At 47.5% G+C, this 140576-nt stretch overlaps 6 protein-coding genes across 22 annotated transcripts in view; 3 read left to right on the top strand and 3 right to left on the bottom strand.

Moving 5' to 3' along the window:
- MFSD11 (major facilitator superfamily domain containing 11) overlaps window positions 1–12201 on the bottom strand; it is a 36064-nt gene extending 23863 nt beyond the window's left edge. Inside the window, exons 1-7 of one of the 5 annotated variants that reach the window (XM_048818197.2) lie at window positions 12009–12201; window positions 4605–4775; window positions 2494–2549; window positions 1504–1611; window positions 951–1030; window positions 744–840; window positions 231–289 (exon numbers count right to left, since the gene is read on the bottom strand). In XM_048818197.2, coding sequence (XP_048674154.1) covers window positions 231–289; window positions 744–840; window positions 951–1030; window positions 1504–1611; window positions 2494–2549; window positions 4605–4775; window positions 12009–12035 — 598 coding nt within the window. In that variant the 5' untranslated portion in view covers window positions 12036–12201. Of the gene's footprint in view, window positions 1–230; window positions 290–743; window positions 841–950; window positions 1031–1503; window positions 1612–2493; window positions 2550–4604; window positions 4776–5138; window positions 5825–9104; window positions 10128–12008 lie in introns of those variants that run through there. The other 4 variants (XM_075119314.1, XM_048818201.2, XM_048818196.2 and 1 more) reach the window with 4 other exon arrangements.
- Window positions 12202–12430: 229 nt separating this feature from the next.
- SRSF2 (serine and arginine rich splicing factor 2) lies at window positions 12431–15977 on the top strand. Of its 4 annotated transcripts, XR_007352482.2 has the most exons (5): window positions 12431–13102; window positions 13513–13823; window positions 14131–14234; window positions 14917–15028; window positions 15543–15977. XR_007352482.2 is itself a non-coding variant. In XM_048818224.2 (3 exons), the coding sequence occupies exons 1-2, from the start codon at window positions 12741–12743 to the stop codon at window positions 13814–13816; spliced, it is 666 nt and encodes a 221-aa protein (XP_048674181.1). In that variant the 5' UTR covers window positions 12433–12740; the 3' UTR covers window positions 13817–13823; window positions 14917–15977. The 4 variants fall into 4 exon arrangements, 1 of the variants encoding a protein (XP_048674181.1); XR_007352481.2 differs by having other exon boundaries at window positions 14917–15977; XR_007352480.2 differs by lacking the exon at window positions 14131–14234 and having other exon boundaries at window positions 12433–13102.
- A 954-nt stretch (window positions 15978–16931) lies between these two features.
- On the bottom strand, window positions 16932–24483 carry METTL23 (methyltransferase 23, arginine). Of its 3 annotated transcripts, none has more exons than XM_048818222.2 (5): window positions 24350–24483; window positions 20544–20648; window positions 19498–19735; window positions 18038–18122; window positions 16932–17457 (listed from the first exon to the last, which is right to left on the bottom strand). In XM_048818222.2, the coding sequence occupies exons 2-5, from the start codon at window positions 20625–20627 to the stop codon at window positions 17289–17291; spliced, it is 576 nt and encodes a 191-aa protein (XP_048674179.1). In that variant the 5' UTR covers window positions 20628–20648; window positions 24350–24483; the 3' UTR covers window positions 16932–17288. The 3 variants fall into 3 exon arrangements, with proteins under 3 accessions (XP_048674179.1, XP_048674178.1, XP_048674180.1); XM_048818221.2 differs by lacking the exon at window positions 24350–24483 and adding an exon at window positions 22444–22670; XM_048818223.2 differs by lacking the exon at window positions 24350–24483 and having other exon boundaries at window positions 20561–20644.
- A 57-nt stretch (window positions 24484–24540) lies between these two features.
- On the top strand, window positions 24541–45705 carry JMJD6 (jumonji domain containing 6, arginine demethylase and lysine hydroxylase). Its single transcript, XM_048818205.2, has 7 exons — window positions 24541–24871; window positions 27027–27415; window positions 29328–29614; window positions 30895–31030; window positions 32383–32521; window positions 39638–39765; window positions 41564–45705. Exons 1-7 carry the CDS (start codon window positions 24743–24745, stop codon window positions 41598–41600), a joined length of 1245 nt encoding a protein of 414 aa, XP_048674162.1. The 5' UTR covers window positions 24541–24742; the 3' UTR covers window positions 41601–45705.
- Window positions 45706–52297: 6592 nt separating this feature from the next.
- On the top strand, window positions 52298–101923 carry MXRA7 (matrix remodeling associated 7). 6 transcript variants are annotated; one of them, XM_048818220.2, is made up of 5 exons: window positions 52300–53128; window positions 75634–75694; window positions 82700–82796; window positions 87624–87704; window positions 96388–98157. In XM_048818220.2, the coding sequence occupies exons 1-4, from the start codon at window positions 52622–52624 to the stop codon at window positions 87655–87657; spliced, it is 699 nt and encodes a 232-aa protein (XP_048674177.2). In that variant the 5' UTR covers window positions 52300–52621; the 3' UTR covers window positions 87658–87704; window positions 96388–98157. The 6 variants fall into 6 exon arrangements, with proteins under 6 accessions (XP_048674173.2, XP_048674177.2, XP_048674175.2 ...); XM_048818219.2 differs by having other exon boundaries at window positions 52338–53128; window positions 82697–82796; XM_048818216.2 differs by lacking the exons at window positions 87624–87704; window positions 96388–98157 and adding an exon at window positions 101659–101923 and having other exon boundaries at window positions 52298–53128.
- A 15149-nt stretch (window positions 101924–117072) lies between these two features.
- On the bottom strand, window positions 117073–123516 carry LOC142069044 (endogenous retrovirus group K member 5 Gag polyprotein-like). Of its 3 annotated transcripts, none has more exons than XM_075119313.1 (2): window positions 123124–123516; window positions 117073–119003 (listed from the first exon to the last, which is right to left on the bottom strand). In XM_075119313.1, the coding sequence occupies exons 1-2, from the start codon at window positions 123268–123270 to the stop codon at window positions 118185–118187; spliced, it is 966 nt and encodes a 321-aa protein (XP_074975414.1). In that variant the 5' UTR covers window positions 123271–123516; the 3' UTR covers window positions 117073–118184. The 3 variants fall into 3 exon arrangements, with proteins under 3 accessions (XP_074975414.1, XP_074975412.1, XP_074975413.1); XM_075119311.1 differs by having other exon boundaries at window positions 121742–123507; XM_075119312.1 differs by having other exon boundaries at window positions 121742–123488.
- Window positions 123517–140576: the final 17060 nt, after the last annotated feature.

Raw genomic sequence — 140576 nt, 5'->3', positions numbered from 1 at the left:
CTATCGCCACTTGGGTTGGGGGTGGCTTAATTATGCCGGTGGGGGAGCTCTCTCCCGCCAGCATAGAGGGACTACACAGGAGACCTTACAGCGGCACAGTGCAGCTGTGCCGCTGTAAGGTCCGTAATGTAGACATAGGCTATGGCTGCTTCCTACTTCATTGTTTTATCCATTTTTTCATACATTATGATACATCAAAGTATTCTACACACAAAGCAAGTAATACAAACCTGATATATGAATTTTCCCACGCCAAGCAAAGTATATATAAAGATTTCCAAAAAACAAGCTGCAAACAAAAGAGGGATAACACAGGAATATAGTATTTATTATGGTAACAAATTATATATAAAAGAATATGGTGTAAATGTTAAAGAGAGAGAGGGTGCCTGTCCTCACACTGTCCAAGTCAAACTGCTAGCCCCATAGAAATGTAAAACAAAATTGAGGATTCACCTTCATAAGGCCAGCTCTACATTTCAAAGGGATCCAAGATATCAGAAATGACATTAACTTTAGTCCATCAGGAGGAAAGACCTGCAGTATATAACTCCTATTTACCATTAAGCATTGCTCAGTATCAGCAACAATTGTCACCTCCAGCTTTTCCTTTCGTTTCATAGTCTGCGGAGCATCACTCTGAAGTATTGGAGACAAAAGTCTCCCTTGCTCTCTCATTGAACAACAACAGCAAGTACAGGGTGCATGTAACCACAGGGAAAGACTTAATAAAGGAAAGTTACCTGGACTGTAAAAGTGCCCAGAAAATTCCACTGTTTCTCCCAATAGTGTTTTCATCTGAATTTATTGTCAGGCAATTTCCCTGTGCAGTCCAAAGTACTGAAATTCAAGCAAAAAAGTTGCTGAGAAAGGAGGAAAAATAGTTTAGAGAGAGAGAGACAAATGTAGTGAAGAAGTACAAGCAGATACACACTAAGTGCAATACTTACCAGCAGCTGCTATCCCAATGAAAACAGAAGCAGTGTAGAAGGACCATGTGAAAGGCTGGATAAAAACCGCAATGTATATGCTAAAATATAACAATGTATTATATTCAAATTGAATGTGCGCAATGTTATGTGATTATGCTTTTTAACAATCAGATTTGTATCTTAGCTTCCTCCAAATCAAGTACTTATTCCTAAACTCATTTTGAAAAGACTCCAAGTCAATAAGATTTGAAACAAAACAGTTTTTTATTATCCTAAACATTTAATGCTATTTTTCTAATACAGTCATTAGACTGAGGCCTGATCTTGGGTCTTTACTACAAGGTCAGCCAGGCCTGCCAAAGCTGTGGAAATAACACGGTCACTGTCTCTGGGGGAGGGAGTACTCTGAAGTGACATTCCAAGTGACTCAAGAGCAACACTAGTATCACTGCAAGAAGCCAAACCCTGCCTTCCTCAACCAGTACAATTTCATGCATGACATGGTACCTTTTGAAGTAAAGGGAGGAAATACATAAGAAACAGAAACTACAGATTTAAATGAATTACTTACCTGTAAAATAGACCGCTAACAAACATGGATAACTGAGGTCCCACTACAGCAACCACTGAAGGTGAAATAAGATTTGATGCAGAGAACACCCCATAAATAATGGCCATGCTACACAAATAAATAATAAAGACAAATAAGCATTTCAAATGAAATTCAAGAGTATTGGATAGTGTAGCCAATTTTATTTATTTAAGGACATTTTTCAAATGATTCAAAACTATTACATCAAACATATCGCTAGCCTATGTAACTGCATGATCTTATTATTTTAGCCTCTCTTTCCCTTCTATTGTTATTTACCCTTGTTTGTTGCACCTTATCTTAAATTAGATCGTAAACTCTTCAGGGCAGCAACCAAGTCTTCCTAAATGATTGCAGAGTCCCAGCACAACAGGTCCCTGATCATGATTAGGGACTTTGGTTGCTATGGCAAAATAATAAACATTAAAAAACTGCAAAAAGAAAAGGAGTACTTGTGACACCTTAGAGACTAACAAATTTATTTGAGCATAAGCTTTCGTGAGCTGCAGCTCACTTACTGATTTCCACAGCTCTGATACCCTGATTTTCCTCCTATCTTTCAGAGTGTTCCCTTCCATGTGACTGTTGAAATCTCTCCTGCAAGCTGATCTGCACAGGCAGACCCTGTACAAAGGTCCACACATGCAGATAAGTTTGTAGGATCAACACCTTAGTTAGCTGCTTTACTTTTCAATAATTTCAGCACAGACTGCATGACCCAAGATAAAAAGCAAAGGACGGCATTGTTTTTCCCTACACAGAAAAAGTGCAAAACATTAATGTGGTTCATTTAAATAGAAAGATATACATGCAAAATTAAGCTGTGTTTAAGTATAACATAATTTTGTTTTTAACGTGTGAGTTCAGCAGAACAATACAATCACGTAAGAGCATGTCCCTATAAGATTTCATTAAGACTAGCTATGCCTCTTAAAGTAACAAAAGGACAAAAATATCACTGTAACTTACCTGGTATAGCCACTGCCATGAAAATTTGTGTTGTTTAAATTCGTGATAACGGTTTGCTGTGTAGAGAAAATTATAAATAATAATACAAAAAGTACATTTTATAGTTTTTTTTAAATCTGAAAACTACAGACAGATTAGCATAAGAGAGCAAAGTTAGAACTGATTGTTAATAACACCCAAGGAACTAAAAGTAGTTTAGAAATGGCCGTTAAACCTTGTAAAACCTATGTGAGGAAGTAACTATTACACCCATTGTACAGTTAGGGAAACTGAACTGCAACTTGTTCAGATTTAGTGGCAGAGTCAAGGACTGGACATCAAAATTTTGACTTCCATCCCCCTTTTCTAATTACTCTACACTCCCTTCTCTTTTCAAATGAGCAGTACGCAAGCCTTTGAAAACCACATTTATTAATTACAGCCTAAGGCCCTGAACCTCAGAGGTTTTTAGGCTCCCAACTTCTGTTGATTTCAAGAGAAGTTAGGGCACCTAAATACCTTAGAGGGATCTGAGACTAAGCCCCTTTGTGGATCTAGGCCTTCCTTCCTACACTCTCCCTCTGTCAACTGGTTTTCTGGTATGCTGGTTTGGTCCCGGGGCAACTGCAATTTGAACAATGGAACCTAAGTCCTGATTCATTCACTGCCAGACAATGGATATTTCTTGCAGACACTTTTATTTATGAGAGACAAGATGGGTGAGGTAGTATCTTTTATTGGACAAGCTCTCTCTCATCAACAGAAGTTGGTCCAATAAAAGATATTACCTCACTTACCTTGTCTCTCTCTCTAAGGCTTTGTCTACACTGGACGTTCGTTGGTAAAATTTTTATTGTTCAGGGGTGTGAAAAAAACAATACCACCCCGAACGACAAAACGTTTACCGACTAAAAAGGGCCGGTGTGAACAGTGCTTTATCGGCAGAAGAGCTCTCCTGTCGACAAAGCTACCGCTGCTCGTTGGGGGTGGAAGTTTTTTGTCGGTGGGAGAGCTCTCTCCTGCCAACAAAGAGCGGCTATGCTGTGCATCTTTTAATGTAATATCCTGGGACTAATATGGCTACAACAAAACTGTATACAGCTTTTATTTATAAAAGTTCACCCCACAAAGATGCTTGGGGTGAAGCTGTCCATTTGAAACAATAACTATTATTTTGTGATTCTATAGTGCCTTTAGATCTCAAAGTATTTAACAGACATTAACAAATTAGGCCTCCCAACACCTCTTTAATGTAAAACAGTATGAGCCCCATTTTTACAGAAATGGAAACTGAGACATGGACATGGTCTGTAGCAATCACAAATTGAACCTCTATTTGCAAACTCTCTGTTCTGTGCTTTAACCACAAGATCAGTCTCCTCCACCATAAATTAATCATACAACATGGTAAAGCAACCTTTATACACCTACAAACAGGGAATTCCTCCTGAAAATAAGAAAAGAGAGTCTCTAAATATGGCAAACATAGGTTTATAATAATAAAAGTAATAAAAGGGCAGTCTGCTTCTAAAGATAAATTGAATTATTTTTATGTCCAATTTGCCTGCAGTAAAGGAGAGAGAGACTGGCAGTAAATTATTTAGTGAAATGTAAAGTGACTTGGCAGTTCTGTCAGTTGTGACAGTATGACCACTCGCCAGATACTGTATTCATACCCCTTCAATCTCCTGTTTGTCATTACACAGAGAAAATGTGAGATTAAGGAAGATTAATTAACCAGGAGAAATTAGGTGACAAAGTTACAAAAAATAGCATCGTGGTCATGTGTTTTACAGCGAAATTATAAAAAAGCTCAGAAACATGACAAGATCCAGTTTAATTCAATTGCTAGACAGATAATTGCCAGAGCAGATATTATTAAGATGAATGTGTTTAATTAACTTAATTTTTTTCTAAGCAACCATGTATTGTCCCATACCATTATTTCATTGCTATACTCTCTTAAAGAAACAGATTACTTAAGTACCTGTGCAAATACTAAATCAAGAGAAACACAAAAAGATAAAATGTAATGCTATCATGCATCTTAGATCCCTAAACAAAATAACCCTTAAAATTGGGGTGTCAGAAAGACAGGTGAGGATGTGGAGTGTTTTGATATTTGCACTTACCGCAACATTTCCACACGTTTGAAAGGCAGTAAAGATAAACATAAAAGCAATTCCTAAAATAATTATGTTAAAAAGCTTTTTCAATTTAGGAGACATTTTGTTTTTTCTTAGGAAGTTGTCCTCTTCAGTCTGAAGAAGTTCTATTTTCCTTTTAAAGCTCCCTTTTAAGTTCTGTAAAAAAAAAAAAAAAAAACCACAAGGAAAAACCCCCTCACAAACAGGTTATTTAAAACTAATTGTTAAGTGTTAAAAAGTACTGTATTCACTGGCAAGTCAAGAGGTCTAGTCTCCACTGTAAAGAAAAGAAAATTAAAAAAACAATAACACTGAAAAAAAACCAAGTCAACGGTTTAGTAGGCGTTGTGAAGATTATTTAGATCCTTTCATATGAAGATATGCAGAGTGCAGTATATTATTTCTTCATGACATCCCTTCCCCCTAGAAGTAGTTTCCGACCTGCTGAGTTAGTAAATCAGCTCACTTCCTTGCCACCATTGCTCTGAATAAGATTTTAGTCAAAAGACATTAAATCACCTGACAAAGGAAAGAAAGGACACTCATACACACAAGCCATGTCCATTAATGCTGAACAGGAAATAAGGAATATTTCACAATCCAGGTCAGCTGACTAATCAGGCTAGAACACCCTCATGCACTCTGGGAAATGCAGTTTCAGCATTTCTCCGACTTAAAAAAAGAGTAAATCTAGAATATTACTTAAAATAACAATAGTATGTTTGTGGTTACTGTAAATAATATTCTGTAACCTTTAGACAATAATACTTTGGGCAAGAAACCAAATCTTTCAGAAAGTCTTTTAAGAAAACTGTCACCTACTGCTTTCAGTCACGCAAAGAGCATTCATAAATGAAGACTGAAAAGCTCAGGACGTCCTTTCAACAATACAGCAGAAAAGAAAGGAAAGGAAACATTTCATTGTCACTGACACACATGCACAGTCTCTCTCGCTGTTTCTGTGTATCACTCATTCACTCTGAAAAGGAAATGAAATAGCTGCCTCTACCATCATTCAATATTTTTCCTTGAAATCCTTCCAACAAAAAACCTGTTTAATTGCTAATATATTTAAGTATTGAGTTTTGTAAAAAAAAATTAAAGTAAGTAATCCTCAAGATCAGAAGATCCCTATTTTAAAAAGTGAGTAAAGCAGAAAAAGAAAGTCAGACATCTCATGTTAACTCTACCCCCACTTCCTGCTATTATTATTTAGCACTTGTATTACAAGATTACCTAGAGGCGCCAATCAGGATTGTGCTAACTGCTGCACAAACACATACAAAGACATAGGGTAAAACTGGCCAAGTTGAAGTCAGTGACAAAACTCCCATGGACTTCACTGAAGTCCAATGGCTTCACCCAGCATTTCTTCCTGTCCTGAAAGGCTTATCCACAACCTACCATTCCAACAACAGTCAAAACCACTGTATTACTTATTAAGTATTTTAAAGATTTCTCAGCAATTATTTTGCAAAATTGTACAGCATTTTATTTGAAACTAGAGCTTTCTTGTTACTTATGCTAGTCAATAACACTACTCTTATGAGTATTGACTTGGATCAATAGGGGCTCAAAGGGGATGCCTGCATGGATCACATTGCAGGAGCAAAGCCTTGGTTATGTACTTGGGAACAGTAGCTCTTTCCCCCCATTTCTACATTATGAACACTTACAACAGGAGATTTCTAAGGGTATGTCTACACTACGAAATTAAGTCGAACTTAAAGAAGTCGATTTTTAAGAAGCGATTTTATACAGTCGATTGTGTGTGTCCCCACTAAGAGCATTAAGTCGGCGGAGTGCATCCACAGTACTGTCGCTAGTGTCAACTTTCAAAGCGTTGCACTGTGGGTAGCTAACCCACAGTTCTCGCAGTCTCCGCTGCCCATTGGAATTCTGGGTGGAGCTCCCAATGCCTGATGGGGCAAAAACATTGTCGTGGATAGTTTTGGATGTTGTCAGTCGCCCCTCCCTCTGTGAAAGCAACGACAGACAATCGTTTCGTGCTTCTTTTTCGTGCAGACACCATACTCCTGTCAGCAGACGGTGCAGTAGGACTGCTAACCGCCGTCATCATCCACCGCTTCTGCTGCAACTCTGTTCTCCTGCTCTCCTGGTGCCATGAATCCACCTCACAGGTCCTCTCGTCATTCTGTATAAATATCTATTCTTGTGGCATCCGTCATCATTCACCGCTTCCGCTGCAACTCTGCTCTCCTGCTCCCCTGCAGACGACATACCATGGCAAGCATGGAGCCCACTCAGCTCACCGCTGCTGTTGTGAGCATTGTAAACACCTCGTGCATTATCCTGCAGCATGTGCAGAACCTGCAAAAGCAGTTGAGGAGGCGACGACAGCGCGATCACGATAGTGATGAGGACATGGACACAGACCTCTCTCAAAGCATGGGCCCTGACAATTTGGACATCATGGTGGTAATGGGGCAGGTTCCTGCTATGGAACGCCGATTCTGGGCTCGGGAAACAAGCACAGACTGGTGGGACCTCACAGTGTTGCAGATCTGCGACGATTCCCAGTGGCTGCGAAACTTTTGCATGCGTAAGGGCACTTTCATGGAACTTTGTGACTTGCTTTCCCCTGCCCTGAAGCGCAAGAATACCAAGATGAGAGCAGCCCTCACAGTTGAGAAGCAAGTGGAGATAGCCTTCTGGAAGCTTGCAACGCCAGACAGCTACCGGTCAGTCGGGAATCAATTTGGAAGGGGTAAATCTACTGTGCGGGCTGCTGTGATCCACGTAGCCAATGCAATCACTGAGCTGCTGCTATCAAGGGTAGTGACTCTGGGAAAAGTGCAGGTCATAGTGAATGGCTTTGCTGCAATGGGGTTCCCTAACTGTGGTGGAGCGATAGACGGAAGGCATATCCCTATCTTGGGACCAGACCACCTTGACAGCCAGTACATAAACCACAAGGGGTACTTTTCAATGGTGCTGCAAGCACTGGTGGTTCACAAGGGACGTTTCATACACAGGCACCCTGGACAGTGGTAAAGAGCAGTTCAACTATTGGCTGAGCAAGTGCAGAATGGTGGTAGAATGTGCATTTGGACACTTAAAAGCTCGCTGGCGCAGTTTACTGACTAGGCTAGACCTCAGCAAAACCAATATTCCCATTGTTATTGCTGCTTGCTGTGTGCTCCACAATATCTGTGAGAGTAAGGGGGAGACGTTTATGGCGAGGTGGGAGGCTGAGGCAAATCACCTGGTGGCCGATTATACACAGCCAGACACCAGGGTGATTAGAAGAGCACAGCTGGGCGCCCTGCACAACAGAGAAGCTTTGGAAACCAGTTTCATGACTGGCCAGGCTACGGTGTGACAGTTCTGTTTGTTTCTCCTTGATGAAAACCCGCCCCCTTGGTTGACTCTACTTCCCTGTAAGCCAACTGACCTCCCCACTCTGATCACCGCTTTCAGAGGCAATAAAGTCATTATTGTTTCAAAATCATGCATTCTTTATTAATTCATCACACAAATAGGGGGAAAACTCACAAGGTAGCCCGGGAGGGGTGAGTGAGGAGGGAAGCACTGGGTGGGGTGGGGATGAGGGGAGGAGGGAAGGACAAGGCCACACTACAGTTCAAAACTTATTGAACACCAGCCTTCTGTTGCTTGGGCAGTCCTCTGGGGTGGAGTGGCTGGGTGCCTGTAGCCTCCCCACCCGCATTCTTGGGCGTCTGGGTGAGGAGGATATGGAACTTGGGGAGGAGGGCAGGCGGTTATACAGTGACTGCAGCGGCGGTTTGTGCTCCTGCTACCTTTCCTGCAGCTCCACCAGATGCCTGAGCATGTCAGTTTGCTCCCCCATTAGGCTCAGCATTGCATCCTGCCTCCTCTCAGCGTGCTCCTCCCTCCTCTCATTGCTTTCATTTAACGCTTTCCTGGACTCTGTTGTTTGCCTCCATGCATTCTGCTGAGCTCTTTCAGTACGGGACGACTGCATGAGCTCTGAGAACATGTAATCGCGAGTGCATTTTTTTTTTTGCCTTCTAATCTGTGCTAGCCTCTGGGATGGAGATGATAGGGGGAGCGTAGAAACATTTGCAGCGGCGGGAGGAAAAAAAGGGAGAGTAGTATTTTAAAAGATACATTTTAGAGAACAAAGGGAAGACTATTTTACACTGAATCAAGCGATTCACAATACATAGCACATGTGCTTCACCACCACCCCCGCATGTCCCGCCCCCGCATGGCTACTATCAGGGAAGATCCCTCTTAGCCAAACGCGAACAGCTCAACATGAACGGGCCTCCTGCCACCGCATGGCAAAGGCTTTTAGAGTACCTCCAGGAGAGCTTCATGGAGATGTCCCTGGAGGATTTCCGCTCTATCCCCAGACACGTTAACAGACTTTTCCAGTAGCTATGCTGGCCGCAAATGCTTCCCAAGTCTTCAGGACAAATTAATCATTAAACATGCTTGCTTTTAAACCCTGTATTATATTTACAAAGGTACACTCACCAGAGGTGCCTTCTCCGGCTTCATGGTTCGGGAGCCCACCTTGGCAGGGTTGGGAGGGTATTGGCTCAAGGGTGAGGAACAGTTCCCGGCTGCCAGGGAGAAGGGATTCTCCGCTTGCTTGCTGTGCGCTATCCTCAACCTCCTCGTCCACAAAATCCTCATCCCTGTTTCATGAGACTCCCCCCTTGCAGGTGTCCACGGACAGTGGTGGGGTAGTGGTAGGGGCCCCTCCTAGAATTGCATGTAGCTCATCATAGAAGTGCACGTATGGGGCTTTGACCCGGAGCGACCATTTCCATCCTTTGTTTTTTGGTAGGCTTGCCTCGGCTCCATAGCTTTCAGGCGGCACTGCTGTGTCCCTGTTGTAGCATCTGTCCATCGTGCCCTTGGAGATTTTGGCAAATATACTGGCATTTTGTCTTTTAGAACGGAGTTCTGCCTGGACGGATTCTTCTCCCCATACAGTGATCAGATCCAGTACCTCCTGTTCAGTCCATGCTGGAGCTCTTTTGTGATTCTGGGACTCCATGGTCACCTGTGCTGATGAGCTCTGCATGGTCACCTGTGCTGATCAGCTCATTATGCTGGCCAAACTGGAAATGAAATTCAAAAGTTCCCGGGGCTTTTCCTGTCTACCTGGCCAGTGCATCTGAGTTGAAAGTGCTGTCCAGAGCAGTCACAATGGAGCACTCTGGGATAGCTCCCGGAGGCCAGTACTGTCAAATTGCATCCACACTACACCAAATTCGACCCAGCAAGGTCGATTTTAGCACTAAACCCCTCGCCAGGGAGGAGTACAGAAATCGATTTTAAGAGCCCTTTAAGTCAACAAAACAGGCTTCACTGTGTGGACGGGTGCAGGGTTAAATTAACCTAATGCTGCTAAATTCGACCTAAACTCGTAGTGTAGACCAGAGCTAAGAGACATAGGAGGGAGACTCCCTCTACCATTTTGAGGTATTCACTGTAAAGCAGATTTTTAAATCTCTCCTGATATGAAGGATTTTTGTGGTGTGATTCAAAGAAAAATTTTAAATCTCACTGTTCTATGTGAAATGAATAAATAACAAGAAGCAATAAAACAGACATAAAAACAAGAAGTGAGACATTATTTCCTTAATTTAGATTACTCATGCAGGAAATACCTTGCATGAGTAATCTAAATTAAGGAAATTTAAATTAATATTAATATTAATTTAAATTAAGGAGTTGTGCACCACTCGTTAGTGGAGTATGGTCACAGTGCTAGTATGGATAGGCCGATTGTCAGGGCTGGCTCCAGGCACCAGCGTTCCAAGCAGGTGCTTGGGGCGGCAGTGTTTCCACAGCGGCGGCAATTCGGCGGCGGCCCCTCTGTCCTGCTGGCCACGGCGGCAATTCGGCGGCAGCTTCTCCCTTTTGCCGTCTGCGGCGGCGGTTTTTTTCACTGCTTGGGACAGCAAAAACTCTAGAGCCGTCCCTGCCGATTGTATCTCCTCTGCACCAATTTGAGCAGGTGTAGACAACAGAAAAGTAACAATTCCAAATCCCAGTCTACCCTAGTACTCCCACTATTGCTACAATCCCACTAGTGGAGCTACACTGTGGCAGTGCAGCAGTGGGAAATCTGAAAAAAAAATGCTAGCAGTCTTTTGTGCCACTGAAGTGTATATGTGATGTCCTAGCATCACATATGGAGTGGAGATGTGGAACCTACTGAGAGGTGATACCCATGCCTTGGGGTCAGGGAGGTTTTTATACGATGCCAGCAGCAACGTGGCAGCATACGTGTGCTTGTGCAGCTTTCATATGGCACCCCAAAATCTTGGCAATGTGCATGTAAGCTTTCACACAACAGCAGCAATACTCTCACAGATCACTTATAAGGGCTTTTCCACAGCAATCCAAGCAATATGATGAGGTATCCTTGGGGAGCTTTCACATGGCCGGAGAGGGTATATACATGCCTGGAGAGTTCACATGGCACTCCCAGCACTATGGAAGTGCATGAATGTTTGCGGCACTTTTAGACACCATGTCCCCAGTAGCGTGGCAATGTTTATATGTGTGAGGAGCTTGTGTGCAGCATTCCCAACCACAGGATGAAAAATGTGTGTAAATGTGAGGCGCTTTCATGTGGCACCCCAAACAAAGTGGCAGGATGTATTTGGGAGGGAGCGCTGCTTTCACAAACTGCCTCCACACTTTGGCAGGAGGAGGGGGTGCCACTTGCCTGGGACACCCCAGCATAATTGCAGGGAGTGTGTGTTTGGCGGGAGAGAGAAAAGGAAGGAGTTTCACACAATGCCCTAACACTACACTTGCAGCACATGGCAGCTTGACATAGGGCTTCATGCTGGCCTTACAACAACAGAGGTGTGCATGGATGTGCTGAGGGCTTCAGGTTGTATCCCCCACACTATGGATTTGGGGGGGGGGTGTTAAAATGCCACCTTTTGCATCTAGGTGGGCGTGAATGCAGGGTGAAAAGGAAGTGCCTATGTAAATGTAGGGACCTTCACAGGCATCTGCTGCACCATAGCAGGGCGAGTGGGGGGGCTTCATGCATGGATCCCATATTGTGGCGATGTAGGTGTGGGGGAGAAATGGGACTTTAATGGGGACTGACCAGCACAACAGCAGCATGTGTGTGTGCCTGTGAGGGGCATACGACATGGTTCCCATCCCGCATGAGGGGGTGAGCAGGGGCCTACACGGTGCATGGGGGGGAGGGGAAAGTGCCCTCCCCAGTATCTCTGAAGTGAGAGGTTCGTAACTGATCAGTCCAGGATACTGGTGAATGTCATGTGCCCAGCTTGTATCTAACGTTGTTACACCTCCCTCCCGCCAGTGCCCGTGTTTCTGGCCCTGTCACTCACACATGACACGGCCTGGCTCACACCTTCCCTCCCCCCTCACACCCACCAGCCCTTTCTGCTGATCGTCCGCCATTTTGACTCGTTTCCTTCCTCAACTGCTCCGCCCTGCTTCGCCACGGCAGGCTCCTCCCAGAAATTTCACGTTTAGGGTTTTTTTTTCTCCTTTCTCAAATGGGCGAACATTCACCCTCGATCTTTGTCTCGATTTTCGGGACACATTTCGTTCAAAATTTCCCCGCCTCAGTCAATCCCTTCCGGGGTGACGGCCCGGCCGCCCCAACGGCCACTTTCTCGGATAGCCGAAATATCTATTTAGAGGCGCACCCGCCGCGGATGTTTCGCGGCCGCTTCTGTAAAACGCGCAAAGGGATGAAAAATAATAAACTGAAAATGTCGGTTACGGAGAGGGCCCGGCGGTGGCGCGCTCGGACCACCTTCGCTTCCGGGTCAGAAGCGGCCATTTTGTGGCGTTAAGTAGGAGGGCGCGGACTCCACCTCGCTCATTTGCTAGTAGCGGCGGTAAGAGGCGGGTGGCCGTTGCACTGCATTTGCCCTTCGCCCTTTTCGACCGTATCGCCACCGGGCCGCCTCCGCGGGCTGGGTGCCCGTTTGTCGCCTCTACGGACTCATCACACGGCCTGTAGCTTTCCACCTTTCTGGCCTAAAGTTCGGGGCCCGCTTCGGTGACCATTCCCTAGCGTGAGCGTCCCGACTCTGCTGATCTCTTCGCCAGGTTTCTCTCCTCGGTCCCGCCGCCCCTCGGGGGCCTCTGCCCGCCATGAGCTACGGGCGCCCCCCGCCTGATGTGGAGGGCATGACTTCCCTCAAGGTGGATAACCTGACCTACCGCACGTCTCCAGACACGCTAAGGCGGGTCTTCGAGAAGTACGGGCGGGTGGGGGACGTCTACATCCCCCGGGACCGCTACACCAAGGAGAGCCGCGGCTTTGCCTTCGTCCGCTTCCACGACAAGCGCGATGCCGAGGATGCGATGGACGCCATGGACGGCGCAGTGCTGGACGGCCGGGAGCTCCGCGTCCAGATGGCCCGGTACGGGAGGCCCCCGGACTCACATCACAGCCGACGGGGGCCGCCGCCGCGCCGATACGGAGGTGGCGGCTACGGACGTCGCAGCCGCAGGTGAGAGACCGGCAAGGCAGGAGTGTTAGGTGGGGGGAGGGGCTGCTCTCCCGGGGCCATAGAGGACTTGGGAGGCGCAGGGCTGAGGGTGGGAGCTATGGGATCAGGGGGCAGCGGAGGTGCAGCCTGGGGGAACCAGTGGCCCCTACGTGACGCACTGGGGGAAGGGTGTTTCCTGGTTGGGGAGGCAGGATCGGCGCGAAAACGCAGGCTTACAGAAGCACGTGGTGTCCATGGCGGCGGGGAGCGTCCGGGGGCGGATGGCAGGCTCAGCCCCAGCCCGCTTCCTCGGAATAATGGCGTCTTGTAACCGCCGCGGGGGTGGGGGGACACCTGTTCCACTTCCACCCTGCCCGACCCAGCTCATCACGCCTTTCTCGCGTCTAACCGAGTGATTTTTAACGTTCTAGCCCCAGAAGACGCCGCCGTAGCCGATCCAGGAGCAGGAGCCGCTCCAGGTCCCGCAGTCGATCCCGCTACAGTCGGTCCAAGTCCAGATCCCGCACACGCTCCCGATCTCGCTCCACCTCTAAGTCTAGGTCTGCCAGGAGATCCAAATCCAAGTCGTCATCTGTCTCCAGATCCCGATCCAGGTCGAGGTCCAGATCCAGATCTAGAAGCCCCCCACCAGTCTCAAAGAGGGAATCTAAATCCAGATCCAGGTCTAAGAGTCCCCCCAAATCTCCTGAAGAGGAAGGAGCTGTATCCTCTTAGGAAAATGGTAATGTAGTTGGAACTCGATGCAATTTGCATGTTACTTCCTGATAACACTTAAGTGGGGTGTATAGGGGTAGTTCTTACCATATTAACAACCTGAATCAAGTGAATCCTATTGGGACACACTGTTAGCTTTTTGAGCAGACTTTTCAGTTATTTGGCTAGGGAAATAAATTTCTGCAAAGGACATTTTCATGTTTAGAGATTAATGGTTTGGTTTTAATGAAATATTGTATGAGACGCATCCTATTAATGAAAATGACTATTTCTTGCTGTTTTTTTATCCAACATCTGCATTTTCCCCTTTAAAGCTGCGGTCTCCTGTTTGCTAAAAGAATATTGGCCAGTATTGCAGATTTTAACTGATTTGGCTGATCCTCCAGGGACCAGTTTCTGTGGGCGTGTTTTGGAGCAGGTTTGTCTTTAAAAGTTAAAGATACACTATCCTTTTATAATGGAAAATCAGTTCAGTGGTCATTGTACTGACTGGAGGTAAAAAAAAAAAAAGTTCTTATAGAAGTGGCAATGCAATCCAATAAAAATGGAAACTAGTTTTTCCTCAAATGAACTTTAGAGACTAAGGATATACTGGGTGGGGAAAGGATAGTGTGTCTTTAACCCCTCAAACTGTTTGGTCCTGTTTTTAAAATGGAAATGGGCCTAAGATAGCTGTAAGGTTAAATAATTGTATGTTAAAATTAGTGATACTGTATTGAATGCCAGTTGAAAGATAAAATTAAGTCTTTATAAAGTATCACAAAAATGTTAGTTTCTTATATGGGCTGAATTCAGGTTAAGTGTATGATTTGCAGCCTGATGCTTGCTCTTCACTAACTCAAAGTTTAAACTAATGTGACTATTAAACGCTTCTTCACTATCACCTTCGAATTTCAAATTTGGCCTTTGACTTAGAGGTAATGTGGTGACAAATGGGGGGTGAGGGGGGCATGTGAAGCACTATACATAATCCTTAATAAAACTTAATTAAATTAGGCAAGGCCAGTTGAATCACAACCAGAAGCATACTTGAAGTCGTCCACGTAATTGGGAAGGTGTATAGTGGAAATGTGGCTGAACTGTACTCTCTTCAAACCTAGATGCATCAGATAAATGAGAAGTCTACATAAAGGACACCTCTGGGGGAAAAGATCCTATGCATCTTCAGTCCACTGGAGAGACCCCAGGCGCAAGCAACCAGCTGTTGAAAAGGTTATTTTGTAACATTTTTGTTTTAACTTTTTACTTGTTTAAGTTGAGCCTCAAATGGCAGACTTTACATTTTATGTGCCATTTTGTTGCTGTTATTCAAATTTCTTGTAATTTAGTGAAGTGAACGACTACCGATTTCATTATTGGCTTGGATATTTGAGGTAAATTTTCATTTTTGTTTATATAGTACTGACTTTTGTTTGACTTTTAAAAAACAAAACAAAACTGATGGTAACTTAATTTGTTGCCTCAAGTTTCATGTTGAGGAAACATGCAGCCATTACATGCTGAGTAGCTGACTGTCAAGGAAGTGGTCTCAATTTGCCTTCATTCCTTAAATAAAATTCTTCAAAACTGCAAATGTAAACTGCTTGTAAATGCTATTTACTTTGAATTTAAATAGTATTGTCTATTCCAAATTTGTATAAAACTTTTCAGGTGACAATTGATTTTGAAAGGATTGTTTTATCAGACTAAATTCTAATCTCTTCTCTTATGTATTTTTGTGCACTAGGCGCAGTTGTGTAGCAGTTGAGTAATGCTGGTTAGCTGTTAAGGTGGCGTGTTGCAGTGCAGAGTGCTTGGCTGTTTCCTGTTTTCTCCTGATTGCTCCTGTGTAACGATGCCTTGTCGTGCAGAAACAAATGGCTGTCCAGTTAATTAAAATGCCTGACAACTGCACTTCCAGTCACCCGGGCCTTGCATAAAAATAATGGAGCATACAGTGAGCACATCTAGCTGATGATATACACACCTTATTTTTTCCAGAATGGTAAAATCTTACCAACTACATTTATGAACTTGCATATAAGAAATGTAATGTTAAGAGCAAATGTTTCATTCCTTTGTAAGTACTGATTGGTGTATCCTTTGCTTATGACATTATGTACTATAACCACTGTCCCTGTAGTTACTATTAAACATTTTTCTTGGTGTTAACTTTTCTCAATCTAATGTCTGAGTCAGCATTTATTTTAGCCTGTAACAATCTCAATTATATTGTGAATGTTTAAGGTCTCTTCAGTAACTTATTCCTGTCTACTGCTTTTAACTTGTATCAATAGGGAGTGGCTGTTTCAACACTAATTTTAGTATATCATCTTAGTAACAAACATTTCTTTTTGAACAATACAAACCTTAAATATTGATTGCTTAGGCAAGGTGCCAAGTGGCAGACCTGGTTGCTTGACATCCTGTTTGTTAAAAGAACAAGCAATGAACAACAGTACTTGTTGGATTTGCCTTTGTGCCAGCTTAAAAGTGAAGGTAGATAATATTGTGAGAAGTAATAGTATTTTTGAGCTAGACACCACTGGAGTTGTAATTTCAACCTGCAAACACTACATTAAAAAAATCTGTATCAAAATACTGGTTTAATGCACTTTAGAGATCTTGATTACCTAATCTTCAGACTTAAGAGATATGAATATCAGAGGGCTTGTCTATACTTTAAGCACTTTCAAGATTGCATTCACTTTAAACAGAAACAAGGCGCACTTTTTCCAGTATAAACATCAACAATGGAGTTAATTTTGTGTAGATGTACTAAGATGTCTAAAGTAAATTGTGAGCCCTTAAACTAGAACTTTGTTCCAGGAAAATCTTACTGTTCATGTAATTACATCTTAACTACAGAAAGGACAATGGCATAAAATGAACATTGTTCAGATCCTTAAACTTAAATTGTTTCACTATGTTTAGATCTTAAACTGGAAAACAGGTAAGAAATAACTTTCAGGCTGAACATGTAATAGTCAAGTCCCTAACTAAAACTTTGAAGAAAACCACAACTTGGCCATTTATAAATTCAGCATGGTAAGCTAGAGTATGTAGATGTAACTGTTTTGCTAGAATTTCTTAAGTTTGTCTTTCTCCTATTCCTGTGATGCAATTAAAGTAGATGTAAAAATCCTCTTAATTTTATTTTTAGGTACAAACAACTTTTTAGAAGAAAGTCACAACCAAACACTTTCAATGTATCATTCATACAATGTAAGATAAGATGAAATAATTGTTAAAATTACTGTAGTAATCAGTATACCTGCTTTCCCAAAAATAACACTAAAGCCATTAGGGGTATGATAAATGACTTAATAGCATGGGTCTGTGGAGGAAATGCATTCTGGCTTCTTGATCAAGTGGCATTAATTTCCCCAAACTTATTGACTCAACAGATAGAAATGCTGTTTGTCCAAAACTTGCTTGAAGTGGAGTGCAGTCAGATTTGAGATACTTTCTTAAATCAGCAACTGGAATAAACTTAAGTATCACTTGCTCCTGCTAGTGAGATGATCATCATTTCAATGGTATGTCTTCCTGGGAGAGGCGAGCTAGCCAACTGTTCCTTGTCAGCATTAAAAGACCGTAAGGGAACATGAACATTCTTCAGCTTCCATTTGTACAGCAAAGCTTCAATAGACCAGTTAGAACTGAAGGGAAGAAATGGCAGATGTACTGTTTTGATAGAAGTACAATCCTAGTTCAGTGCTTTTTCTATCATTCACCTATAGTGCATGAACAAGTACAGTAACTACAGAAGTGACAAACTTAAAATACAAAAACCTTCTACCCATGTGTTTCTCTTATTCAGTTAAATGGCTTAAGGCCTTTTTTGGGTCAAAACTCTGCCCTTTCCTACATAACTACTGTTACATTGCACTTTGGCATCACTGGCAAAACAAATCTTGCCATCTATGAATTGATAATGCCTCTAATATCACTTCTGTTGTGATGCCTAGAGGAGGTCAATGTTCAGTATGAAGGGAAGGGAGTTGAGGCAGTTTATATAACTGCAAACTACTAATGTAACAGGCTGTACCTCAATGTTGCTTTGTAAACTTGTGAAAGTTAGGGGGAAAGCTGTCTGAACACAATCTAACAGGAGAGCCCTGAACCTGACTGGAGTATCTAGTATTACTGTAACTTTTAAAGGAGTGTCAAGTTTGGATTACTAATTTTGTTGACTTTAGAGCCTTAAAATGCAAACAAGTCAATTTCTCCTGAGATTACCTTCGGACCTGATACGTAGTCCAGAACTGAGCATCTGGGTTCCTCTTCATCAAGAAGTACACTGTAGTTATAATATCTTCAAAATCTGCATATAGATTTTAAACAATTTGATCTTCTGGTTATGTACATGCTGAAATGTGTTGGCAGATTAACTGCACTAATTAGAATACCTTCAGGAAGCGACAATTGTCTAAGGAGAGCTATGTTTGGAGAATAGTTCTAGAGTAAGCCTTAGAACAACTGTTTGTTAGTTTAAAGTTAGGAATGATAATTTTCAGTTAGCTATTAACTTAATTTTCATCCCCTTTAATATTTTGATTTTTTTTACCATGGAGTTTTGTTCCCTGAAAACTATTAAAGTCAATTAAGCACCCAGATGTGACTTCAAGCATGCATTAATTTGCAGTTGATTAGGGTGTGTTTTCTTGGTGCTGTCACAATTTTTTGCTTCCTCAGAACTCCAGTGTTACCAACTTAGTAACTTTGTCACTAGATTGAGTGACATTTTAGTTTCCCTAGCAAGAAAATAAGTGTCAAATCTAGCAACTTTCACTCTGAATTACAGTGACATTCAGAGAAAGTCACCAACATCTATAGTCAGTCATTCACAAGTAGCTCAACAGTGGTGTTAAAATCCCTTTCAGACTCTTCCTACTACATTCTGTTGCACACCAAGTCACTGTCATGGCCCAGTTGAGCATATCCTTAGAAGAAATCCTATTCCAGGGCTTGGAAGGTGGGGTGGGATGAGACAGGGCCTTGTGCCTCCAGGAATGAAGCCCTTACTACAGGATCACAGGTGGAGCTGTCTTGTTTTTAGTTGCCCTTTACTCCTTTCCCTGGCTTGGGGTTAGTTGCCCAGCTGTTTCCAGAAATGTGGGAAAGGCATTTGGCTAGTGGATTAGTTTTTAAATCTATTTTCTTGGCTCGCGGTAGCACCAAGGTCAGGTGAATGCCCTCTTCCCCCTGGTTCTGGCTGCTCACCTGGATACCAAGAGGACTAACCTGTGGCTCAAATCCAAGCTGTCAATAAAGGGAGGCTCAGCTGAAATTAACTAACCCTAGCCAGCTTGGTCTGCAGTGTACAGAGTGCCCTTCCCAAAGAGCAGAGGGCACATACCTGCTGATGACAGAATACTGTTGGCAGTTGCTCCAGGTGTGCAGAGTGTAATAAGAGCATGGAATGGATTTTATTAACACTATTGAGCCACTTGTGAATTATTGTGACTATACTCACATACATACATATATAAATTGTTACTCTCAAAATATTGTTTAGTGACATTTTTGAGTACTTAAAACAGCTACATCTAGCAACTTCAGGGTTTGGCTGGTGACTTCCTGCTATGTGGAGTTGGTGACACTGCCATGACTAAATTAAATACTACTGTCACTTAACTTTCTAGAGCTTATTGTTATACATTTAAGACCCTTTTATTTGTTTATGAATAGTCACTAACCTTCTGGTTCAAAAAATACATCAGAGGCTAGAATAATGTCTACTTCAGGCAGAGAGAGCAGATTGGGAGATATTTGGCCCCATGTGAGTCCTAGAATGTGTACCCCTAGAAGGTTATTTATCCGACAGCTTCGCTCACAGTTCTTCAAGCACTGAGGCAGCTCTTCAGTATCTGACAGTATAACTTCAGCCCCACATTTAGCAGCTACTATACCAGGTAGGCTCATGCCTGCTCCAATCTAAATAAAATAAAAGACTTTAATCTCATTCATAAATTATATTTAATGCAAAGGATAACTGAAGGATGGGGGAGTATATTCTGTATCTTGTCTCAAGCTGTTTAATTATGCCATTCTTTAGTTGAATTCATGGTAACTTTAAAATTACATGTTCACCTCTGAACTGCCCTCCTCAGAAGAACAGGACATTTGTAATTGATCTGTAGCAGCAGTGGTACACCAGATACAAATTTAAGAATGTCATGTATCTTCCCTCTTTCTGTTCTTGTAAATATAGTGAACTGGATGAAATCCTACCTGCTGAAACATGTTATTCACAAAGCTAAATCCTGAAGTTCAAACTTATATTTAACAGGAAGCCCTTTCAATGGCTCATAACTGCTGCTTCCATAAATCAGCCTGCAAAAATCTCTGCTTTAATTTTGGTTTTACTTTATCACTCCTTTGAGTATTTTGGAATTTTTCTAATGTTTGACCAAAAGAACTTGCAAACTGCTTCATGAATCTCCAACCACAAAAAAAGTTACCACAGTAATAATTTTTACATAAATTGGATCAGAAATTACACCATTTTAAGACACATGGGCAGAACAGAAAATAAGAAAAACCAAAAAGCAGATCACTAAGGAGGATCATCTAGAATTATGATAATACTGAAGCAGAAATAGGAAAAAAGCATCCTGCCGCTGACCTAAATAAAAAAGGAAATCAAAACTAAAACTGAGAGTTAAGACACAGTAACCCTGAGCCTACTAATTTTTTTAAAGGTAAGTTTGTATGATCAAAAATCTTTCAGGACTACTTTTACCTCCAAAATTCTCTTGCCAGGTAGCATTCTTCTGTGAAACCATAGGTACTGAGCAAGAACCACAGCACAGGGCCAAACATACATGCCATATTGGGAATCCAGGACCTGAAACAATAAGACCCTTCTATGATCTTTGGCAGCACCACAAAACACTTTGAAAGAGGCAGAAAAATATTACATACGTGCATTTTTACTCTAGTCCTGCTTTAGTCACTCATTTTGAGCCTCATCCTGAGCTATCCCTACTTCAATTGACCTGTTATTTTCTGCTCATATGTAATTGCAAACAAATTGCACATCTCTACAACTATGTAAGCTATTTTGCATATGGCTAGAGCTTTCCCACTTGATTAGCTAAGGCTCTTGCCTCACACTCCTTCTGGTTAACTTTTCTAGATCAGTAAAGATTTAAGTATGCAGTCTTGTGCTTTATCAGTACAAATTTGAAATACATCAAGCAATGACACTTCTGTCATCTTGCTTTGGGATATTATTCCACAATCTAATGGTCTGGTTCTGGAATCTTCACTCAGTTAAGTAGTCCTATTGCAGCAAAAGAGCATAGGCAGGCACACATTAGTAAGGAATTCAGGATCAAAGGGAATCTGTTACATTTTTTTTCCTGAAATTTAGCCTAGAATTACTTTTTCTTGATTTCATCCCATTTTTCTGTGGTGAAAGATCTCTCCTGTAGTCTTTATTCAGGCAAAACTCCTCTTAAAGTCAATTTGTGCCTAGATCTGGTGATTCAGTGTATTTTAGACCCAATTATGTCTATATCAGTTCTTCACAATTTAAAGAAAATGAAGGCCCTCTGTGTCTACACAGTCGAAATAAATGAATTTACAAATGATTGGGATTGAATAATGGTTTTAGCCTAATTATTACATGGCCCTGAGGAGTCTATACAGGTGAGAACAAACAGGTTATATGGTGCATTTCAGCAACAGCTAAATTTGACTGAGTTGTAGAGATAGGGCCTAAGGCACTTATTGTCAAAAAGGCAGCTCACTTGCAGGGCTTCTAAAAAAGTGAGCACTAAATAGGTTTTTTGTTTTCTTAATGCATTCTCACAAATAACATTTTTTAAAAAAGTATTTTCAACCAATTCAAATTGTGCAATAGTTAGAAACCTCAGATGTGAACTATTTGTACAAATTTAATGAATGTAGAAATTCAAAAATAAAACCACTATTTGATCATTACATTCCATAGATTCCATAGTTACTACTTCATCTTTAAGCATCCAGCACAGTAGTATAGTAAATTCTGTGCTAGAACTACACCTGCACTTATGAGCCAAACAATTTGTAAAATTTACTTTCAACTTTCCTAGAATGTCCCATCCCCATCCCCCACTTTATTTTATTTTTTCTAGTAATGCCCAGAGGCCCCAGTCTAGGCTGGAGCCTCCTTATGCTAAGGGCATACAGTGATTTCTGCTATACAAAAAGAAAAGGAGGACTTGTGGCACCTTAGAGACTAACAAATTTATTTGAGCATAAGCTTTCGTGAGCTACAGCTCACTTCATCGGATGCTCACGAAAGCTTATGCTCAAATAAATTGGTTAGTCTCTAAGGTGCCACAAGTACTCCTTCTCTTTTTGCGAATACAGACTAACACGGCTGCTACTCTGAAACCTGTCATTCTGCTATACAGGAGCATATTGTGAGTCTGAATTTATTGGACTGGATAAGCACAAAGGGATACAAAGAAATCCAGGGAAAGAATACAAAATCTATGCCTTTTCGTTGTTCTAAAAAAAAAAAAAATCCTGCCCCTCTTTTCCATTCCCACATGGTTCAGCGTTCCTCCTGGCCTCTGTGCCCCCGATCAGGGGAGGCAGGAAATCAGGCTTCACAACGAACTGAAGGGCTACAGGTGTAAATGTATCAGCACCTCAGGAATCAGCACCACCAACTCTGGCCTCGACTCTTCTCTTTCTCGCTTGTCCTGCTCTTCCGCAAACCTGTACTCCTTGATATCGAACCGCGGGCCCCCCTCGCACATTGCAACCACTTCTCCCGCCAGGCGGCTGCTACCACAATAACGCACGCACTTCTTTCTTCCCCTGTGCTGACTTCACCCATCATCTGACTGACACCATAACAGACCAATCACAGGCAGGAACGTTTAAGGCAGCGTCTTGTCAAGATCCAACCACCATTAGCTGGCTGAGGGGGGGGGGGGGGTCTGAGACCCGGGAAGATAAAATGGCACAAAGGGCCGGCCCCTTCCTTCTTTTAATCCCTTCCCACAGTCTCCTAGCTCCTCCCCAGCAGCGGCGCACGTGCTCTGAGTCGGCTGCTGCAGCGTGACTCTGAAGTTAGGGTGACCAACAGCAAGTATGACGAATTGGGATTTTTTTGGGGAAGGGAGTGTAGTTGCTCATATAAGACAAAGCCCTTAATATTGGGTGATGATCCCGATAACATCCGGAGGTCTGATCACCCTGTGCCTTGCAGGAGAATAAAGCACAGTAAATTTCTGGGCTATTATCCAGGCCCACACCACCCCCGCCTTCCCTTAGGAAAACAGCAAATATTTAAATGGCAGTGGGCATTTGAAGTCCAAATCCTGTACTCCCACTCCAGACTAAACCTTCTGAGTTTTGATCCTGCTCCCTTTGAAGTCAATAGAAGATTTGCAGGCATACGGAATGCAGGATTTGACCCATAGATTACTGCATAATTGTGGTCCTGATTTTTTCTAGGCACCCTAGAGCGGTAGAATGAGCTATTAGTGTATGATGATTTTTTCTCTAGCCAAATACCTGCCCAGAAGAGTTTACTGTCTCAGTTTGTGGGAAGTTACAATAATTAAGGAGTTTGATCCTGTGACAATCATGTGAGAAGTCTTTTACTCCAATAAGCAAATCTGCAGGATCAAGCCTTAAATTAGGTTTAAGAAATGGTCGCTCAAGCTGAAGGTCATGGTCGCCCTCCCTTTCTTCATGAGTAGGTGAGAGAGAGAACCTGGAAATTTTTTCTCTTGTAACATGGGATCACAAAATAGGAAAGATTGAAAACTGCTGATCTTAGTGGAATCATATGGAAGACAGAAAGCCTTTTCTTGCTGTCATTAAAACTCATGCTGATTTCAGTGGGAGTTTTGCCAATGCAGTGTTTTAACACTGTACAATTTTGCCCTAAATTTCCATCTAGTAGGACTTAAAACTATCTCTTGAAATTTATGTTAAAGGGAACTCTGTCTGGAATTCCCTCCTGCAACCCATGATCTCAAGATCTACCCTGGTTTCCATCATTCCATCTTTTTTAGAAGTCTCAATTTCCAAAAACCCAGTGTTTGGGAGCTTTGCACACATCAATATTGTTCTTATGGGGATGATGGCTTGTTGAAAAAGTTTGGGTTTCTTTACAGTGTTTCTGACTGTGTTGTCATTGAACCAATGAAAACAATACAATAGAGACAAACTCAGAGGAACAGTTGTTACAAAAGGTAAAAGCTAATCTGTCACTGTGGTGATTCCACTGGCTACAGACCCCCCCCCCCATTTTAACCCTGCAAAGCCCCATGATAAGCTGAGTCACCTGAGCTCCCCTAGGAGTCAGAGGGAAGGGATTGAGGGTGCTGCTCTGTACATTTAAGCGTCTGAAAAGTCAAGGGGCTGGGAGTGAGTGGAAGTGGAGGAGGATGGAGAGAAGAAGGGAAGGACATCAGGGAGAGCACAGAGAAAGTGGAGCGCGGGGGAACCCGGAGAAGAGAAGCACAAGAAAGGAGGATGGGTGAAGGAGGGAGCGACCCTGCTCAGCCCTAGCTGCCTCCCTTCTTGTCCCCTCCCTACCTCTGACGTTTCCTTCCCAAGATGGCGGCAAAGACCCCACCTCTCCGGGTCCAGCACGGCCAATCATTGCTGGGGATGGGCAGGGGCGCGTGGCGGAAGACACGGCAATGACCAATAGGATCGCGCCGCGGCGCTCGTGGGCGGGGCTCCGGTCTGGCTGAGGTCGAGGTAGCGGCAGGGGTGAAATTTCTCGAAGCCTCCAGGCCGCGGGTTTGGCGGAGTCCCGGGCGGCCCTGGGCCCTGGCCAGGAACGGAGCCGGCGACGGGGCCGGGATTCCCTAGCGGTGCCGGCGGCAGCAGCAGCGGGTCCTGGGGCCTGGAGCGGAGGAGGCGGCTGTCGGGGCCCGTCCGGGAGCGGAGGAGGCGGCGGGCCCCGGCCCCGGGTCGCCGAGCATGAACCACAAGAGCAAGAAGCGGATCCGGGAGGCGAAGCGCAGCGCCCGGCCCGAGCTGAAGGACTCGCTGGACTGGACCCGGCACAACTACTGCGAGACCTTCCTGCTGAGCCCGGCGGCCTGCACGGTGCGGACCGGGCTGGGGGGAGCCCGGGGGTCGGCTCCTGCCAGACCCGAGCCTGGGGAGATGGACGTGGGGGCCGGCCGGGAGGGGGCGCCCAGTTCCAGAGCTGAGCTCCGAAGGGGGAGGGGGGGGCGGACGCCCAGTCCCAGAGCTGAGCTCCTCCAAAAGGGGGGGGGGGGCTTTACGGTGCAGCCTGGCCCGGGGGTGTTGATTCCTTGGCAATGAGATCTCCAGGCTAAACTCGGATCTTGGGGTTAAGAGCCTAGGTCTCTGGTAAAGGAACGGTGGAGCGCCCCACCCCCCCAAGATGCCCTAGGAAGAAGCACCTAGCAAGGGGCTTGGTGTGTCCCCAGAGCAACCATCCAAGGTGTGTGTGGGAACTCGCAAAGGGGAAGATGGGAGACCTCCCCCCCCCGGTCCCCTTTAACTGCCCCACATATGAAGAGGAGTGGGGGAGGGGACAGGTGGCTCTGTGGTTCCCTAGAGCAGGGGTTCTCAAACTGGGAGTTGGGACCCCTCAGGGGGTTGTGAGGTTATTACATGGAGGGTCATGAGCTGTCAGCCTCTACCCCAAATCCCGCTTTGCCTCCAGCATTTATAATGGTGTTAAATATATAAAAAAGTGTTTTTAATATATAAGGTTGGGGGGGGGTCTCACTCAGCGGCTTGCTATGTGAAAGGGGTCACCGGTAAAAAAAAGTTTGAGAGCCACTGACCTGGAGGCAGGAGGTTGTACTGGGAGAGCAGCGCAGTGCTGTTGGACTGGTGGTCTAGTACCGTGAAGCCAGCAAATTATTCACAGCTAGAGGTACAGCTGGTACTTTGCAGGCAGCTAAGAAATTACCAGTGCCTGGCCCAAAGAGCTTTAGTCTAAATGGGCATCGTTCAAACTGTGGGAGAGCAGTGGACTGGCCAGATCATGGCAGAGGGTTGGCATGCATCGCGTTGCCTTCTTACAAGAAGTAGCTGCCTCCTTACTTGAGAGAGGGAGAGAGCGCCTCCTGCTGCTCTTCAGTGAGTGTGACTCCTAGAATTCAGGGGTGGAGCTCTCCCCTTCCCAGAAGCTCATCAAGCACGTTTTTGATGCTGGAGTATGAGTGGGGGGAGGGGGCAGGAACTGTAGATAATGGGCAATATGTGGGCTTAAAGGAAAGGAAAATGCTTGGAAATGGAAAAAAGCTATTGTCATTTGGTTAACTGCCCTAGTGCTGCATGATTGTTGCTCCTACAATATTTAACTAGGTGACTTGAAAGGAGAGTCTGGGAGATGCATAGAAATGTCTGAGGAAGACAGGATGGGGGAATCAGAGGATGAATAATAAAAAACAAAATAATAAAAACAGGATTGTTGACAAGGGACTTGGGAAAACCTGTTTTCTTCAGTGGTGTGTATTTTTACTTAACGCAGGCATGCCTACTGAATTCAAAGATAGCTTCTAAATCCCTTCCCCATGGTATCAGGGGGAGGAAAAAATAAATTCTCACATCACAAATAGCAGAGTAAAATGCTGTGCAAGGGGAACTGTTTGCCAGGCTGCAGGCTGTGGATTTCCTTACCTCTAGTGCATCTTGCGTCACCTCTACAGTGAAGAGCATTAAGCAAAATTTAAATATGCTCATATATCTCGTGATAGTGATGTGTGTAGGAGCAGGGACAGAGGCTTATTACATTTGGGAGCTGACAGTGCAGTATTGTGCAGGCGAAGCCTAAAATGGCATGCAGTCTGTGTAATGTCTCCATATCCTCTAGATTTGAATGCAAGTGTATCCTCTAGATTTGCCCATGTAAGTGTAGGCCAGACCTAAGTTGCATCTGGTAAATTTACAAGTTAGATTGACATAGTTACAGCACTCAGGGGTGTGACGAATTCACATCTCAGAGTGCTGTAGCTATGCCAACTTAACCTCTGTGAAGATGCAACTAGGTCAATGGAAGAATGCTTCCATCAACCTAGCTACTGCTGCTTGGGGTGTTGGACTACCTACAGCAATGGAAAAAACCTGTTCTGTCACTGTAGGAAGTGTTTACACTATGGTACTACAGCTATAGTGTAGAAATAATTTTAGGCACCGACCTTTAGAAACTTGGCCTGTGGTGATGAAGACAGTTTGTGGTACATTGCAGTTCTTTTTTCCCAACTGTTCTCTGATTTTACAGGATAATGTGGAAAGGGCAGATGCACTCCACTTATCGGTGGAAGAATTTGTTGAGCGGTATGAAAAGCCTTATAAGCCTGTAGTCCTGTTGAATGCTCAGATGGGCTGGTCTGCCCAAGAGAAGTGGACTCTAGAACGCCTGAAACGCAAGTACAGGAACCAGAAGTTCAAGTGTGGTGAGGACAATGATGGGTACTCTGTGAAGATGAAGATGAAATATTACATAGAGTATATGGAGAACACACGTGATGACAGCCCCCTTTACATCTTCGACAGCAGCTATGGAGAGCACCCTAAACGTAGGAAACTTCTGGAAGACTACAAAGTGCCCACGTTCTTCACTGATGATCTATTCCAATATGCAGGAGAGAAGCGCAGACCACCTTATAGGTACAGTATCCATGGGGTGGCGATGAGATGGGGATTCCAGTTTCTTCTGTCAGTTGCTCATGAGCAAACTAAATTTACTTTGATTATAAATATCTCAAGATTATCATGCAAATACAGAACAGAGAGGAGAAAACTCAGAATAAGGACTCCTGAGTTCTGTTAAGAGCTCTTGGTACAGACTTGCTTTGTGACTTTAGACAAGTTGCTCTGTGCCTCAGTTTCCTCATCTGTAAAATGAAAATAATGCCTACCCCAGAGCCATGTTGTGTGGCTATAAAGTGCCTTTGAATTTTCAAATTATGTTACTGGGGTCAAGTTTACTATTAGTCTTCAATGAGACTTTGGTTGTGCTTAAGCCCAGACCTGCTAAAGCAAGCAGTATTTTAGGTCATGTCTAGATAGGGGCTAAAACTCTACAGCAGCAGTGCTGTTGTAGCTCTTCAATGTAGACAGTATCTGTCTGCAGAGGTAATCCACCCTCCCCTGAGAGGCAGTAGGTAGGTTGATGGAAGAATTCTTCCATCAATCTAATGCTGTCTACACCAGGGGTTCGGTCAGCATAACTGTGTCTCAGGGGTTGTGGATGTAAGTTTCCAATGTAGACCAGTCCTAGGAAGGTGTCAGGTTTAGGTTAGACTTAGCTAGTTCATGTTAGCTCCATATTTCATATAAGCTCTGCCTCTGAAAAGTCAATGGGCTTCTACACTAGAGTTTTTACCTTAACTGTCTATCAATTAACTCTAATTGTCTCAAAGTAGCAAAGTCTTTCCGAAAGCTGATTTAGATGCTCCACACACATTTGGACTGGCCTGCAGTACAAAGTTAACATCGATCCAACTATGTAGCTCAGAGATGTGAACAATTCTTGTGTGGGGCTTTTTGCCATTTCCAGCACTGTCATCTGGTGAGCTGTAGCTCATGAAAGCTTATGCTCAAATAAATTTGTTAGTCTCTAAGGTGCCGCAAGTACTCCTTTTCTTTTTGCTAGTCATAATTGATGATCTCAAAGCATCTTATTGAAATAGTCCTCACAATTCCCTTGTTTGAGTGCTGAATTCATAATCTCTCTTCTGCCCACACAGGAAGTAGAAACCTGCATTTATTTCCTTCTCTTGTGGACATCTAGTAATGATTAACCACACTTAAGATATCAGTATCTAGTATGATAACATTCTTATGTACATTTTCATATACTGTCCCAGACCAATTGAGATCACTAAGGATGGGTGTAACTTTAAACCTTCGAAGCAGTAGTTCTCTGCATGAAGAAAAATGACTTGCACACTTGCATATCTTCCCAATGAGGCTATTGGGGAATTAACTATGACCAGGTAAATGATGCAGTAGTGAATAGAAAGTCAAAAGTGAACAGTATGTGGGTGATGGGAGCTGTCTTAACTTCATCTTCTTATCCCTTACCTGAAGATGGTTTTTGTTTATTCCTCATTGGAACAAGAATTGTAGAACAATACGTCTATAGATGCTACTCACAACCAAGAAAAAGCTTAGAAAAACACAATTACCATTTTATACACCAGGTGGTTTATGCCCTTAAAATAGATATAATCCTAATCTACTGAGAAACAGTTTCTGGTTTCTAAACTATTTTTATTGTAATATAAACAAACCCTTGCTCCAAGAAACTAAGAAAACAATTGCCATTATTTGTATAGGTCCTAGGCAAAAAATGTTATGCACCTTTTGCTGCAGTATTAAACTAACAATCCCTATAGTCAATGCTTTGCTGCAAACTCTGCTTCGGGTGCACAAAGAAATATATAGAGAGCCATGTTAATTTCAGGCTGTGGTAGAAATGGAAGGGAAACATGCTTGCTTAATGGAAAGGAAAGTTCATAGAAGAAAGTAATTATCTCTTGTAATGCACCTGGATGTTTTTTTTCCCCATGTGCAGATGGTTTGTAATGGGCCCACCTCGGTCAGGAACAGGAATTCATATTGACCCTCTGGGAACCAGTGCTTGGAATGCCTTAGTCCACGGACATAAGCGTTGGTGCCTCTTCCCTACCAGCACTCCCAGAGAGTTGATCAAAGTGACGCGGGAAGAAGGAGGGAACCAGCAGGATGAGGCGATCACTTGGTTCAGTATCATATACCCTAGGACGCAGCTCCCCACCTGGCCCGCTGAATTCAAACCTCTGGAAATTGTGCAAAAACCAGGCGAGACCGTCTTTGTGCCAGGTATGTGTGGCTGTCTCCAATGGAAATTTGTAGTAGTATGGGAGAACACATATTTAGATGTATCCTTGTTGAAAAAGTATACACACTTGTCCTCCATTTTCCAAAACTGTACATTGTTTCAAACCATTTTTGTGTTGCTCTTTGAATATCCAAAACATAAATGCGAAGTATGTTCCCCTGTTACAGGGGACTGATGGCATAACAAGCAGGACATGAGACGCACAACATGCAGTGTGTTTGGGAAAGTGATCCTGAACTAAACTATACAGTGAGGAAGTAATCAAAGCATGAAAGAATAGAGGCCTTTGAAGACAAATAACTTTCTCTTATTCTCTGTTTTCTTGGGGTTACTGACAGTGTAACAAATGACAGGGTTTGTGAGGTGTGAGGAAAGAGTTGTGGAAAGATGCAGACAGATCCCATCCATCTTAGTTTTTCCACAACTTTAATTTCAAATGAAAGATTATGCCGTAGCTTCTAAAAGTGTCTCTATTAAAAGGGCATAGCATTTCTATTAATACTGCACTGAGTCAAAGGATTACAGCTTTCCAATAGGGGCTTATGTACAGGGGAAAATTCTGGAATAAGAGAGCTAGGGAAAAAGCCTGCAGGCAGTCTTCTGTATTTGGTCGTCATATGGGGAAGATGTCGGAGTGTGAGTGAAGGGACCCCCTAGTATGAAGGTTTGACAATCAGGGTTCAGAAACTCAAAAGAAGAACCGAAGGTTTAAATCCCTAAAATGAGCGGTTGAACCAACTGATTGTATACTGTATTATTGTACTATAAAAGTATGTCAGTACAGCCTTTTATGGAGGCTTATAGTGTTCTGAACTTGATTGTCATGAGATGTGTACAACTGTGGTTTTGACTTTATAATATACACACAAATTCATAACCACAGAAAGGTCTTAATATACATACAACCCCACCTCTTAATATGGGCTCCATTAGCTATTGTTGATTCTAGCTGCAGAGGAAGGATATTTCAGTGGTTAGGGCCCTTGCCTGGGACTTGGGAGAATCAAGTTCAGTTCCCTGCTTTGGCACAGACATCATGTGTGACTTTAGGTAAGCCACTTAGTCTCTTGGTGCATCAGTTTTCCATCTGTAAAATAACAGCACTGGGGTGTTGAGGGAAAATGTGTTAAAGACTGCGAGGTGCTCAGATACTGTGGCGATAGGGGCCATATTAAGTATCTTAGATAGATGTATCTACAGTACTTTAGGTAAACGATATAAAAAGTGTATTTAAAAGTTGCTCTTGCATTGCATTTTGTAGGTGGCTGGTGGCACGTAGTTCTCAATCTCGATACAACCATTGCCATCACACAGAACTTTGCCAGCTGTACCAACTTCCCTGTGGTATGGCACAAGACAGTAAGAGGGAGGCCGAAATTATCAAGGAAGTGGTACAGGTAACGGTGCAGTAAATTCTGTTCCTATTTCTGATTTCCAGGTAGTTGAAGGGATAGTCCAAACACTTCTTTCAAAGCGAGACATGCAGCTGGAATAACACTAACAGTACATACTCACATGTGACTTTCTTGGGGGAAAAACACATTGTGTCATTTTAAAGACATGTTTTCTAAACTATGGCCTGCTTTTTAGAGCAACTTTTCTTGGCTCCCTCCCCTATGAGTTGGTAGCTTAGCCTTGCTGTTTGGGGAAGGATCTGATCTGGATTTCACCTCTCATGGAGCTGACTTGATGCGTTCAAGTGATATGCATGAAACTCAGATGATGCAATCTGAAAATTCTTTGCCAAGCATGATAAAATGTAGAGGCAGTAGGTTAGTAAACTAATGCCCTAAGTCAGGGATTCCCAAAGTGTGGTTCATGTTCCACGGGTGCTGCATGTGTTTGATGTTCCATCAGTTACTTCACGGTTTTTTTAAGAAGGTGGTACGTGATCCAATGTACTGGGAGTTGCTGCCCTAAGCATTTAAGGGGAATGTAGTACTGGTGAAAGGATTTACGTTAGCGGGCGTAGAGATGGGAGTTCTGTTGTTTGCCTTGAAGATTGAAGTCTGCTATCCCCTGGAAGGGATGCATCTTTTCCCCTGATCTGAAGAGATTACTACCATGGTGAGAGTATCTTCTCCCTTTCCATTCACTCTCTGGCTCTGCAGAGACCACCACCAATGAGGCTAATTGTGATGTGGTTCTTGTGACATGGACGCTGCTCTAGTGGGAGGAGCTGAGATTCTGCTAACTAGCCATCAGGTAGCAACAACTTTAGATCACTGTTGAGGTGACTCATGTTTATCCATTTAATCTAGAAGTGAAAGGCTTCATATGTCTTACTGATCTCTAGAGCTGTCTAGTGGCCCGAGCTAGCATCTTATGGAAACCTTTAAATTCAAGGTATTTTTCTCACCCAGTAACCTCTGAATATAAGCACAGTTTACTTCTAACTACTTTAAGAATAATTTTAAAAAAGCAACTCCGTTACCACTGCTAATTCTATCCTCCCTTCTGGAGGACCTTATTGATATCAAAACCTTGTTAATGTCCTCTACTCTGATATTCTGTGTTAGAATATTAAATTGAGGTAAAATAACTATGGAAACTATATAAAAAGCCATCAAAGCTAGAGTGCAGGAAGTTGCACAATGTTAGGTGATGCACCTTACTAGCGAATCATTGTCTGTTGCTTTTTTACTAATGTGGCAATGGACAGATTTTGTGGAGTATGCTAGTGTAAATTAAAACATTCTTTTGTTTCTCATTATGTGTTCTAAATGCGAATCATGATGGTTGTGTTTAGGATCCTAAAACAAGAGCATCCTGAGCTGGCAGTGTTGGCTGATTCAGTTGATCTACAAGAATCAACAGGTATTGCTTCTGATAGTTCCAGTGATTCCTCCAGTTCCTCCAGCTCCAGCTCCTCAGACTCTGATTCAGAGGTAAGGATTTGCCACTGCAAATGACCCTTAGCCTATGACTACGCTACCCTTTTCAACCAGTTGCCACGGAGTGTGGGGGAGTCTGGGCCCTGCACCCCTGTTCCTGGGATTCACCGTGACTCTCAGCCAGCCAGTAAAGCGGAAGGTTTATTGGACAATAGGAACACAGTCTAAAACACAGCTCGTGGGTACAACCAGGACCCCTCAGTCAAGTCCTTCTGGGGGGCAGGGAGCTTAGACCCCAGCCCTGGGGTTCCCTGCGTTCCACCACCCAGCACCAAACTGAAACCAAACACCCCCCCCCCCCCCAGCAGGCTCTCTCCTGCAGCCTTTGTCCAGTTTCCCGAGCAGAGGTGTTGCTTCCCCCTCCTGGCTCAGGTTATAGGCTCTCAGGTCTCCCATCCCCAGTGAAACTCTCCTGCCACATTCGCAGGTCAACACTCCATCCTTCCTGCTACGTCACATCTCTCCCCTCTTCGAGACTGAACTGAGCGGGGTCACTCTGACCAGTGACCTGGGGAAGTTCAGGGCCCCCTCTCTGGGACAACGCATCCGCTATCATGTTGGCACTTCCCTTCACATGGACCACGTCCATGTCATAATCCTGCAGGAGCAGGCTCCACCTCAGGAGTTTGGCGTTGGCTCCTTTCATCTGGTGCAGCCAGGTCAGGGGAGCGTGGTCGATGTACATGGTGAAGTGTTGCCCAAAGAGATATGGCTCTAGTTTCTTGAGGCCCACACCATGTCCAGGCATTCCTTCTCGATGGCCGCGTAGTGTTGCTCCCAGGGTAGCAACCTCTTGCTCAGGTACACGATGGGGTGTCTCTTCCCCCTTTTCATCCTCCTGCATTAACACCGCCCCCAGTCCCGTGTCTGTGGTGTCAGTGAACGCCATAAAGGGCTTGTCAAAGTCTGGGTTTGCCAGAACTGGGCCACTGACTAGAGCCTCCTTCAGCGCCCAGAAAGCCTCCTGGCACTGCTCAGTCCACACCACCTTGTCTGGCTTCCCCTTCTTGCACAGCTCGGTGATGGGGGTGGCTATGGTGCTAAAGCAGGGCACAAACCTTCGATAGTATCCTGCCAACCCAATAAAGGCTTGGGACCTGCTTTTTGGTGTGGGGAGCGGGCGAGTCTCTGATCACCTCCACCTTAGCTGGTTCCAGCATTAGGTGGCCGCTACCCACCCGATGGCCCAGGTAAGATACTTCAGCCATCCCCACCTTGCACTTCTCAGCTTTTATGATCAGCCCAGCCTCCTGGAGTTGGTCCAGCACTTGTCTAACCTGGGACACATGGTGCTCCCAGGTCTGGCTAAAGACACAGATGTCATCAATATATGCCACAGCAAAACTTTCCATCCCCTTCAGTAGCTGATCCACCAGGCACTGGAAGGTGGCTGGCGCTCCCTGGAGGCCGAAAGGCAGGGTCAGGAACTCATAGAGCCCCAGAGGGGTGATAAAGGCTGATTTCAGCCGGACATCTGCATCCAGCGGCACTTGCCAGTATCCCTTTGTAAGGTCCATGGTGGTAAGGTATCGAGCTCCTCCCAATTTGTCTAGGAGCTCGTCAGGCCTGGACATGGGGTAGGCATCAGATACAGTGATGGCATTGAGCTTCCGATAGTCCACACAGAACCAGATCAACCTGTCCTTTTTGGAGACCAGCACCACTGGCGAGGCCCAAGGGCTGGCAGATGGCTGGATCACCCCCAAAGCCAGCATGTCCCTGACCTCTCTTTCCAGGTCCTGAGCAGTTTTCCCTGTGACTCGGAAGGGGGAGCATCTTATCGGCGGGTGCGATCCTGTCTGCACCTGGTGGACCGTCAGATTAGTGCGTCCAGGCTGGTTGGAAAACAGCTGTCGGTACGGATGCAGCACCCCCCTGATCTCAGCTTGCTGGGCAGGAGTTAGTTGATCCGAGAGAGGAATTGTTTCCAGCGGTGAACCAGCTCTGGTCCCAGGAAATAGATCTACTAACGGGTCATCTCCCTGCTCCTCCCAATGTCCACACACGGCCAAAACCACATTCCCCCTGGGATAATATGTGTACCCGGTTAGACAGCTCCACCACATAGTTTACCTCATTTAGCTGCTTGATAACCTTGAAAGGGCCTTCCCAGGCGGCCTGTAGTTTATTCTTTCTCACAGGGATGAGAACCATCACCTGATCCCCGGTGGCGTAGGCACGGGCCCACGCCGTGCAGTCATACACCAGACCTGCTGCTTCTGGGCTCTGGCCAGATTCTCCCTGGCCAGGCCCATGAGTTCAGCAAGTCTCTCTCGGAAGATCAGGACATACTCTACCACTGACTCTCCATTGGGAGTGGCCTTCCCCCCCCATTCGTCTCTCATCAGGTCCAGGGGGCCCCTTACCCTCCTTCCATATAACAGTTTGAAAGGCGAAAATCCGATAGACTCTTGGGGTACCTCCCTGAACGCGAACAGCAGGTGAGGTAAGTACTTGTCCCAATCCTGCGGGTGCTGGTTCATAAAGGTTTTCAACATCATCTTTAGCATCCCATTGAACCTCTCCACCAGCCCATTGGACTGGGGGTGATAAGCTGAGGCCCAGTTGTGCCAGACCCCACATTTCTCCCATAAGCACCGGAGCACGGCCGACATGAAGTTGGATCCTTGGTCTGTCAAGACTTCCTTGGGGAACCCCACTCGGCTGAAAATGGTCAGGAGCGCATCTGCCACGGTGTCTGCTTCAGTGGAAGCTAAGGGCACTGCCTCGGGGTAGCGGGTGGCAAAATCTACCACCACCGGAATGTATTTCTTCCCTGACCGGGTCGTCTTGCTGAGAGGTTCCACTGTGTCCATGGCCACCTTCTGGAAAAGCTCCTCTATGATGGGCAAAGGTCTCAAAGGCGCTTTCCCCTTGTCCCAGGCCTTTCCCACCCTCTGACAGGGGTCGCAGGATCCGCAATACTGCCGGACAGTGGTAAAGACCCCAGGCCAGTAAAAGTTCTGTAGCAACCTCTGCCGGGTGCGCTGGATTCCCTGGTGCCCTGAGAGGGGGATGTCATGGGCCAGGTACAGTAGCTTGCGGCGATACTTCTGGGGGACCACCAGCGGCCTCCTGATCCCACAGGACTCCACTTCCCCTGGGGGAGCCCATTCTCAGTACAGGAACCTCTCCTGGCAACCTCTCCTCATGGTCCATACCACAATGAGGTCGGCCAGGTCCCTGAGCTTCCGCAAGGAGGGATCTTTCTGCACCTCGGCCTGGAACTCAGCGGCTGGGGAAGGGATGGGGACCGGTTCCCTCTCGCTGGCCAGGTCTGAGGCTACAGCCTCTCTGAGCCATGCCCCTCTGTGCTTCCTCCCCATTAGTGTAGGGTCCTGCGCCTCCGGTGTGGTACCCTCCCCAAGGTCGGGCCGCAGTGCCCCTCGCCGGCTCTCACTACAGATCACAACCAGGGCATTCTGGGGGTTGCTTGGCCAGTCCTCTAGGTCCCTCCCCCCATCAAAACCTCAGTGGGCAAATGGTGGTGCACCGCCACGTCCTTGGGGCCCTCCTTGGCCCCGCATTTCAGGTGTACCCTTGCCATGGGCACCTTGAATGGGGTCCCGCCCACCCCTGTCAGGGTCAGGTAGGTATTGGGCACCACCCGATCTGGGGCCACCACCTCAGGCCGGGCCATCGCCAGTATCCATTGACCTTCCTCCCATCCACCTCGAGGGGAACAAGGCCCTCTCTCCAGAGGGACAGCCCCTCGCCCACCCTGTAAACTGGGAACCCTGAGTCCAGAGCATCCAGCACTCTGGAGGAGCTGGCCTGGGGTACTCTTCCCTCCTGAGCAGGTGGAAGCTGGCAGCCCCCCTTGCCTGGGCCATCTGCCCCTCGTCCAGCTGCGTCCCTACCCAGTTAACCCTGTGTAGGTTGGGTCTGCTCAGTCTGTCCCTGAGCCTGGAGCACTGGGTCCATACGTGGCCTCTCTGGCCACAGTGATAGCAGCTCATGTCACGTTGGTCCCCTCGAGCAGGTCGGATGGTCCTGACGCCATGCATTACCCTTGGGAGGGGGTTCTCCATATTTCCCCACTGGGAGGTCCCATGGTGACTCTCTCTCTACATTGTGGGGGGCCTGTTCTTTTGGGACTCCTCCCTGCTACCCCCGACCGACTGTTCACAAACTCGTCGGCCAGCTGCCCTGCATGCTGTGGGTTCTCTAGCTTTTTGTCCACCAACCATAGCCTCAGGTCAGAAGGGCACTGTTCATATGTACAGTTAGGTCAAGCAGGTCCCCTTTAGCTTGGGCCCCAGCTGTCCACTTGCGGACATATCCCTGCATTCGGTTGACCAGTTGTAGGTATGTGACCTCAGGCGTTTTACACTGACTCCGGAACCTTTTCCAGTAAATCTCGGGGGTCAGCCCAAACTCACAGAGCAGGGCCTTTTTGAACAGTTCATAGTCCCCTGCATCTGCCCCTTTCATTTGGCTGTACACCTCCAAGGATTTGGGGCCCAGTAAGGGGGTGAAAAACTGGAGTCTGTCTGCAGGGTCAACCCTGTGCATCTAGCAGGCATTGTCAAAGGCCGTCAGGAAGCTATCTATGTCCTCCCCCTCCTTACGCTGGGCCAGGAAGCACTTATTAAAGCTCCTTGCAGTCTTGGGTCCCCCCTCACTCACCTCAGCCGGGGCCCCACTACTCCTCAGTCTGGCCAGCTCCAGCTCATGCTGTCTCTGCTTCTCTTCATGCTGCCTCTGTTTCTCCTTTTCCTCCCGCTCCTGCTGACGCTGCTTTTCATGATCCTCCAGCTCCCTCATTTTCATCTCCCTCTCCCATTCCAGTCGCCTCTGCTCCAGGGATGAGGAGCTCCGCCGGGAGGATCCCCTGCTGGCTGCTGGGGTCAGGGTGCCCTCAGTATTCACTGGGCTTCCCATAACCCCTCCCCTAGGCATAAGTAGGAAGGGTCGCGGGAGGTCCTCGGCAGCAGTCTGACCCCTCTCAGCCTGGTCAGGCCCCAGGGCCCACGCTGCATCCACCGGGCGGCTTCCCTCAGGGACAAGGATCGAGTCATCCAAGTGATCCTTCTCCTCCAACTGGGCAATCAGCTGTTCCTTGGTGGATCTCCCAATGTGCAGCCCCCTCTGCCTGCACAGCTCCACCAGGTCACTCTTAAGGCGTTTAGCATACATTTCCCTGCTGGCCACTCGCAGGCCTGTGCAGCTTTTCACGGGTTCCAGGAAGAACTCGTAGGGTGCCAGTCCTTCTTGAGGTCACCATCTCTTTGCCAGGGTCAAGCTGCAGACTCCTCCACCCCTGGGACCGCTCGCTGCAATCCACCAGGGGACCCTGTTACTGCAAAAGTCCTTCTCTGTGGTCACACGCTCCCAGGGGTTAACCACCCCCTGAAACCGTCCCTCTCTGAATCTTCAGCACGCCTGGTCCCCGTCAATCCCCCTTCGTTTTACTCTTCCCCGGGCACTTACTGCAGGAAGCGCCATTCACGGGGTGCAGTACATCCTACTTCTGCCACCAGTTGTCACGGAGTGTGGGGGAGTCCGGGCCCTGCACCCCTGTTCCTGGGATTCATGGTGACTCTCAGCCAGCCGGTAAAGCGGAAGGTTTATTTGACAATAGGAACACAGGCTAAAACAAAGCTCATGGGTACAACCAGGACTCCTCAGTCAAGTCCTTCTGGAGGGGCAGGGAGCTTAGACCCCAGCCCTGGGGTTCCCTGCGTTCCAGCACCAAACTCAAACCAAACCAAACCCTCTCCTGCAGCCTTTGTCCAGTTTCCCGGGCAGAGGTGTTACCTCCCCCTCCAGGCTCAGGTTACAGGATCTCAGGTCTCCTATCCCCAGTGGATATCCCCTGCCACGTTCCCAGGTCAACACTCCCTCCTCCCTGCTGCATCACACCAGTTGTCGAAGGAGTCATGTCTGTTTCTTTTCTAAAAATACATACCATCTCCCTGACTCGCAACTCTCAAGTGGGTTTGAAAATAACTGTTGAATAAATGTTAGACTCCAAAGTTAAATCCGAAATTGCAGAGGAAGCTAATAGTGTGCAAGTATAAAGCAAAGAACTGGACCAGTGGGGATCTTGGTGAAAGCTTTAGTCTTCTGTGAGGGGTGGTCCACTCCTCTTGCCAAAACAAACTTAGCTATGAGATGTTCCTGATTCTCGGGACCACAGGCTCTTTATGCTTTTATGCTTAATGTACTTTGTGCTGCTGCTTTCAGCATCTTTCACTGGCTTCCCATTTGTTTTGGCATCCAGCTCCTTGCAGATCATCTTCCCTTGCTTTTAAGTTGCACAGATGTACTCCTAACTTCTTTGAGACCTTGTCACTTCCATGAATAGGGATTTGTGTAGGCCCTGCTACCTCTCTCCGGCCAGACAGTGTCACGTTCTGACACCTGGAAACATTCTTTTCATTTTCTCTCCCATCCTTCAAACTTTCTTCTTTTGTCACTCAGTAGCTATATCTATTAACTTACTCTTATTAAATGTCATAACTAATTCTCTCAGGTGTTCAGAGGAAACTGAATGAGAGATTCTCGTCCAAAAATCCTTACCGGGAGGGAGGGTGAGTTTGAGTTCCCACCAACCTTTACAGCCTTTGAGAAAATTTGACTAGTTTAGTACTTGCACAGCACCTTTCACCTGAGGTTCTTTATTGACTTTACAAATATGTATCTAGCCTTAAACAAACAAGTAAAACTATCCTTATTTTATAAATGGGGAACAAGGCCACAGATTTAGGGCCAAGATTTTTTTTTCAAACGTGACTAGTGATTTTGGTTGCCCAACTTGAGAGACACCTTAAGTGACTTGACGTCTCAGAAAGTTCTGAGCACTCAGTCTGAAAATCAGGGGCTTTTGGGTGCCTGATTGGAATACCTGAAAATCTTACCTGAAGTGTATTGCAGTGAGTTGCAGGGCAAGGAACAGATCTGGAAGTCCTAGTTCTTAGTCCCTTACTCTAAACATGCTCTCGTGGACAGGAATTTTGATGTTTCAGGGAAGAATATGCACGATAACTTCTCTGGTGACTGTACTAGCACAGGTGTGGTTCGCTGTCAGATCTTCTGAGTAATAACTGAAGATTTGTATTTCCCTATATCGATTAGTTCTGTCATTTTGTCTTTCTCTGTATTTAGTGTGATTCTGGCTCTGAGACCGAAGGGATGATGCATCGGCGGAAAAAGAGGAGGACTTGCAGCATGATGGGTAATGGTGACACTACCTCTCAAGATGACTGTGTGAGCAAAGAGCGCAGCTCCTCCAGGTGACCAGATGTGACAGCTCTTTCTTTTTCCAAACAAAAGACATTTTAATGCAGAGATGGTAGGGTTAGGTTAGGCTGTTCCATCGTGCATGGGATGGGGGGGGAGGATGAGGGGACTATCTAGATTGTGAAACAGCTTGCCACTGGTGATATCCTCTCTCCTCTCCCTCCTTCCCCAATTCTAATTACATTGGCCTGCTCCAAACAGGAACCTAAGATCTTCTCTTTAAAAAAGAAAGTACCAAGGAGAAATTTTACATTATTTAATAAACAGTTTTTTATAACTTTTTTCTAATCATTTTTTAATATAGAAGGAATGCTCCAATTGCTGGGGGTGGCCTTGGGAGTAGCGGGGCATTTTGTGGGGAAAGTGGAATGTCCGATTCTGTGCCACTGAGGAGCATAATTGTGTGGTAAATTGGTAAAGGGAGGAATAACCAGCGTAGAACAAGTCTTGATCACCTGATTGTCCAAACTGAAAAGCTTCAAGCAACTACATACTTAGTTTTTCCTACTTCACTGTTGCCTGGACTACTTCAGTTCTGCCTACTATTCTGTTTTTGTAAGGATTAACAGATTATAAATTTCATTCTAAGGCCTTGTTGCTTTAACACTTTTAAAAAAAAGAAAGAAAGGGAAAAAAAAAAAAGGAGCTGTGCCCAAGACTGAGATCTTAGCTGATTTGTGGAGGGGGACACTTTAAATAAATGACAACAGAATTCACTTGGTGTGAATTTATTGGGACATGGTCCTTTCTCCCATCCATGGACTCTAACGTAAGGAGGATCGGAAAGTGTTAGGCATTTGGGAGATATTTACTACTAAGAAGCTGTGGCAAAATGCTGGATTTAGAAACCATCCTGCTTCTGAGCAGTTGTCGCTGATTCCCTTGGGTAGAAGGTACAAGCTAACCACACTAAAGTGCTGCTTGTGCCAACCCCCTCACATTCATTTATGCATCCTCTAATTCATCACAGACCTTGGGTTGCTCTGAATCTGTCTTTTGGTTGTAATCTCTGTGATGAATTAACATAAAGATGCACATAGTACTGACCCAGCTGGAGGAGCCTCGCTTCCGAGACGCAAGTGTAATGTGCCCGTGTAGGCCCCTGTCTGCTCATTTAGTGTATATATGGCTATCTAACTTTAAGGGATACAGCACTCAACTTCTCTAGTCTTTGAATAGAGTCAAAACACCAAACTATCCTTAAACGTTTAGAGTTAACTGAACAAGCATCTTATTTCCCAGCTGAGGTTCTAATCCCCTTTTATGATACTGTCCATTTCAGTTCTAGCAGCCAGTTCTGACTTCAGGCTGAGAATGAGCAGCAGAAGCTAATGAACACAGATCCTGGTTTCCTAATCTCTTAGAAATGCAAGCTATATTGCAGAGCTCCATCCTTTCTGCATTTTTTCAGCCTCCTGCAGTGAAAACATTCATTTTAATATTTGGTATATATTACAAAAGACTAATAAGTTAGCACCTTGTCCAAGAGCCCCTCTCTGTTTCCCAGATGTCTCTTCCAGGCCTTTCTGTGTTGCAGCTCATGATTTGCTTGTTACCTCTGCCAACTCCTTAGATGACATTGTAGTGCTGGCTGGGGTTTCTGCTGCAGTTGTGGTGAGGAATACCATCAATATAAGCAGAATTGTTTCTAAGCCTTGTCAAACACCTCAGCAGCTTTATTTAAAAAAAAAAAAAATGTAGTCCTTTTCTTTGGCAGCATCCTGCTGTCTTGCATTGTGATACTGGAGGAAAGGTTATCGTCATGACAGGCAGTTGTACTTTTTTTGACAGGATTAGGGAATCTTGCGGAAGCCGCACTCACCCCTGAGAGATAACAAGAACCGTCTAGAGGCAGCTGCCACTCGAAGCTCCGTTAGCAGCCAGTTTTGTTCTACCCCTCTCAGCTCCTATCTACTCTTATGATCCTTCTCAAGTCTTCGCTGCTACTTTGATCCAAACTCCTATCTTCCACCATGTGCTGACTAAAGATGACTCCTTGCTAACTATTGGGGAGAATTCCCAAGTCTAAATGACTGTGCAATGCTTAGTGCCCTTCTGTACCCCCAAAAAAGTGCACTATATGATCAGAAAATAACCCAGCTCTGGGCAAGGACATGCCATGTGTCTTACAGTTCGTGAAGTTGGCAAGGAAAGCAGTCTGATACCTGTTTTTAAAGAACTGTTTTAAAACCAGCAGCTACATCCAGAAACCTACCGTGCTTTGACGTTGTCATACATTTACATGTACTGCACGTGTTGAAACTAGGAGAGGATCTCAGCACCTTTGCTCTACACAAACATCCAGTGTATATTGTACCAGAGTGCTGGAAGGGAGACTAACTCTGTTATATACTCTGAACACCGAGGTGACTTCAAATGACTAGAAATGGCTATCTGTGAGAAGCATCTTTTGTGGTCATATTAATCTGTGTACGCTCTGACTAAATCCAAATAGTCTAAGATGTGACACCTTAACCAGCAATGATCATACGTACTTCTGCTTGGTACCTGCCATATTAAGTATAAAAGAGATGAACTGGCACTTGGGTGTAGTATTGGGACTTGAGGGAACAAGAGATGAGTGGCTTCTTGTATAGTAGAAGCCACTGAAAGTCACCATCTATCAGCAGTTACCCATGAACCTTAGGTGTAGGGGGAAAACTACATAACTGAATTACAGACTTCATTCAGCCCCAGAAAGCAGCTGTCTCTTTGAGATCATGTGTTTAGGAGCTGAGCAGCACTTGCTCTGGAATCTGTAAAAGAGTACAGGAAGGGTGAGTATTTTGTCTTAAACATTTTAAAATAACACGTGATGCTTGGGTTCACACAGCTGCAGTGGTATTGTGCCAAGATAAACTCTCATCCCCAAGCAATCTACTAGGATGGTTGATATTAATTTACCAGGGCCCGTGCGTTAAAGCTTTCCTATAGCCTGCTCCCAGCCAGAGGGAGGCTGTGCTTGTGGGGGAGCGGGGAATAACATCTTTCGCTGATACAAAGAACACCGCACCCAAGAGCCAGCTACTTGGGCTGTTTCTCTTTGCACCCTCATTTCAGTTTTGCTGTTTGGGAGGGGGAACTGAAAACAGAGGGGCAGTGCACTCTCTCTCATATAAGCTGCAATGCCTAGGCATTAGTGCAGAGGTCTTCAGTAATGGGGCACGCCCTCTGGGGGGGGTGCAGTGGGGACCCAGACCAACCCTCACAGGGGGTGTGGAGGGAGTGCTGCCCAGCTCTGCTCCTGGTCTGTGCCTGGGGATCTCCTGGCTGCCAGCCCTGTGCCTGGGGATACGCTCCCAGACACAGCTGCTGGCCCCACATCCGGGGTCCTGGCTGCCCGCCCAGCCGTGGCTGAAGGGGGCATGAGGTAAAAAGTTTGGGAATCACTGCACTAGTGGCTGAATTAAAATGCAGATTGGCAACCTTAACTGTGAATTTTCTGTATACAGTGTATTAAGTAGATCCCCTGAATGTTGGTTTTTAACTTGTCCTTTACTATTTGTGTTCCCTCTCTCGTCTCAGGATATGACTCAGTCTGTTGTAAAAGCGAGCCCTACTTATTTTGGTTCATCAGCAGTACAGACCTTTGTTTCCAAGTCTCCTTTGTGCCAGTCACTTTTATGTAGCAGAGAAGTGGGAGGGAGTTTGGAGGTGTGAGGCAGGTGACTCATCAGTGCATCCCTAAGCAGGGAATCCAAGGGGTGCATTTGTGGCAATGGAACACAAATACGCAGACTTCTCTTCAAAACTGCTGCAGTCTTTCCTGCAGGGGGACCCTTCCTTAAGGCTGCTTAGATCTAAAGACGGTTTTGTGTGAAAATATCCAGATTCCCTGGCCAAGGATGCCTGTAGTCTGCCTAGCTCAGGGGGTACATTGGCAGCTTGCCCAGAGCCTGCATGCTGCATATTATCTTCATAAAATGGAGCAGGCTGCAGCTGCTATCACTTAGAACAAGATAGGGGGCTGCGGTGGCTACAGGATTAGAGTATCCCCCTCCTAATGGCAAGGGTTAACCTGGATTATAAAGCTCTCAGGGCTGCGGTTTCGGCCATTGCCTGGCTCTGAGGTGGCTAGCCGTTGCCTTCATCAGCATGGTTACAGCTGTGCCTCATCTTATTATTTTACTGTATGAAAGAAGTCTGGGCCTGAGCACTTGAAATCTGTTGTGGGGAAACCAACCTGCCTCCCACTGCCAAGAAAGCTGCTCCTTTTCTAGCAATAGCAGTCTGATGCTCCAGAGGGCAGAGCACTTCTCCATGCCTATGAACGTATCAGTGGTGTGACAATAAAGCTGTCATTTAAAATGGACACAGTCTCCTCGTATTGAATGGTCTATAAGGTAACATTTGAAACTAGCAATAGGAAAGGTAATGTCAGCAACTGTAAGATGACTTCCACAAAGCCATCTCTTGCCTCACCTGAGAAGCAATGGCTCTGTTCAGGCAGTCTGGTACAAGGGCTGGGATTCTGAACTAGAGCTGCTCGAATGTTCTTCATCGGAACAGGTTGACTTTGCATAGAGGTATACTGGGTTTCATGAAAACTTTGTTGGGAAGTTTCCTCAAGTCTAGGGTGGAATTTTTACTCAAAACCAGAGAGACAGACCCAGAATAGCCAAGGCACTCACCTGAGATGCAGGAGACCCAGATTTAAATCCCTGCTATGCCTGATAATAGGGACTTAAACCTGGGTCTGCTACATCTCAGGTAAGTGCCCTAATCACATGCCTATAGCACCAGGCACTAATCTGCTGAATATTTTATGATTTATACAAAGTGGAATAGCTTCAGCAGCAGAGCGAAAGGGACTGACTAGCCTGCTGGAATGTGAACCTCAGCATTTTTTGTGAAACAGAATTCTTGTTTTCCAGCCAACCTTACTCAGGACTGCTGGGTTGTGTTCTTAGGTCCACCACTTTCATGCTGTGTGACTTTGGCCAAATAGCTTAACCTCTCTATGTGTTTGGTGTCCTAGCTATAAAATGGCAATAATACGTACCTTGCAGGGGTGTTGTGAGGCTACTTTGAATTAATGGTTGTAAAACACTTTGATTCTTCTGCAAAAGATGTTACAAATGACTGACTCTGGTTAAGCCCCTATTAAGCAGGCTAGACACTTCTTTCTAAACTGTCACTAGGTCCTCCCACTAACAAGTGCTACAGTCACAAAGGTTCAATGCTTCTGGGCACCTGCTCAACGATAACTTCAAAAGTACCCAATTCAAAACCAATTCACCCTACGTGAACTGTGCCAAATGTAGGGGTAGGTTTCATTGAGCTCTGAGACGAAAATGTATTGGTGCCTAAACTTGCTGAATTAAGATCCCAGGTTTGCTACTGCATGTCAGCTTTGCTGTCCTCTCTTCTGAGATAGGGCACTGCTTTTCTAGCCCCGTTTAGGAGCTGGTCTGAATCAGTTGTATCCCAAGTTCACCTCTTCCCTTGTTACAGGTTAAAGGGACTGACTGGTGAAATCTTGTCAGAAATATAACTACAGTTCATAGGATGCATGTTTCTTTGAAGATACCTGCTCCATACACATAGGGCAGGGGGAGCCTGTGGCTTCATAGAAGCTAGTAGTGGCTTCCCTTCCTCCTTTCTCTAACTGTGGTCAGATTAATGCCAACTTCTTCTCCCAGCTGCTTACTAGAGAGATGTCCGCCTCTGGTAAGATTAATCTAGAGGCCCTTTTCCTTTTGGGTGGCACTGTGAAACCTCTGTGCAAGCTGGACTCCCAGAGACAGTGCTGTCTGTTCTTCTTGGGAGGGGGGCAATGGAGCCTGCTGATTCATTCCACAGTTACAAGCCCTATCGTTGCCACTAACTTCTCTTATCCATCCTGCCGGGCAGAGCTGCGATGCTCTGAATTGTTTTGTCTGGATGATGATTGTGTTGCTTTTTATTTTAAATAAAATGATTATTTTGCATTACTCTATTTGTCAGTTATTATTTTTCATCTAGCGATCTGGAAAAACTACATACGTGTAGCAGGTGCCTTTGTCATCTGCCGTGCTATAGCAGCAGACAGATTAGTTACAGTAGTAGTTAAGAGGAGCCTCCATCATTGTAGCATGGGGGGGAAGTGTCAGTCTCATTGTTTATCTCACAGTATCCCTGCTACTACCTATGGTCTCAGTCATAGCCCTGTGCTGCATGTTTGTATCAGATGAGGCCAGTACACACTTTGGAAGCTTGTGCCACCATGGAAAGCTACTAGGGACATGATGGTGGCCGGGAGAGGGACCCCCATATCTAATATTCATTGTCAGACTGCAATCGGTGGGAGGGAGGGGGACAAATAAGTGAATTGCTGGAAATTTGCTTCCTGCTGCATGGCTCTCTTGTCACAAGCCAGCAGTGGACTTGATCTTGTGAGTAGATGGGGTTGCGTTGAAGCCAATAGAGCTGACACATGCAGTGTAGAGGATCACCAGCAAAGGGTTAAATTCAAAGTGCAGTGCCGTGATTTGCCCCTCTCCACTTCTTGTTAAGTGCTTTGGTTTTTCTTCTGGTGAATCTGAGTTAGCCTTCCTGGAGGACACTGGACTATTCTAGTTGTCACTGGCAGAGACTAGATGGGACTCATCTAGACGTTAACCCTGCCTATATACATGTGTTGGAACATTTGGAACTTATCACAGGGTTTGTTGCCCGTTTTATTACGGGCCTTTTAGGAAACCAGATTCCTAGGGTCGACAAGTTAACACGAAGCATGTGTCAGCAGGGAGGGAGAGAGCCCTGCGGAATCTAAGAAACTTATTTTAAAAATATTCCAGAAATTGTGGAAAGAAAAAGATCTGAAGGGGAAATGAATTTGTGGCAACGCCGGACAAGAATGTTACTGACTTATGCCTCAGCCTAGGTCCATTCCTTTCAAGTTTGCGCCTCTCCCTGCCGAGAATTGATTTGAAAAACAAACTTTCTATTACTTTTCCCTCCGTGGAGCTCTTGCAATGCAAGAGATGCACAATTGCTCTCTCTTCCCTTGCCTGCTGGAAAACTGGCTGGAACTAAACAGTGAACCAACAGCAGCCACATTGTTAAACTAATCCAGCCCCCAACACATGTCCTTCGGGAGAGTTAACATCTTGATGGAGATGGAGCCATCGAAATGCTAACATTGTTAAGGGCTGCAGTTTGGATTAATGCTGAGCTGCAGAAGTATTTTTGCAATGGCTGTCCTTCTGCTTTTCATCCCTAGAATTCCCATGATATATGCGTTCATATGTCCCCAAATTTAGGCTGTCTGCTGTTGTAGCCTAGAAGGACTGCTATGGCCTTGCTCTATTCTTCCTCAGATTTCTTTGATTCTTTTACTGCAATTGCACCATGGCTCCTCCCTCTAGCATAGAGGATGGGCACATTGATCCTCTGTTTAATTGCTGCTAATGAGCTGCTGGAGGAGGTTACATCAGTTAGAATGTAAAGCTGTAATTATGTGACAGCATTGAAGGCCTGCCTAGCTCTGCCATCTTTCCCCTCTTAGCCTCAATTAGAGGCACACTTGCCAAATAAGGTAAAAATGGCCCCCTCCTTACAGGGTCTTATGTAAAGTGAATGTCATGGACCTCAGAAAGAGGGTTAGAAACAATGATGTTTCACAGTGAATCTCGAATGCAGCATGTGCAGTATCCTCACAACAGTATGCTAGAATGGCGTGTTCCCACACAGCTGCTTAGCAAGGGCCACCTAACCAGCACTAAATACAATGTGGCTGCCATGGTTGGGTTGGGCAAATCCCTGTTGTTAAAAAACATAGTGCACAACAGGCCCTTCCATGCAGGGATCTCATAGTGCTTTACAAGGCACCACCCATATCGCACAGCTGCACCTGGTTTGTAGATTTTGGATAAGGGCAAACTGAGTCACGTCTGGCCAGTGTTTTCCATGGACCTTGTGAGTTTGGGGTACCCAACATGAGACTCCTGGGGCCTGATTTTCAGTGAAGCTGGACTCTCATAACTCCAGCTGATGTCAATAGCAGCCATGGGTGCTTAGTAGCTCTGAGAATCAGGGGTGCAGGTTGACTACTCAAAAATGAAGGCACCCAGAGTTGGTGGACATTTGAAGTGGTGGCTTGAGTGTCTTGCCTAAGTTTATACAGTGAGTTGGTGAAGTCAGCACAGAATCTGCTGTGAGCAGAGACAGATGATAGGGTGGTTAAAACAGCAGCCGCACTAGTGCTCCCACCATTGCCAGTGGAGATGCTCTGGCGCAAGAACAGAGTAGGGGAATTTCAAAAGCACCTCTGGGTGGACCCAACCTAGGGCCTTTTCTTTGGCAATAGATGGGGCTAGATTCTTCTCAGTGCTTGTTACAGAAAGCATGATGGGCCCCTCAATTATAAGTCAGTTTGGCCTTCCCTTTGGGGACAGGATCAATCTATTAATTTATTTAAAATTGTGCAGCAAATAACTAGTTCAGGACCCTGTGCTAGCAAAACTACTATGTTGGAAGATCATGTTGTTATAACTGTGTGTGACTGGAGCTGCCATCTGTCCTCGTTAGAAAACAAGTGCTAGAACCCTCTCCGCATCAGCCATGCATATTCACTCAGAGTTGGGGGTGGGGACAACTGTCCACTGCCATTGCATACATCATCCCGGACCCAGACTATTTTCAACCTCTGTCTGAGGAAAGGAGTGGTTGCTGGTGGGGAGGGGCTGTGGTTGACACCTAGGTCATTACTACAAAGGCCTCCTCTGAAGCTGTCCATCTGCTTCCAGGAGGCCACATCAACCCTCATGCGCTGTTATCTGTAAGGTAGGAAACTAACATGGCCCTGTTGGACTGATGAGATAAATTTACCTCTTGTCAGACCTGTGCATGCTACTATTGCAGGCAGCCTTGTTAACAATAATGGTGTTGAAGCATGGCGTTTGCTAGCAGTTTCCTTGGCTAGCAGGATAGCACTCCCATCCATGCAGGAAAGATTTTCAAGCATGACCCAAAACACCCCAATCTGGCAGTTTTGAGAATATAGAGCCCTTAGTAGGGTTGTTGCTAGCACAGTTTTCATCCCCTGTGGGCAGTAACGCAGCTGATGTATTGAGCCAGGATTATACCTGAATAGAGCAGGATCTTGTCTCGCTAGAGCGAGATTAAACTCTCCCAGGTTGCTTTAGCTCTACTGTGAATGGGTGTGTCCCTTCTGTGCCAGAGGCTCCTGAGCGGACAAGTAGCTCTAATTCCTCTGCCCACTAACTGAATATATAGAGTTGGGAAACTAGCAGCAGGTCACATTCTTAAGTACCTCAACTGGATTTTCTGTCCCTGGGGAAATGCCCTTTGTTAAATCATCTCCTTTTGGCTTTTCTCTTCCTTTTTTGTTAGCTAAAATCTCCAGCTTTTTTCAGCCCCTCTGATTGGATCCATCTACAGATAGTTGGCAGAGATGGCTCCTCTTAGTCTGATGATCACTATGCTTTTACAAAGCCACTGTCTGCCTTTCTGTGTAGGCTAGCCCTTTTCCATGGATTATTTCATACCCCAGTTGACTGATGTAGTGCCAACCTTTTCCCAGTAGAGGGCAACATGCTCTTCAAAGATGACTCACAAATACACCAGCTTTCTCAAAAGCTAGCCCTACCCATTGAAAAAGGGCTGTACCCATTAACAAACAGTATTTTACCCCCCTTTTTAATCTTAGTGAGTGGAGTGCTGGGTGATGTATGTCCCCAGAGCATTAAACACCATCACAGTTAGCACTACCTGATCCCCTTGGCGCTGGCAATGGCAACAGAGAGGCCAAAAATTGAATGGACACACACACGGTGGAGGGTAAGACAGGGTTGATTGACCAACTGTATTGCACCCTTGGCAATCCATGCTGCCAAGCCTGGCAAGGGCCCTACTGAGTCTTTTTACATCGTGGGCAGGAGCAGAGCTAGAGCAGAGCAACAATCAACAGGGAAGGGAACCTGAATAGCTAATTTGGCAGATAATGTGAAGATCAGCCATGTTCAGCAAGCTGAGTGTTTCCAGCCTGTGTTCCTGCTATGTGAATTCGTGGCCTCCTGTCCCTTAGTCTGCTGCAGTCAGACAAGAGCCAGGGGCATTAATCCTGCTGCTGGCTTGGAATCCCCCCTCTTCTTGGTCTCCAAAGGCACGGGAAGGTCTCCCCCAATGGCTGTCCTCCTTTGAGATCCAGGAAAGGAGGTCCCTATGAGCCCAGACCTTCAGGGAGGCCAGTGGAGGAAGCAGCTGGCTTACACAAGCTTGGCTTTTCAGGGATCTAGAGCACCTTGAGTTTAAGGGGCAGAATTTATGTGAGGAGGAGATGATGGAGCTTGGTAGACTGCCCAGCCTGTCTCTCTGCTCCCCTCTCCCCCAGACTTCCCCAATACATGCTGGACTGGGAGCAGGTCTACCTGGCAGGTGCAAAAAAAATGCACAATGAGCCAGCATCTACCTGCCCCTCGAGAACAATAGAAAAGAGGGGAGGGCCACCAGCTATCCTCAGCAAATGGGTAAATGTGTATGGTGTATTCAGGGCCCATTGTGGGAGACTGTTATTCGGAGGTGGAGGAAAATTATATTCAGGAGACCAAAGGGCATCTGAAGAGTGGAGGGAGAGCAAGGTCTAGTGATTAGAGCCAGAGGCTGGACTCAGGAGATCTGAGCTCTGTTGCTGCTCTTCCGCTGACTCACTGGGTGACATTTTCAAAGACATCCCAGCATTATTGGATGCCAAACTTCCAAGACCTCTGGCTGGTTTTTCAGAGGTGTTGAGTCCCTGCAGATCCCACAGACATTAGCTGGAGTTAAGGGTGCACAACATCTCTGAAAATCAGGTTCCAGGTGTCTACAGTCAGGCACCTGAAAACTGAGGCTCTCACATCAGAGGCTGCTATGGAACAATTTGGCCTGAACTGCTCTGTGCCTCAGTTTCCCCTTCTGTAAAATAGGAACAATGTCTCTGGGTCACCTGGGGGTTGTGAAGCTCAGCTCATTTGTAGTGATGTGAGATCCTGGGATGCAAGGTGCTAACTGAGGCATGACCTGTGCCTAGGAATATCAGCCAGAGCCGAAGAGTGGGGAATTTGCCATGCCCTAATAATCATATTCCATTCAGTGCCAAAAAGGGAGCTGAGAGAAGCCAGGCTATCAGCCTGACAAGGCCCACCTGGGGAATAATGAGCCATTATAACAGGAGACAGTTTGAGAAAGAGGTAGCCTTCACCAGCTATAGCACACAAGGACAACCGAGATGACGGAGGATTCTTTCTATGGCATACCACATTCTTTTTCCATTACCTCTATTTAATGAGTCAAAATTTCTGATGCCCATAACATTACCAGTCTCAAGAGTGGAGGGGAGAGTTAACAAAAAATGTGTTTGACCGAGTAGCTGTAAATCATTCATTATTGTTTGGGTTGAGCTGTAGTGGGGCTATGATGATCTCCCATGAAACCTAAAGCTGCACAGAGAAGAAGATTAAGTGCTGTGGTTGTTTGTTACTAAGAATACAGTTATCCATAGGCTAAAGAGCTCCTGCTTGATAGGATTACCCAGAGCAGCAAGAATCAGCTCCAGTCCATTTCCCCCTTTCTTGGGATTTAATTTGGATTGAGGAGAGGGGGCTATTTTTTAGTCAATCAATAAACTGCCCACTCACCTATGCAACCACGGAAGGTTTGCTGGGGCAGAATTGGGAGCCAGATTCCTGTGTCTGCTCCCCTGATGCTCCACTGTGGCAACAGTAATTAGCACTCATAGAACACCTTCTATTTTCAAAGTGCTTTGCAAACCTTTACTGAGCCTCCCACAGGCAGGGAATGCTGGATGGCAGACTTCAAGACCTGACAAATCACCCAGTCCAAGCTGTGTCCAATGCAGGATTGATCCTCATGAAGCATTTGGCCCAGTCTAGTTTTTAAATCTGCCACGCAATGTCCCATCACTCCCTTTGGGAGACCCATTCCACAGCCTAAGTATAACTAACCCCATCTGACAGATGGGAGTAATACAGACATCTAATTTTCCTTGCTAGTCCTTTTTATCCATGCAAAGGGTGGCCTGGCCAGTCCACAAGCAAGGGCTTCCTGTCAATTCCAGCATGGAGGGGGGGAGGAAGAGGAGGCACTCTGGAACTCTGGCTTCCTCTTACCTCCAGATCCACCTTTCCCAAGAGCAGCCCTTCCATTACTGAACAAAGGGATAATAAGGTGTAAACTATTCACTACAAGGTCCCCCTATCCTGCAGTCAGATCCAAGTCAGTAGATGCCCAGGCACTGAAATTGATTGGGCTCCAGGGGAGGCTCTGAGTGCCAGGTGCCCTACAGAGGAGGACGAGGGCGCTGCCTCAACACTGCTACAGACACTAGGCTAAACAAGGCTCATTTAAATTAATAACTCGATGAGTCCCGGAACTTTCTGGAAAGAGCCTTTTGGACCCAGCCCGCTTCTGGCAGAGCTGACCATTTCCATCAGGCTAGCGTGCTCATTCCCAACATCACCCCCCCGGGGCGGGGGCGGGGGGGGAACCCCTTTCCTAGGGGAGTGGAAACCCGGTTCTCAGTGCTCTGCGGGGGCTGGACCCGGGCTGAGAACACGCTGAAGGAGAAAGGGGGAGAGAGAAAACCTGCTAACTTGGGCTGCCTGCGCGGTGGGAAGGCAGCGGTGGGCAGGGCTCTGGGAAGTGACGCTGCTGCTGGGTATGTTGTGAAACCCTATCCAGCTTTAGCAGAGCCGGGATTTCGCTCACAGCTGCGGGTAGATTGCGCTGCCCCTTGAAATTAACCAGAGCTGGTCAGTTGTTCCCAGGCAGCAGCCGCGCAGGGGAGCCAGACCAAAAAAACAAGCAACGCCCTTGGGTCCATTGCAAATCGGCTCCTGCCCAGAGATGGATGTGGCCGTGGATCTGTACCTGGCGGTCCCGCTGCTGTTCACGGTCCTGGCTGTGATCCTGGCTTCGGTCTTTGTGAAGCTGAGAGCGGCTGACGGGGACAAAGCTGCCGAGCCAGCCAAGGGGGAAGGGTCCCAGGGCAAGGAGGCAGGGGCCAGCGCGGCAGCCGAGCCGGGGGAGGAAAGGAAGGATGGCGAGGGGGAAGGGAAGGAGGGAGACGCGCTGAAGGAGGAGGGGATCCCGAGGGGGGAGAAGGGCGAGGAAGGAGCGAAGGACGAGGGGAGAAGGATCGTGGTGGAGGAGATTGGGGCTGAAGAGGGGAAGGCGAAGAGAGCCGCGGAGAACGAAGAGCCGCGGACCGAGGAGGAGGCGGCGGTGGTGGTGGTAGCAAGGACTGCAAAAGCGGACCAGCAGGGTCACCCTCAGGAGATGAACGTCCCCCGCCAGGCTGCTGAGGCGGTGGAGGAGGAAGAAGAAGAGGAGGAGGAGGAGGAGGAGAGCAAGGTAGGAGCGGGGAGCTTGTCTTTCTTGTACGACTTTGGGAAGTTGGGTTGGATCCTGCTGCCTGGCCCTGTGGGGGTAGGTGCTGGAATTGGGGGGGCTGCAGCACCCCCTGGCTTGGTGTCTGTTATACGGGGGGACAGTCTGGTTCCATGGCTCTCGGCACCTCCCCCCGTACGCGTTGGGCCAGCAGCCCTGCCTGTGGGAATGGCGTGTGTGCAGCTTCCCACCTAGAAGTTGTGAGGCTGTTGCCTGTGTGTGTGTGACAGCAGCAGCAAATGCTGGGGTTGGCCCGAAACCTGGTGTCTGTCCTGACCCCCTGGCAGGCCAGGCACACCCATACAGTGCTGTGCGCAGGGCCTGTGCGGATCTCACGCACTTGGCACAGAAATGCCTCTAGCCAGCCAGTTTTGTTTTTCTTTGTGGCCTCCAGCTCATCCCACCCTGCCCCAAACCTCAGATCTGTTTGATCTCTCTCCTTCCCACCTCCTCTGATCTAATGGGGTATGACAGGCTGGTTGCTTCTGGGAGCGTGGGGGGGCGGGGGGGGATGCTGCTTCATGCTGTTCCACTGAAACATTGATTTCGGATTTTAACTCGCAGCCCTTCCCCCGGACCCCCGTCCCTACTGCTTCATCGGTATGCATCCGATGAAGTGAGCTGTAGCTCACGAAAGCTCATGCTCAAATAAATTGGTTAGTCTCTAAGGTGCCACAAGTCCTCCTTTTCTTTTTGCGAATACAGACTAACACGGCTGTTACTCTGAAATCTAAAAAAATAGATTCTGAAAATTGAATGCAAGCCAGATGAATCTTTGCTTGAGCTGACCTGAGGCTGCAAATCTGGCTGGTGAAGCTCCTCCCTCTCTATCACTGGCCTCACTAATCCAGATAAGGAGAAGGGGTTCAGAGGGTTCAGAGTCTCCTTTTTGCACCCTCTATCTAGATGTCTCTGGTACAGACTGGCTTCTTGCGGCCCTGCATATATGGAGGATGAGCCCTTGTGAGGTGGTCTCCAGTGCCCCTCCTTCCCCATGCCAAGGAAGGAGAGATTTGAACGCCCTGTCCTGCAGTCTCGGCATGAGACGGCTCCCAGAGTCTAGACTCGGTGTCCAGTAGCCCTGAAAAGTGCCCTGGGTATCCGCAGTGTGTGCGGCAGTCACCCAGTGGCGTGCAGCAAAAGTAAATCCTCCCACCGCACCAGATCTTGGCTTGTTAAAAAATAAATGAGCAATCCAAGGTGGGTGAAGAGCTCATGCTTCATTGCTATCCCTCCTCCAGCACAGCCAGGACTCCAGGGGGCCAGTCGCCAACGGATGGTAAACTGGGCCTGCTGCTTTTCTCACGCTCCTTTAAACATGAATTGCCTGAACCTGCTGAATTGCAGTTACCAAAAGCTTTCCCCCAGGGTTTGCCTGGTGGTTATTTTCAAAGGCACTTTGCATCTGTGGGTCATTGGGTGAGTAGCTTAAAGGTGGCTTTGGAAAAAAAAAAAAAAGTATGTGTTGGGGGAGGGGGGCGATATCTATTTAAAAGCCACACTCCAGACAGGATGCTCCAGTGGAGAGAGCACAGGCCTGGGGGCCAGAGATGCGTAGTTATGTTGTTGTTGTTAGTTTTACTTTTAAAATGTCCTGGCCACGGTACAATAGACACAACAGAGCCAGCCCCTGCCCTGGAGAATTTACAATTCTTGGCTCACTATGTGACCTTGGCCAAGTCACTCTGTTCCTTCATTTCCCTACCTGTAAAGTGTGGTTAAGGCTTCGTAATGTGCTTTGAGCTCTATGAATGGAAATGTGCTAGATGATTTGCCAAGCCCTATTAATTAGTATGGAAAGAAGACTGAAGCAGGCTTGGTGACTTTGGCACACGGATGCAGGCCTATATTTTAACCATGCTCTTCCTGATCTGTAACGTCTCTGTAGTGGGGCCTGGGCAGCATCCATGCTCAACTTTACTTAGATTCTCACTTTCAGAGGTGCTGAGCTCTCACAACGCCTGAGTTCAGTGGGACTTACGCATGGGCAGCACCTCTGAAAATCGAGCTACTCTAGCTTGGTCATGTTGTTCCTTAGGACCTCCTTATCTCTTGTCCCACTGAGGATTGTCCGTCTCATTGGTCTCATAATGGGAGTACTTTGCCTCTGGAATAAAGAGGATGATACCTGGAGACATAAGTTGGGGAGATACTAGCCCTGATGGGAGCTGGCCTGTTCACTAGTCTTGCTGTTGAAAAGCTTATTAGCCAGGTTTCTCTGCACTCCTCAGTCAGCTGCAGGGTCCGGTATGTGTCCCAGCTTTTCTGGCTAGAAACGGGCAGCATCCTGTTGAAGTTGCTGACTTTATAGATTTCAGAGGGGTAGCCATGTTAGTCTGTATCAGCAGAAAGAACGAGGAGTCCTTGTGGAGCCTTAGAGACTAATACATTTGTTGGTCTTTAAGGTGCCACAAGTACTCCTCGTTCTTTCTGACTTTATAGAGGGTTCCCATCCGCACCCTTGGCTTCCCTCCAGGCTTATGGCTGCTGCATGGCTTTTGTTTGAAGGTCTCTTCATCCTCTCTCTCATACATAGTCCCTATTTCAGAGCTTTGCTAACCAAAGCAGCTCGGATCCTTTTAAACTAACCTCTGTTGGGGTTGGATGCTCATGCTCAAACCAGTAACTTGATCAGGGTGACCGTTATCATGCACCTTGGCTTGCACCATCCCCCAGCTTGCTCAGAGTTCACTCCAGAACCTGGCTGGGTTTGGTCAGTGGGCGGAGAAGCTAGTCAGGACGTTTCCAGAGGTACTGATAGGAGCCTGCCGGTTTTACTCACAAGGAGAGTGATTGCAGCTGAAGGCGTCTCTTCATTGCTCAGTGATGGGGCTGGGCAAATGAGATGAGACCCCTGCCCACAGTGAAGGTGTCTCAGCCAGCTTGTCTGATCTCCTTCCCCAGTTGGCTTGTTGTCTCCACAGTTCTGTCTGGGCTCCACAGGCTTGTTGGCAGACTGCAGTTAGTTTTTCTGCCTCTCTCCCCAACCCCATCTTAAAACATGGGTTGTGTCCCCAAATCTTGTTTAACCCCTTCAGTACCTTGCACTGTTGAAGGTTAGGAGTCTGTAGGGTGGCATGGCTGTCTCCTTGTAAAGTATGTCTGGAGCAAAGCATACTTGTGTATGTGTCAGATACAGGAGAGACCATAAAGCACAGGGCATTTGTGGGTGGACTAGGATTGTGGTTCTCCACCTTTTTTCATTAGTGGACCCCTTAAAAATTTTTTGAATGGAGGTGCCGACCCCTTTGGAAATATTAGACATAGTCTGCAGACCCCTAGGGGTCCATGGACCACAGGTTGAGAACCACTGGACTAGGGTCCGGTGATGTATAAACCGGAGATGTCTCCCATAGAAACTGGCCTCTGATGTACTCTAGAAGGAGAGGCGTGTGTAGATGAGATGTGGAGAGTCTGTTTCGAACAGCAGTTGCTGCAGAGGAGAAGGCTCCTGCACCACCGTTGTTGAGCTTGTGGGAGAGGATAGAGCAGGCTGATGCTAGATGAGTGCTGGGGTGGGGGAGGAGAGCATGAGAAGGGCCATGAAGCAGGCAGAAGGCAATGGAGGGCTGGACCTGAAGCGATTTTAGTCAGCCAGGGAGGTGGCCGATACGAGTGATTCCACCTTGCTTGCCTGCAGGCAGGCAGCTTGCTGTGCTGCTTGAAGGCTGGTGCACTTAGCTCCCCAAAAGAGCCCATCTTGATGACTAATCAGTTGGAGCACAGCTGGGACACTGACCCTGCCTGGCACTTAACCAGGGCAAGGACTCACTGCAGCGCTTCCTTTGACAAAACAGGGTGAGGGAAACTGCTCTATGCCACCAGGAACCCTGCCTCAGGCCAGTCCTGACTGCCCCCAAGAGCAGAGCCCAGTTCTGTGGCTTGCAAACTCCCAAGGGAAACAAACTTGGGGCAATAGCTTGGTTCCCTGCTGTGCCCCTTTCTCCTCTCCCTGCCCACCCTGCTCCCTGACAAGCACGCTCCTGGGCTACGCCTCCTTCCCTCCATCACCCTCTTTCCCCTCCTAAACCCCCAGGTTCCCAAAGTGAGTTAAAATAGGTCTTCTCTGCCATGCAAGGCATTTTATTTTTCCCCTGAGAAGAATGACTTCATTCAGGTCACGCTCCAAACAGCCTCTCTCTGGTGGACCTAAGCCTGTGGATGGAGAGGGTGGGAGGGGGACATTTTTCGGTGCTGAGTGAGTGAGTGTGGGAGAGGGAGAGAGAGAGATCTAGCTTGTTCTAGGACTCCTCTGAGTAGGGCGTTTAGTTTTACAAGTGCACTAGCTAAACAACTTGATTCAGGACAGTAGAGCGGAGGGAAGATGATGTGCCATCCCAAAGGGGAGTGGGTGTGCATGTGTAGGGAAGGGGTGGCGGGGACTTAATACCAAACCGCTAATGCCCCATCACTGTACTTCTTGGCAGCTGCTCACCTAGACGGAGAGGCATCTTTCTCTGGCTACTGTAAAAACGACAGGGTCTCTGTCTTGGGGGAAGGTATTTAGCTCTCCCCACGCCCCCTCTCTCAGAGGAATTTTCAGAACATGCCGAATACCCCAAGGCTGGGGTGTGACTTTGCCAGCGACTGGCCTCATGCTGATTCTCCCATCAGCAGACTGTCTGGAGTGTGAGAGCTCTCCCTGTCCTTGGGCTGATAACCTCACCCTGCACCCCTGGAGGAGAGGGGCCGAGAGAGGAGGTGGCAGTTCTTGGTTGTGTTTGTTGTTACAGAATGTGTTTGGGCAGCACTAGGCAATCATGTACTCCATAACCTCTGCGTATGCTAGAGGCTTTTAGTAGATGCGAAAGGTGCCCCAGGAATGGGCAGGGGGACGAGAGAGGTAGAATGGAGCTGAGCTAAGCTGGTGCTATCCAGACAGCACCAAGGTTAGACTCGGGGGTATGGAGCTGTCTCTGACCCTCAGTAGATTCTAGATTCAGGTCCAACATCCTAGCTGCAGCCATCTTCTAGGCAACTTCTGGGGCTGGTACAAATATGTCCTGTTCAATGGGTCTAATCTAATCTGGAAAACTGCAGTCCCCCAAATGACTCCACACACAAGATTCCCAGACGCAGTCGGCTGGGCTGTCTGTTCCGTAGCAATGGCAGGAGTTTGCTATACGGGCTGAGAGCTTTATAAATGAATCAATACATCAGACTGGGGGGTCGGGGGGTGTTCTGCAGTGCCAGCGTGGGTTTCTTCCCTTCCTCAGCAGATGTACTGCCTCGGAGTGGTCCGATTTCACTGCAGCCATTAACCAATCAACCAGAACATTGAGGGAGAAATGCTTTTCTGAGCAAGCAGCACTGGTGTGTCTTAATCTTTTGTGCTGACTGGCTGGGGTCATGAATTCTGCTGTCTCCGATTATTTTCCCTAGTATATGCTCATGGCAGGCTGACCTTTCCCTTAGCACTGCCAACCAGCAGTGTCTGTGTAACTTTCTCTGCTCCTCTTCCTCCGACAGCTTCCGAGTTGTATGCAGCGGTGGTGTAGCCTTGTTGGCCCCAGGATAATAGAGAGACAAGGTGGGTGTGGTAGTATATCTTTTACTGGAAGAAGCTGGTCCAGTAAAAGAGATTACCTCACCCACTTTCTCTTGCTTCAGAGTCTGTTACTCTTCAGTGTACCGAGATGATGTATGGTCTCTTGGCTAGAGCAGTGGAACTGGGCTCCAGGACTCCTGGGTTCTGTGCCTGCCTCTGCCGCTTGTTTGCTTACTGTGTGAACTTGTGGAAGCCCCTTAGGAGTTCTATGCCTCCATTTCCCCTTTTGTGATATGACTACAATACAGCACCTCCATGGGGTGGGGCCTAAGGCTTAGCTAATGTCTGTAAAGTGCTTTGATATCATATGAAGGGTATGACAAAGATCTTTTCTCCCTCCCCCAAAGGATACCAAGTCTGCCTGGCTTGTATTTCTTTCACTTGTTTTGATCTACATAGTCTAGTAGGATGGAATGTGGTGACCCCTCTTCTACGGGATGAGGGGCGAACACACAGCATGGGCTCTCCCGACCTCTGCTCTTGCTGGCCCTGACGCAGGGTGAGTCGGTGCAGAGGCCAGGTGGCCAGAGAAGCTTGCGTCTTAGTGCCTTACCGCCGGGTGAGCCGACTTGGGCTGTTTCAGAAGCAGTTCAAGCTTCCCAGCTGCTTGTCATGCTGCAAAGCCTTGACGTGGAAGCAGTTTTAAATGGGATCTAGCGCCTGGCCAATAACTGTCATGAGTCAGACAAGAGGGGAGCTGCCTCCTAGCAAAGAGTAGATGAGACAAGGCCCGGGGTAGCTTATTGCTAACAAAAGGCCACGCTCATCCTTTCCACACAAATGCCCCTTACAGACACCATCTTGGTTAATGCTAGTGGAAAGGAACAGACATTCAAAAGGTATTAGGGCTTTACAGGGCACTCTCCAGCCCTAGATCTCAAAGTGCTTTGGAAAGAAGGGTTGGGGAGAGGTATTCCTATCCCGCAGAAAGCTGGGTAAGAGGTGCAGTGACTAGCTCAGTGGCAGATCTGGGAACAGAACCCAGGTTCCCTGACAACCAAACCAGGGCCCTTGCTACCGGACACCCCTTGCCTGTGAGAATCTCCCTCTCCTTCTAATGACTTGAAGTTAATTACAGAGTTTGTCCATGTGTTGTTTCGAAAGTGAGCTCAGTGTCCGAGCGCTCCCTGATGTTGCCTTCTCCAGGTGCTTCCAGCTGCGGGTGTGAAAACGTCCAGGCTCTGGCCCAGCTTCCTTGGGAAGATCCTAACAGAGAAGCTGAGGCCAGCACTGAGTGAACAAAAGGGATCAGATCCTCGCCAGCAGGGCAGATAACTGCTCCAGGTGGTTTTATCATTTTGGCTGTCACAATCTGCTTTGCTGGCAGGATCCTGAGAACTGGGACGTATTGGAAGTGGGGGAGCAAAATGGCTCTGTTCTAAAGCAGATTCTTACAAGCTGCCCCGTCCTGTAAGGTGCTGAACATCCTCGACTCCTACTGAGGTCAATGGCAATGTGCAGTACTCGGCACTTTTCAGGATTCGGCCCCAGGTGAAGAGAATGCTCAGCACTCCCCTAGCACCTTTGTGGAAGGATCTCAAAGCATGTTATGAACATATTCATTTTTGCAACCAACCTTTGAAACAGGTAAGGATTCAGACTCATTTCACAGATGGGGACACCAAAGACTGAGGTGAAGTGACTTGCCTGAGCTCACAAAGCAAGTGAGCGGCACAGCTGGGGAAGAGAACCCAGGAGTCCTGACTTCTTTAATCACCAGTAACATTTCCCCCTTCCTTTGATTAAAAACGGATCCTGCCAAAGTACTTGATTTTTGATTGGTGTCTAATCGTCTGCTCTCGGATAAACACCCCCTGGTCATGCTGTCAGCTCCATTAACACAAGATGAGTTTATATCATGAGTTCTTTCTGAGTGTGAGAACCAGACCAAGCCATCTTTGAAATTGACCAGTCTGGTTCCTGTGAGAAACTTAATCTGAAAATCCCAATTCTATTCTTATTACAGTACCAGGCACTGTACAAAACACCTACCAAGAGAGAGTTCCTGCCCTGGAGAGCTCATAATCCAAATAGACAAAGGGTGGGAGGGGAAACAGAGGCTGAGACAGGAAGTCAGTTGCCCAATTTCACCCAGCAGGTCTGGTGGCAAAGATGGGAATAAAGCCCAGGTCTCCTGACTCCCAATCCAGTGCCCTAGTCACTAGGGAATGCTCCTCCCCTGCTGTCTGTTCTAAGGAAAGCCTCAGGGCTGTTGTCGAAGGTGAGAGAGAAATGTTACAAAGCCCTGGTCCTCCCAGAAAAACTGCCCTTTTCAATTTTCCTGTGTGAGCAGCCCTGGTAACAAAAACCAAAATAGGGAAGAGGTGTGGGTGTGGGGGAGACAGACAACCCTGGCAGAACAGCCTTTTAAAGGGGTTGTTTTCCATGAAGCAGCGCAGAGGGTGTCTGAATGTCTCTGGGTAGGAGCCATCACAGGACAGAGATCTCCTGCGGTTACAGATATGGGGAAGGTAAACAATCTCCTTTCCTGGGTACCTCTGGTGAGGGTGGGCTCAGTGATCTCCAGCCCACCCAGTGCTTTATCCACAGCCCACTGAAGTCAAGGGGAGGTTTTTTCCAGTGACTTCAGTGGGCTTTGGATCAAGCCCGTCCTGTAGAGGGTTAACCACCAGGTCCAAGCGCCTTGCACTAGAAACCGCCTGTCGGCCGAGCAAACAATGGCACTAAGACTGCAGAGCAGTGAGCAGCCTTGGGCTTCTTGCAGGGAGCCCAGGCTGTGAGAGGGCAGGCCACGTGGAAGGTGAACTGTGCTAAGACAATGCTGGCCTTCTTCTCCAGATAAACTGATACTTCCCCTGCCAAGTAAGCGGGCCTCCCACCTGGGGTATCACTTTGCAGGCAGACAAGGCCCTAATTTATGGCTGGGGGCGGATATTAGCTGAGCTGCTCTGATGGCCCTGCTGTGTGGGTGGCTGGGAGGCCATGACGGTTACCCCTGGCATCAGCGGAGCATGGGGTAGCTCTTGTGAATAGCCACTTGGGAAGCTAAGACCAGGATTTGAACAGGGCAAAGGGAGAGAGGTGGAGAGAAACTGTAAGGAGGGAGCAGAGTTTCAGTGTGATGGGGAAATCCAGCTGCTGCTGGGTTCAAGCCTCAGTCCTGCAAGCTGATCTGTGCCCTATGTGGAGCCCCTCAGTTCAGCCTGCAGGATTGGGGCCGAAGTCACAGCAGCTTTGCAAAATCGGCATGGAAACATATCTGCTCAGGCACAAAATGCACTTGTCCAGATGCTACCACAAGGATAGTGAAAGCACTAAAGAGATTTTGTCTGCCTGTGAAAATCCCTTCCCCTGTGAAGTGAGGTTTTGCAAGGCCTTCTCCCCCACCCCATAGCATGCATCATGCCAGCATCTTTATTACTATGTGCATGCTCTGATCCACAATGCATTGCAATGTTTCATGTGAATCCAAAGAAAATAAAAACTGCAAAGTACTTATCCAAGGGCTCTGGATACCTCTGACCTCTGGTATGTTTAAAAATATGATTGTCCTGCTACAGACAGAGATTAACCCAGCAGCCTCCCCCGCACTGGGAAGTAACCAATTCATCCCATGAATACCAGCTCTTGCCATGCTCCTCCCTTCCCCAGTTCCTGTGGGGATGAGATCTCACCTTGTCATAATGTCTCATGAGACAGGCTTTAAGTGGCTATCAGCAGCTCTTTTGGGGTAGATTTGGGTTCGTCCAATGCTGCTGCAGGAGTGTGGTGTCTGCCCTTCCATCCCATGCTCCTGATTCTGCCTGGCCTGGTATGGGCTGCTTATGAAAACTACGTTCAGCCTTTTCCTGTAGGATTCCAAATCAGAAGTTTGGGACACAAGCGGGACCTGAATGTTATCTCCCCTTTGTATGTGTCTATCACTTTCTCTTTCTCATGTCCCTGTCTTCCCCCAAATCTGGGGTGTGTTTCTGAGGAGGTGCCAGTTCTGGGGACTCTAGAGCTGTTACTGTGTTGTTCACTGTAGCCACTTTGAACTTCCTGGAGGTAGCTGTGGGGGTAAAACTCTGATCCTCCTGCTCTAAGAAGCACAGGCCCAGTCTGCTGAGGCTAAAGGAAAATCTTCATTAGCAGTATAGGGTCTATGATGCCCCGTCAGACCGTTCTGATTCCATCCAGTAGAGGGCAGTGGTTCACAGACACTAGCCAGTTCATGAGACTACTGTATAACTACTCCACTGGGCCAGGGTGTATAACTACTCCCCTCCCCTCCCCAATTCAATTTTGTTGCTAGTCACTTGCTAAGCTTTTAAATCCAGGTTGGCCATAGCAATTGCGGATTTCCCTGGAAGAGGAGGATATACTTTGCACTTACAGCCCCTTTCATCCAAAAATCATTGAGTGCTTTTAAATCAGTGGGTGAAGTTTATCCCAGCTTTACAGGTGGGGAAACTGAGGCACATCAAGGTGCCGTGACTTGCCCACGGTCACACAGTGGGGGACTAGAACCCGCTGACTCCCTGCCCTCGAACTGCTAGAGTCCTGACCGGTTAGTCCTGCCCTCTAACCGCTAGAGACACAGCCTCCTTTGGTTTCTTAAACACGGTTGGGAGGTGTTAGGGCTGGCCGGCCAACCTGTGACTACACTGACATAGCGAACTGCAGGGCGAATGTAGCCAGGGGCCTGGTGCTGACAGACACAAGACATCCCAAGGAGACAGAGGAGTCTGATTGCGACGCAGCCCTTCTGTCACAGCTCACAAGGGAGATCGGAGACCTCGGGCAGGGAGGGGAATAAATAACTTGAGATTCGCGCAGCCAGAAATCTGACTGTAAAGGAGCTGCCTGGGCTTGGTGCTGCCTTGGCGATAATTCCCCATCTGGGATGCTGCAGGGGTCTCAGGTGCAGCCGGCAGGGCATGTGACTAGCTCCTGAGAGCCCTGTTCCCCAGGGTTCCCAGTCTGCCCTGGGGGAACGGTGTGTGCAGAGAGTTCAGTGCTAAAAAACGAGACAAGCCTAAGAAGTGCCTTCTGTGCTGAGCCATGGAGTCTCTCCTGGGTGGACCTGCCCCTTTGGCCAGTTCAGGATGCACCTTCGCCGCGAGCACAAGCCCCTTGGCTGGCAGGCTGCAGCGGCTCAATGGCAGTAACCGGCAGGCGGGGAGGGGAGAGGCTGAGCCAGTTGTCCTGGAGGAAAAGGCTCTCAAAGGCAGGGAAATGTGTCGTGGACACATGGCACAGGGGAGAAGGGGAGATTGCTGGTGGTGTTGCTAGCTGAGCTGGGGAGCAGGGCAGGAGAGGTCAGCTGGGCCAGTGGTTTAAGCAAGTGATTTACAAAGCAGATTGGCTACAGCCCTATCTGGGCTTTATCTAGACTAGCATTTTAGTCCTGGTGCTGCCCCACCTGTGTGAGCAGGGGGGGCTAGGACAGACCAGCTGCTGGGGTTTAGCCCCCCTGTCCAGAGCTGGTCTGCATGACCCCAGGGTTAAAATGCCGGCAGCTGGTCTACACTAGCACTCCCAACGTTCCTACCAGCAGTATGACAGTCCCAGGGGAAAGTGCTAACACAGATAAGGCCTTAGGGGGGCATGGAGGCTATTGAGGTTTGGGGGTGCAAAGGAACAACAATCCATCCGGGCAGTTGGACTCTCCCTAGGAAAGTTTTATTAAACCTAGTAGCCAGCGGGTAGGTGGGAGGTGGGCTAGGTCACCCAGCCATGGAGGGATTTGCTCTTCAGAGAGAGTCAAGCCCGCTAAAGGCAGGGAGGTTCTCGCCAGCTTTCAAGTCTAAATCTCAGAGAGGCAGCACAATGAGCGCCTGGCTTCCCCCGGCTGCTGTGGGAAGGACTCTCAGGATGGGGAGGCCACTGGCAGGGCTCTTCCACCACAGGAATGTCTGTAACAAGGAAGCAAAAATAGATCAATTCAAAACCACCCTGGCTTAGAGCTCAACCCCCAACATGGCTCCTGCCTCCTTCCCAAAGGTATTTGTTGGCACCCTAAGCTCCACTTCATTGCCCTTCCTTTGAGCACTTGGGCAAGGGGAAGGGGTGACTGAACTGAGGATTAACTCCTCAGGGGCCAGCCAGTGCCTCTGCCCCCTGTCTCTCACCCACAGCAGAACCGAATGTTGCTCACAAGATGGTCTAGGTCCCCAGGTCTGGCCCAAGGTCTGGGCTTCACACAGCTCTGGTCTCGTGATCCTAGAAATGAGAGGCGGAAAAGAGACATCCAGTCATAGTGTTGACCACCGCTATGTACGGCCCGGCCCAACTCTCCACCCTCCATTACCTCAGGATCTAGCCACAGCAAAGTGCTGTCTTGGCCGAAGGGAATGGCCGGTGCAGCAGGAGAACTGGCTGACCTTGCCCTTCTGACTCCCTGGTGACCCTCGACTCCATCTCATGCCACCACAGCTGTGAATAGCTTTGGCAGGCAGGGGAGCTATCTGCACTGCTGCTTCCCCCTCTGAAATAATTGACAGCTCCCCCCGGGCCAGGTTTGGAAAGTGCCAGGCTCAAGAACGCTGCCCTGTCCAAAACAGCCACTCAGCCCCTGGCCCGAGAGGCCCTGCTCCCCTCAAACGCTCAAATTCACCCACTCTCCAGCCATGTCCGGGATTTCCACTTTGAAGAGCCAAGCTGCAGCCGGCAACCTGTTTCATTGCATGGAATCATGGAGTCCTCGTGCTTTCGTCTGCTGGAACCAGATGCCTATTTGGCTGCGCCCTGCCTGGGGAGAGGCCTGCAGCGCTGGGTCTCCATCCCAGGGGTGTGAGCGAGTGTTGGTACCTTTCTCCCACCTGCTCCCAACTGGAGGGTAGCTTTGCCCAGCCCCCTCACCCTCTAATGCACATGATTGACTTACCCAAAAGCACATCCCCCACCCCGTGTCTTCCCCCTCTTCTCAGTACATACGCCTAACACAGGAGCTGTTTGAGTGTCCTGGTGGTGCCAGCAGCTGATTCCCAGCTTTCAGGGCTGCCTGCTAAAGGGGGGTGTGTGTGGGGGGGTGCATTCCCCAGCACTCTCAGGGGGCTGCGGGGGGGGGAGCTCAGTTGCATGCCTAGTCCTAGAATGCTCCCGTAGCTCACAGCTATGGGAGTTGCTGGTGGAGCCTAGTTGGAGGCTCGGCTGAGCCTGTGGAGGAGAAGAGTGGCTGGAGGTGGGATGTGGGGCGGAGTGGCTGGGTCACTTGCAAATCGGGATGTGAAACGGGTCCAGGGCACCAAGGACCTGCCTCTCCTCGTTCTGTCCTCTACCCTCATCCCCTCAGAAACTCCCCCGCCATGACCTCTCCACCGCCACACCAGCCTTTTCACCCAGCTGATGGATACATGTATATTTTTGCCTGGCAGGGCACAATTGGACTGGGCAAGGCAGAATTTGATGCCTCCCTAGGGGCTAGAAGGGAAGAATATTGCCCCATAGCCCCAGTGGGGTTCCCTGCCCGAGGCAGCTGCCCACTTGCTTCTGCAGCTGTTTCCTGGTGCATGGGAGAACTGGAACTCCCCAGCTACATGGGCTTGGGACGGGGGCAGCGCTGAGCTGGTGATGGGGAAGGGGTGGAGGGGGCATTTATACACTAAATTGCAGCCAGGCCTGAGGTGGCTCGCATGGCATGTCCTTTCTTGGTCCCTCAGAGCCTCACTGGCCAGGATTATTTCATGGGGGAGCAAGGAGGTTTTATGCTGTAGCAGCTGCTTTCCTAGATGCACAAACGAGGCTGAGTGGTGTGATTTGGGTCAGAGGGGATGTTCTGTGTGGTGACCATCTGCTCGGCCAAACTCTGCAGAGAAGAAGTCCCTTTTTCCCCCTTTTCTCTCGGCTCTTCTTTTTTATTCCCTCTCCTCTCTGCCCCTTTCTTTCTCACTCTTGCAATGTCTTGCATCAGGCTTGGATCAGAAAGTGCAGCCATAAATGGCAATGTGTTACTCACGTCTGCGTGGGGCCTGGGTAGTTATTCCAAAGCACACGCTTTCCCTCCCCTCTCCTGGAGGCTGGCTACTCGCTCCTCCCTCCTCCTGCCGGGGTAAGAGACACGCTGTTCTGCCCCAGCCACTCTGGGGAAACTGAAGCTTCGCCTCCCAACAACAAAGGGCAGCTAGACGCACCAGCCCACTTGGCCAGATTTCGGTTGCCCCCTTTGCTAAAGGGAGGGGAGACTTGGGCTTGAGGGAGCTCCTCGCAGGGAGGGTTTGGGCTGCACAGAGGAAATGGGAAGAGGTGAGGTAATGGCTTGCATTGTCCAGCATTGAGTTTAAAAACAGATTATGATATGACTTTGCCAATGGGTGGGGGGTGGAGTGAGGGGACAGACTTGTATAGCAGAGAGTGAGCTGGGCCTCCCTCCTGACAGTCTCTTTTTCTGATCCTTCCCATTTCCTCTCTCTCTCTCACTTCCTGGTCCAGGGGTTAGGACTTTGAGTGGGCTAATCATTAACAGTTGGGTGCATTCAAAGCACTCTACAGGTATTAAGTCAGTCTCACCACGAGTGGGAGGTGGGTAGATAGCTATTGTTATCCTGATTTTACAGGTAGGGAAACTGAGGCAGGAGGTGGTGTGACTTGTCTATCTTAAGGTTTTACACTGCCACCTATCATGTATCCTGACTGTCTTCCACATCAGATCAATAGCAAAGTCCCTAGCAGACTTCAAGGCCCCAGACTGGCAGAGCCAGGACTAGAACGCAGGACAGCCTAGCTACCACCTCTGGACCATCCTGCCTGTTCTTAATTCAGTTAAAGGCCAAGCTCTTAACTTTTTTCAGCATTGCAGCATTCTTGGGATTTGATTGCAAATCTCATAATAATTGGTGTTTTTCTTAAAGCCCCAGCTGCTGGAGTCATGTGAATACATGAGAAGCTCAGCTGTTATTTAAAAAATTCCAGGAAAGGAAGTTTCAAGCTCGGATGACCTAAGTTCATCCTAAAGGTTCAAACACCAGAAGGCAAATAACAAATAATTTTGGTTATTTTTATTATTATTTGTAAATCTCATGATTTTTAAGCCAACCTTGTGGTTTTGGGGGTGCCTGATTGAGAGTATTTTTCACGTTTGGGGTTGGCAAGACTGCCTTTGGAAGCATGCTATGCTACCCTTTTGTTTTTGGAGGGTTGTGTTGGAAAGTGGCCTTGTTTTGCGGTGATGCTGGGAGTCAGGATGCTGGGTTTTGTTCCCAGCTGGAAAGCTGACACTCTGTGACCTCAGGTGGGTGACTCAACCTCTCTGTGCCTGTCTCCTGGGGTGTCGTCATAACTCCCACCCCTCCCATGTGTGCTGTGAGGTGTGACTGTCTGCAAAGTGTTCAGAGACTCTGAAAGAGAAGGCATTTCACTGCAGTGTTTTTGCTTGGAGGCACCAGCAGGGGAGGTGCTGTAGAATGGGCCAGGTATGGCAGAGGTAGCAGGAGCAGGCAGGGGTCACTGAGGGCTGCATCGGCCAGGGTGGCTGAACTATGTCTTTGGCACTGGGCAGCTGCTGCATAATGAGGTCTGTCGTTAAGCCTGCAGTGACGTGATCTTTGTCTGTTACAGCAGCTGGCCCGAACTGCATGTGTAACTGTCCTCCAGATGCTCCCAGATAATTGTCGCTGTGTCCTGCCTCCCTAAGGCAAGCAGGACTTTTCACTGCGGGGAGGTGTCCTCCCTAGGAGCCTGTGCTTGTTGATGCAGCCAGCGAATTGTGGGGAGAGGAGAGGCCAGGAGAGCACAGGGTTTATGGGCTCACCTAGCCAGGGTGCTTCGGATTCTGCTGCCAGCTGATGAGTCCCCTTCTCCCAACTCTAATGCTCCCTTTGCTTGGAGGGGCAGCCTGATGTCCCTAAAATGTCTCCCTGCACCTCCCCCTGGCCGCTTTCCAACTGGGCAGAGCTCAGGGCCCAACTTCGCGCAGAGCCTGGGCTGGCTGGGCTGTCTGCCTGCCGGAGCTGCTGCAGTTGGTTCGGCTTCCGCAGGTCCTGGAGCCTCAGTCACACTCAGGGCTCGGCTGGGGTTAAAAACCAAACCCCGTCTGCATCTGCAGTGTCCAGGCCGGGCAGCCGCCCGCTCTGAAAGCAGGGTGAAGCCCCATCCCTCTATTTCACACTTTGGGAAGTGAATGGGGTCTGGAGTGAACCCTTTTCATGAGCTGATTATTCTACACTGGGATTCAGGAGCTCTCGGTTCAGTTCCTGGCAGGTTAAAAGCTCAGTGTCAAGAGCTGCACAAAGGAAGCCAAAGCTGCTGTTGGAGCATAACAACAACCAGTTTCATTCGTCCTGCAAAAACCCAGGAGCTGTGCCAGATATTATAGTGCACCATCTGCTGGTCCCTTCTCTGTCAGCTAACTATTTACATCCCTATGGACGTGGAGCAGTCCTGTAATGTCTCTGACTCCCTGCGTGACCTTGGGCAAGTCACTTAGCCACTCTGTGCCTCAATTCCCCACCTGTATAGGGGGATCATAATCCTCCCTTTCTTCCACCCTGTGGTCTTGTCCATTTAGATTGTAAGCACTTTGGGGCAGCAAGGAAGGGCACCAAACCCACCAGCTACTCCCACTTTCGCCTCACTAACCCCCCCCCCTGCCCTATCTACTGGCTTTGTTCCCCTGCCCTGAAGGCCTCCATGCACTCCCCATACCCTTCTGGGGCAGTAGGAGTGTCCTCAGGCCTCTGTCACTGAGTCTCATCTGTCATGGAGCTCCCCTCTCCACTGTGGGGCTACAAGCTGCACTTCCCGAGCCCCTTCAGCTGCCAGTATCCCCCTCTCCCTGCCTCCCATCTTGTCACAGGGGCTACACAGTGCGAAGGGGAGAGCTGTTGCTCCGGTGGCTTGAGATGCTCTCCCCCGGTATTCCCCCCCACCCCTAGCTGGGGACTGTAGCTCTCACTCGGCATGTTGGCATGTCTCCTCAGAGGCAGGGAGTGCTCATACGAAACTCCCTGAGAGAGGCGTGGGGAGGGCGGATGGGGACACATCCCCGTTATCCCCTCCCATCCCAACGCTGACACCTTTGTGAGCCTCTCTTCTAGCCAGCAGCTGGGAGGGTGCTGCAGGTCTTGGCCTGGTCCTGCCTGTTGTGAAGCAAATTGGACACAGTGGCTCTGTATCCCTTCCCCTGTGTTAGCATCGGCTCTCTGCTAGGTGCAGTACTGTCAAAGTCAGGGAGAAGAGTTTGTGGCGTGAAGGGTTGGCGGGGCAGGTAGGAAATAGGGCTGGGCAGGATTTAAACAAATGGCTGCGCAGCTCCGCTTCCGAAGCTGGCAGGGCTCTCAGCAAACAGGCAGCACTGAGCTCTGTACCAGGCTGGGCATGTTGGCAGGTGGCTGAAGGGCTGCAAAGACCCTCTGGAATGAGCAGCTGTCCAGGGGAGGCGAGTCTGTCACACAGACCCTGCAAGTGCTGACTGGGTAAGAGGCTGCGTGCCTCTCCTCTCCAAACTCCTCCTGCAGCCTGCTAGCCAAGACTCAGTGCACTGGCATCTAGGGGAGCGGTTCTTATCACCCTGCCAGGAAATCTAGACAGGCCAAGCCTTGGAACAGCCGTGATGCCTTTGCCTTAGGTATACTTCCAGCTGCTTTCGTGGGCCCTTAGGAGCCAGTCCTTTTAGCTTGGACCCGCCTTTGTTCATGCCGTTGAAAAACTCTTGACTGTAGGTTCGTTTGGCCCTTGCATTACCTGGGTCCAAATTCTGGCTTGGGTCACAAGTGAATCAAGCTTTTTAGGTCTCAGCTTGGTATTCACCAATGAAACAGAGACGACGCATGACTGTTGATGGGGAGGTGGGGGGGCACAATTTCAAGGTTCTGATGGTATGTAGCAGGGTTCAGGGCAGGGCATACAAACCCTGGCAGAAATCTGGAGGGGTGGGGGGACATGTGACCCCACGTGCCTCCTCCCCCACGTGTTGCCTCTGAGCTTGAAGGTCAGTCTGTGCTCAGGAGAGGCCCAGAAATGGAGCAGCGGGGTGGGCGGGTGGATCTGCAAGTCCGTTATGGGGTTTACCTGTCTAATACAAAGGCTGGTAACTCCAAGGGTTGGTTAGTTAGACGTGCCCACGGGCTCTCTCTGCCATGGGCTCGCTTTATTGGGGTTTGCCACAACAGTCCAGATGCTGCAGCATCTCTCGCGCTTTTGTGATCAGGCCTGTGTGTATCCAAATAAGAGTCCACGTCACCATGACAACAGCTTTAGAAATGGGCAGAGGCAATCCCAAGAGGGGTGGGAGTGTGGGATTGCCCTCCCCTTAGGGCTCTTCTGAAAAGTCCATTCGAGCACAGTGAACCAAGTTCTGGGTGGGCCCGGGCCTGGCGGCAGGTTTGCTGCTGCGGCTGCCTGTGAACCATGGTAACTGCGCTGACATGAGAGAGCCATGCTACCCGAGTCATGTATTGTTCCAAGCTAATGCCAGCTGCAGAGGGGCAAAGCCCACGTGGTTGGGTGATTAAAAGCTGGGAGGTTCTTGGCTGCACAGAGATGCCAACTACTTCATAAAGAGGAGCGAGGCTTCGGGGTATAGAGTCACTGCTTATAGACTGCGCACAGGCCAATGGCTCTGCTATCCGGCAGAGGTCTCTTCCCCACGTTAATGAGTTGGCAAGTAATGCAAAGCACCAAGGCCCTTGAACTGGGTCACAGCTATGGAAGTGGGTTAAGAAGCCTGTCCTGTCAATCCGAAGTGCACCCAGGAGTCCAAGGGTAGCGGATTTGCTGTCAGAGGCGCAGAGTAATTTCCGAAGCACAGTGGTGGCCATGAAAACCATCAGGCCACATCCTCGGCTGCTGTAAGCTACCATAGCTCTCCTGACTCCCATGGAGCTGCACCCGCTGAGGAGCTGAGTTAATGTTTGCTTCCTGGCTGGCTGCCCTCTACCTGGGGTGGGTAAGGGCTTGTCTACACGGGGAAACTGATGGGCATAACCATTCCCATGTGGGCGCTGCATTCCAAACAGTGGGGTGCCGTCTATGTACGCAACACATGCACTATGTGCCCATGTAAGTCCTGAATACGTCTTCCTGACCAGCTGTGCTCACAGGATGATTCCATCTGGGCCCTGAACATGCACAGAGGATGTCATTTTGGGATCCTCCATGCAGCATGACCTCACAGGCCCTGTACATGTGCGGTCATGCCTTGAATGCAAGTGTAGAATTGCATGTGTTAGTAAAAATGCCCTGGCATGTTCCAGAGTCCAAAAATAATTCTTTATTCCGGAATAATCACTCCACTGCCCATAGTCTGTATTTATTCTGGAGTTGCCCCTGTGGTGTGAGAGTGGGGGGATCTTGGAGATAGGAGGGGGGGCTGGCTCAGCTAAGGTGTGTAGTGAGTGGCAGGGAATCAAGAGTGGGCATGGAAAGGTTGAAATGGACAAAATGAGTAGCCAGGATAAGACCCTGGGGGGTAGACTAGAGGACCCTTGTAGTCCCTTCTAACCCTCCCCGTGTACAGCACCATGCACTTCCCAGGTCTGGGGTTTCCTGATGCTGACAGATGGGAGCTCTCACTTCTGGCTCAACGCAGTTCACGCAGGATAACGTTGCACCCCAGCATGCAGAGAGGGAGGGATGGGGCTGTGCTCAGATGGGTATTACCCTCTTCCTAATGGGAGCCTGAGTTGGTCTGCTGCCGGCTCTAAGGATGCTAGGCTGGATTCAAAAACTCTCATTGTTCCCTGCTGTAGATAATTCTTCCCCTGTACTGGAGTTGAGAAATTCTTCTGCATGAGGAGTTATGGGACTACAGACTCTGGCGGGACCCAGAGCCTCAGGATGTCCTGCCGGGCTTGGTGGGACCCACAGCTCCTGGTTGAGAGGATTTTCCACACTGTTGGTGCCCTCCTGTGCAACGCAGGCCAGGGGGAGCTCCCAAGGACTACCTGGAAATCTGACCACTGAGCCTGCTTCTCTCCCCACCTACTATCCCTTCCCAAAAATATGCCCATCTGCACACAGGCATGGGGAGCTCCTCCTAGGCACCTCTGCAGCTTCATTGCTAACTGAGAGAGTGTGACTTTGCGAAGGAACTGCTCCCAGGAGTCCCAGGGCAGTGCTAGCCAGCTGGCTTATGCCAGTGCCAGCCTAAGGCTCAGCACCTGAGCCGAGTTGCCCTCCCGGCAATGCTGCTGACATTCTTTCCACCACTGTTCATAAAAGAAAGGGCTCTGTGGGCTCCCCCATCCATCGCTCCGTCCCCAACCATGCTGGCCTGGGAAGAGATGAATGGAGAGTGAAAGGGAGCTTCCATTTTTGGAAGTGTGGACCAAAATAGCTGTGGTAGAATGTGTGAGAGATGATGGGCGTGTGGGCTGTCCGCGACCCAGGGACCGGAGGTGCAAGAGGAGCCCAAATGGCCGTGAATAATTCTCATTCCCCGCTGATGACATAACGTGCCCGGTCCTGGGCTCTGGGCTACATCCCAAATTCCTGATGTTTATTATAAAACTGTGCTGAGAAACTCCACTGGCCTGTTCTGCAAGGGGGCAGCTCCTGTCCTGCCTTTCATCTCTGCATTGCTGACTGAGTTCACCTGCACAACGCCTGTCCGTGACTCAGCGAGTCGGCCCTCCCAGCCATCTTGGTTCTCCTTGTCTCCTCTCCCATGCGGCTTCTCAACCCCCTTCCTCCCCAACTAAGCATGGCAGCTTCTCCTGGCTCTTTCTGCTCGCACACAGACCCAGCCCCTGCCCTGTGCACCCCCAGCAAGCTGGGGCAGCTGTGAAGGAGCGGTCGTTTTGACTCAAACGTGGGAAGCCAGACGAGCCGGGGTGGAGGCAGGAGCCAGGACTGCACACCCTCTGGATTCTGACAAACTGCGAGTCTCCTTGCCGGTACTGGGGAGACAGAGAGAGAACACTCTGCCTGCTGCCTTTCTGATGTGCATTGCAGAATCTGAGTACTAGACTCGTGTGTGTGTGTGTTGGAGAGAGGATGGGAGACACTCTGGAGGCATCACTATGATTTTGGAGGAAGAAGACTGTAGTTTTCTTCTCCCTTTTTCCAGCCCATCCTCCATGGAGAGTATCCTGATCAAAGTCCGGGGCAGTTTTCTTCCCCATGCCCCCACCCCAATAACTGTGGCCCCTTACAGCCCTCTCTGAGGTGCCACGGATTTTGGATCCTGCCCCATGGTAAATTTTAAAAAATGAGATGCTGCTTGTTCATTATTCCTTTTTGCGGTTTAGTTGTTAGCCCTGGGCTGGCCTGTAGGACCGAGAGGCTGGGCTTGTTTCGCGCCGTGGGCCAAGGATGGAGCTGGCCTGTAGGACCGAGAGGCTGGGCTCATTTCGCGCCGTGGGCCAAGGATGGAGCTGGCCTGTAGGACCGAGAGGCTGGGCTCATTTTGTGCCGTGCGCCAAGGATGGAGCTGGCCTGCAGGACCGAGAGGCTGGGCTCATTTCGCGCCGTGGGCCAAGGATGGAGCTGGCCTATAGGACCGAGAGGCTGGGCTCATTTCGCGCCGTGGGCCAAGGATGGAGCTGGCAGTGCTCCTACCCCTGCAGATTGTTAGAGTTGCCAGACTCTTCCCTTTACAAGACCCTGGGTTCCGTTGCTTACGTCTTTACCAAAGTTTAATAGTTTGGGCTGAAGGATTTTCTAGCACCCACATGTGTTGGAGCAGGGTCTTGAAAGGCAGGGAGGTGGCCTTTGTATCAGGGATGTGCCTTTTGACATACCTGTGAAAATTGCCTGCATTTGGTCAAGTAATAAGCTTTTGAAAACTCGCAATTTGCTAATGCTCTATCAAGTCTCTGCTATGCCTTGCAGCTTAATTCCCAGAAGAGTCCATCCTCGCTGAAAAGGCACCAACCTGGCATTGAGGAGGACTTTCCCTGCCGTTGCAATTCCTGACTTCTGGGCCTTGCTGGGTCTAGATCAGGCATAGGAAATTAGAGGATGCTTCTACATAACCTCATGTGGAGGAGGAAGCTGATTGAATCAAATGCAGCGTGGATAAGAGCCAGACCTGGGAGACACAGGGGGGACTGGAAGCTAATGGAGGGGCAGCTGATGGAGGGGGAACGAGACGGAAACTGGGAGTTGGGTGAAGACTGGGAGGAAATGAGAGTGGCTGGCCAAAGACATTGGGACTGGAAGCCAAGGAGGGAAATGGGCGAGGGGGCTGAGATTAGACTAGGGGAGACTGGGACTGGGAACTAGTGGAGTGGAAAGAAGAAGGTTGTGGGTGGGGGAGAGCTCACAAGAAGCCAGAGTCTGACTTGCAAAAGTGTGAGTATGCTCAACTGCACCTGAAAGCACTAGGAGCGGTGCCTGAATATGCCAAGTACTGTGAGAAAACAGGTGATGGCTCATCTCACGGGAGTGCCACAAAGATAAACAAACGTTTGTGGAGCACTCGGATACTGTAGTGCCCTAGAAAATCAATAATTCTCCCTTCAGATCAGGATTTGAATTGTGTGCTGTAAATAAGACGTAGGGCCACGCATGGAATAATGAAGAGAAAACATAATGAAGAGAAATAATGAAGAGAAAATACTGAATAGCGGATCATTAAATGAGCACTGTCCGTCCTGGGCAACAAATAGGGCAGGAAAAGCTGTCCTGTGGAAAATACAGCATGTGACAACATAATTAAAGACTGTATCATAATGTATGTGCACAAGGAGGGGGGCAAATTAAGGATGCACAGGCAACCATAATGTTCTTTTACTGTAGTGTGTGTGTGTGTGTGTGTGGAATATATAATCTTATTAATAAAAACTAGCTCTTTTCATCCATAGATCTCTATGCAGATTAGTATCATTACCCCTATTTTAGATGGGGAAACTGAATCACAGAGGGGAAATGATTTGCCCAAGGCTCACCCAGCAGCCAAATGGCAGAGCCAGAAATTGAACCCAAGTCTGCCATGTCCCAGTCCATTGTCTGATTCACCGAACCATGCCGCCTCGGGGAGCTCCGTTTGCTCCACACACTGTTCTCCCCTCTGAACTGCTCTGCTCTTCATTCTCTCCAGGAGGAAGATCAAGCCTGGGAAAAAGAGAGACTGGTGGTGAAGGAACCAGAGCTGGACGATGGTAAGTGCTGGCGATGCAGCAGCTGGTGGGAGAGAGGACGTAGATAGTGCCACCTTGCCAAGGGCCAGCTTGGGTCTGAGCTGGAAGCTCCTGAATACTGAGAGTGAAATTTCCCTCTTCTAGAGTTCTAGGCAAAATGGGAGACAAGGCCAGTGTGTCCAGGGTCATGAAACACAAGGAGGAAAAACTGTATAAAACCCCCCAACGCACATTGCGGGGCCTTTTTTCATACTCCATAAAGAAATAATCTGCCGCCGCCCCCTGAAAAAATAGAGTGGCAGGTGACACCCCCTTTTCTTCTCCCCCATACAGATCACCTTTCAGTTTGGGGTGTGTGTTTCCTTCCACCCATAGGTGCTGGAACTAGGGGTGCTGCGGGTGCTGCCATACCCACGTCTTGAAGTGGTTTCCATGATATACAGGATTTACAGTTTGTTTCAGTGGCTCTCAGCACCCCCACTATACGCACTGTTCCAGTGCCCCTGCTTCCACCAGACCCACATTGTGTGCAAACACACTCAGTGTTTCAGTAACACAAGGGGCATCTGACTTTAAGTGTGCACAGTACAATCAGACCATGGGAGTGGTGGGGGGCGTTCGGCAGGCTGACAAATCTCTGTTCTTGGAACTTTGGCAATGATAATGCCCCAGTGGCAGAATCCAGGAGAGTTGTGGGCTAGACAGTGTGGTGGGAGGGCGGGGGACGGGGGGACGGGACAGAGGACTTAATAGAAAGCACAGACCTGGGGTAACATGAAACAAATGGCAACCTCACCAGTTGAGGGGACCACCACAGAACTCTGCCACTGAGATCAGAACCCAATCAATTTACACCTTCGTCATCTTAAAAACTCTGTCCCAGCAAGAATGAGGCTGAGGTCTCTGTCCCTTTAAATTCCCAGCTGGCAGAGAGAGTGGAAAGAGAAGGGAGGGCTGCAGGAATGCAATGGCCTGGGCATTCTTCGCCCTGCTCATTGTGTGCCAGGCACAGAGTCTGGGGTGGGAGGGCCTGTTCTAGGACAATGCTGGGGGACCAGGGCAAGGCTGTCACTTGCTATAAATATAGCCCCTGGTCAGCAAGGCCTGGAAGCTGCTCAGCTGCAAACCTCTGGGGGGAAGGCTGGGGATTAGCTCCCCTCAGCAGCTGACAGCTTCCTCTTCCTCCTGATTATTGAGCTGTTAATTCGCTCGGTTGGGCTAGAGTCAGCGGAGCACAAAGAACAGATAACATCACTGGCATTTGTCATTGCGGCGGCAGCCTGGCAGGCCCTGGGTGGGGGTGGGTGGGGAGGGGGAGGGGACCAGGATGAGCCATGCTGCTACTGGGTTCCACACTGCAGAGAGGATGGAGAGCTGAGGACAGGCCAGCAATGTATGAATACAGCTGCCCCCTCCCGGGGCTTAATCCTTTTAAGACTGCGTGTGGCACACCAGCTCGACGGCGGCTCTCGTGGGTTCCTCTCACCTCCCTTCTCCTTATATTGGTTTCACCCCAGCAGCTCCCTCCACATCCTGATGACAGATGTGCTGCGCCTTTTGCTTCCAGCCGTTGGCATAACACGAGAACAAAGCCTGGCAAAAAGCTCCTTGAAGGCACCAGGGATCTCCAGAGGGTTTAGCTAGAGCTGTGTTTAACTGATTCGTCAATGACTTTATTAGAAAATGATTAATTGATTAATTGGGACAACAACACAGGAACCTTGCTCATAACTCTTCCCCCCTCTCCCCTACCCCAAACTAGATGATGGCAGGCAAGTGTGTGTGTGTTGACCAGGAGACTGTCCCACAGCAGCACCACGGTCAATGTGATGGCTTATAGCCTCCATCCTGGGGGGGGCCGGGGTGGTAAGAATCCCTCCTCCCTGTCCCACTTCCTTGCTAGCCTTTGCAGCCCCCGTCACAATCCCTCTGGCGCAGGAGGCTTATGACAGATGCTAATCCTTGCAATGCACCTTCAAGGCAGGGAGCCGCTATCACCGTTTCGTAGAGAGGGGAGTGTGTGGGACAGAGCCTGGCACTGCGAGCTGGCCTGACTTGCCCCAGGGGAACACAGCCAGTGGGTGGCGGAGCTGTGACCAGAACTCAGGTGTCCTGACTCCCAGTCTAGGGCACATGCCACTCAACTGTGTTGCCTTTTATCCTGACAAATTCCCTTCATCTCCTGTAGACCTTCAATTCTACTGTCTGAAATGCAGCTGCCTCTGGGCTGGGAGAGGGCACACAGCAGGCCACACAAGGGAGGGGGAGGGGAGTTTGGGCCCAGGATCCTGTGGCAAACTGCAGCTGCTCTTGCAACCAGTCTGTTGTTCAAAACTGTAAGAGAGCCCTAACAGCCGGCCTCAGGAGGAGGTCAGCCTGGGCTAATGACGTTGGGATTTGGAACCTGTGCTACCAAGGAGTCAGAGCTATGGCAAACCCATGCTTGGAGTGGGGCTGAATTAGGAGTCCCTCTATTGGCCATTGGCCCCCCACTTTCACTGGCTAGTGGGGTCAGTGTTGAGGGGCTCACGGCTCTTCCCTATCTTCTCACACCTGGAAAAAGCACCCCCTCCTCCTGCTCTGGGTTGTCTGCGCTGCCCCAGTCCCTGCAGCACAAGGCTCCGTGCATGGTGCCTGCTACAGGCCGCCTGCATGGCAGTACCTGCCGCATTAGCAATAGGCGGCCACACCGGCTTGTTTTGCTAAATGAGGGCCTTCACGATGATGTGCCCCCGGCCAGCATTACGGTAAAGGATCAAGGCTCCAGCCTTTTCCAAGCTGTTAAAATTCTCTTGCTCAGTTCTCCTCCTTTCTGTCTTCAAGAGCCTTGGGCCAACATTAACAAAGCGCTTAGGCCACAGTTTTCCGCGCTAAATTCCTCAGGCTCAGTTGCAAAGCTCAGCCACGGAAACTGATCGGAATCTCACTAAGCTGCCCATCTCCAGCCTCTGCATTTCCCTTCCCAAACTGCTGTTTGCCCGGGCACTCACTTGCCCGGGCCTGGGTTCTTCAGTATCGGTGACATTGTCGTTGTCATCGTCATTGTTTTATTAGAAGAAAAGAAAAAACAGAACCTGAACACTTTTCTCTCTTCTGTTTTTTCCCTCCCCCCGACTCCTTGTTCAGTGGTAAAAGGGAAAAAGGAAGTGAGATGGGTAACCCCATTCTGCGTGCCTGAATTCCTCCAGCAGTTTGAAATTAGGGTGACCAGATGTCCCAGTTTTATAGGGACAGTCCCAATATTTGGGACTTTGTATTATATAGGTGCCAATTACCCCCCACCCCGTCCCGATTTTTCACCCTTGCTATCTGGTCACCCTATTTGAAATAGATGCTATGATCTTCAGTTCCTGCCCTAAACTGTATTGCTGGGTGCTGTTAAAGTGTTACTATGTCCCATCCCTGAAGTAGCTGCATTTCCGGGTAAGGTTAAGTGTTCCCTTTTCCACTACTGGGATGGGGAGGCAGAGGGAGTTGTGACGCTTAACTAACCATCCTGTCCTTGGATAAATGGTACTGTAGACATGCAGGCTGCAATTCATTCCCTTTTAAAGGAATGTTCTAAATAATTCAGGCATTTTAATGGGCTGGATAAGATGATGACTCAGTCTGGCCAGTGGGGATACTAAGCCATGTGTGCGCATCTAGTATAACCACAAGGATCTCGGATTGTCAGCCAGCTACCTTTTTATTTCTTTAATGCATTTTCTATTTACGCACTTATATGGCCTCCATTGCAGTAGTGTCTGAGCACCTCACAGTTATTAATGAATGCATCCTCACATCTTCTGTGAGGTGGGAAAGTATTATTGTCCCCATTTTACACATGGGGAAACTGAGGCACGGTGCGATTAAGTGATTTACCCAAGAACACGCAGGAAGTCTGTGGCAGAGCCAGGAATAGAATTCAGGTCTCTCTAAATACTAGTTGAATGGCCTAAACACAAGACACCATTCTTCTTTTCTTTCAACAAGCAAAGTTGTACAGAAACCTCTGGGGATCTGGCAGGTTCCTGGAGCTAGAGCCAAGGTGTCTAGGAGAGTAAGAAGCACTGGGTATGGAGAGGTAGATTTTAATTAGGATTCTTTTCTTTTTACCAAATGACAGCCAGTAAGAAAATACCCTGCAAACCCAGCGTCTTGGAAACCTGCCGACATTGGCGGGGGAAATACACAAGACAAATATCTTTTTTTAAAACTCACCTCACGGCTGTTCTATTTAAGTAGGTCATTTTATACTCGTAAATATTTTGCAGTTCCTGGGAAAAATCATGCCTAGAATTTTCAATGTATTTCCTGACACTTATCTCCAATCTGAAGAGAAAGAGAGCCCTTGAGCACTGAAAACTTCCAGCTCTTTCCTTCAAAACCTACAAGCACAGGTTGGCAGGCAGATGGGCGAATGGCTATTCCCCTTCCCCTCAATTTCGAGAGTCCCTTCTTCACTCTGATCTGAACAGCCCCTGTTCGGGGAGGGAAAACCGGCTTGGTTTTCTATCAAGCAAAAGATGTTAAGAATAAAGATTTGTGATGTGAAGGGCACCGATAAAGCCTGATTCTCCTTTCACATACCTTAGTGAAACTCCACTGACTTCAGAGAAATGACTCCTGATTTACACAAGTGCAAGTAAGAGGAGACTCAGGCCTGATATCTCCCCGAGCAACAACCAGTTAAAGGCATGTTTCAACAGCACTTTTAAGGCTCGTTTTTAGTGCCTGGTTAACTGAGCCTAGTCTCTGTTTGCTTCCAGTTGATCAGGCTTGTTTGCCTGCCAGTGCTGAGTTTTTTCCATTGAGGGAAATGAGACTTTACGGAGCTGCGTTTTCTGGGCTGTGGAGCGAGGGCACTGTGACAGGCTTAGGTTTGCTGAGCTGTTGGGCAATGGGTGTAGCTTTTCACAAGAGGCCAGACAGCGGCCTTTGTTTTCACTCCAGTGCTACGGCTAAATGATTAGCCCTTGATTCGGAATCTTCCCCAGTGGAAAACTGACCAGGATCAGCGTGAGGCTTGTTGACACGCTGAGGTGCAGCGACTGGGGAGTGAAATGTGAAATATTTGTGGAGGTGGTGGATGAGGAGAAGTTCTGACTGGGAACCTCTGTTTCCTGTTAAGTCTGCAGTTTTAACAGGTTTGTACCAGTAAACATCGGTTCACACTAAAACCTGGATGCATGCTCTGTGGGATATTTTTTTACCCTAGCAATGACTGTCATGTAATAAACATGACACCTGGGTTCTATTCCTGGCTCTGCCTGTGTGGCCATGGGCGAGACAAGGTTGGTGATCACCTCACCCACCATGTCTCCCTAATATTCTGGGACTCACATGACTACACAACACTGCAAGCGGCCTTCGGCAAGTCATTTCACATCTCGGTTTCCCCACCTGTAAATTGAGGCTTGTACTTGCCTGCCCCATGGGTATTCTGAGGCCTGGAAAGTGTTTGGAGCTCAGCTGTGGACAGAAAAGCAATGTGGTGGCAGTTTTTGACCTCTGTTTTTCCAGCCCTTGAGCTTGGGAAGTAGGAGAAAATAGCTTGATCAGGCAAAGACAAGAGGATTAGCAAACAAAGGCTGGATCCTTCCAAGGTTCAAAAGTTCTCTCTTTCTCGCACTAGCTAGGGCAGGTACAAGGGATATTTACAACACCTCTGGTCTGTATCCTTCTCTTGTGCCGGAAGGAGCCATGCTAGAGTATCTGGCAGGAGGCAACATGGCCCTATGGTCCCTGGAACGTTGACTTTATCTCAACACAGCCGCTAGATGTTTTATTTATTTTTTTATAAAGCCAACAAATATGCACGAGCCCTGGCCCTCCTGGGATGCATTTTGGGCTGACTTTGTGCAGGAAAATAACCCTGAGGAGTGGGTTAAAAATAAACAAAGAGCTCAAGCAAAATCTGCTTGGAGAAGCTAAAGCTCTGGCTCCACATCTGTGAGCTACAGAGTTTTAATTAGCAAAGAGATGTGATCTAGGGGCTTGGGCAGAGGAGAGAATGCCTGCAACAGAGCAGTGGTTTTCAACCTTTTTTCATTTGCAGACCCCTAAATATTTCAAATATAGGTGCGGACCCTTTTGGAAATTTTAGACAGTCTGTGGACCCCCGGGTTGAAAACACTGCATTCTCCCAAAGGGATGCGACCCAAACTGGGTAATAAAGAGGATCCTTTTCCCGTTGTGTCTATCCATTGGCACCAGAGGGACTTCAGCACCACTGCAATCACAGCTGTTGATCGGGTCAAGAATGTTTTGGACCATCTCTGTTTGCAGCCCAGGAATTTGCCACATGGTGTCTCCCTTTCCCAAAGCCATTTCTCAAGCTTTCTTGCAATGCTCCTGGCTGCTGGAATGTTGTGATTTCGGCCAGGGTGACTGGACCATCGTGATTTTGAATAGATTGTGTGTTACATGCCCAGTGTGCTTACGGCATGGTCTCCTGAGCGATTATTCACAAACCCAAAGCATGAGCATGGGGGTCCTAGCTCCTGGGGAAGGGGGGAAAGGAATGTCCAGACAGAAATAGAGATGAATTCTGCAGGCTACGGTTACCATCCTCCTGCTAAGCCCAATGAGTCTCCAGAGCTCTGACTCCAGGGGAGAGAAATAGCCCAACAAGTTCCCTATGCGGTAGAATTTAGTTGTATCTCATTTCAAAGGGGATAGGTCACTAACGTTGGACCACAGATTGTTGCCAACTCCAGGTGAGTCGGGCAGACTCAGTGACACCAACAGCATTAGATGGTTGTGATGTTAGTCAGCTGTAGGCAGGACTCTAACCCTCTCCCTGAATGACCAGGCCAGGGTCTTGTTAAAGGTACTGTTCGGCTTCCACTGGCATCACATAACTTTGTTGAAGATTTTCGTGCCTCCAGTCGGTGTTTAGCTGTCAAATGTGTTTCCAGGGTGGCGCCTCTCCCACTCTAGGGTGCAACGGGAGGAGCGCAAGGGATCCATCCATCCCATTGGCCGCCTGCCAGAACTCACCAGCGTCTCCTTTCTCACACAACTGCTCTCTCTCTCCAGCAGCGGACGAGCAGATCTCCTTTAAATACAGCCCCGGAAAGCTGAGGGGGAACCAGTATAAGACAATGATGACCAAAGAAGAACTCGAGGAGGAGCAAAGGTACGTTGAGCTTCCTCTTACTTTGGACAAAAGGCCACCTTGCGGCCATCCTCTTGCAGCACGGTGTCGATTTTAACCCCTCTCCTCCATGAGTAGCAGCGGGAGCTGTGGTGTGAATGTCTGGCCAGTGCTTTTGGTCCGGACCTGTCCCTTTAAGAGAGGTTGGAGAGCTGTTAGAAGCAACCTAGATTTGGAACGTGGGGAGACCATGACCCTGGCTTCCCTTGTATCTGTTCAAGCTCCTTCTGTAGATACTTTGGGTCAGATCCTCAAAAGTATTAGGTGCCTAACTCCCACGGAAATCAATGGGAGTTAGGTGCCTAAATGCCTTTTGAAGATCTGGGCCTTAGAGGCAGATCCTCAACTTGTGTAAATTGGCACAGCTCCACTGAAATCAAGGGCAGGATCCTCATCTTGGGTAAATCAGCATAGCTCCACTGCCTTTATCAGAGCCATGTTGATTTAGTCCTGCTGAGGCTTTGGCCCCATCTTCCTTTCTACATCACTTACCTGGTGTGTTTTCATGGAAGGTCTCAGAAATGAGAGTTTTCAGAGATTGACTAAAACCCAGAGATGCTGGGACCCAGAAGTTAATGTAGGGCTTTAGTATTATTTTCCATGAATACAATAAGATTGTGCCCTGCAGCCTGAATGTAAAGGGATGATGATAACCATTCAAGTCATTGTAAAATTTATATGAGACAATCCTATGGTACAACCTGGAGAGGGCAGGGGAGAACAGAGAACCTGACATTCAGAAGTGCTGAGCACTCACAAAATCGAATGAGGTCATTGGGAAGCACAGGTACTCAGCAGCTATGAAACCCAGGTCCCAGATGGCCTAGTGGCTCTTTCCCACCTCTGATTTCTGTGGATCAAGTTCACAGTTGCTTGCTGAGAAGGCCTGAAGTTTGCTGCTCCTCTAGAATTCTACGTGGGGTGCTTTCCAAGGCTCTTTACGCCCCAGGGCTTGCCACGTTTTCATAAAATGAACTTGGCAGATTGAGTTGCCATCTTGCAATCTGATAAAGCCCAGACTAAGCCCCCACGCCAAACCGCAGCCTGTGCATAAAACCCCATTTTGAATGAACCGCTGTTCTCAGCTCAGTGACTACGAGCAATGGCACCAATTCAGATATTTCTTAGGTGGGGCAAATTCCATTTCCTCCTCACCCCCAGCAGGGACCCTGTTCCAGTCCCTGCTCATCCCATCCCATCCCTCCCTGCCTCGTTCCTTCTCCCCCCACAGAGACCCTGGGTTTCCCTCAGCTGGGGAGTCTTCTCTCTTTCTTACCTACTCAGTGCATGAGCTGGTGCTGCCAGACGTCAAGCTCTCAGTGACTCCCCTGCACTCCGCGAAACAGGAAGAGACTTCCTGTGAGCCACATTGCAACACCATTTAGCTGATCCCCCATGTGTCTGTACGGAGGGGTAGCTAGGCCAAATTTGAGTGGCGTCGCAACCCCATGCGCCAGGTCGCAAAGCCTCTCGTGGGTCAGATTTCAGTGGCACTGTGACCATGCAGCTGAAGCAACGCTCCATACTGCTCCCGCACAGCTGTATGATTTAGTACCAAAAAACCACTGCTCAAAAGCGGTCAGGCCACTGCAGCTTAAGAAATTTTGAGTGAGTGCAAAAACCTTGGAGATGGGGGCATTCCCACCCCCTCCCAGCCAGTCCCTCCTAGGTTCCACTAGCTACCAGCGAACTAGTGTGTACATTGCTGTACAGTCACTAACTCTATGGGGCTTCTCTGCTGAGACTGCATTCTATTAACTGGGGAATGTTCTTAACAATTGCCTCCAGACAGTGTCTAGAGTGATAACTACCGGTACTGTACCCTGCTACCCACCCAACTTCTGCAGTTCCCTTTCATTCAGGCCAGAGGGGAAGGTTTGCCTTACCTCCAAACAACAGAGCCCAGATTTTCTCCCTACATAACACAGCATATTCTGGGGTTTTTACCCATTGCCTTTTCAGAACAGTAATGAAAGTTGCGTCGCTGATGAATTCTCAAAGGCTGCCTAAGGGACTCTTGTCTCTTAAGCTGTTCATTCCTATTCAGATGACTATCTCCACTGTGAGAACACACACACACGTCTCTATAAGCTGTCTGATGGACTGAATTTTCTTGGGACAGTTACAGTGGAGCAGAGTTTTCCAGGCCCAGTGTTTTGGGTCAATGCCATGGGTGGCAGGTATGATAAAAAAGCCTATGGTAGATCTATAGTTACTAAAGACTTGAGTGAAGTGAAGGAAGTTTATACCCTTGTCACTGCATCTCAGACTTAGCTGTTAGGCAAATTTAGCTTCAAGGCCTTGGTGATTCCTCCTGTCCAGGGTTGGGGATAATGCTGGTTTTCTAGCTTACTAACTGCCAGGATAGTGGGTTAGGCAGCTCTCTTCCATTGCTAATGGGTTGGCCTTTGTGATGCGGCAAGTGGGGTTCAAACTGTTGTCTTTTCACTTTAAAGTCTACTTCCCCTATGGTACAACGAAGGAAATATCCACCTCTGCTTCTGTAGTGGAAGCCCTGGAGCCTGATTCTCCATTGCCCTGCAACTTGGGTAATCACATACATTACTGCAGAGTGGGTGTAAAAAGCTGCTAAATCGGAAGGGTAACATTGTACACCTGCTCTGTACTGGTGTAACTGCCCGCACAGGATGTGAGGCAAGGGAGACGCAAGCCCTCTGTTTTATCCCACAGCCTTGTGTGCTGGGGCATAGGAGAGCCATGGTCTGGTGAGGACCTGTTGAAAGCAAATTGGGAACTTGTAACACAGGCAGTCTATGAGAGGATCCAGCCCAGGACATGTGTGTCATAAGCCAGGTTCCCCTGGTCTTGGGAGATATAACAGAAAGCTAATGAATTATAGATTGCTGCCATCTTGATCCTGGCAAAGCTGAGCCAGAACCGACCGTCTTATGGGATTTTCCCCTCAGGAACCCTCTGAGGCTGTCTCTTCTCATCATCCTTTCAGTGCCAAGCAGTGAGGGAGGGGCCTCGCTGGCTTTGAGGAGGTAAAGGAGCAGTGAATGACTTGCTGTGTTCCTAGTCTCCTAGAAAACTGACATGTCCGCCTCGTAAAATGCACCTTTGGGATGAGATGGGCCCAGTTCAGCTGGTGATGTGTTTCTCTGGGATTGAGGGCTGTAATCTTAGGGGAAGAAGTGCAGGATAAACTCCTGATTGCTGGGCTATGTGCAGAGAATGCCTAGCAAAATCAAACTCCTGCCCAAACAAGAAAAAAATACTCACTAGGATTCCCGTTGACTGCCCTGAAGTTAGGTTCCCATGAGTGAGCCTTGCTTTCCCCTGGCTGTGTACCCTTTCCAGCTCACTGTGTGGAGATCACCTTTAACTGTTACTTTGCACTGGAGTTAGAAACTTTCAGGTTACCTTGCAGCCCGATGGCAAAGGCATTTTACCCACATCCTTCTTACCGGCACATTGGAAAAGTGCTGTAGTCAGAAGAGTGACTTTCCATATAGGTGACACTATGGGGTTCTGTATTTAGTTTTGCTCCAGTTCAAACTTGCTCCATTTATAACTCAGCAGAGAATTTCCCCTCCCCCTGTGCCCCAGAAGCTTCAAACTTCCCTGGGGATCTGAGAGTCATGCTGGGCTCTTTCTCTCTCTTACCCATCATCAGTTGTAAAGAATCTGGAACAAAACTTTGTTGCTAGTTTTGTTACTGATCCATGAGGCAGAACAGGCTCCAGCTAGCTCTGCTGTATCTGTGGTGACCCTGTATTGGTGACAGCAGTAAAAACTTGATTTGCGTTTCCCCTTTCTTTATATTTCTATCCGGACCAAACTCTCCACTCGCTAACATGTAGCAAGTTGGCCATGTCTGGTAGCTTCATCCCACCATTTCCACTCAGACAGAGCCCTTATGGACAAGTCCTGTAGAACTGAAAGTGAATGACACCAATAGGGTTCTATAGAAATTACTCTTGGAACACCTATTGAACCGAAAGACTATCCTACTCTACAAGTGTTTAAACCAGCCTCTATCGTACTGTGTGCTCTAGCTCAACCAGAAGTTATGGGCTGGATGCAGGCATTGTTGTTTGAAGTTATGGCCTGGAATTCCTGTTCTGCAAGACCTAAGACGAGGTGATCATAATGATCCCTTCTGACCTTAGAATCTGTGGCTGAAATCCTAGGACACTGAAGTCAATAGAAGTTTGACCCTTGTCTTCATCAGGGCCAGGATTTCACCCCGTGAAATTAATCCTGGAGAAAGGTTGATTCTACAAGATGGCTTCCTCATCAGGTGCATTGACACACAGGATCCATCCCCTATTTCCATTTAATTCCTTTTTAAAGGGGTTTCCTGTGAGGTACCGTCACACCTGAAACCCGTCGAGAACACACCTGGAGTTGGCTCTTCCACTTTGGGGTTCTTTTCAAAGTTCTGCTCGGCGTTCCATGTGAAGGGGCATTGGCCGACTGCTGAATTTCTCCTAACGGCTCCTTTATTTTCTTGTCAATGTTCCATGTTTCTGTGTGTTTGTCAGAAGCTTGTGTTTTGTTTCTGGTTTCTTGTCTTCTGGATCTCGGCTGTGGCGTCAGCAACTTTTCATTTCAGGCTTCACAGCTTCCTCTTCTCTAGCTGCTATATTGGGGCAGAGCTGCCCACAGGTAAGATGCTAAGCAGATCAGTTGAGAGTAGCAGTGCAGCTCAGCCGCCTCCTTCGTCCTGCCTCATACCCCTTTACATCCTCCCCCCCTCTCCTCTCCCCACCGCCCCGCTGCCAGGCACCTCCTGACAATGCTGCTGTTTTGATATGACCCAGGTTTGCTGCGTTTATATTGCAGGATTGAACTGACCTCTGACCTCACATCCCTGTAGCAAGTACCTTAGGTCCTCGGCCACAAACATTCTTGCAAATCTTTTTGGTAAGGAGATGATGTTTCTTAGAAGTAGTGGTACCACCTGATAACCTCTGCTAGTATGTTTTGTTTTGTTTTGTTTTGTTTTTAAATGAAGTAACCATGTCTGTCCCACCTCCCTCACCCCCCCACTCCCTCCTCATAACAAATTAATAAATCTACTCTCCTCTGTGCCCCCATCTCATTTTCCATCAGCAGCACAAACTGATCTAGAGAAACGGGATATACAGACCTTTGCCTCCTCTAGCTATGGCTTGATCTGGCCTGTACTGAGCAGCTGTGACCTCTGCAGTAAAAGCCACTTGTGCTCAGCATCTCTTAGGCTCTGTCTGTCACGCTTGTGTGCTCGGCCTTTGAAACTTGGAAGTTAGGCCCCTAAATCCACTTTAGCCCCCCAAGTTTGAAAACTAGGGTCACAGCCTGGATGACGGAGCCATCACAAGTTGTGCCTTAGGTTGTGCTGGCTAAAGTCGCACAGAAAGGCGTTTTGGTTGTTTATCTGATAGCATCTCTTGTCTGTGCCTGGAGGAGTTGTCAGCCCCATGCAGGAAAGGGGAAGGGAATGCAGCAGAAAGGGTTATTTAATAGAAAGCCATTTCTGCTTCATGCCACCCCGCATTGCCTCAAAACTGCAGATATTTTTGCACCACTTTGCTTGATCCAAATTGAGGATTTATCCCTAAATCTGCCCTAAATGCCCTGATATGGGGAGGAGTATATAATGTACTAGCTGCTGCAATTTCCTGTCTCTGATCATTTCAGTCTTAAAAATAGAGGCACTTCTCAGAAAAACAGAAGGAGGTGACCAGACTGGTGAATGTTTTGGCTAAACGTGGTTTACCAGATCCTGTTTCTTAAGTCTTGTCTTTTGCACTAGTGATTTGCCCCAGTTCTGGCCATCAGTTGCCAGCCAGAAGTGTAGCTGCCCCAATGCAAACCACTGGTGCAAACAGGCTAATCCACAATTTTCACTGGTGTGGTTTACCCCGGTTTCATGCTGTACCCGTGCAAATCACTGCTTGTAATGGTTTAACCTGGCTCCATGAGGTGCTGGCACAGGTGCAGCTGTCCTGGTGGCTGGGCCACAAGGGGGTACAGGCAGTGCTCTTAAATGCAACTACAGTGACTGAGATACACTGACTATTTTTAAAGTAGCCTTTGTCAGCTGCTTCCCAAACTTTGCTCCAAGTCCAAAAAGAATTTTTTGCAACTGGGCAGGAAGATGATCAGGACTTCACCCAACTCTGTAAACTTCTGCAGGGCTGGCAGACCGGTGTTTTTAAAGAGGAATAATTCCTTTTGGTCAGTTAATCCTTTTGTGACCTCTTTTCTTGGCCCAGAGCCTGGTCCTTGTAAAGTGCTGGCAAAACTAGTGTGGACGTTAGTGGGACACAGGAGTCAGCCCCCCCAGGAGTCTGTGCCTTTCTTAACACGCCTCCCTTCCCAGATTCATTGGCTGACCTGGGCTGGAGAAAGGAGAGAGCAAGTGTGTTTGACTCAGCATGAGTGTTTGTGGGAGGGTCTCTTCTCCCTCCTCCACCCCTCATTCCAGGGGCTTAGGAGAAGGTGAACATAGCCAGAAGTCCCCTGTAGGGTCTCTAATCCTAGGGGGGAAACAGGGTCATCCCTGTGAGTTGGAGAGAGAAAGGGTGGCAGCTGTATTTTCAGCATAATCACCTTTCACTGGTGGGTGTCAACTCAAACATCATAGATGCTTCTAATTCTTGCGTGGGCTGCAGGCATAGAAAGGGGCAACCCATAACACTCCAGACATTCTTGGCTGCAACTTTAGGATGTCAGCTAAGCCCAGCTTGTATTAATGTCAGAATGGGTTGGGGGAAGATGTTCGCCCCCAGATTTGCCCAAGGGTGAGGTTGGTCAGGAAGGAGAAGTGGAACCCTGATCCTGAGCGTGCGAATTCCTCCCCATCCTTCGAGCTTCAGGGGTTATTTTTCCAGCAAAGCCATAATATGCCTGGAGTAGGAGCGCCCTCTACAGGGCAAAGTGAACCCTTTTGATTTGGATCCGGACTTCAAACCCACAAGTAGGACAAACTCATTGGGAGGCAAGATTCCTTAGTATGTGAGTTTGCTACTTAGTGGGAGCCACTGGAATTAGGGACTAAACGATCCACTAGACTGTAGCTTCTCTATCCCACCCTGCATATTTCATGTGCGTTGTGCAGCCAAATCTGCAATTGCTTTGAGAAATCCCTGCCTTGCTCAAGGCTGGGGAGGCTGCAGAAAGATGCCGGGGGGGGATTGTCCCAACTGGGGGAAGTGGACTCATTATCCAATCAACCAGTTGAACTCTTTGGGGGGAAATTCTTTCCCTCCTTCTGAATGTTCCCCTCCCCTCCACTCTCCTGCCAAGTTCTTAGTAGAAATGAGCTGAGGGGGTGATACTTGGATCTGGTTTAGGCTTAGGCTAGGGTTCAAGGCTAAACTGGAGTCCAGCCCCAGGGGAGTTATAATATATTATGAGCTGATCTCATGAGATTTCCATTCTCTTGGGCCTCAATTTAGAACTGGAAAATTGGCCCCTTTCCACTTTGGGTCTTGCCTGAATCTGAAGTTCTTGAAATTCAAAGGGACGGGGTGGGAGAGCTGGTTTTCCAGTCTGCGCTCACCCCTAGTTAAGGATGGGGAGAAGAGACCCTGCCGTGATGTAGCATCGCGACATGAACCTAGGATCGAAACGGGGGTGCAGCTGGACATATAGAGGGAAGGTGGTGGTTTTAAACTGGAGAGCAGTGGTGGCGACTCCTCCAAAACGGACAAGGGCTGCAAGGGGCTGGTTGACGCTCTGACAGTCTATTCGCTGGATATATTTCGAACTCCTCCATTACTGTTTCCCCCAAGGGTGCACAGGGGGTGGGGCTGTAGCTGGACAGGTCTCCATTAGCATTCCCAGCTCCTGGGCTTTCCTACCATGTTCATCGCATGCTCCCCTCTGCTTGCTCATCAGTGCATTCTGCTTGCTTTCTCCTTTGTGTAGCATGGGGATTGGGGTGGGCATTTTCCCTTCCTCCTTCATCTCTTCCCCTTTGCTGCTTGCTTTCTCCCTGGCCCCTTCTTTGGCAGCTGTGCTTTCCTGTCCAGCATGGCGCTTCTTTTGGATGAGAGAGGCTGGTAAGTTTTTTTGTTGCTGTTCCTTTTTTTGCTTTTCATCTTCTGCAGCACGATAGGTGTCCTGGGGCGAGGGACAAGCAGTGAGGAGAAGGGGTTGGCACCTGCTGTTTTATTTAGGTCAGAATGATGGCCCTGTCTAGCAGCAGAGAGCATTATAGGCAATGCAATGCATATTGCCATTCAGCCAAAAAAAAGTCCAACGCCAAGAAATGTTTTCCCCTCCCTACCACATCCCTGATAGGAGCCCTGTGTTTCTCCGGTGGGTCTATGTTGGGCCCACACTGCAGTTGGGGCTAACCCGTCCCCAGGCATAGCTGCAGAAGTGCCAACCCTCCCCTCCCCTTTTCTGGCCAAATATTTACCTCTTCCCACTGAGTCCCTACCAAAAAGGTCTTCTAATCGAAAAGAGTTAAGCTCTGGCCCATTTATTGTTTTCCAATATAGCCACTAATCTCACTGCAGCCTTAACTATGATCCGGAGCCACACACGATGCTTCCATAACCGAGAGCCAACAGCGTAATGGAAAAATCCCCGTTTCCCTCCCCACGCTTAATACTCAGACTTAAACTTTTCTGGGGCAGGGGATCGCACAGTCCTCTTGGAAGAAAGCAGCCCCCTCTCCCCTGTTTGGTAGAACACCCTCTACAAATGGGGTGCTGCACATAAAAAAATCATAAGAGTCACATGTAGAAAATATTGCCCGTGTCCTGTGTGTGGCAACGGGGGAGCTTTGAGAGCTCCTGGCAGCTTTTTCCATAAGTTTCGAGTCTCTTCTCTTTCACTGTGTTGGGCTGAGAATATGGGTCCCGCTTTGAGCTGCTGGGTTCTTTTCCTGTCTCTGCTCAGCTCCCCAATTCTCCTCTGGCTCATGGCTGCTTCTCTGTGTCTCCCCGGTCCATTATTCATGACCTGTCTTCATCAGCTTCTGCTTTGCTTAGTCCTGTGTTCCCATGGGCAGCTTGCCATTCTCCATCTCCTAACTCACTGGGAGTCTCAAACCTCTGGCACACCTGCATTCTCCCATAGCAGGGAGCAGCGGGTGCCTGTAGAGGAACTTGGGCTGAATACCCAGACAATGCATAAGTTACAAGCCAATAAGTAGGTGTAAAGCCAAAACCTGGTGTAATTTATATGCCAAGGGGCCAGAAGTACCCATAAGTCTGCCTTTTGCTCCACTTTACTCATCACTTTGGAGTCTGGCCCTTTGGGCAAGATTTTCAGGAGCTGAAGGGACGTAGGCCTGGTCTACACTAGAAAAGTCAGTCGGTTTAACTCTGTCAGTCAAGGGTGTGAAAAATCCACACTCCTGAGCAATGTAGTTAAGCCAACCTGAACCCCGGTATAGAAGGCGCTAGGTCAACAGAAGATTTCTTCCATCAAGCTATCTACCACCTCTCGGGGAGGTGGATTACCTACACCAACCAGAGAATTCCTGCCGTCGGCCTACGAAGCGTCTACACTGAAGCTCTGCAGCTGTGCCGCGGTAGCATTTTCAGTGTAGACAAGCCCCAGGAGCACAAGTCCTACTGAAAGTCAATGGGGCTTGTGGTCCTAAATCATGTAAACTCTTTTCAAAATACCACTTGCCTAGTGTCCCTGTGAAATGATGGATAGGGTGGGTACTTCTGGAGGTCACTTTGTGTATTTAGCCTTTTGACTTCTTGTTAACTCCATGCTGCAGGAGGCATTTGGATTCCCATTGATTAAAGCTTGTTCCATAGCCCTTTACCTTCCCTCTTCGTCTCTCTTTCTAAGTGTCAGCAGTCTCTAATGTTTTCTCTATGCTGAAGCAGTCTCTCCATGCCTCACCCACTGGCAGAAGCAGCCAGAGAACTCAGGTTCGATGCCCCCTTCCTCATACTCAACATAACCTCAGAGGGCTGTGGTGAATCAAGGAGAACAGTTAAGGTCCCAGCCATGGGAGGCAGTTTGATATACTGGGCACCCCTTGTGAGCCGGACCCTGTACCAAGTTTAAGATGGTAATTAAAAAGGGGCTCAGTACCTGCAAGGGATGGTATGGAGGAAAGGTGGCGGTGGGAACATCCCTCACAGGAAGAACTGGGAGGCCAAAGGTGGGCTGGGATGCTGAGAGAAACTCTTCCACCCAATGCCCTGGTCTACCCAGTTCCGGTGACCCTTCCTCATTGACATCCCATCAGGATCAAGCGTGTTTTCACTCTGGACTGGGAGGGGGTTGGCCCTTCATGGAGCCAGCCAAGCTTCTGCTTCTCCTTTCTGGATTTCATAGACACCAGAGGCTGAGCAGCTGGTGCTCCGGGCAAAGTCAACGCTTCTGAAAATCGGGGCCTAAGTTAATCAGCTGCCACCGTATGCAGCCTGCAAAGGCATTCCTATCTCCTTCAGTGAGCAAACGGAACCTGCGCTGGGAGCTACACCATATCCCCTGAAAGTCTGGGTCTGCACCTCAATGTTTAGCAAGGGTTAATCCAAGTGCTTAATAGCTGGCCCATCTGGTGTGTTTTTCATGTGTCTGAAGGACAACTTAGCTGACCTCACAGTGCCACATCCCTGTCCCCTTCAGCCAGTGCATGGAAAGTGCCTTCCCCTTTGCTCTGTCAGCACTGCTTAGGCTATCCCGCTCTCCCCGGAGGCTGGTAGTCAGTCCCATTTGGATGAGGAAACAGAGCCACAGAAAGCCTAAAGGACTCTTCCCAAAGTCCGAGAGGAAGCTTCAGGTTTCAACTAAACCCCGATGTGTTCATGATGGAGGGTGGAGGAGGGAGGCATTTGAAACGGAAAAGGAAGGAAAGGGACTCGGGAGCTTTTGGCTCCAGTCCCACTGGCCAGTTGCTAGATGGTGCTTCTCCCCTGATTCTGTGTCCTCCATGGGTAAGCTGTGGTGCCATTTCCACCCCACCTAGTCTAACGCCTGGACTGTAGGAACTCCTCCAGCGGGTGCATAGTATGGAGTCCTGTTACCTCACATTGACTGGAGTAACTTCTACACCCTTCCTACTGCACCCCTGCTGTGCCACATCAGCTGTGGGAAGGGGCGGCACCGGAGACTCTGCTCTACCTGTGAAGAGGGAGGTCCGTGACCAGAAGTCTTGATTTCCTTCACTTAGAGGGGACCAAAGAGCAGGGTCGGAGCACTCCATAGAGTTCTAACGGCCTGGCCTGCACCTGCCCCCATCTCTCCTCGGGAGGTGCCACCCACGGAGATGGCATGTCCCCGCCTGACGGGATTCTGCTGGGATCAAGATGGAGCATGGCCTTCTGGGACCTGCAGCATCCAAACCTCCCCTCGTGCTAGGTGAAGGTGCCTCTGCTATACCAGCTGGGTGCAGTTCTGGGCGAGTTACCAATCTGGCCCTTGGGCAGGGAGCATTTGGACAATCCCTGTCCCTGCTGAAGGGATGGGCCTCCCTGTAAAGAAGGAGCCTAAACTGAGCCTTTAGCACCATGTGAATTCATGTGCAATCGGGTTAATAGCATTTGGCATAGAGAGGTTTTTTAGCCTTAGATGAAAGTGTGGGGTGAGGAGTGTGGACCTCCATTAGCGACTCTCTTGAGGAGACACTCAAGCTTTGATGCCAGGCCCAGACAGTATGTGGCAGTCTGACTCTCCCCTTCCCAGCTTGTTTGGGGATGAAGGGTAGGAAGGGAGGGGGCTGGAATAGGAGACATATCAACCTGGCTGCTTTTTGAAAGAGATGTTTTGTGCTTTAATCATCTAACAGCTGCAGTGGCCCGGGTCCTAGGTGGAGAGGTCTGCTAAGAGACTCCCACAATGCATACAGCCATGGGCCAGTCCAGAACAGGGAGTCTGGCTTCCACCTGTCCATGGAAACACAGGGCAAGGTTCTCATTTACATTACGGTCCCTTTACCCCATGCTGGCACCTTAAAGAAGGTGTAAATGTGATTTGCTCCTACTTTAAAGAACCAGAGTGGTGTAAAGGGGCTAGTGTAAATGGGGATCTGGGCCATATGGTTTGCCCTACCAGATCACAATAATATTCCATCTTATCGGCCACTGCCAGAGGTAGGATTCCGGACACCTGAGGCTTTGGATAAAGGGGAACCCCCCATCCCAGGATCCTCCCAACCCAGACACTCACAAATCGATACACTTAGCCAGATGGACAATGCTGTACCTTTCTGGCAGTAGAGAGGAAAATCGTTCCTGGCCCCTACAGCAATCAGCTTATTCCCTGAATTATGGAATCTGATTCTCCTTCTCTTCCCAACCATGGCAGGGTAATAATGACCTGACCCCCACCCCCCTCACTCCCCCTGCACAGTGAATCCTCCAGAGCGATTATCCCCTCTGAAGTATTTCCTTTATTCTAAACTGGGCACCTGCTAAGCTTGCTTGTACACAGCCCGGTAGTAGAGAAGCTTTACTGATGCTCAGTGTGCATCTCCAGTCTGGATCTAGCCCATAAACTAGGCTCACTTACCTGTTGGGAGGTGAGGGTATTTTGCACGGAGGGACTGTACCCCTGCCTGATGCTGAAGACACTGCTACGTTATAGGTGTGGAGATCTACTTCAACTGAAATTAGGAGCAGAAATATGCCAAATGGGACTTAGTCTATGAAAGAAGTGGGCATGCAGCTGAAGAGTTGAGGCATGTTTGGGCTTGCCTTCCTACCCTTGGAGGTTATCCCTGCCTGCTCTGAGAGGCATCCTATAAAAAGTATGAACAGTAGTCTAGAGACAAAGCTTAGCCTTTCCACGAATGGAGAATTCCTAATGGTTAGAGCCAGAGAGCAGTGACAGAACTACTGTGTTCTAGCCCTGGCTCTGGCAATGACTTGATATGAGACCTTGGAAAAGTCATTTAGCCTCTCTGCACCTCAGTCTGTCCATCTAGAATATTAGTCCAAAGCATCTTCCCTACCTCCTTGGCAGGTGCTGAGCTTCACCACTCCCAAAGCAATCCGAGATCCTCCAATGAAAAGCAGAGTAGTCGTGTTTATGGATTGACCCCCCCCCCCCAGGGCCTGCCATGTGACTATGTCCTGTTTAATACAAAAGGGACAGGCAACACTAGAGCAATAGGTATTTTTTCTGGAGGAAGATTTTAGAAAGAACAGTCTTTGTCTTTGCATGCTCAAGCCTGCTGCCGATAGCATGAGACTGTTAGCGAAGCAGTCGCGTGTTCACCCCAGGGCTTACCTCCCCCCACTGGCTTGGCGTGTGCTGAGGAGTATTGAGCCAGGCAGGTAATCCAGGTGCTCTGGAATGCTCTGGGTCCACTCAGAACAGGAGCTGCCACAGCACCCAATTTGTAGGTCAGAAGGGTCTGAATTGTACTGGGTACCAATCAAGAGGGCATGCAGTCATTTTTTTGGCTTACTCTGTTGTTTGGGTTTAGACTATCTTGCTGCAATTGATGAAGCAAAAAGCCTCTTACTTTGAGGCATTACAGTCTGCAAATGGCTCTTTGTGAATCAGAAACTTTCTTTGCCTCCCCCTCCAGCACCAAGTCCTTTTCCCTTGCTCGTTACAAAAATAATTAACAAACCAAACTCAAAAGGTGAAATGACTGAAATGAATTCTCTTCTTTTCTCCTTGTTTCTCTTTGCAGAACTGAAGACTATATGAAGTTATCCCTAACCTCCTCCTAAAGGCTTTTCCCTTGGCATCTTAAAGGCTTGAGAGAAATACCAAAACCAACCAAACACACAAACAAAAGAAAAAAACAATAAACCCTCAAAACTCGGGACTTTCTCCTTGGCTGAAGTTGGGTTCTTCAAAATAACTCCTTGTGGTATCAAGGTTAAGGAGAATCTCTTGCTTGGGTCCCTGGATGCGACCAGGCTAGAGCCATGACTGGAATTGTGTTTGGGGGTTCAAGACCTAATATGGGACTGAGACCCCCCAAACAGAACCCAGAGTGAACACCAAAAATTCAGTAAGTCTACTGAGTTGTGTTAATCACACTCTGTCTGCCCTACCCTGAAATCTGTATTGTTCCTTTAGAGGAAATGGGCAAAAGCCAGATGTTATCTTAGATCTACCCAGATGTTGTACCCGAGTATCCAAGCCATTTCCTCCAGGGACCAAACTCATCCTTTAGCTTTGAAAATTACAGCTGGAGATTTAAAACATTGTTTAGCATTGGGAGGGGGGCGGGGTTTGACAGACTATCGCTGGACTGACTTAATCTTGCTCTGTAATCATTTCAGCAGAGAGCTGATCCTTTAGTTTAGGTAGAGGGCAGACCTGAGAAGTGAGATTGGTTTGTCTTGTAGCTCTACTGTTTGTGGTGACTTCCCGTTGAGGAGCCCAAGCTTTGTTAACGATTGGTAGTGCCTGGATTTACTTTTCCCTGCTCCAGTTCCCAAGAGGGAGAGGGTGGAGGAGGTAGCCCTGAAATTGAGGGCTCCCTCTGGATTATGATGAGTTTCTGGGGGTGCCAACAGCGTTTCCCGTTCCCTTCTCCACACCACCTTACTGTTCTAATACCCCTTTCTCTTTCCCATACCCTTTTGTCACTGTTGCTGGCCTGCCTGCTTTGCCCGAGGTTCAGCTCCTCTTCTGAGCCTTGTCATATACAGGAGATGAGCTCTGCTGGGCATCAGCACCCGCTCAATTGAGATCTAACTTCAAATAGGGTCGGGCTGATTTGCTGGAAGTCCTTCCATGGGAAGAGGGTTTTGAGTCCTCTGGTGATATCACTTCCTGTCCTGCTGCATTACAGCATAGTTGGAATCTGTCCTCCAAGCTTCCCTTCATTTTTGTGGAAAGGCCGCCTCTTAGCTAAAGCTTCAAGCATATAAAAAACCAGGCTGCTTTGTTTTATTCCTACACAGACAATACTTGAAACTATTTACTCGGTCGTTCTTTGCCGCGCCTGGGTTTGGAGAATGTTTGTCTGTAAAAAGGGCTCATTTCACAAACAGCCGGAGGCTTCAGCTTTAAGGAAGCTGCCCCTTCCAAGCCGGTAACTGCTAGCACATTAAATGGATTGCTTATGAATCCTAGACACACAAGGCCGCTCTGCTTCAAGGTACCCAATGTGACTGGCCATTCTGTTTCCAATTCGTGCTGGCTGGCAGATTTGACGTTCCAAGCATGTGACTATGCAAAGAATGCCTTATATACAGATATGTTTAAGTTATACGGCAAAATGTACATCAAGCAAGCAAAGTCTATAGCTGAGCCCAGATTTTGCAAGTGGCAGCGAGTTAAGCTATTTCTTTAACAACAACAAAAAGGCTGTCTGGGTATTTTTTTACCTTTTTTTTTTTTTTTTTTTTCATCTGAAGGTGGCTCTTATACACAGGACTGTAATTCTAGTGGCTTGAAACTGTAAATTGCCTTTGTTCAGTTCAATAAATCTTTGAATAGTTTATTTGGATGGGCATTGTGTTGTTTATACCTTTTGCTTTTTTTCCCTCCTTCTCTCTTCCACAGAACTTCTCTAGTGATGATTTATAGCATTACATCTGCATCCCATATCTTTCACTGCTTTTGCTGCACTAGCAGGGAATTCTTATTCACGTGAAAATACCCAATAAGGACTTGGTGTCACACAGAATGTGGAGGAAGACACTGTCCTTGCTGCAGCGAAATAATCATGGTGCTTTTACAGGGTGTTACTGCTGTGGAAAGCAACAGAGAAATTTTAAAGTCTTACTCAGCAGATTTGCTTCCTATACGTGCCCAGAGTCAGGACTTTAGTGACAGAGGGCCAGACTGTGATGTCACTCTGTGAATAAGGATATCTTACTCCACAACTAGTTCCATTGACTTCAGTGGGAGCAGAGTTCGGCCAACACTGTTAAAAATCTCACCCTGAAACCTTTTGATTTTACTTCTGTTGGAGCCAGGCAGAGTCAGTGAAGCTGGGAGAGATGAGCTGGACTCTGTTTTTGCTCCTGCACCATCTGTAGTATTCGTGAAGTTCCAATTGCAGAATCTTTGGCCAAGATTTTCAAATGTGACAAGGTTATTTTGGGAGCCTCCATTTTTGGGTAGCCAAAACCCTGTACAGAGACCTGATTTTCAGAAGGTGAGTCCTCAGCACTTTCTGAAAATCAGGTCCATTTGCAGGGTCTCAAGTGAGGTGCCTCCAATCATTAATTACTTTTGAAAATCTTGAGTTGAAATTTTCAAAGAGCTAAGGGAATAAGGAGCAGAACTACCATTGATTTTCAACAAGAGTTCAGCTGTTTTGAAAATCCCAGCCTTAGCCTATTTTGTCAGTGATGAGTGAAAGCCAAGTGCATTGATATTGGGTAAAAACAAAAACAAACAAAAAAACACATTGAGACTTTTCTGTGACCATACTAGAAAAGAAGTATAGGTCACTGAAAGTTGCAATTGTGTTTAGACTTTTTCACAATCTATTAAGCTGCTTGGGAACAATAAGGAAAAGAACCAGAACTAATTTTTGTTCCCAGCTGGAATAAACTTCAACGGTGCCTGTGTAAGGAGAAGAACACATACTGAATTTCTCCAGACTAGATAGGAGATATGCCCCCCTGGAATCCAATGAAGTTCTGAAATAAAATATGAGGATCTGTAACTGCTGTGTCTCCCTTCCTTTTTCATATTCTGAAAAGGTCAGTTTAATGCATTCTCTTGTAAGTGAGAAAAGTATATGAGAGACAATGGGATTCTTGAGGGTTATAGACTTCAGATTCCATTGGTTCAGCAGGGGTATAACGACTGCTCCAAGCCAAGGCTGTACAGAGAAGATTTCATTTCATAACAAAAGATCCTAGCTCATTAACAGAATATATATAGTCTTTAAATGCTACAGCCACATGCATTCTGATTGTAGAACAAAGTAACTGGCACAATAGCTGCTTCTGTTTGCTAAGCTCTGTTTTTTCAGAATTCTGTTTCCCCCACAATGTTGATAGCACCAAAGTTAAAGCAGGGTGGGAAATGCAGCTCACTTGTCACCACTTCTGATTGGTATTATTAATGTTTATCAGTAGGTGTAAGGAACATGCACAACCCTTCCAGTTCCAGGTTGTGCTTCCCAGATTGAAAGCTCTTCTGTTCACCTGTGGCAATGGCTCATCTACCATTGATTTTGGTTTTTAATGCAAAATTCCCAGTGGGATTGCTGTTGATGGACCAATGCTCTGCTCTGTTGTTTCCCCCACAAATTGAAACTGCTTCTGTCTTCTCTAGAGAGAGATGGGGAGTGAGGTAATATTTTTTTATTGGTGAAAAAAACAAGCTTTTGAGCTACACAGAGCTTTTCAGGTCTTTTGTCTGCTCTAGACATTTATACCACTCTCATCGCCACAACTTCTAAGCAGCTTCCCGCTTAAGTTTTACGCAGCCATATTCCTAAAACTGTGATTTCACTACCAAAAAAGGTGTATTTCTACATCAAAGTAACTAACTCAAGATACCTATTTTGAGGTAAAATCCTAGTGGAGACAAAACACAGGTAATTTTTAACTCTTTGTATCTAGTTGAGGTTAACCCCAGGTTGGGGGGTGGGGGTTATAGGATCAACCTCATCTAGCTATATGGACTTGTCTCCCCTAGGATTTTACGTTGATATCGCTATCTTGATGTAAAATCACAGCTTTTAGTGCAGTGAAGACATAGCTTAACACCAGCTGAGTTCTGATCGTCCATCTTCCTGTGCTTGTGAGATTGCCACTTGCAATATCTGCTTCCCAGCACAACCTCCAGAGACTCATTCCATGGTGGTATCGTCACCATGGAGTGAAACAAAATTCTGATGCTTTCATTTGTTAGCGAAAACTCTTGCTGCACACTCTCCCGTTGTCTGTCTCAGCTGCGGCAAAAGAGTCCCTAGAGTTTATTACCAGGTCAGGGTGCCAGAATATCTGGGAGGTAAGGAAGAGACTTGTGAGGATAGGTTTGGCCACTGGAATGAGAATCTACTACTATAGACAGGAGGGCTGGCTGTGCCAGAAGCAGAGAATCCTGGGAAGGTGGGTTTTGGGACCGCAGAGACTGAAGGCCAATCCTCCACCCACTGTCAGCAGCCTGCACCAGGGACCAGTGGTGCTGGGGGCGTTTGAATCTGTGTGGACAGCACCAGCTCTGCATTTCTGACCTGCTGTGGGTCAACAGACTCTGTTCTTATGTGGGATAGAAGGGCAGTAAGAGCTTTGAGGTTTATATAATAGCAAAGCCTTGTTCCGCCCTTGTTACAGTCATAACACCACGGCTCCTTTAGTTCTCATAATCTGAGGCAGGAGAACCAAGGACTGCATGTAATAGGTGGGGAACTCGCTGCACTCTCAGGGAGACTTGCAGTGAGACCACATCAGTCCTGTAACCAATCCCAGCTAGTAATGAAACAGAACCCTCTCCTCCTTCCCCTTAAAAAAAATTAGGGGTAGATATAACAGAATATGTCCATGTGCTAGGTTCAGGGCCAACTCCTGATGCCCATTACTCAACACTGGAAAAAAAACCTAGTAAACCCCAATGCAAGAATGACTTCTCTCTCTGATCACTCATTTCCCAGTAGCAGACTAACGGCTTGTGTACACTTGAAAGTTAATTTGGATTAAGGTAATATTTAAAGTGCAATAACAATTCTAGAATAACTCCATGTGTAGACACTCTTATTTCAGAATAGAAGAGTGTCTGTAGACAAGCCCTAAGAAAGCTCAAAATAAGGGGGTATGTCTGGGAATAAAGCTGGTTACTTTAAAGAGTTGGATTGTGTGTGTGTGTGTGTTTGAGGAGTGGGTATTAAGGGTCAAATTCTGCTCATTTTATATGCACAGATTTGCTGAAGTCAACAGGACTCGTAAGGTGAGCGTCATGTGTCATTTGACTCCATCATTGCTGTTCACAGTGCCTCTTGGAGGGTGGCTATTTCTCTTTTTACTTTTCTTCTTGACAGGGTTCAGAGAGAGCAGCTGACTGCCATCTTCAGGCTCATGAAGGAAAACAGTGAGACATTTGGAGAGATGACGGAAGGAGACATGAAGGAGCAGCTTAAACTTTATGACATGTAGGCTCACAGCCATTACAGTCTATGGCCTGCCAGCTGCCTCAGCCCTTATCATATGAGACACTGGAGACTAGTGCTATAAAACTGTCACTAAATGCATAATCAGTTTCATATTTTGGATGGTTTGCAAAAATGAATAGGCCTCTTTCAAATATTTCAAAGACTTGTAATTTCTATCTTTACTGGTTTTCCTAAAGGAGCTATTGCTGTATTTTCATCTCATGCAGAGATATTTCAACTCTTTCTGACCAGTTAGTAAGAGTCAGACCATACAGCATGGTGAAATCTGTAACTGTATTCTGAGTATGCTTTGTAAGTATGTATTTCTTCACTCTGATCCTCCATCATCTTGGTGTCTGAAGGAATCAGAGTAAAGTAAAACAGCAGCGGCTGCACACTCTAACGTGGATAAAATGGGAGGTTACCCCTTTTAGGGTATATCTGCACTGCAGCTGAGAGTGTGTTTCCCAGTGTTCATAGACAGACACACACAGGAGCTTGAGCCATTGTGGTACAGGAAGCAGCTTGGGCTAGCCACACAAGTACAATCATGTTCAACCCCCTGTGTACATACTCGGGCAGCTAGACGGAGCCGCTGCCCAGGCCACCACAGCCACGCTGCTATTCTTGGTGCACTGGTTCAAGCAGAGCTAGCACGTGTCTGTTTTCCCACGGTGGAGAATATGCTCCCAAATGCAGCATATATGGTCAGTCAGGATCATGCCTATCGATTATTCAGACAGTATAGGGCTGATGTCAGATGATTCATTAAAGTTTTTTGGCTGGAAACCAGTGATTCTGAAGGAGGATAAAGCTGCCAGGCACAGTATGTGAATAACTTCTGTAAGTGCATTTTTGCTGTCACCCAGACCAACTATCTGCTTATGGGCATAGTCTGCATCTATAATCACCATCGAAACCTACGTGGAACAGAATGTTCAGTCAAGCTATGTTTCATGCAAATAACTTTTCCATTTCAGTTTGGGAAATTTCATTCCCCCCACCCCCAATTTTGCTTCTCCATAAAAGTATGGGGCAACTGCTGTTTTTCTCATTGCATTATGCAGCAGCAGAAAATGCCACTTCCATTGGAATTTTTGAGTGGAAGCAAGACAGTGGCCATCTTTGAAAATGATCTTTGGACAGAGGCAAGAGGATGGGAAGCACAGTGAGAAACTGATTTACATCTATGTCATAGTCCTTTGTGAAACAGAGGGTATGTCTACACTACGGAATAAGGTCGAATTTATAGAAGTCGGTTTTTTAGAAATCGGTTTTATATATTCGAGTGTGTGTGTCCCCACAGAAAATGCTCTAAGTGCAGTAACTCGGCGGAGTGCTTCCACAATACCGAGGCTAGCGTCGACTTCCGGAGTGTTGCACTGTGGGTAGCTATCCCACAGTTCCTGCAGTCTCCGCTGCCCATTGGAATTCTGGGTTGAGATCCCAATACCTGATGGGGCTAAAACATTGTCGCGGGTGGTTCTGGATACATATCGTCAGGCCCCCCTTCCCTCTCTCCCTCCGTGAAAGCAAGGGCAGACAATCGTTTCGCGCCTTTTTTCCTGAGTTACCTGTGCAGACGCCATACCACGGCAAGCATGGAGCCCACTCAGGTAACCGTCACCGTATGTCTCCTGGGTGCTGGCAGACGCGGTATGGCATTGCTACACAGTAGCAGCAACCCATTGCCTTCTGGCAGCAGACGGTGCAGTACGACTGGTAGCCGTCCTCGTCGTGTCCGAGGTGCTCCTGGCCACATCGGCTGGGAGCGCCTGGGCAGACATGGGCGCAGGGACTAAATTTGGAGTGGCTTGACCAGATAATTCTCTTTAGTCCTGCAGTCAGTCCTATTGAACCGTCTTTTGGTGAGCAGGCAGGCGATACGGATTGCTAGCAGTCGTACTGTACCATCTTCTGCCGGGCAGGCAAGAGATGAGGATGGCTAGCAGTCGTATTGTACCATCTTCTGCCGAGCAGCCATGAGATGTGGATGGCATGCAGTCCTTCTGCACCGTCTGCTGCCAGCCAAAGATGTAAAAGATAGATGGAGTGGATCAAAACAAGAAATAGACCAGATTTGTTTTGTACTCATTTGCTTCCCCCCCTCCCCTGTCTAGGGGACTCATTCCTCTAGGTCACACTGCAGTCACTCACAGAGAAGGTGCAGCGAGGTAAATCTAGCCATGTATCAATCAGAGGCCAGGCTAACCTCCTTGTTCCAATAAGAACAATAACTTAGGTGCACCATTTCTTATTGGAACCCTCCGTGAAGTCCTGCCTGAAATACTCCTTGATGTAAAGCCACCCCCTTTGTTGATTTTAGCTCCCTGAAGCCAACCCTGTAAGCCGTGTCATCAGTCGCCCCTCCCTCCGTCAGAGCAACGGCAGACAATCGTTCCGCGCCTTTTTTCTGTGCGGACGCCATACCAAGGCAAGCATGGAGGCCGCTCAGCTCACTTTGGCAATTAGGAGCACATTAAACACCACACGCATTATCCAGCAGTATATGCAGCACCAGAACCTGGCAGAGAGATACCGGGCGAGGAGGCGACATCAGTGCGGTCACGTGAGTGATCAGGACATGGACACAGATTTCTCTGAAAGCATGGGCCCTGCCAATGCATGCATCATGGTGCTAATGGGGCAGGTTCATGCTGTGGAACGCCGATTCTGGGCTCGGGAAACAAGCACAGACTGGTGGGACCGCATAGTGTTGCAGGTCTGGGACGATTCCCAGTGGCTGCGAAACTTTCGCATGCGTAAGGGCACTTTCATGGAACCTTGTGACTTGCTTTCCCCTGCCCTGAAGCGCATGAATACCAAGATGAGAGCAGCCCTCACAGTTGAGAAGCGAGTGGCGATAGCCCTGTGGAAGCTTGCAACGCCAGACAGCTACCGGTCAGTTGGGAATCAATTTGGAGTGGGCAAATCTACTGTTGGGGCTGCTGTGATGCAAGTAGCCCACGCAATCAAAGATCTGCTGATATCAGAGGTAGTGACCCTGGGAAATGTGCAGGTCATAGTGGATGGCTTTGCTGCAATGGGATTCCCTAACTGTGGTGGGGCCATAGACGGAACCCATATCCCTATCTTGGCACCGGAGCACCAAGCCGCCGAGTACATAAATCGCAAGGGTACTTTTCAATAGTGCTGCAAGCTCTGGTGGATCACAAGGGACGTTTCACCAACATCAACGTGGGATGGCCGGGAAAGGTACATGACGCTCGCATCTTCAGGAACTCTGGTCTGTTTCAAAAGCTGCAGGAAGGGACTTTATTCCCAGACCAGAAAATAACTGTTGGGGATGTTGAAATGCCTATATGTATCCTTGGGGACCCAGCCTACCCCTTAATGCCATGGCTCATGAAGCCGTACACAGGCAGCCTGGACAGTAGTCAGGAGCTGTTCAGTTACAGGCTGAGCAAGTGCAGAATGGTGGTAGAATGTGCATTTGGACGTTTAAAGGCGCGCTGGCGCAGTTTACTGACTCGCTTAGACCTCAGCGAAACCAATATTTCCACTGTTATTACTGCTTGCTGTGTGCTCCACAATATCTGTGAGAGTAAGGGGGAGACGTTTATGGCGGGGTGGGAGGTTGAGGCAAATCGCCTGGCTGCTGGTTACGCGCAGCCAGACACCAGGGCGGTTAGAAGAGCACAGGAGGGCGCGGTACGCATCAGAGAAGCTTGGAAAACCAGTTTCATGACTGGCCAGGCTACGGTGTGAAAGTTCTGTTTGTTTCTCCTTGATGAAACCCCCCGCCCCTTGGTTCACTCTACTTCCCTGTAAGCTAACCACCCTTCCCTCCTCCCTTCAATCACTGCTTGCAGAGGCAATAAAATCATTGTTGCTTCACATTCATGCATTCTTTATTCATTCATCACACAAATAGGGGGATGACTACCAAGGTAGCCCAGGAGGGGTGGTGGAGGAGGGAAGGAAAATGCCACACAGCACTTTAAAAGTTTACAACTTTAAAATTTATTGAATGCCAGCCTTCTTTTTTTTTGGGCAATCCTCTGTGGCAGAGTGGCTGGTTGTTCGGTGGCCCCCCCACCATGTTCTTGGGTGTCTGGGTGTGGAGGCTATGGAACTTGGGGAGGAGGGTGGTTGGTTACACAGGGGCTGTAGTGGCAGTCTGTACTCCAGCTGCCTTTGCTGCAGCTCAACCATACACTGGAGCACACTGGTTTGGTCCTCCAGCAGCCTCAGCATTGAATCCTGCCTCCTCTCATCACGCTGCCGCCACATTTGAGCTTCAGCCCTGTCTTCAGCCCGCCATTTACTCTCTTCAGCCCGCCATCTCTCCTCCAGGTCATTTTGTGCTTTCCTGCACTCTGACATTATTTGCCTCCACGCATTCGTCTGTGCTCTGTCAGTGTGGGAGGACAGCATGAGCTCGGAGAACATTTCATCTCGAGTGCGTTTTTTTTTCTTTCTAATCTTCACTAGCCTCTGGGAAGGAGAAGATCCTGTGATCATTGAAACACATGCAGCTGGTGGAGAAAAAAAAAGGGACAGCGGTATTTAAAAAGACACATTTTATAAAACAGTGGCTACACTCTTTCAGGGTAACCTTGCTGTTAACATTACATACATAGCACATGTGCTTTCGTTACAAGGTCGCATTTTGCCTCCCCCCACCGCGTGGCTACCCCTTCAACCCTCCTCCTTCCCCGTGGCTAACAGCGGGGAACATTTCTGTTTAGCCACAGGCAAACAGCCCAGCAGGAACAGGCTCCTCTGAGTGTCCCCTGAAGAAAAGCACTCTATTTCAACCAGGTGACCATGAATTATATCTCACTCTCCTGAGGATAACACAGAGAGATAAAGAACGGATGTTGTTTGAACGCCAGCAAACATACACTGCAATGCTTTGTTCTATAATGATTCCCGAGTACGTGTTACTGGCCTGGAGTGGTAAAGTGTCCTACCATGAAGGACGCAATAAGGCTGCCCTCCCCAGAAACCTTTTGCAAAGGCTTTGGGAGTACATCCAGGAGAGCCACGAATGCCAGGGCAAAGTAATCCTTTCACATGCTTGCTTTTAAACCATGTATACTATTTTAAAAGGTACACTCACCGGAGGTCCCTTCTCCGACCGCCGGGTCCAGGAGGCAGCCTTGGGTGGGTTCGGGGGGTACTGGCTCCAGGTCCAGGGTGAGAAACAGTTCCTGGCTGTCAGGAAAACCGGTTTCTCCGCTTGCTTGCTGTGAGCTATCTACAACCTCCTCCTCCTCATCATCATCGTCCCCAAAATCTGCTTCCGTGTTGCCTCCATCTCCATTGAAGGAGTCAAACAACACGGCTGGGGTAGTGGTGGCTGAACCCCCTAAAATGGCATGCAGCTCATCATAGAAGTGGCATGTTTGGGACTCTGACCTGGAGCGGCCGTTCGCCTCTCTGGTTTTCTGGTAGGCTTGCCTCAGCTCCTTCAGTTTCACGCGGCACTGCCTCGGTTCCCTGTTATGGCCTCTGTCCTTCATGCCCTGGGAGATTTTGACAAAGGTTTTGGCATTTCAAAAACTTGAACGGAGTTCTGATAGCACGGATTCCTCTCCCCATACAGCGATCAGATCCCGTACCTCCCGTTCGGTCCATGCTGGAGCTCTTTTGCGATTCTGGGACTCCATCATGGTCACCTGTGCTGATGAGCTCTGCATGGTCACCTGCAGCTTGCCACGCTGGCCAAACAGGAAATGAGATTCAAAAGTTCGCGGTTCTTTTCCTGTCTACCTGGCCAGTGCATCTGAGTTGAGAGTGCTGTCCAGAGCGGTCACAATGGAGCACTCTGGAATAGCTCCCGGAGGCCAATACCGTCAAATTGTGTCCACAGTACCCCAAATTCAAGCCGGCAAGGCTGATTTAAGCGCTAATCCACTTGTCAGGCGTGGAGTAAGGAAATCGATTTTAAGAGCCCTTTAAGTCGAAATAAAGGGCTTCATCGTGTGGACGGGTGCAGGTTTACATCGATTTAACGCTGCTAAATTCGACCTAAAGTCCTAGTGTAGACCAGGGGAGAGTGAGGGACAGCAGGTTTTAGATATAGTTAAGGTAGGTTGTAGTTGTAGGTAGAGGATGGGAGTCAGGTCAGGTGATGTAGCTGATGGTGGAGGAGAAAGGGCAGAATGTCCAAAGTTTGGAAATACTATTCCTTGGATGAAAAATGGGCTTGTAATGTAATATTTAATGTGGATCCTAGCCATGGTCCTGGGTCCCATGAAAGGAACAGAGCACGCTTCAAGAACACGTATAAAATGGGGTATTCAGTCCTGCTGCTGGCTGCCCAGCCATGCTCTGCCAAGAAAGGAGAGCCACCAACATCAATGGCAGCAGGCAGGAACACCTGTTGCAGATTGTAAGCTCTTTGGGGAAGAAACTGTCTTTGTTCTGTGTTTGTGCAGCCTCTAGCACAATGGGGCCTGGTCCATGATTAGAGCTCCTGAGCGCTATCATGATACAAATAATAATTAATAAAGGGGCATCAGCATCAAGAGGTGCTGAATTAAACAGCTCTCTCACACTCTGGTTGCCAATCCCATTGTTTATTAAATAAATAGCCAAATCGAATGCATTGGTACTTGGATTAGGAATCTGTTCCAGTTTCTCGAATCCTTTAAGGGCATGTCCCTTCCTCCTCCACACCCTACCCTTCCAAAACAAGTCAAGATGGTTCCTGATGATCCTCTTGAGTGCATAGATTCTGCCTATCAGGTGGCCTGAAGAAATACCACGTAACTTCAACCAAGTAACAAAACCCACTAGTAAATAAACTGCCAAAAGATGCAGTGAAATTATTAAGAGGAATTACCATGCCAAACTTGGATTAAATTTTCCTTGATGCAGAATGTTTGTGGGTAACTCCATTTCATGGAAGCGCTGTGAATTCACAAAAAAGGGCATGTTTCAAATGTGTTTTATTTCATGATAAGTATTTTGAACAGCTCTTGCCAGACGTTGGCACTTTTAGTTCACCAAGAAAATTGCAGTGCATTCCATATATTTGGTATGCACCAGTTTCTCTCTTCTTTTATGAAATCTTTTAAAACCTTGACATCAGGAGACATTTTCTAGTTTATGACACTGTTGATGTCACCCAACATCCATTTAACAACTTCCAGCCCCGCCCCATTCTAAGGAATAATCGCTTGAAAAACTAAGATTTCTTTACATTAGCCCTTTAGGTTGGAGAAACCATCTCACTAGCAGAACAATTCTTCACCATGTATATTCCATGACACAATTACATATAACTTTTAAAAAAATCTTACTTTCTAATTTTTTTCACTTGGGTGGAGGACTTGCTTGCAGGCATATTTACTACGAGATCATGCTGGCTTTACCATGAAATCATGGTTAATTTGACTTACATGTCTGAAAATCCTGTAGTTTCAGGATTATTCCTTTGGCTTTTTAAATTTTTTTCCTTTACATTTGGGCTGCTTCTACACTGGCGGAGTTCGGAAAATCTCCTAACAATACGCTATCACTGATGACAGCAATGGTAGAAGCACCAGTGTAGACCATCTGCTGGCATTTTAACCCCTGTCCTGTCCAACCCTGTTTAGAGGTATGTGACATGGGTGGTTAAAATTTCGGCAGTGGTTGTGTAATGATGAAAGATTCTCAGAAATTTGCCAGAGCTGACAAGACCCAATGTAAAAAGAAATTAAGCCAATTATACTACGATCTTCCTGAGCTACGCTAAGAGCATAATAGTTAAAGGGATTGTGAGATTAGAACCCTCTGCCGGTTTAATGTTCAGTTTCTTAACATGTGGGGAAAACAGTGTACTTTCTTAGAAAGCTTTAATAAAGATAAGCCTTTTGTACATCTATCTGATATTAGTTTGTCTTGAAGAAGAGAAACACAAAGTCATTTTGTGTGCAAGAATTTGAAGGTACAAAAACTTTGGGGAAATTCCCTTCTTTAATAAACTGACTACAAGTTTCCTCTCCACTTCTGATCCATCAAAAAGGGCGTGTTTACACTGGGCAATTTACCAGCATTACTATACCAGTATAATTATAGTACTATAGTTACACTGTATATTTCCCCATGTAGACACTCTTATTAGGAATACCAGTAGCCTTTTTCTCCTAAAATAAATCTAAAAAGAGGCCACTGTTATTCTGAATAAGTGTCCTCACAGGGAGCTAGACTGGTATAAATATAGCAGTATAATTATACCAGTATAGTAATGCTGGTAAATTTTCCTGTTTGGCAAGCCCTGAAATCCAGAGATGGGAGTTCAACGAATGGCAAGTCCCACTTGACAGGTTGCGGATTCAATATTACAGATTTTTTCTTTTTAAATCTACAGGCCACCTTTAATTTGGATATTACTGTTGAAATGTATCTGTGTAGGGTATGACAAGTTAAACGGCACTTTTAATTTAAATTTTAAAAGAACCAAGATTCCACTATAGCAACCACTTTGAAGCGTGTGCCCCAATTCTTTTTTAGCTCATTAAAAAATTATATGTTTTTTTCAGCTCCTGTGCTGATGTTGATAAGGAGTTTTCAGCAAGGAAAAAACTGATTAGCTGATCTCATTTTATACTGAGACTGTATAAACTCTTTGCATCAGGAACCCTCCTTTGGTTATGTTTGTACAGCACCTAGCACACTGGGAAGCTGATCCACAGCTGAGGCTCCTAGGCCCTGCCACTATATAAACGATGAATGACAATAACAGGTAGGGGAAACAACTGATTGTACACAGGGCGATGGCAAACACACAGACTAAACGTGCAGGCTGCTTAAGCGCCGCAGCGAGACCCTGCCATGGGAATCCCCAGCTAAGACCCCATTTGGCTGCCATGGGAACAGACTCCCTGATCTGTCATCATGGCAACCCCGCCTAAGATCCTGAGTTGCTGCCATGGTAACCCCGACCTGCGAGGCCCCGGGGCGCCCCAACATCACACAGGCTGTGGGAAGATGCCGTCGGGGGCAGGTATGCACGGTGGGACGACCGAAGGCACTCTCAGCGATCCCAGGGAGTGACTGGCTCCCCTTTCCCAACTCAGTTGTAACTTTGGCTTGAACTGTCCCTGGCAGGATTCCGTAGTCAACCAGCGCAGCAGGACAACGACTCAACTAGAACAGCCTCTAAATCCAATACAGCGCATGCGTGTTCGCAGAGCCGCCCCGGACAGGGAAAATATGTCTTGCCTCCGGAAGGGGCTGCGAGAACCGTTACGCGCCGCGCGCGAGCCGTCTACAACGCCTAACGCGCGCTCTGCGCATGCGCCTACTCGGGGCTGGCGACTGATGCTCGTGCTTTGCGCATGCGTAACATCTGGATGGTTCCCCGATATTATCGCTCTAAACTTCATACTTGCCATGTGGGGGCCCAAGAAACGGCCGGATGGAAGCGGCCGATGTCGCCCCGCGCGTTGTGCGCATGTGCAATGTCAAGATGGTGGGGCTGGGTACGGGTAAGAGGCGGCTGTGTAAATCCAAGCCAGGTCATTAGGCGGCTGGCGCGGCCCCGCCCGGCGGCTAGTTCTCACCCTTCTCTCAGATTTCAGCGACTGGCAGCTGAGGCGGCGGCAGCAGGAGCGTCAAGGTAACCGGGTCTGGCGCCTGCCCCGCTGTCCCCCCCGCCCGGGCCCCGTTCCAGGGCCGGTGCCCGCAGCCGTGGCAAGTCGCTCGCAGGAAGAGAGCGGCCGGCAGCGGGGATGGCGGCCGCGGCCAGGGACGGCAGCCGCCCCCAAGGCGAAAGCAGCCGGTGGGAGCGCGGCATCGGGCCCTACGGCTAAGGCGGCTGGAGCGGCAGACCCCCAAGATGGCTGGGGGGGCAGGGAGCGCGGCGGGCTCTGCACTGACGGCGGCCTCAGGCGGGAGCGCAGCGGAGACGGCGGCGGCGGCGGCCTCAGGCCCCTCGGTGAAGATGGCCTGTGGGAGCGTGACAGTGGCAGCGGCGGCAACCTCGGGCCCCATGGCGAAGGTGGCTGGTGGGAGCGGGACCCTGGTAGCCCCGGGCCCCATGGCAAAGGTAGACGCTGGGAGGGTGGCGGTGGGTTTGGGTCCTGTGGCGAAGGAGGCTGACTGGAGCACAGCGGAGACGACAATGAAGGTGGCTGGTGGGACGTTGACGGTGGCGACGACAGCAGCAACCTAAGGCGAAGGCGGCCGGTGGGAGCACAGCGACCTCAGGCCCTGTGGCGATGTCCGTGGCCTCAAGCTCCGAAGCAACGGGTTCCACGGCGAAGGTGGCCAATGAGATCATTCAGTCTCCCTCTTTTGGGTCACGGGCTGCCACCCCACTGCCAAGACAACGGTGGGACATCTGTATCTACAGTGGAGCCCATCAGCAGCAGCACGTTGGCCTTCAAGGGTTCTGTGGTTTCAATGGCAGCCACAAAGAGGCACAACAGCAACATCCCTGTGTGTGGGACTCCGGAAGCCAAGCTCCTCAAATTGCCCTGGTCTGATGACAACCATAGTCCAGCACTTTTGGAAGCCTTCAAGGCTGTGGTAGCAGCTGGTGGGAGTGGCTGGCTGGACCCAGTGGCAGTGGCTGCAGTGAAAACAGAACTGGAAGTGGACTGTTCCTCTGAGGAGGACCTAGGAAGCGGGAGCAGAGACACAAGTGGCAAGAGCAGTGAGCCACAGCAACTCACCTGGACCCCCACCTTACTTGTGACAGAACGCAAGAGAAAGAAGAAGCCCATTAGCCAGGAACGCACAACCTTAGTGAACCTTGTACCATCCATTGATAGGATAAAGGAACCTAAGCCCAACCCCCTGGGATCTGAGGAATAAGCAGAGGCCTACAATATGGAGCCCATGTTGTCATTTTTCCCACCAGAGTCCCCCATTAGAAGCATGGTACTAGGTGAGTGGAGTGGGAGGGCTTCAGCCTACGGAGTCGTATAATGCACTCCGCGGCCACACAAGATGTAGAGACTGTGGGTTCCAGGGAATGATGCTTTATCTTTAGAAGTAGTCTAAAGATCATTTGTGTGTTTTTTTTTCCTGCTTCTTTATGATGTATGGGAGAAAAACCCTAAAGAGATTGATATACATATGATGGTGCAGGAGAAGTAGAAATGAGTCTATGATTTTCTGTAGATCCCTGTCACCCCTAGAAGATGATGGGTGACTGGAAAAAATTAGGAATAGGACATTTGAGAAGCCAGGTTACCTCTTCTCAGTTAATTATGGTTTTTGTTGTTTTTTTTTTTATTTTTTATTCAGACTGTTTAATATTTCTTGTTTTTGTTAACACTTCTATTTTCTCCTAATAGATTCTCAGATGTTTGAGTTAAATAAATCTTAAATTATGGACTGAGGGAACTGAAGTTCACATCTGAGGCTTCCAAGGAATCCTCCAACAAAAGCAGGGAATACCTGGCACACTGCCGACTCTTCCTGCCCCCCTCCCACTGCTACCCCTTCCCCATCTTCACATTGGCGCTTCGGTCTTCCTCTGGTCTTCTTTGGTAGTGACACTTCTTTTTTGCTTACATGACTGGGGTACTTTGCAGCCTCTAATGTCACTGTGGTATTACCACCGTAACAGTGAATGAGTGGCAGGGAAGATGTTGATCTGTAAGCAGTAACTAAATAACAGAAAATCTTAGTCAGTTTGGATTTGGAGGTGCAGGAAATGTAAACTTCTAACTGTCAAAAGAAGTCATGCTATGAGCTGAAGGTTACTTGTATGCAGTGTCGTTGTAGTGGTTTCAATCCCAGGATGTTAGAGAGAGATTCTCACCAACAGAAGTTGATCTAATAAAAGATGTTACCTCACCCACCTTGCATCTCTGGAGATTACTTGACTTTCAGTGAATGGAGGAATGGCAAGGAACTGTAGCAGAGAGTGCACTGCAGCTGATTCAGAATGAAAAGGTGGAGGTCGAGTGAGACAAGCAAAGAAATCTAATGTCCTGTGGATTCTAACTTCAACCAGTTTTCCAGTTTCAGTCGTTTTGAATTCTAATCATGTCCTCCAACGTGCATGCAACCCCTCCCAGCATGGTGTCAACTGCAGATTTTATAAGCATGTTCTCCACAGCATTATCCATATTATTAATGAAAATCGTGAATAGTGACCAGACCCAGGACTAACCCCTGTGGGACCCCACTAGATTCATCCCTACCAGTTTGACAGCAAACCATTGATAACTACTCTTTTTGAGTATGGTCTTTCAATCAGTTGTATACTCACCTGATAGTAATTTAATCTAGACCACATTTACCTGTTTTGCTTATGAGAATGTCATGTGGGTCTGTGTCAAAAGCCTTACTAAAAATCAAGGTATATCATGTCTAATGCTTCCCCTCATCCACTAGGCCAGTAACCCTGTCAAAGAAGGAAATTAGGTTGGTTTGGCATGATTTGCTGTTTCTTATAACCCTGCTATCTTCTAGGTGCTTACAAATTGATTGGTTAATAATTTGTTCCAGTATCTTTCCATACATCCAAGTTAGGCTAACTGGTCTATAATTCCTTGGGTCCTCTTTGTTCCCCTTTTTGAAGATAAGTACTATTTTTGCCCTTCTCCAGTCTTTGAGTTATTCACCCAGTATCCATGAATTCTCAAAGATATTTGCTTATGGTTATGAGGTTGCTTCAGCTATTTCCATAAGTACCATAGGATGAATTTCATCAGGACCTAGCAACTTGAATACATCTAACTTATCTAAATGTTCTTTAACATGTTCTTCCCTATTTTGGCTTGCGTTCCTTCCCCTTTGTTAATATTGTGACCAGATACTCACACTATTAACCTTTTTAGTGAAGACTGAAGTGAAATAGGCATTAAACACTCAGCCTTCTTGATGTAGTCAGTTATTCGCTCTGCTTCCCTTTTGAGTAGAGGACCTGCACTTCCTTTTGTCTTTCTCTTGCTCTTCATGATTAATCCTGTGTTAACACTAAGAAGTACATAGGGCTTACAAGTATCATATATCCCACTCTCATTTGAGTCTAGCTTTCATCTAGTGTCTGACTAGTAACAGGACACTGATTCTGTAACCTGCTCTGCAATAGAGGTTTTGACAAAACTGGCTTCCTCGCCATCAGTTGCTCTGCAATCTGTCCTCAAATAACACATTAATTTATGGCTATACTCAAGGACTCTACCTTCCAGCACACTACTGGCTTGGATGCTGACTTGCAAACAAGTCATCTTACCATTTCGTAGTCCCATTTCAAATTTACCCATTTACCTACCTCAAGGGGTATGTTAAAGATATTAAGTGCCCAGTAGCTAGGGATTATATATATATATATTTTGTACTTCTATAAAGAACACATAACTAGTGGAAATTTTCTCATGAGGATCCAGTGAGAAACTTTTTCTTGTTTTGAGATCATTTATATGAACAGCGATCAAAGAGCTGACTGTTGAAATGCCATCTAATTCTTTCCCTATGTCTGTGTTAAGCCTACAGGTCATCGCTTAGAGGGATCAGAATAACGCTGTTGATGATATACTGGCAAAAACACGTGTATATTTTGTTTATTAAGTGGCTTATACCGAGAGGTCATCAGACTGGGAATGGCAGTAACTCCACGACTTCCTATCTTTGCAGGGGAGTCTGGAACGGGGGCAAAAGGGGGTTAGAATACCATAAGCTTAATTGCCAGAAATGGGCAAGAAGAAAAGTTGTCCATTACCTGTGCATCTTTTGGAAGATGTGAGGTGGAAAATCTGGGGTGGTCTAGGAGGTTTACAGAGCACCTCTCTAAGGCAAGGCTGTAATAATACCAGAATCTCCCAAGAGTGGAGAAATTGGCTGATGACCTCTTTCAATTGGCAATACATAGTTGTTGAGCATTTTTGTAGGAGGAACGTATTTGTAGTGTGAACAACACTGTACCCTTTTGTACATTAATAAAGTTATGATTTTTGTGTTCTCTTCAAAGCTGTGATATATTTGTATGCCTTGGTGAAGTGCCTACCAGTGTTTAGCTTTCTGCAGAATAGCAGAACCTTGCATGCATTTTGCTTTGCATTGCAACCCGAAAGTTAACATGGAGGGGAGAGCTGTTCCCATTGTGGGGGACTTTTAAGTAAAATTCATTACTACTTCATAAAGATTATAAGCAACATACACTGGCATTCCTGTGATTTTCAGGTAGGACTGACACATGCTTACAAATTTTTTTTTTCACCCCTATTTGGTTTCTGTAATGGCACTGGCACAATGCCACTCTTGATGTCTGTCAGCGACACTCAGAAATGAAAATGTAATTAAAATTTAATTTGTCAGACAACTTAATTTTTCTTAGTATGAAGTGAAACGTCAGAGTAGTGCTGAGTAAAACTTTTAATATAGCAGTTAGAGTGCCAGTCTTTTCCCTATGCCTGTGCCTGGTAGCTCTGGGAATAAGGCTTTATAGGCCTAAATGTCAGTGCTCCAGAGTGATTAATATTGTAGTGAAAGCAATTACACGGTATTTCTTTGTAAATGCTGTGGTAACTTTTCACTTATTAGCTTGTATCAGCCTCTGTTTTTGATCTAGTCTTGGCTAGAACTTGCATGTGGTACTGAGCTACTACAATCATTTTGATATACATACCTAGAAAAATGGGATTCTCAAGGAGTTAACCCTTTGTTTCTCTGCTCCTTTTTCACATCAGCATGATCAGACCATTCCCCTTAAAGGGTAGATCATTTGTAATAAATACTAATGAATGCTGCTCTGGCTGTTAGGTGGCATTAACAAATTATTTTATTATATTGTTGCCTTCTCTTTTGTCCCTCCCCAAAGGCCAAGCAGAGAATTTAAAATAAGAAATTGAGGGCAGTGTGATACTTGTCTCACTCTACACTGATATAAACGCCATTTACTTTAATGGAGCTACTCCTGACTTGCACAGATTTGAAAGGGCAGTCAGGCCTTAGAGATGCTGTTAGGTCATGTAGTTTGACCTTCTGCTGTGTCTAGGTGACAGTTCTGACATCTCAATAACATAATTGATCCTCTACCACAGGGAACAAAGGCCAGTGGTGGCTTCAACTTTCCAGCTCTGGTCTCTGCCCATTGTTACATTGTCATTGGTTTGGGTGTATTTAACCTTTTAAATGGAACTTTCAAATGCAATGTATTTCCATTCTGAATGTTTAACGGAAGACTGATTCCCTAGAAGTATTAGCTACATACAAAACATATGTGGGGAAAAGGACAGTGTTACTGAATTAGGCCAGAATTTTCAAACTGGATGCCTAAATTTAAGTTCCTAAATAAGAGGCTTGCCCCCACTTTTTTGCTGTTCTAGAGCACTGAATCTTGTAAAATTACCTATGTGGCAGTTCAATGATGAGACAGAACACAGCTTTATGCAAGAAAGCAGGCTGGTCAGCTGAGATGGGCGTTCTGCCCCCCCGCCTTCCACCTTCTCCTTTTATTATATTTCTCCCCCCTAAGCATTACACACTGCTACCGCAAAAAGATACACAAAGGAATGTATGACGTTGATTAATATACTTAGTTGCATCTTTTAGCTACTACAATCCTGGTTCTCAGGCCTTGAGCCCAGGCTAAGAAAGCCTCCCGCAGTTACTGTCCCAACAATCAAGTTTTCATGGTTCATATCTAGCCCTTGTCCTTGGATAGAGCAATGTGTGCATTGCTTCTACAGAACAGTCAAGGTGTGCCCTGCCTGCTTCCAGGTGGAATAGCTAAACATGAACCCTTCATCCCCCCGTTTTTTATTTAATGATAATTGGCCATCTCATTGTAGCCGTCAATTTGTTTTGTCATGCTATTTAACTCCCAGACAGACAAGGACATAACTTGGGGAGCTTTCCAGGGCAAAATTTCACAAAATCTTAACAAGGAAGGAATACATTGTACACAGCAGCAGCAAAAAATAAGCCCAATGATTACAAACACAAAATAACCAAAAAGCTGTCGCAGCCATTCTAGAGAGGGCAGCCAACCTGTAAGCCAATTCCAAAAACCCTCAAACCCCAGATCTTGGCGTATGTGTGTTGTAAGATTGGCCAATACAGCCAGTCTAGTTTCTATGGAGCGACTATTATCAGTTAAATTAAAGCAACACATGTGCTGAAATGTGGAGCAGCCTAGATGGTGTTTTAGGAGCAGAAAATCAATGGCTGCTCTGTTATCCAAGATTGCATCCCTTAATTCATGTTGTTCTGTGTTAAGTAAGGCAATAGCCTGGGATGTTGTATTAATTGCCTTTGCTGCAAAGCATGCCAGGTTATTTAAAGTTCTGGCTGAATACATGGCAAGCGCGGGGACCCCAACAATAGAGGCCGCTAAAGCAGTATACTCAGCACGACTAAAAAGCTCAACATCTGCAATACAATCATCTGAAAGGGGTACACTTCTTTTACTACGATTTTGTCCAGCAAAAGGCAATATAAGGGTCATTCTACTAAGACAGCAAAGGGTGCCATCACTTAAATTTGCAGGAATATAATTAAAGGTGCGTGAACCGCAAGTAAAAAAACCATCCTGATGGTAGGATGATATGGCCATAATTATATGAAACATTAACAGCATGGGAACAATTTAAAAGGGGTTGAGAAATTTTTCGACAGCCCAAGGGCACCTTTGTACTAGTGCAGTTAACTATACGCGCACAAGTAACATTGTGAGCCCCGGCCGGGTACGGTGTGTGGAGGGATATAGCCGTGCGAGGCAAAGTATAGTTGGCTGGGCCCCAATTAGCCATGCTAGAGTACTGGGAGGAAAGATTCGCATAAGCAGAGAACAGTGTCTTATTCTCCATCTCCTCAGGGTGATGACATACTGGAATAAGGCATGTACCTAACAAATCTCCGGCTGCTACAGAATTAGATAGACAAAAGTGGGTAACATTTGCTATTGAAGCCAATCTTTCCCATATGTTATATGTCATTCGGGCTCGTAGCGGGGGAAGCGCTTCCGAACCAACCCCTACAGGAAATAGCAGGCACAAAAGGCACACAATCATCACAGAATTAGCAGTGATTTGGGCGAGAATCGCCACAAACAAAGTCTCAGGAGTCTCTGGCTGTTGATCTGCTGCCAGCCTTCGTTGGGCCACGGCGACCAATGCTTTTACTGCTCCCCATGTCACGGGCCGGTTTGGGACACTATGCCTCCTCCGTTTCCGTCCCGTCGTTGTCGACTCGGGGGGCAACGCGGTCTCCTCCAAGGTCAGCTGAAACTCTGGTATGGGATTCGACAGCCCCTGGTGCCATGCCATGTTGTTTAAGTGCCGGTCGCACACACCGAGCTGGAACCCACAACGGTCCTGCAGGGAGAGACACAGCAGCATATCCCCGACCCCAAGTGATTAGAGGTACTGGGCCCAGCCACTGTGGATCGGGCAGCTGACGGTAAAAGACACGCGGTCTTTCCAGTACCTCAGATTTGTGAAAATGCCGATCCGCAGGGGTCTGCTGATCTGCATTCAATGTTAAATTATTTAAAGTAAACAAGAGGATATGCATTTGTTGTTGAATGTCTCCTAAGGTTCGGAGACGCAGCTCCCCTTGTTTTAATTGTTTATCCAGCAAGGTTTTGAGTGTGCGATTGGCACGTTCAACAATGGCTTGGCCCGTGGAATTATAAGGGATGCCGTGTTTAAGACGGACGTCCCAGCGGGCACAAAAGGTGGAGAGGGCTGCAGAGCAGTAGGCTGGGGCATTATCTGTTTTAATTTGGCAGGGGCGACCCATAACAGAAAAGCAGGCCAGCAAATGGTGAATAACTTTGTTAGTGGCTTCCCCATGTTGTGGGGTTGCCCAAAGGAAGCCCGAATAAGTATCAACGGAAACATGTAAAAACGAATAGGGGCGGAATTGTGACACATGAGTAACATCCATTTGCCACAGCAGATTTGCCGCGGTACCTCGGGGGTTAACGGCATAAGAAAAAGTAGGAGCAGCAGCAGCACAGTGGGGGCAGGAACGAACAATGGAACGTGCATGATCAGCAGGAATGTGAAACTGCCGGGCCAAAACAGAGGCAGACTGATGAAAAAAGGCATGACTTTCAATGGGGTCAGAAAAAAGGGAATTTACCTGACCACGCAACGCGCGATCGGCGCGTGCATTGCCCTCAGTGAGTGGCCCAGGCAGAGGGGTATGACTGCGAATATGAGCAACAAAGTAAGGGAAATGACGAGTGGCAAGAAGATGCTGCAAAGACAAAAACAGGCGAAGGAGGTCTGCATCCACCTGAGGGGTAATGAGGGCAAGGGGTAAATGATCAATTACCTGATAAACATAATGGGTATCCACAATTAAATTAAAGGGACAATCAGCAAAAAGTTGAAAGGCCAAAATAACAGCAGCCAATTCTGAACGCTGTGCAGAACGCTGAGGCAGGGTAAAACGAGAATGCCAACGAGGGGGGTCACCCAACTGATAAGTGACTACACCTCGGTGGGGAGAGCCATCAGTAAAAAGAGTGACAGCGGAAACAATGGGTTGAGAGCGGCTAAGACGATGAACAACTAGGGGCACCTTTTGGGTAATGACCAACCGAGGATCTTTTGGAGGATTGTAAGAAATCTCTCCCACATAATCACAAAGAGCAACCTGCCAGGCCAAGGAGGTGTGGCACAAAGAGTCAAATTCAGTACGGGACAGGGGAGCACAATGGCAACTAAATCAGTGCCAGTGAGTTGCACTGCACGGTGGCGGGCTTTACGAACAAGATCAGATAGGGCATCTAAATACGGATAAATATTTCGAGGAGGGGTGGATGAAAGGTATAGCCATTCTATAATAGAGACGGCTGTGTCTGTACGGGGTACAAACAGAGCCGCAGTTGGCGTATGAGGGGTGGCAAGAAGAACCAATCGTAAGGGACGGACCTCTGGGAGTCTGTCCACAAACTGCTGACTCAATGCTGCATTGATTTGTCGAATGCAGGCAGTATGCTTTTCAGTGATGGCAATAACTGCACCCGGTGCCCGGGCTCCACGGAGGAGCTCAAACAACGGCTGCAGCATTGAAGTGGGGAGACGAAAGTAGGGCCGAATCCAATTTAAATGACCCAAGATCTGTTGCAATTTAACAAGGGTTAGGGGTTGAGGTAGAATTAATTCCGGACGAACCGGAGCAGCATAGGTTTGTAAAACCTTATATCCGAGGTAGTGGTAGGGATAAGAGCGTTGGATTTTTTCTGGTGCCACTAACAGGCCATTTTGGCCGAGAATCTGAGATAAAGATTCAAGCTGTTGTGCCGTGACCCGGGGACCACTTAGCAAAATGTCATCCATGTAATGGTAGACCTTTAGCGAAGGGTACCGGGCACGGAAAGGGGCAAGGGCCCGATCCACAAAAAGCTGACACAAGGTTGGACTATTTTGCATTCCCTGGGGCAAGACCTTCCACTGATACCTTTGAGAGGGTTGCTGATTATTATATTGTGGCACCGTAAATGCAAATTTTTCACGATCTTGAGGGCAAAGGGGGATGGTAAAAAAACAATCTTTTAAATCTAACACACAAAGTTGATCGGTTTGAGGAATTAAATTTGGATTTGGTAAGTCAAATTGCAAGGGGCCCATAGGTTGGATGCGTTTATTTATTTCCCTTAAGTCATGTAACAGTCGCCAAGCACCTGATTTTTTCTTAATAACGAACACCGGGGTGTTCCAGGGACTAGTGGCGCTCTCCAGCCGCTGTGCTTGCAAATGCTGTTGCACAAGCAACTGAAGTGCTCTTAGCTTTTCTAGAGGGAGGGGCCACTGGTCAATCCATACGGGCTCTAAGGATTGCCATACCAAGGGTAATGCGGAGGGCACGGTGGGTGAGGGAGGGTTTTGGGCCATCAGATGTTAATATCGAGGGTGGTGTCTATCTTTGTAAGTAAGTCACGGCCCCAAATATTGAGGTGGACAGGGAGCACAAAAGGGCGGATAGTAGCAAGGGTACGGCCTCCCAGTTTAGAGACCGTGACCCAAGACAAACTTTGGCGCCCGGGTTTACTACCCCCGATCCCCCACAATTCTTTAGAAGGAACCGTAGGCCAACTAACCGGCCACTCCAGATCACGAATCACCGTAACGTCAGCTCCAGTGTCCACCAGCCCTGTAAAAGGAACATCATTTAAGAGAAGTGTTAACTGAGGTTTCGAGGGGCGGACTGACATTGTCAGAGCAACAAGTGGAGAAGACGCTCTGTAAGACGGCGAGTGAGACAACGTCGATCCAAAGCCGCCTCCGCCCCGAGTTCGATCCTCGGCAGCTGGCACCTGATAGGGGACTAAAATCAATTGTGCAATTGACCGTCCACGCGGGAGCGACTGTGGAAGATGAGTCCACACCTGAACCTTAATAATGCCAGTGTAATCAGCATCAATGACCCCTGGAATGACAAAAAAGCCCTGTTTCCCAGCATGTGAGCGAGGGAGAACAAGACCTACAAAGCCGGCAGGGAGAGGTCTCGTCACCTGTGTAGGTATGGCACAGACCTCCCCTGGCAGCCGAAAGTCAGTGTCCTCCTGCATGATCAAATCAAGCCCTGCACTTCCAGCAGTCGCCGCCCTCATAGAGTCTATGGATTTTAAGGCAGAGGAGCGGTTGTCTGAGTGGGAAACACCCCCGTTTGGCCCTGGGTTCGGGGGGGACCCGTCGCGCGGTTTCCCGACCCGCTACGACACTGATTAGCCCAGTGATAACCTTTCCCACACTTGGGGCACTTCTTTGAGGGTCGGGCTGGTGCCTTAGATGAGCGGCACTCCCGCTGAAAATGACCCTCCTTACCACAGCGGTAACAACGCTTCCCCTCCTTCCCAGTTTTTCTGAGGGCTGCAGCCAGAACTCCAGCCTTGTGGGCTTGTGTGCCAATGTTCTGGCACGCCCGCAGCATGTCTGAGAGCTCTAAAATACCAGAGGCTTGTGCTGCCTGGAGAGCACGGCGGCAATCCTCGTTTGCATTTTCAACTGCCAATTTTAACAGGAGCTCGTGAGCTGCCTCAGTGTTATCCACCTGCCGGAGGATAGCCTCATGCAATCTGTTGGTAAAATCCAAAAAGGACTCTGAGGCACCCTGACGGATACTAACAAAGCTTTTGGTAGGCTTGCCTGAATCTGGGACCTTCTTGAAAGCATGCTGGGCACAGGTGGAAATAATGGGGAAGACGGCCTGAGGGAGTTGAGACTGCATCTGAATAGTAGCAAACGGGCCCTCCCCTGCCAATTGCTCATAAATGATACCGTGCGCTGCATGTACCTGAGCTTGGCGTTCTGCCATCTGCCGATACTCACTAAGCCAAATAACATACTGACTAGGTGATAACATCATGCGCAGCAGCGTTTTCCAATCCTCAGGGACTAGGGAGTACCCAGTACCTATCCCTTCAACGAGACCACGCACAAAGGTGCTAGTCAGGCCAAACTCACGAATTGCTTTCCTCACCTCTCTAACCACCGAGTATGACAAAGTGGTCCAGGTGCCCACGGGGTTACCCTGGTCATAATTCTGCCAGGTCACCGGGCAAACTGAGACCAGATCAGCCAGCTCCTCCGCTGTAAGATCTGATCGAGCTTTCGCTGCGTGAACCATTTGTTGCACCAGCGAAAGCTTCTGAGCAGATGCAGATGACCCTCCGGGGGGCCCCGGAGCATGGGGCCCCACGGAGGGAGGGTGATCACGCACTGGCTCCGGTGGGGAAGGCAAGGGAGGCGGTGGTAATGAAGACACTGGGGGCAAAGCAGGGAGAGGGGGGGCTGTGGGTACGGGAGAGGGTCTGTCCGAAGCGACACGCTGGGTTGCATCAGTAGAAGGGGGGATAGCTGCAACGGGGATGGCTACAGGAGCCGACGGGCATGGCGAGAGCACCAGCCTCGTGAAAGAGGGCCTATCCGAGGTGACACGCAGTATTGCGTCGCGACAGAGGTGCCAGGCATGTAAAGCCTGCACGGGCGCCCGAGGCTCTTCGTGCAATGTCTGGCCCAATCGCTCCCAGTCCGCTAGCTTAAGGCTTCCGGCTTCAGGATACCACGGGCACTGGGCACGCACTTCCTGTAGCAGGAGAGTAAGTGCTCGAGCGGGGCAGTCATGCTGAGCCTTACGCAGCAAATACTGCAGCTCATTGCGGTGTTGCACTTGCAAAGCAGAGAGGGAGCTTCCCATACTTACCACAATGAAAAATACTCACCGGGATCCACGAAGCGGATGAGTGACGCGTCTGAAACCCTTGCCGGGCGAGGTGAGTGCTGAGGGCCCCACGTTGGGCGCCAGTTGTGGCAGTTCAATGATGAGACAGAACACAGCTTTATGCAAGAAAGCAGGCTGGTCAGCTGAGATGGGCGTTCTGCCCCCCCGCCTTCCACCTTCTCCTTTTATTATATTTCTCCCCCCTAAGCATTACACACTGCTACCGCAAAAAGATACACAAAGGAATGTATGACGTTGATTAATATACTTAGTTGCATCTTTTAGCTACTACAATCCTGGTTCTCAGGCCTTGAGCCCAGGCTAAGAAAGCCTCCCGCAGTTACTGTCCCAACAATCAAGTTTTCATGGTTCATATCTAGCCCTTGTCCTTGGATAGAGCAATGTGTGCATTGCTTCTACAGAACAGTCAAGGTGTGCCCTGCCTGCTTCCAGGTGGAATAGCTAAACATGAACCCTTCATACCTATATTAATGAACTTCTATGGAGTTAATAACATTAGCCTTTGATAAGATGCAGTAAGTGTGTTACAGCCTCATAAGAAGAGGTAAGAAGTGGTATGCAAATACAATTTAATTCTTTTGGTTTATACAGAGTCAAATAACAAGTTTGTGTTACTCTTATGAATTGCTGTATTCTTTTCTATTTATGAACAAGTCTTTGTCATCTTATCTGGTAAGATGCACTTTCCCATGGATATATAGCATAAATTTTTTGTTGAATGCTTGCATTTACTTGGGAAAGTCTAGAATATAGTTTTGAATGTCTAATAATACTTAAACTTACATGGAGCTTTTTATCTGTAGGTTTCAAAGTACTTTGCGGAGATGGGTAAGTATCAATAATATATAGAGAAAAGAAAACCGGAACATCATTATTAGTGCATATATGTGTGTATTCTGTATGTATCACTTCTGTTTGATTGTTGCTGACAATTTAATAGCTTGATCTTCAAAGACAATATGCAAAGAAATATATCCAGATATTTGGCTTTGTTGCTATAGTCTATTTTCCTGGAAACTACATAGGGAATCCAAGTTGTCCCATAGTCCTTGTCTATGCAACAGTTACTTGTAGGATACTGAATATGGGTATGCCATGCCCTTGGTGATGACCTGTGACATTATCCAGGGTACAATCTGGACAGATGGACAGCTGTGTCCCCTCAGATCTCCAACCTGGGGTGTCTTTTACGCTGCTGTTCCTGCCATGAGCATAGAGAAATGGAGGAGAGAGGTAATTTGTGGTGTGTGTGTGTTCTCTATTCTTGTACCTTTCTCCCCTCCTTGAAGATCATCTCCAGCTGGGATTCAGGGGGCAGCCAGTCTGTTTACATGGGAACTCCCAGCTGTTTTCCATTTCATGTAAATTTCTCACACCTTTCTTCCTGCCAAAGAATGGTCACTTAACTAGGTGATAATCTACTTGACTTTGTTGACTTAAGCTACCTGGCTTAGTTGCTGGTTTGTCTTTTGTTTCTGAGGAACTGGTTTGTGCCTGCTTTTCTAAACTTGCAAAAAGAAAAGGAGTACTTGTGGCACCTTAGAGACTAACCAATTTATTTGAGCATGAGCTTTCGTGAGCTACAGCTCACTTCATCGGATGCATACTGTGGAAACTGCAGAAGACATTATATACACAGAGACCATGAAACAATACCTCCTCCCACCCCACTCTCCTGCTGGTAATAGCTTATCTAAAGTGATCATCAAGTTGGGCCATTTCCAGCACAAATCCAGGTTTTCTCACCCTCTGCCTCCTCCCCCCCCCCCCCACACACACACAAACTCACTCTCCTGCTGGCAATAGCTCATCCAAAGTGACCACTCTCCTTACAATGTGCATGATAATCAAGGTGGGCCATTTCCAGCATAAATCCAAGTTTAACCCCCCCGACGTTCTGGTTAAACTTGGATTTATGCTGGAAATGGCCCACCTTGATTATCATGCACATTGTAAGGAGAGTGGTCACTTTGGATGAGCTATTACCAGCAGGAGAGTGAGTTTGTGTGTGTGTGTGTGTGGGGCGGGGGGGGAGGAGGGTGAGAAAACCTGGATTTGTGCTGGAAATGGCCCAACTTGATGATCACTTCAGATAAGCTATTCCCAGCAGGAGAGTGGGGTGGGAGGAGGTATTGTTTCATGGTCTCTGTGTATATAATGTCTTCTGCAGTTTCCACAGTATGCATCTGATGAAGTGAGCTGTAGCTCACGAAAGCTCATGCTCAAATAAATTGGCTAGTTTCTAAGGTGCCACAAGTACTCCTTTTCTTTTTGCGAATACAGACTAACACGGCTGTTACTCTGAAACCTTTCTAAACTTGGTGCATGTTACAGCAATGTTATACAGTAGAATCTTATAACTTTACAATACAATGTTGATACACATATTTTACCAGGACAATAATGTCCAGCAGATTGAGTTGTCAAATGATACCTCACAAGGCATACTTCGTACAAAATATATCATGGTCTTTGTAAAAAGATTGCCATAGGGGTACAGCCTGTCACAGGGTTACTGCATGCATAGGACCCGATCCAAAGCCCATTGAAGTTAGTGGAGTTTGACTTCTGTGGGCTTTGGATCAGGCCCACAGTCAGGTAAATCTGTTTGAGATGGCCATTGGCTAAACTGTTCTCTTTTTCCTCTTATGTCAATTTAGTCTGTGATAACCTTGGAAAGCGCTTGGACTGACAGCTTTGGAAACAGACCTGTTCACAGAAAGTTGCATCTGGAGCAGTGCAAGATGTACCATGCCATCCCCAGTAATGTATCTTGTTGGATGGCATACTGGAATGAGAACTGGACAGATGTCAGCCAGGACAATAGAGGGCTGCAACTTTATTTTGATGTTCACAGTTATAAAATGTACATATTCCTGACCTCAGAATAACTGTGCTATACTATAAATCCGGAGTTAATCCTGGCAGATTAAGGGGCAGACTCCTGCTCTGGTGATCTGCTAGGTGCAACAGAAGGAGTGCTGTCAGAAAACTGTGATTGGCGCTCTGATTCTCTCCCTCAATCCTGATGCAAGTTAGAGTAACCCTTAGGCTAGGGACTGCTGGAGTGTTACCCCTTAAGATTCTCCCCTTCCCTGCAAGTGATGTTTCCTTTGCACTGGGGCTGCAAAGCGAGAGATACAGGAACTCTTTGCACATTGAAGATTCTCCCACATGGGGATTTGGGAGCAAGGGACTTGTGTGGATTTGCACTCCCTGAGTGCTGCAAAGGCAGAGGTCAGGAGCAGAGAATCTGTCCCTAAAACTTGAAAGGGTCCTAGTACAATTGTGCTGTCAAAGCTGTGGCCTACTGGCCATAAATTATATAAGATGATGTCAGGTTTCAGAGTAGCAGCCGTGTTAGTCTGTGTTGAGGTAACTAGACAGTCCCAACTTTCCTTATCAGTTTGATCAAATTACCAACAGTCAACCGCAGCTTTGCCTGTTAGAGGAGAATGCAGCTGGATCACTAGGTAAGAAATACCCAGAACAACATTTGGCATTTTGTTTGGCTGCTCTCTGAAACTAACCATTTAGACTTTGTCAAGCAATGAATGGAGATTAGGGTGATCAAGTTTGAACTGATCTCTGCAAAATGCATTTTATCAGAAGAAAATAGCGTAGGGCATGAGAAAAAGTTGTAGTAATCTCAGGAGATATAAGCCTGCTCTTCCTTTTGCAGGCCTTTTTTTTTTTTTTTTTTAAACGGGGAGTTCTTTTGATAAAATCACCAGCGTTTGAAAGCCTAGAATTAGAAAACTTGGAAGTGTGGGAATGCACATCTGTGGCCATTCAAGGAACCTTAACTCTACCCCTGTATCCTGCCAAACTTCCATTTTCTTCACCTGTTGTACTTAATGTGTAAGATGGAGAACTTTTAATGCAGGGCTTTCAAATGAAGATGGTTTTGATGAGGACTAAGTTCACAGCCAGTGGCTGCAGACATCTTAAATCTGCTCCTGTTTGCCGAGCTGTGGAGTGCATGGGTTTCGTTTTGTACAAATGTATCCAATGTGAAGGTGTGATCTTCATGCTGTGGCTCATGTAAGCTACCTTAACTTTTAGTCTTGCGTTTGTAGTTCTAGGTACAGTAATTATGCGTCTGTGCTAGGGGGTCAAAGTAAGGCACTCTTTGGGGCATTGTCTGGGTAATTTTCTGAATATAATCCATTTCAGTGAAGAGATGCAGTAGTACTCTGCTGGCATATGGCCTTAAAGAAAGCAGGAGCCCTTGTAGATGTAGCCATGTGGCTTTCTTTCAGTCCTAGACTCGCATTTGAGTGCTCCACATGGGTTTCTTCCCGTAGGCCACACCGCTTTGTTTCCTACCTGCTGCCTTCCCTCCCACACTCTCTCATTGTGGCTATCTGCATTTAATGCAAAAGGAATGGTGGATGGTATTTTGAATAACTTCCACTAATATGTTCCTCAGAATTAATCAAAGGCAGCAGTTCTCACTAAGATACAACAAGCTAAAACAATGAGGAGTTCCTAGGCCAACCCATTTTGGAGTTATGGTGAGCTAAAATTAGTTCAAGAAGTCAGATCACTTTTTTTATTATTATTATTATTTATTATTATTAAAACAACAAGGAGTCTGGTGGCACCGGACAGACTAACAGATTTATTTGAGCATAAGCTTTCGTGGATAAAAACCACTTCTTCAGATGCAACATGTCTCCTAAACACCGTATCCAATTTTACTCCTATTTTCCAGGGTCCTAAGAGCACAATCTGTAAAAATTTGCAAAAGCAGCGCTTGTTTTTCCCCAATATTAAGAGATTATTATCAGTGCCAAAGACTCATGCATTGACAAGGCAGAAGGAATGCACCAGGATTGAAAGAACAAAAAACCTTTTTGGATGCTGCAATGTTAAGGTTATAAAATTATCTGTCTAGTTTTTTTAAAAGATTGCTGATCACTGCGAGGTTTGAACAGGGCAGTCCTTGGAAAAATATTAGGACTGCTGTTTATCTTTTCAGAGTAGCAGCCATGTTAGTCTGTATCTGCAAAAAGAAAAGGAGTACTTGTGGCACCTTAGAGACTAACAAATTTATTTGAGCATAAGCTTTCGTCCGATGAAGTGAGCTGTAGTTCACGAAAGCTTATGCTCAAATAAATTTGTTAGTCTCTAAGGTGCCTCAAGTCCTCCTTTTCTGTTTATCTTTAGTTTTTTATCAACTATCTGGATTTAGTTTCTTGCCTCAAAGATAAGACTTATATGCATTATGACTGATTTTGTGGATATGATCTCTTCTGTAAGTCCTCTCTCAATGTCAAATGGAGGAGCCAAGTTATTAGCTCATGGGGACATGCACGTTTCCAGACTACACTTGTGGAAACAACACTGGGTAATAATAATCTACAACGTTCAAGGTAAGTCCAAAAGATAAAAATGAAGCATTCCTATTTATAGGAATGCTTTTTTTTTTTTCTGGCAGATGTCATGTATCCCAAACTGTGAATCCAAGCGTGTTCCCCAGAAAGCGAGTGCTAAGGTTGTGGGTTGAGCTGAACATATAATGTAAGGCAGAATTTGGGTAAAAATGTCAGGTGCAGAGAAAACGGAGATTAAATTGTGACAATTATTATGAAGTTGGCACAGCAGAAATTCAGGATGATTCTGAGAACTAGAATGTCAGTAAAGAGGAGACTAATCTGTACAGGAGAAGGTGGGAGGGTGCCACCAAGTTATCAAGTGTGATGAAAGGAATTGTTTGAGTATAGATAATGCAAGGGATGATTAACAGAACTGTGAGCATTTACTACAGACATTCAGAACAGGAAGACAGCAAGACCTAAGAATTCATGAGATATCTCAACTGCCCAGATATCTGTTGGGTATCAAGCAACAGCAAAAGATTCCGAGTTCTGCAGGGCGAAGCTAAGGTGCAGAACGTAGAGGTTTTCTACCAGGTGAGAAGCAATCTGAACCCTGTTTCTTATTGAGAGGCAGGTGCTGCTTGAGATCATAAGATTGATGGGGAAGTAGACACACAACACAATGGAACATAGGTTAGAAATACAGAAAATTAATGTCACTTGAACACCAGCAATTTTATTATTTGCATTAGAGTAGTGCCTAACAGAGTCCCCAACTCAGATTGGATTCCCATTGTACTATACACTAAAGGGAAAAGCTTTCAACCAAACTTAAGTCCCAAAAGAGACAGGCTCCTAGGAGCTGAAGTCTCAATGGAAATCAGTGGGACTTGAGCATCTAAGCCCTGGTCTACACTAGGACTTTAGGTCGAATTTAGCAGCGTTAAATCGATGTAAACCTGCACCCGTCCACACAATGAAGCCCTTTATTTCGACTTAAAGGGCTCTTAAAATCGATTTCCTTACTCCACCCCTGACAAGTGGATTAGCGCTTAAATCGACGTTGCCGGCTCGAATTTGGGGTACTGTGGACACAATTCGATGGTATTGGCCTCCGGGAGCTATCCCAGAGTGCTCCATTGTGACCGCTCTGGACAGCACTCTCAACTCAGATGCACTGGCCAGGTAGACAGGAAAAGAACCGCGAACTTTTGAATCTCATTTCCTGTTTGGCCAGCGTGGCAAGCTGCAGGTGACCATGCAGAGCTCATCAGCACAGGTGACCATGATGGAGTCCCAGAATCGCAAAAGAGCTCCAGCATGGACCGAACGGGAGGTACGGGATCTGATCGCTGTTTGGGGAGAGGAATCCGTGCTATCAGAACTCAGTTCCAGTTTTCGAAATGCCAAAACCTTTGTCAAAATCTCCCAGGGCATGAAGGACAGAGGCCATAACAGAACCGAAGCAGTGCCGCGTGAAACTGAAGGAGCTGAGGCAAGCCTACCAGAAAACCAGAGAGGCGAACGGCCGCTCCGGGTCAGAGCCCCAAACATGCCGCTTCTATGATGAGCTGCATGCCATTTTAGGGGGTTCAGCCACCACTACCCCAGCTGTGTTGTTTGACTCCTTCAATGGAGATGGAGGCAATACGGAAGCAGGTTTTGGGGACGAAGAAGATGATAGCTCACAGCAAGCAAGCGGAGAAACCGGTTTTCCCGACAGCCAGGAACTGTTTCTCACCCTAGACCTGGAGCCAGTACCCCCTGAACCCACCCAAGGCTGCCTCCTGGACCCAGCAGGCGGAGAAGGGACCTCTGGTGAGTGTACCTTTTAAAATAGTATACATGGTTTAAAAGCAAGCATGTGAAAGGATTACTTTGCCCTGGCATTTGCGGTTCTCCTAGATGTAGTCCTAAAACCTTTGCAAAAGGTTTCTGGGGAGGGCGGCCTTATTGCGTCCTTCATGGTAGGACACTTTACCACTCCAGGCCAGTAACACTTACTTGGGAATCATTGTAGAACAAAGCATTGCAGTGTATGTTTGCTGGCATTCAAACAACATCCGTTCTTTATCTCTCTGTGTTATCCTCAGGAGAGTGAGATATAATTCATGGTCACCTGATTGAAATAGAGTGCTTTTCTTCAGGGGACACTCAGAGGAGCCTGTTCCTGCTGGGCTGTTTGCCTGTGGCTAAACAGAAATGTTCCCCGCTGTTAGCGACAGGGAGGGGGGAAGGTTGAGGGGGTAGTCACGCGGTGGGAGGAGGCAAAATACGACCTTGTAACGAAAGCACATGTGCTATGTATGTAATGTTAACAGCAAGGTTTACCCTGAAAGAGTGTAGCCACTGTTTTATAAAATGTGTCTTTTTAAATACCGCGGTCCCTTTTTTTTTTTCTCCACCAGCTGCATGTTTTTCAATGATCACAGGATCTTCTCCTTCCCAGAGGCTAGTGAAGCTTAGAAAGAAAAAAAAAAACGCACTCGCGATGAAATGTTCTCCGAGCTCATGCTGTCCTCCCACACTGACAGAGCACAGACGAATGCGTGGAGGCAAATAATGTCAGAGTGCAGGAAAGCACAAAATGACCGGGAGGAGAGGTGGCGGGCTGAAGAGAGTAAGTGGCGGGCTGAAGACAGGGCTGAAGCTCAAATGTGGCGGCAGCGTGATGAGAGGAGGCAGGATTCAATGCTGAGGCTGCTGCAGGACCAAACCAGTATGCTCCAGTGTATGGTTGAGCTGCAGCAAAGGCAGCTGGAGCACAGACTGCCACTGCAGCCCCTCTGTAACCAACCGCCCTCCTCCCCAAGTTCCATAGCCTCCACACCCAGACGCCCAAGAACGCAGTGGGGGGGCCTCCGGCCAACCAGCCACTCCACCACAGAGGATTGCCCAAAAAAAAGAAGGCTGGCATTCAATAAATTTTAAAGTTGTAAACTTTTAAAGTGCTGTGCTTAAAGTGCTGTGTGGCATTTTCCTTCCCTCCTCCACCACCCCTCCTGGGCTACCTTGGTAGTCATCCCCCTATTTGTGTGATGAATGAATAAAGAATGCATGAATGTGAAGCAACAATGACTTTATTGCCTCTGCAAGCGGTGATCGAAGGGAGGAGGGGCGGGTGGTAAGCTTACAGGGAAGTAGAGTGAACCAAGGGGCGGGGGGGGTTTCATCAAGGAGAAACAAACAGAACTTTCACACCGTAGCCTGGCCAGTCATGAAACTGGTTTTCAAAGCTTCTCTGATGCGTACCGCCCCCTCCTGTGCTCTTGTAACCGCCCTGGTGTCTGGCTGCACGTAACCAGCAGCCAGGCGATTTGCCTCAACCTCCCACCCCGCCATAAACGTCTCCCCCTTACTCTCACAGATATTGTGGAGCACACAGCAAGCAGTAATAACAGTGGAAATATTGGTTTAGCTGAGGTCTAAGCGAGTCAGTAAACTGCGCCAGCGCGCCTTTAAACGTCCAAATGCACATTCTACCACCATTCTGCACTTGCTCAGCCTGTAACTGAACAGCTCCTGACTACTGTCCAGGCTGCCTGTGTTCGGCTTCATGAGCCATGGCATTAAGGGGTAGGCTGGGTCCCCAAGGATACATATAGGCATTTCAACATCCCCAACAGTTATTTTCTGGTCTGGGAATAAAGTCCCTTCCTGCAGCTTTTGAAACAGACCAGAGTTCCTGAAGATGCGAGCATCATGCACCTTTCCCGGCCATCCCACGTTGATGTTGGTGAAAAGTCCCTTGTGATCCACCAGAGCTTGCAGCACTATCGAAAAGTACCCCTTGCGGGTTATGTACTCGGCGGCTTGGTGCTCCGGTGCCAAGATAGGGATATGGGTTCCGTCTATAGCCCCACCACAGTTAGGGAATCCCATTGCAGCAAAGCCATCCACTATGACCTGCACATTTCCCAGGGTCACTACCCTTGATATCAGCAGATCTTTGATTGCGTGGGCTACTTGCATCACAGCAGCCCCCACAGTAGATTTGCCCACTCCAAATTGATTCCCAACTGACCGGTAGCTGTCTGGCGTTGCAAGCTTCCACAGGGCTATTGCCACTCGCTTCTCAACTGTGAGGGCTGCTCTCATCTTGGTATTCATGCGCCTCAGGGCAGGGGAAAGCAAGTCACAAAGTTCCATGAAAGTGCCCTTACGCATGCGAAAGTTTCGCAGCCACTGGGAATCGTCCCAGACCTGCAACACTATGCGGTCCCACCAGTCTGTGCTTGTTTCCCGAGCCCAGAATCGGCGTTCCACAGCATGAACCTGCCCCATTAGCACCACGATGCATGCATTGGCAGGGCCCATGCTTTCAGAGAAATCTGTGTCCATGTCCTGATCACTCACGTGACCGCGCTGATGTCGCCTCCTAGCCCGGTATCGCTTTGCCAGGTTCTGGTGCTGCATATACTGCTGGATAATGCGTGTGGTGTTTAATGTGCTCCTAATTGCCAAAGTGAGCTGAGCGGCCTCCATGCTTGCCTTGGTATGGCATCCGCACAGAAAAAAGGTGCGGAACGATTGTCTGCCGTTGCTCTGACGGAGGGAGGGGCGACTGACGACACGGCTTACAGGGTTGGCTTCAGGGAGCTAAAATCAACAAAGGGGGTGTCTTTACATCAAGGAGTATTTCAGGCAGGATTTCACGGAGGGTTCCAATAAGAAATGGTGCACCTAAGTTATCGTTCTTATTGGAACAAGGAGGTTAGCCTGGCCTCTGATTGATACATGGCTAGATTTACCTTGCTGCACCTTCTCTGTGAGTGACTGCAGTGTGACCTAGAGGAATGAGTCCCCTAGACAGGGGAAGGGGGGAAGCAAATGAGTACAAAACAAATCTGGTCTATTTCTTGTTTTGATCCACTCCATCTATCTTTTACATCTTTGGCTGGCAGCAGACGGTGCAGAAGGACTGCATGCCATCCACATCTCATGGCTGCTCGGCAGAAGATGGTACAGTACGACTGCTAGCAGTCCGTATCGCCTGCCCGCTCACCATAAGACGGTTCAGTAGGACTGACTGCAGGACTAAAGAGAATGACCTGGTCAAGTCACTCCAAATTTAGTCCCTGCACCCATGTCTGCCCAGGCGCTCCCAGCCGACGTGGCCAGGAGCACCTCGGACATGACGATGACGGCTACCAGTCGTACTGTACCGTCTGCTGCCACAAGGCAAGGGGTTGCTGCTACTGTGTAGCAATGCCGTACCACGTCTGCCAGCACCCAGGAGACATAGGGTGACGGTTACCTGAGCGGGCTCCATGCTTGCCGTGGTATGGCGTCTGCACAGGTAACGCAGGAAAAAAGGCGCGAAACGATTGTCTGCCTTTGCTTTCACGGAGGGAGGGAGGGAACGGGGGCCTGACGATATGTACCCAGAACCACCCGCGACAATGTTTTAGCCCCATCAGGCATTGGGATCTCAACCCAAAATTCCAATGGGCAGCGGAGACTGCGGGAACTGTGGGATAGCTACCCACAGTGCAACGCTCCGGAAGTCGACTCTAGCCTCGGTACTGTGGAAGCGCTCCGCCGAGTTAATGCACTTAATGCACTTAGAGCATTTTCTGTGGGGACACACGCTCGAATATATAAAACCGATTTCTAAAAAACCGACTTCTATAAATTCGACCTTATTCCGTAGTGTAGACATACCCTAAGTAACTTGCACTTTAAAAATTTGACCCTGTACAAACACATAGTAAATAATAACTTGTATCCCAAAGAACTTAGTCTAGCTAAATATCCTTGAGGAGCAACGATTAAAATATATGCAGAGAAAAACAGGAATGTTGAAAGAGGCTTGGAAGTGGTGATGGGCATCACTTCAGATAAGAGGTTTTTCTAATGTGATTGCGCCAAAAAAAAAAAAAAAAAAAGCCAGTGCAATTTGGGCTGCATATACAAACACACATCAAGAAGCAGAAGGAAACATTCTCTTACACATCTCCAGTGCAGCTGCACCTGGAAATGGCCCTTTCACTTTTAGACAGCTCAGAACCAGCAAGCTGGTTGGAGTTCAGAGAAGGACAATACAAATGATTAGCGTGCGAGAGGGTGTGACTTAAATTAAAAGGTAAGTGTGTCTAGCTTTTACAAATGACAGCTAAGGGGGAGGTGACGTGAGTTAACAATTGTTTGAGATGAGTTTATGTAGTGAGGTGCATAAGGATAGAACTATGCAGTTGAGAGGGAAACTTGCAGAATTGTAGGAAAAAAATCTGGATTGTGAGACACTTTTGGATTATGGATAGTTTTGTAAGGGAAGAGGTGGAAGCACTAGTACTTAAGAATAGGCCAGGCAAAGCACTGCAATATGTAGCGAATAATCAGAAATTGGCAAGAAGACCGCTGGGATATTCTAATGGGTCTTTTCCACCTTTACCTTCTATGCATTGATGTGTTTAGGGAGATAAACTTGCTTTTGTTTACTGTAGTCCAAAATGAGATGTACTCAATCTTGTCTTCTGCACTTGGTTTTTGTATCCAGCCCCCTGTGCAAAATAGTCATGATGACACAAGTTTAACCTCTGAGAACTTTATAGTCTATCACAAAATGAAGCCTGTTAAATAACAAACTTGTCTCAATAAAATCTAGTGGAAACTTAATGTTCATATCCACTATAGACTTAACATAGTAACTTTGTGAAAGCTGTTAATTAAGAAGCCTAATATTTACAGGGCCTCATTTCAGAGCTGCTGAGGATCCACAACACCAATGGAAGTTGTGGGTGCTTGGCGTTTCCAAAAACCAGGTGTATGCTGACTTAGAAATATTAAATGCTTCCATTGAAAAACAGTCCTCTTCTGGACTCCCCGTTCTTAAGACTATATCCAGGACTGTATCTTACATTTTAGTGCCCAGAACAATGGGGTCCAACTTGGTTGTGGCTTTTAAGCATTACCATAATGTAAATGTTAAACTTCCAGGTGAGAAGGATGGGTGCACACTAGAGACCATTCCAAGCTGAAAAATCTGGGAATAAGTATCCACAACTATGGGGCATCCAACAGGTAAAATGGAATCCTGTCCTTTCCATGTGCTTTTCTCCCCACAGTAGTAGATTGGGAAGGCTGTGGTTGAACCGTTCTATGGGTATGAAGGAAATGGAAGTGTCATGTGTTTCAGATTTTGAATGCTCCCAGTCATTGGCACTTGTCAACTGCCAAACTGTACTGAAAATGACAAAAAAAAAACTAATAAAAGATAAATATCTTGTATATAGTCCTTGTGTCTCTTCCTTATTTCCATCTCCAAAGAGGCCAGTAAACATAAAACAATCTGCATTTTCTCTTGGCAGCAGCCTGTTGACTTTATTGGCCGTGACTGTGGTTTTTATATAATAGACCAAACTACGGGGGGCATTAGGAAGGGGAAGATGTGAAGAAGCCAATCACCTTCTCTTGTGGGGAAAGGGAACCCATAGGATCTCACTGCAGCCCCAAAACTGGCAGCGCTGACTGTGGGAGTGGGACATGTATCAGGAATACATGTTGATTTAACTCATGACCGTGGTAGCTTCTGTTTGCGAAATGCCTGTGGAGCCCTAGCTGTAAAATAAATCTCCTTGTTAAAAAGCAATTCATGCATACGTGACTTGGAAAAGGATGGAAATAGGTAGCGCAAATGGACTTTCCAGCAGGCAGTGAAATCTAGCTAGGTGCTCTCCTACCTTTTGTCACAGCTCAGCTGCATTATCCTTTGAATTGAACCTTGCCGGCAACCGTAGAGAAATCAGAAACAATCCAAACAATGCACTGGTAATAACTTGGTAGTCCACTGGATGGTACTGTCACTGTGTGCATGCTTCACTATTCTAATTCTGAAGGTTCCTGTGCAGTTCAAAACAAAGATTATTTCAAGTCTTTTATTTCAAAGAGGTAAAATGGGAGGGGGGGAAGAGAGAAGTGTGTGCAAATCGTTTCTATTTCAAATGTAGCTCACACCCTCCAACCCCACATGTTTTGTGATCTGCCTCTTAACCAAAATTCCTCAGAGCCTCTTGGCTGGACCCTGATTAGTATAGATGAAAATGGCTAGTGCCCTAACCAGCTGCCCTCATCATCCTCGTACAATTCCAGCCTTTGAGTGATTACGCAGCAACATGTCCAGTTGGGGTTTTCTTGGTGTGTTTCTTTTTTTGTTTTAAATTAAGCTACTTGCAGATATTATTGTGCCTAAGAAGAAAGTAATGTGGTGTAGCTCAAGGTTAACATGGAAGCTTTTCCCTCAAATGTGAGCATTGCTGAGCTTTTGTGTATGTTTGCAGGATCAGTAAGGTGCAGTAAGTTAGCCCAGAATCCTCCTAGAAAAGCTTGCTATGCATTATATTATTTCCTGTTTTGCAGAGGGAACCTTGCTTAGCCAGAGCCCAACAGTTGAGTTTTGTTTGTTTTTCCCCCTGTGGGGTCAGACAGCCTCACTCATGTGTGAAGTTAGGGGATCTGAAGATTGGTTCTTGTGACTTGTTCTAATGTCCTGGTAAAATCCTGTTAATGTGACTTAATTCACTTCTGTCTTACTAAAAATGGGGAAAGACTAGCTCATAGAGCACTCTTTCTCTGGACAGATCCTAAAGTATTTTAGTTGGGTGCTTGTATCTGCAACTTGGAAGGTGGAGCTATTTAGCAGTGCACAGCAATGCTGTCGTGACTTCTAGGAAAGGATGCAAAAAAAATAGTGTCCAGATGCAACTGTAGTGTGAGCTATTTCTGCTTCTCTAGTCCTACCTATTTCCCAGTTGCTGGAACTGGGCTGTTGATGATTAGCCAAACTGAAATTTGGTCAGGATGTTAGTTTAAAAGAAAGATGCTCTGAGTCTGTGATGACCAGAAGTGACACAGGCCTTGGTTAAACAGCACATCCTAAAGATGGTGGTACTTGTAGCATAGTTTCTTCCGCCAGCATGCTAGAGCAGGGGTGGCCAACCTGTGGCTCCGGAGCCACATGCGGCTCTTCAGAAGTTAATATGCAGCTCCTTGTATAGGCACCAACCCCCCCAGGGCTTGAGCCACAGGTGCCAACGTTCCAGTGTGCCAGGGGGTGCTCACTGCTCAACCCCTGGCTCTGCCACAGGAACTCCCCCCAGCCCACCCCTTCCTGCCCCCTCCCCATAGCCTGCAATGCCCTCACTCTTCCTCCCCACCCCAGCCTCTTTCATGCCATGAAACAGCTGATAGGGAGGGAGGGGGAAGTGCTGATCGGCGGGGCTGCCCGTGGGTGGGAGGCCCTAAGAGCAGGGGTGGGGCTGATGACGTATCACTGTGGCTCTTTGGCAATGTACATTGGTAAATTCTGGTTCCTTCTCAGGCTCAGGTTGGCCACCCCTGTGCTAGAGCATTGATTCTGTACTGACTCAAGGCGGAGTGCTACATACTGCATCACCAGCACTCTTCTCTCAGCATGTTGGGTTTTTCTTCAAGGTCTCCCCTGCCAATATCAGCCAGACCTGACTCTAGCTTATGAAGTCAGACGAAATAGTGAGTAGGTATGGCTGCAACAGATAACAGGAGGTGTAAAGGTTGCATCTGTCCAGGATTTGACGATAGACTGCTACAAATAGGGGTCGGTGTTGAGAGGTTGCTGCCTTTTTTTATGTGGGGTAGTTCCTTACTCCAGGGACTTCAATGGGAGTACTGGGGAATAAGGCCCTATTCAAGATAGAAAAAGGGATCAGAATCTGTTCTGCTTCAGTCTCTCACCTTGTGCATATTCCTTTCAGACTCAATGGAAGAGTTCCATCCTGGGATGTCTTAACACATGAATTCTAACTTTCTGACTGTATCACCTAAGCCAGAATCACCTGTAGCTGACAAATGTGTATTGAAAACTTAAATAAATCCTTCCTTTCATGTCAACAGGGTCTTTTTTTTTCTTTTTAAATGTGGCCTTTCAAATGGGAATAAATCTGGTGCTCCTGTATGATATAGTACTTTCAGCTACAGCCAGGACAGTTCTAGCAAAGAGGGAAATGTCACAACCCAGCAGTGCACGGTGACAGGTATACCTTTCAGAGAGGGAATTGATGGATTTATTATGGAGATGAATGATGGAGGAGATGTTACAGGTACAGGAGAGAGCAGGACTGCCTGTGAATTCTGAATGCGCATGTGTTTTTGCAGTTACTCATGAGTGATGGAATGACTGGTGGGGCTAGTTTAAAGACGTAATCTCTCTGCTCAGACAAGACTGTTTTCTGCAAGGTGGGTGTGGGTTCTGGAAGCTGCTGAGATGTGCTCGCTGTGGTGGCAAAATAGCTATGCGCTTGGTTCTCTCCACAGCAGATCTTTGGGTTGCTGCTAGCCATGGTTGGTTATGCTTACTCAGAATATCTCCACACCACCACCATCGCTCCCTTTGTTGGATCATATTAAAGAAGTTCTGTATTAAAATCACAAATGAGTTTGATTCCCCATAGTTTAAATTCCAGGGTATTACTAATTAAGAGGTCTCTTGGTTTTTGGTACTGTTTCTCTCCCTCTATGTGTGAAACTTGCAAGCTGCTAATTGTGTTAGTACATTCTAAGACAGAGTCTGTTCTCAAAGCAATTCACAGAGAGAGAGACTCAAAGCAATACTCTAACAACAGAAACAGCACCCAGAGACTCCCCGCCCTTTTGTTGTATTAACAATTGTGATTAAAATAGAGATAGAGGATGGATGTGGATGGATGCTTGGTGTGGATAATAAGTGAATGATCAGGGAGGTGCCAGCCTAAGAATCCAGTGTCCATCGGCTGAAGAAGGCGTCAAGTGGAAATAACCAGAGGACCCCACCCCCCCAGGAGGGCAGACTGGAATCCACCCAACAGCCTCAAGAATGGGAGAACCAAAGAACAAGATAACATCTTGGAGCCGTCAGGAATGTGCTATATGCTGATTGATTCAGCAACAGCATGAAGCAGCAATTCCCATAGACTGGCATAGGAAGAAATTCCTATAAAAATAGACTCTAAAAAGTGAGAACTTTGGGGGTCTGATTCTGCAAACCAACTTCCAGGAGCATCAGATGAGCATCTGACAAGGCCCTGCTCCCTCCTCATGTCCAGGCCACCTGGCCAGTGGCTTGGCATGAGCAACTCTAAGGCTGGTAACTATGATAACAACCTTGCAGAACCTGTGTGTGTTTGTATGAATGAATGTGTGAATAAATATGAGATTGAATGTAATGTTATAGCTATAACTAACTGCTTACTATGATTCTTTCTGTATTCACAATAAATGTGGTATTTTGCCTTTTTCCCTTTAATAAGATCCTGCTGGTTTTTATTTTATTGGTATAACACCTTGCACTTGGAAACAGTTGTCAGTTGGCTGTGTTGTTTTCTGGCATGATGTGGTGATGTGATCCTGTTGAGT

The sequence above is a fragment of the Caretta caretta genome, chromosome 14 (genome assembly GCF_965140235.1).
Source record: "Caretta caretta isolate rCarCar2 chromosome 14, rCarCar1.hap1, whole genome shotgun sequence".
Lineage (NCBI taxonomy): Eukaryota > Metazoa > Chordata > Testudines > Cheloniidae > Caretta > Caretta caretta.
Note: the sequence above shows the minus strand (reverse complement) of the source record. Positions and strands in the feature narration are given on the sequence as shown.

Coding starts and splice junctions, on each gene's coding strand:
- SRSF2 (XM_048818224.2), top strand. CDS start 12,741: ATGAGCTACGGGCGCCCCCCGCCTGATGTGGAGGGCATGACTTCCCTC. Junction 13,103..13,512: donor TACGGACGTCGCAGCCGCAG/GTGAGAGACCGG, acceptor TTAACGTTCTAG/CCCCAGAAGACGCCGCCGTA.
- METTL23 (XM_048818221.2), bottom strand. CDS start 22,554: ATGTGCGAGGGGGGCCCGCGGTTCGATATCAAGGAGTACAGGTTTGCG. Junction 20,649..22,443: donor TGGTGGTGCTGATTCCTGAG/GTGCTGATACAT, acceptor TTATTGTTTCAG/GTCCTGGATTCCCAATATGG. Junction 18,123..19,497: donor TGTATTTTTTGAACCAGAAG/GTTAGTGACTAT, acceptor ATCTATATGCAG/ATTTTGAAGATATTATAACT.
- JMJD6 (XM_048818205.2), top strand. CDS start 24,743: ATGAACCACAAGAGCAAGAAGCGGATCCGGGAGGCGAAGCGCAGCGCC. Junction 32,522..39,637: donor CCTCAGACTCTGATTCAGAG/GTAAGGATTTGC, acceptor CTCTGTATTTAG/TGTGATTCTGGCTCTGAGAC. Junction 39,766..41,563: donor AAAGAGCGCAGCTCCTCCAG/GTGACCAGATGT, acceptor TTTTTTTGACAG/GATTAGGGAATCTTGCGGAA.
- MXRA7 (XM_048818215.2), top strand. CDS start 52,622: ATGGATGTGGCCGTGGATCTGTACCTGGCGGTCCCGCTGCTGTTCACG. Junction 75,695..82,696: donor GGAACCAGAGCTGGACGATG/GTAAGTGCTGGC, acceptor CTCTCTCTCCAG/CAGCGGACGAGCAGATCTCC. Junction 82,797..101,658: donor GAACTCGAGGAGGAGCAAAG/GTACGTTGAGCT, acceptor TCTTCTTGACAG/GGTTCAGAGAGAGCAGCTGA.
- LOC142069044 (XM_075119311.1), bottom strand. CDS start 122,254: ATGAGGGCGGCGACTGCTGGAAGTGCAGGGCTTGATTTGATCATGCAG. Junction 119,004..121,741: donor TTCGTGATCTGGAGTGGCCG/GTTAGTTGGCCT, acceptor CTCTCCCTGCAG/GACCGTTGTGGGTTCCAGCT.